The sequence below is a fragment of the Apteryx mantelli genome, chromosome 5, assembly GCF_036417845.1.
Source record: "Apteryx mantelli isolate bAptMan1 chromosome 5, bAptMan1.hap1, whole genome shotgun sequence".
Taxonomy (NCBI): domain Eukaryota; kingdom Metazoa; phylum Chordata; class Aves; order Apterygiformes; family Apterygidae; genus Apteryx; species Apteryx mantelli.
In genome coordinates, this window is record NC_089982.1 from 79,227,701 (window position 1) to 79,371,879 (window position 144,179).

Genomic DNA, 144,179 nt, shown 5'->3' on the forward strand with positions numbered 1-144,179 from the left:
TCCAGCTGCTCTGAAATTCACTGGAGCTGTGAGTACTGGCAGGTTTGAGAACTGGGTCTGAAGAAAGTATTGTTAAGCATTCTGCTGTGCAAGGGAAGAAAAAGGGAGGGGATGGGAAAAGTGAGATAAGGTTTGTCATTTAAACCTAAACATAGAATAGCCTCACCTTATATCTTTAAATCTGCATCAGTTATAAGGTCTTGTTCACTTGCAAATTTCACTTTAAGATAAAGAATCATGCCTGGTTTGTTTGCCATTCCTACAGCCAAAGACAAGCTTTGCTTACTCCCCTTTTATTTTCAATGACTAAGACTGAAAGAGCTAAATTACATTTCCCCCCCCCCCCCCCCATCATGGAAACCTGATGAACCAGTGTGAACCTGCACCTGAGAACCCCCGGGAACACTGAGGATTTGGCCACACAGATCGGACAGTTGGATGCTTAATTGCGTTCCGGGCACAAAGCCTGCTTGAATGTGCATTTTTTATTAAATGTGTGGGAGGCCAGCACAAAAATTAGACCCCATTAGGGTGCCAAAAGGAGGAGAGTAGTGCATAGGCTTTGCAGTGCCTGTCTCCACTGCGGTAGAGAGTGTCAAACTGCCTGTGCCAGAGGCCCTCTGAAAAATGGACCCTGAATGTCAATCTGGAACTCACAACCCAGACATAAAGATTCGCACCAGGTGCTGGTGGAGACCTGAATGAGTAGTTATTCATGGAACTGAAAAATAATGTTGGTGCCAGGAGAAAAACAAAACAGCATGAACCAGATCTAAGAGAAAGAGAACCTGAAAGGACGTGAGGGGGCCAACAGGAGCATGGACAGAGCAGCAGTAATAGCTGAGGTGCATTGGGAGCGTGTATACCTGGAAGGCAGATACTTTGCTAAAAAGGTTCAGCCAGAGATGGGTGGTGAAAGCAGGATTCCAGTTAAAACAGAGAAATGGTGAAGAACAAGGACAAAGGGGTGTAATGGGATGAACCCAGGAAGTGAGAATTCTTGTTTCATAGAAAGGCTGTAATTTTTCAGTTTGTTGAAAGATTAGCTTTGTGGTGTGACATTCATTCTGGATCTGTGTTTGAACTTTTCCAGGCTTAGCAAGGTAGAAAATGATTTGGAGCCTTTTGCTGGATGGGGATCTCTTTACTATTCCATGCATCTCTGCACAGAGCATGAATTGCCATGGATGATACAGTCAATGAGAGTACAGCCCTTCCTTTTAAAGGGAGTAAGATCTGGGCCTCTCTATGGAAGTAAAGAAGCCACTTATGTTTTACTCCCTCCTCCCTTGTTTTTTCAGTGAAGATGCGTTGTAGTGCTGATACACAAATGCTTGCAGCTTGAATCAGTCATGGAAAAAGCACAGCACATTATAAACCCAACATTTTATTACTTTGAGTACCAAGACTTTTTTTAATCACCCCCTCATTATATTTTGCAGTTGCAATCCACTGAAGCACAATAAGCTGGTATAGTTAATGTCTACTATAGCTTATGGTGATCACTTAGGATTTGTAACTTCGGTTTGTCCTTGGACTCTAAATCAGGATGTGAGTGAAATGCATTGAATGATCCCATTAATATAAATAGCACTGAAGTTAAAAGCAGGGCTCTGTGAAAGGACTTTTGATACACTAGCTACTGTCGCCCTCGAGTCAGCAGGTGGCATTATAGAACAATCAGAAATCACCAAACCTTTGCTGCTTCCCACTTAAAGTCTCAGACCTGAGCCTACAGCAGAATGAGCATGAAACCCGCCTGTTCAAAACACATGAAAACACACAATGAGCAGTTGCCAATTAGGGCCACGGCTATTGTCTGCTAAAGGTCAAGTGTTGGCCTTGCTGAAATCTTTCAATACTGGCTCCAGTGAGATTGGAATTTAATATATTTTATAAAGCTGAATGCTTGCTTGGCTCTGCCCAGGGCACAGCCAGCCTTTCCTCTCCCCTTCCCCCATATTCCTGAGGCCGTCAGTACACGCTGGGAAACCTCAAGGAGGGAGTAACCTGGCGTTCTGACTTTTTAATCTGTTACCACCTCCCTCCCTGTGGGTATTGTGGAAGGAGTGAGTTGTTGGCAGGGAGGTAGAAAAGGAGGTGGTTTGGCAACATGGGCAGGGGGAGGGTGTTTGGTACTCAGTTTGTTTTACCGTCTCCCAAGAGATTTTCTTTATAACTCTGGTGGTACATGTTTTTACAGCTTACTACTTTTAGTATCTGTCACTTGAAAAGAATAGATGGTGTAGATACAGGGGAAAAACACATACGCAAGCTGCAACACGTAACCAACAAAAAGCAAACTTTCCCATGAAATACCCTAGCAATAGAGATGTTTCAGGTTGCCTAACAAATTGTAGGTTAGGGAAAAACTGAAGGCCTTTTGGCTAGCTTCTGGATCCAGAGACAACAGATGAGAGCATTCTCCAAGCTTCCTAGGCTCTGCTGCAAGATGAGCCATCACTCTAATGACCATGCCAAGGCACTGCACCTTCCAGCAGCTGCAGCTGGTGAGGAGCTCTTCTCAGGCTCTGAACCAGAAACTGGATGTCCATGTTTGTCTGTAGCCCTGATGCTGCCGTTGCTGCTGCACAGGCAGAGCATTGCACACAAGGGCTCTCGGTGGCGCGAGGGGTTTGACCTGCGCAGAACAGTCAGAGGAGGTGAATCCCCTCCCTCCGTTCCCTGTATCACATGAGCTACTGATGTTGGTGCTTTTGCCCCTCCATTTGGGGCCAGAGTTTATCAGAGTGGACGGTGAGTCCTGCTTCCTGGGCCACAGTAATTAGGTGACTGTGGCTAACGAGCTGACAAGTTCCACTTTTAAACCCCTGTACAAGAACTGAGCTTTGTTTCCACCAGTGGCACAACTAGGATGAGATCAGGGTGGTCCTGGGGAGGACCTCGTCTTCCCTTTAATTGCTGGTGACAATAGCCGCAGGCTGGCTTTGGGCATTACCCGCATATCTGCGTAGTCACAAATGGTATATGTGACTTTGCTGGGATGTTTTGTTATGGACATTGGAATGAAACAGGGCCATGGCCAAGCTTACTGGTTAAGCCCATGGTTTTAACATGCTAATCCCCAAGTTCGAACTACCTGTACTCTGTGTGTGTGTATGTGTGTGTGGTCTTGCAAATTTACCAGTCAACTTGCAAAAAAAAAAATTATTTATAATATTTGCCCATTTGTTGCCATGGTGATGAAGGAGTGTGGGACAAAAGAGAGATATTCCAGTTGCCCCAGGCCTGTGAACAAACAGAATCAGAGAGATTTGGTTAGACTGTGCTGTTAATTGTAACCAGAGAACACAGTAGTCAGCCACGATTACTTGACTGCAAAGTGTTCTTAAAACCCCCTTTTATGTCTTGCCCCAGCAAAATGACATCCTCTAAAAGCCAGATGACAAAGAACACTGACAGCTGGACTTTCATTATGCCGGACTAGACTTGGCTCATAAATTAAGCAAACTGAAAATCTAGTCCTGCTCCCTCAAGGTATTCGTTTTCTCAACTTTATCGATAACCTGGCCTGAGCAGATCTTGAATGAAATGTTATCTCGGAGCTGCCAGGACTTGTAGGGAAGCTGGAGGGGGAAGGCAGCGCTGCTGACTCCCGCAGATAACAGGTGGAATGCAACAGTCGCCGCTTTTGTCTGCTGTAACCTTTAGTTAAAGCGCTTAACTGCGCCCTGACCCTTTGCAGTCCCAGACTGCAGGCTTTGCTAGAGCAGTGCAACTTCTCGCCAGCCCAGACAAATGCACACACAAGAAATCGAAGTTATTTCACAAGTTCTGAGTTCTGACATCATTGAAAAAAATGCATGCGAAACCTATAAAAACCCTTCCCCCCATCCATGCATGGTAATAAGGATGCACACTGCTGCTTCCTCGGTGCTGAATATGGGCTCAGAAATTATTTGTAATTGTTGGTTCTCATTCTGTACATGCACAACATTTGGCGTGAGAAGCGTCTGCATCTTCTGTAAATCCCTCTTCAATTATGTGGAAGTGATGGGTTTAATTTGAACCATAGCTACTCCTAGCTAGCTAGCTTAAAAATAAAATAAAATAAAAATAGAAGCACCCAAAACAGTCATAATAACTTGGTCCTGTTCATTTTTAAATTTGCTGTTATACAGACAAAAATTTGAAGCCCACTGTCAGAGCTACCTAGTCTGTAAGGTTTCAAGAGGCTGTTAGATCCATGTCTATGTGGCTCTTCTGAAGAATATTTTTCCTGTCTCAGCCTATATTTTTCTACTTGCAAGAACCCAAAAGATGATGTAACCTTCAGATGAGGTCCATAATCATGAGAAAGCCAGTACATTGGATTCATGACTATAAGGATGCCTAGGCACAATACTTTTACATTACAGCCCTTGCTATGTAAAATGGATTTTTAAAGAATCGAAAAGGCAGTGTGTTAAAAATGTGCGCAAATTAAATGTGGTCTTATTGATGTAGTTTTAAATACACAGCTTGTCAATATAAAGATCACAGGAGCTGGCTTACAGTAGTCAGAGATGGAAAAATATTTACCAGATAAGGCTCTGAAAGGGCAGAATATAGTCCTTCCTAACAGAGGATTGACTCATCTTTCATTTTTCTTTCTTACATTAACTTGATCTTTGATCTCAGTTCCTGTTAGAAATAACTGTAAATAGTGATGATCTTCTAGGCCATTAGCCAGATGTAAAACTAAGCAAGACCCCTGCCACTAGCAGTCCATCTGAAAAAAGACACACATGAGCGTAATGCTTAATGATATTTTTTCACAAATCAGGCTGCTGGAAACATGATTCACAACAGGCCTTTCAGAATCATGGCCCAAGTATCTACAGCCATGGTAACATTGCTTTTTAACATGTGTTCAGTTCACCTTTATTAATAATTTGGTACTCTTTCCACCAGCAAGCACTTGACTGAAAAGAGACTTGAATAACGGATATTCCAGAAATGGACCTTCTAGCAGGGTGTCATCATGAGTTTAGTCTTCCGATTAGCCTCAGTCAGTGCAGAGTTTGAGGTCCTGATCCTGCTGCTGGGACCACTGCTAGGGCTGGTGAAAGACTGTTCTCACAGATGCCCTGGAAATCCTTCCCAGAAAAGAGCAGGCTGAGCCCTGGCTCATGGTGTTGACATAAAAGTGCAAAGCGTGTCTTTTAATTCAGAAAGTCTTCCACTGAGCTGACCTATAAATAAAGCCCACCTAGATGGTGCAGTGTTCTTCATTGAGGAAGGAACATGAGAAAAGAGCCCACAATTTTATTTTAAGATTTTATAGTTTAGTAATTTTGTACAGCATGTAGGTATTGTGATCGGCAATATATAAAGCTGTAAGATGAGTGGAACAATCAGGTTAGAGACCTAAACTGTCTGTACTATGAATCCATTATTTGTTGGCTTTCGATAAAGCATTATTTAATCCCATTCACAGTCCTGAGTATTTAAAAGCTGAATGTAAAGCTATCACCGGAAAAATGATGCAGAGAAGATCTGCTTCAAATGTATTCCAAAGTAATGCTAGAGAACTTTTATGAAAAACAGACCGTAGGACTTCCTATTGTTTTATTTTTGTCCTGTTTTAGAGACTGAAAACTGATGTCATAATAGGGGAAAACTTGTCATTGACACACATTAAAATCTGAACACAAAGAGAAGACCTTTAATTACAGATATATGGATGCATATATCCGTAATTCAATAAGGGGAGAAAATGCTGAATTAAAAACATTTTTAGAGTTGCTTATATGCATGTCTCAGAAATTCTACCTCTGTTCAGAGAGGCACATACTGAACTGCAATCAAATTACTATGTCCAGCTCTGCAATTTCAATCATTCATCCCATTTATAGGGGTCTTTTTGTCTTGAATTAGGCAAAATGTGAGCCCAACAGGAAATTAAGCGACCAAGCAAAATCAGGAAATTCACTCAAGTGGCTTAGCCAGTGGAATGCCACTGCTATCTGCAAACTAAAACTCCAAAGAAAAGAGGTTGAACTGCCGTCAGATTTATTTTCAAAGTGGCTAATGTGTTTTTAATTTGTACAAGGTTGGTAACCAGGAAAAAAAAGACAGGCAGAGCCTTACATTGCTGTTGTGAAGTTTGCTCTTAATTTTTTTTCACATAAGGCCTCAGCATACAGACATACATATAGACATTTAAATACACACATATATAATGAGTTTAAAAATGTGCTACTTGTAAAAAAAATTAAAACAGCTATGTTAATGACAAGCTTTGAGATACTTTTTTTGTCATAAATCACATATTTGTTGGCTTTAGAACATTCAAAATAAACAGAAATGGGAAACATACATTCAAAAATTGCAGTTCCTCCTCCTCAAAGAACATACATGATGATAGCTCTCTTGGGTGAAGGGAAATTCTTTTAGCTGTTTACAGTGGCCTCTCTGCATTTGGGATCTGCAGTTCTGTTTGCATGATATTTCAACTGATTTTTTTTTTTTTTGCAAGTGAAAAATCTTTGGTTTACAGACCCCCCTCCCCTCAGAAAACAAAGCAATTTCTTGCATGTATATTACCATTATTATTTATACACCTACTTAAAGTAGCTAGGAACTCTAGTGATGGTCCAGGACCCTGTTATGCTATGCACTGTACAAACATAGAATAAGAATTGCCTGAAGAATTGCCAAAATAAGGATGAGATGAGAGGAGAGAAAGCAGGGAAAAGAGAGCATCTGCGTGTTGCTCAGCATGGTTAGCAGTGGCCTCAGCACACTCGTTGCAGGCTTTGTGAAGCTTCTGTAGATCTCAGAGCAAAATAACAGCTTGTAAGGGGAAATGAGAAGAGATAACTATATAGCCTTGCAGATATTTAGAGGGAGTTTCTCCAAAGTCTGAAGACTGGCACAGGAGAAAGCCAAGAGGTCTGCACTGGTAGTTTAATAAGCAGGAAACGGAAGTTCAGTGACTGATCTTTGCTACGGATTCTGGTGGCTCTCACTTTGTTAGGTATATTCCTGTGTGAAATCAGATGTACTTTTAGTTGTGATTGTAAATATGCACTGCTGCTTACTGAGCAATGCATTGCACTTGCCATTTATTTAAACTAAATCATGAGATGCTTCATTAGCTTCAAGAGGAAACTGGAGTCTCTGTGTGTGCTAGATTTGGGCTGGAGGGTCTCACTAGTTCTTCCTGAACCTGGTATCTGTACCAGAGTCTTCCTGCTCAGTCCTTTCTTTTTAGAGATAAGACTTTGTGCATGGCCTTCACCACACTTTCAACACTCCTGGTTCAGTATTAAGGTAACGGCTGTAATCAAATCTCATGTCTCTAGCCAACAGTCTCAGAGATGAGGGAGAGATTATCACTGCTCCACTTTCCTTTTCCCAACACAGTTACCAGCGCATCTCTTCTGAGTCTGTTCCTGCCTGTCTGTACTCATTGTAATATATTTTAAACCAATTGGACAACTTTAGCTGAATTTGGAAGGATTAGAGGCCTCAAACATGATTAAGGTTATATACAATTTATGGAAGTAGCCAACTGGATAGAAGGGACCCTGTAAGTGTTTCCACAGAAGGCAAAGCTACTTAATCGGCTCCCGGTATTAGACACCAGAGAATACAGAAAAAAACTTGAGGCCTTGCACCTATCCCAGCTGCAGAAAATGCTTCAGTCAGGACTTGCATCTTAGTCAGTCAGCCTTGAAACACATCCAAAAGACACCAGCTTTCATTAAAACAGATTTCTTTAATTTATTCACTCAAATATTATCTTCTCCCTCCTTCAGAGGCATTGTGGATTGCTCATAGCTTGAAATACAGAATAGTTTAAACAAGTGCTTTGAAGTGATGAGGAAAACCCTCTTTCTACAAGACTGATGGATGTATCTTGCTCCCTGCCACAGGGTTGATTGGGGGTCAGGAAGAAATTTTCTTCCCAGTCAGGGGATCTGGGACGTGAAAGTTCGTTTGTCTTTTTTATCCCCTTCCTCTACAGCCAAAGGCCTGGCTGACCTCCTGAATCATCTGGGCCATCGTAAAAGCCTCAGGCAATAGTGATCACTCTTGTTTTCTCTTTGTAGAACATAGGTTAGCCTCTTCGGAACTAAAATGCTTTAGTTTAATTGAAACCTGTGGGCTTAATATATAAGCATCATTGCTAAATGTAAATGCCTGAAGTGAGTAAAGGTCAGACTAGGTGATCTCATGGTGCAGTTCCACAGCATTTGGGGGGCTGTAGAGGCACAAGCTGCCTTTGCTTTAGTGAAAGGTAAACAGAGATGGAACAGGCCATGAGGAGCTTTGAATGGAAAGACAGGGAGCATGCATTTGATACAACAGGAAAGATGAAGCCAGTGGAGAGTTAGGAGAAGGTTGGTGTGGCTGAAGGACATGGCTAGAACAACCATTGCAGCAGCACATTGAATAGATATGAGTGAGATAAGATTATATTAGTCAAGGAGAAAAGGGAGAGAAAATTAAAAGTTCTATTTAAGTCACGCTGGGCTCGATCTGTCAGTTATGTATCTGGAATGGGATTTCAGAGAGACAGGCTACAATTTTAGTTTAAGCAGAGGAGGCAGGTCTGGGACTATGAGTAGAAACATGGCATTTGAATTTCCATCTGCAGGGGAAATTATCTAGAAATATAACATGTAAAAGAAAAACCTTCAATACAAGAATATACCTGATGATTAGCATGCACAAATTTATGTTAAGAATTCATGTCTAAAATCTTGGGTATATACCACTCTGCCTGGTTGAAATGTACATGCAAATTTGGCCCTAAATTTGGATGTGATCATTAAAATAGTTCCTCCTTTAACCACAGTAAATTTAGGAATGAGATCAAGTGAAACAAGCAGATTACTGATTTGTAACATTTGTTCAAAAAACCACTTTATTTTCCACTGGAGTTTAATGTTTCAAAGAACTTTGTTTCCTATAAACTGGTAAAAGGTATTAAGGCCTGACACAATGCCTCTGCCCACTGCACATCTTGTATACCACTTCTCAGCAGATTTTGAGGTAGAATAAAAGAAAATCATATCTATGCAGGTATAAACAATTCTTACACTAGGAAAGTGCTTTACTTACCCAGGATTGTTTCCACTAGACTATGACTATAAGCTAGTTTGTTTCTTGCCATAAGTGATGACAGAAAAGGTACCAAAACAGTGATAACTACTATCTATCTCCTTAAAAAATAAAAATAAAAAATAAAAAATAAATAAAAAATGAGCAGCAGCTGAAATGGCTCATATGGAAACACTATATTAAGGATAGTGAAACATATCAAGTGTGATATGTTGCACACAGTATGCTTTAAGTACCAGTGCTTGTTAATCAAATTTATTTGTTGTGATATGTGTTTCCCATGTCTCCTATTGGAAATCACTAGAGAGGTTTATAAGGTTTATGTAAGCCCTGTCCTGACAGAAAACATCAGAACTTAAGAACTCGAGTAGCCTTCAAGGCTGTAGGTAAGTGATGCAGGTAAGTGATGCCCTTTCGCTGTCCCAGGCTCTTTTCAGGGAGAGCAGAGTTGGGAAAAAGTTTGGGGCTGAGAAAAGGCTCAGTTCGGAGGTGAATAAGCCATTATGTAAAGCAGGGAAGGTCTAGGGAGGAAGTGTTGTGCATTGGTGTTCTGCAAAAAGAACAAGGCACTTGGAAACGTATGTAGGAGGGACTAGAAACTTGAGTAGGCAGAAGATGCTTTGGCTGAACTCTTAGCAATTTAGAGTTCTCATGAGTGGGACTGTTCCTAGGGGACTGCAGTGAAAAGCAGAACAATGCTGTATTGGCTCAGTACTTGGAGCTTGATTTGCCCTTTTTAAAATCTTGTGGCTAATTCGTACCCTGAAAAATGAAGTATATCCTGGCCAGATGGCTCATTTTAAGAAGCAGGCAACTGTGTAGCTGGAGTAGCAGGTAACAGAGGTGAAAGGCTGGGTGTAGGAAAAGTCAGATGTGTACAAGGGGCACAGGATGGAGTCACCCTTCCATGAAATCCAATAAAACATGATCTGGTTGTGATTAACTCAATTTTTTCAACATCCTTTTAAGAGTTCACAAAGAACATAATGTCCAGCCAACTTGTAGTGGTATATGAAAGACCCCTGACTCTAATATCCCAAGATGTTGGCCCTCTGTTCCGGATTTAGATGCTGTACACTGCTTTGCTTCTCAATTCCAGGCCATTTATTTAGCATTCTTACTGCGTTATCTTACTTGTTACAAACCCTTGAACATAAGTAAGGAAAAGCACCTCATAAAGAAAACAAATCTGCTTGAGTAGTCAGAGCAAGGTTAACATTAAAACCACCAACTGATAAACACAATCAGTGGCAGAACTTCCTCTTGCGCCCAGAACCTGCATGCTCAGCGGTGAAACTGCCACACAGAGAGAATGGAGAAGTGTCTTTGATGAGGCTTGTTATGCTCAAGCAGCCGCTGAAAACACGCAGGATATCATAGGACCCCTCAATACATAAACTGCGTCTCTTTTACCTGCTCTACATCAGACTCCAAAGTCAGTTCAGTTTCTTTTTCTTCACTCAGTAGCATGGAGACCCCGTGGGTCAGGAGATGGAAGCCAGATTGCCCACTCGCTTCCTAGGGGAACTGCTAATTGACTCTAAGGTAAACAGGATCAGCAAAGGCTTTATTTGTTCTGGAATCTTTCTGACAGGCCTTCAAAAATTTAACTTGTCTTCTGAAGCAGGGGCCCTGTTTCCATTATACATATTTTATGGTGAAACAGATGAATGACTAATAATGATTGCTACACAAAGAGAAACACCATGATTTGGGGTAAATTCACCTGAGACTTGCTATCAGTGTCTTTACACACTTACCTGTGTTGCTTGTCTAACTCATTAGAAATGACCATTGTATGTAGCAAACTTTTGGCTTAGTAATATTAGCTAAGTAAAAGAGTAAAAACTGATTAGTATACAAAGTAAAATATTTTTCTGAGCAATTTGAAATAGCGCATTGGAAATGCACATCTGAACCTTATGAGCAACTGTGCAGTTTAGAGTGTCTAAACAATCTTTGCACTTTAATTTTTTAAAGCAATAACTAGATCAAATAGCTGCTGGGTTCCTTATCTACAAACAATAATAATAATAAAAAAGAACTGAGGTGCATAGTCTCCTCTTTTCCCTTCTTGATCTTAGGTGGTAATTTACCTAGATTGGCAGCAGCTTAGTACCACACACGTAGTATTAAGGTTTATCTGTTGTTTTTTAAAGCCAACATGTCATTCATGCCCATCCACCATGTTCTGACTAAGGAGAGAAAAACATTCCCTTTGTTTCCTGAATAACTGGAGCTAGGTGCTAGGCGTCTTGAGATGGGATGTAAGAGGAACTGCTGTTTCTATACGTAAATTGGGGTGAAGTTGGACCAAACTGATCCTATCATACGTATATGTAGTAAAGACATGCATACACTTAGTCCAGTAGTTTAGGTACCTAAAATATCCCACAAATTGTATCTTAGAGCAATCATGCCATATATGAGTTCCTCTAGGTGAAAACCTTCTCCTGAAAGTCATTCTGATTGTCTCATTGCATTTATTTCTGCCTGTGCTTTATTGTGAAGACAGCTTTGTGTTACTATCTCTTTAGGTTTGTTTTTTTTTTTTTTTCATTTAGAAACCTGTCTACGTTCATGTCTCACTGTTCTGTTGGAAACAGATGGCTCTTCCTGGAGACACACAGTTGAGTGAACAGACACCGACCACTTTAACATGTGGTAGCATGTTTGTAATGAGATATTTAAAGTGCTAGACAATTACTATTGAACCATGTCATGGGGGAAATTTGGGTCTGTTTACCAAGATCTGAACTATAAACTGGATCCCTGCCAGAGTCTTACTCTTGGGTATAAAATAAAAGAATACTATGGTTGAGTACTGAATGCTATTCATTAAAGTTGCCACCTGCCCTGTCTCAGATATGATTGTTTACCCCTATCTCCCTAGTCTTTGTGAACCCCAGTAATTGCGTGTGGCTTGCCCATGTGATAAATAGTGAGACGTAATCAGTTGATCAGAGGAGGTACCACCTCTGCAACATCACTAGTTTAGGGCTCAGCTCCCCACCTATTTTAGGGCTACAGATGGTTGAAAGCAGCTCCACCTCATAAGAACAGAGTATCAGCCATTGTGGCAATGGAAAAAGGCTGATAAAGTTGGAGAAAAGAATGGAAGGTGATAAAAGGAGATGATGGGAGAAAGATCTGAGAGCTACAGAAGAGGAGAAAGAAGACTTAAGAGATATCTAATCCACAAGATAATTTAATTACTGAGAAGTTTTTACTCTAGTTGTGGTATCCAGACCATGGAACTTGAGAGCAGGAGCACAGGCTGCTGGGGGAGTGAGGCTGTAGTCCTTTTCACATGCCTCCTCCATTGCTGCAGCAATGGCTGTGAAGTAAACAGTTGCAATCGAGAAGCAGTTTCAGAACCATGAAGTTCCCTCTGGTTTTACCTTACTTGAAGCAGAAATAGTGCAGGAGGCTGGAGGAAAGTACTGTGGCTTCACTGAAACATTAATGTTTCAATATAATGAAATTGGTTTGGAAAAGTTAAAGTTGTAGGTAAGGGCAAATCCAATTTTGTATTAAAATGTCTCACCTTAGTCTGTTAAACTCCAGTGGGTAGAATACTTAGATACAATGGTTGTGAAAGATAAAATTACATTATGACTTCTTTTTTTGTTTGTTTTTACTAAATGGTTAATTCTAAGTTTGGATAAGGATTTAGCAATGAAATGCTTCAGGGATAAGTTGTTTTCAGTGGGGAATTCTGTGTACAAAACTGATTACAGGATGGAGCCAAATCCCTGCCAAAGATGTGGATAGGATCAGGAAAGCAGATGAACTACAATTTCCCATGTACTAGAATTCACAATAAGGCCAGAAGCAAAATGAGCACAACCAGAAAGTATTTCAAGGGCCGAGACTGAACTATGGGAGAGAGCTGTGTACTTTTGTCTGTGATCTTTTAATCACTTCCAAGATCTTTCTAATGAGAGGTAGGTGTTGATCTTCCAGAGAACTAGTCCACTAATTTAAATATTCATTGTACAATTTCAGAAAGGTATCTTGGAAAACTATTTGAAGAGATTTCAGCCTAAGGTTTATAAAAAGAAAATAAATATGCAGATGGTTTCAAGAAACTGGGTACTGTTGGCTTTGTATAAGATGTAAAGGATGGGATGAGAGTGGTGAAGAACAAGCAGCAAAATGTGGTAGTGTTTGAAATATAATTAGTTTTAAGTTTTATCAGTCTCCTCCTGAAACCGGTTAAAATTTGAAAGCCTGGAATATCAGCAAGCTGAAGTAAGGATGTTCCAGAACAGAGTTATGATTTGGACTCTGCACTGCAGTGTTAACGTAGACACTTGATGCAGCACAGTCTCGTAATTCATCAGAAACTTACAGGATAATGACATAAAGTCAACCCAAAACCTTCTGGGTGAAAGGGAAGGTGAGGGAGTGAAGTATAGCACTCTGTAACTCCATGTGCAAACACTAAAAAACAGGTTGCAGAAGGCTGAAATAACAGATGCTTGTTAAAGGGATGCAAAGAGCTTGTTAATAGTTACCATTAATAAAAAATACCCGTACCTCAGTAATGTCAAGCCTGTAGGCAACAGTAAATCAGGGTTTGGTTTCTCATGATGGGGATTATGCATCCACATAAAGCAGTCTCTGCCCTGACAAGTGCACAATGTAATTGCTGTCCAAACACATCCCACTTCCTCACTACAGTTGACTCATAACTGCTTTTGAAAAACTCCCATAGGAACATTTCTTGTGGAATAAGAAGCAGATGTGGGATTTTTTTTCCTGGCCTCCATTTTGAAAGGGAGAAGAAAATGGCACCAGTTCCCGGGCACGCGCGGCACTGCGGGCAGGGAAGGCGGGGTGACTCCCCGCCGAGGGGGCGAAGGGCGAGCAGAGAGCAGCGCGGCCTCACCGCTACGCGGCCGGCAGGTGCCTGCAGGAACCTGCTGGGAAGCGCGACAGAAGCGGTGGGAGCTGTTTACGGCACAGGGCGGCCCGCGCCCGGGTGCCGCCCCCGGCCTTCCCCGAGCTGCCCCGCCGGCCCGGCCCTGCCCGGCCGGGCCTCGGCGGAGCGGCTCCGGGGAAGGGGCCGCCCTGCTCGCAGCCCGGCTAGGCCCCAGCCCGGCCGGCAGCCATGCCGCCGTCAGGCGCGAAGGGGCGCAGCCGCTTCCCGCCCTCCTGAGGCGCCTCCGCCGGGGCGCATGCGCACGCCGCGGGCCGCCGCACCGCGCATGCGTGCGCAGCCAAGCCCGGGCCGCTCCGTGCAGTCCCGCGCCCTGCGCTACACGCATCTCTCCTTGCGGCTCCATCTGGGGACGCGATGACGTCATCGCCCCGGCAAGGCTCGTAGCTTCCGCGCACCGCCTGGGCCCGTCTGCGCATGCTCCCTAGATAGCCAATGAGAGAAGGGAGTCGCCCTGCCGCAGCGCCTTGTGGGGGCTGTAGTCCGGAGTGCTCTCCCCGCCCCCCCAACATCACAGCTGCGCGTCCCCGTTTGGAGCGGGACCGCCCCCCGCCCCTTGTGGGCCGGGCCAGCGTTCAAGCCCAATGACAGCGCGGGTCAAAGGGCAGCGGGCGCGCGGCCCGGCCAATGGGAGCGGGCGGGTGCCGGGAGGGGGCGGAGCCTGTTGTGTTTTGTTCAATTGCCATTGAGAAGCGTTGTTCATATGCGGAGGGGAGGCGGCCCGGCAGGGCGCAGGTACCGGCTGCGGGCTCCCTGCGGGTGGGGGGCGCGAGCGCAGCCGCAGGTAACGGCCGTTGGGGGAGGGGGCGCTGCCAACGGCCGCCAACGGCCGCGGGGGTGAGCGCGGCAGGGCGCCCTCGAGGCGGGGGGCCGAGCCCCTTCGTGAGCCCCGCGCCAAGGAGCCACCCCCGGGGGGGGGTACGAGGCCCCTCGCGGAGTGGGGACGACCCCACGCGCGGGCTGGGCCGGGGGCGCTGCTGCCGGGCCGGGCCCGCCGGGGGGCTGCGAGGACGTGCCGGGGGGGGGCGGTCACCCCTCAGCAGCACCCCTGTGCTGGCCCGAAACTGCTGGCTCCGATATTCATCCACCTCCCTATATGTGTACGTGAATATATATATAGGTAAAGATATAGATATATATATTTATTTCTGCTGTTAAGGCTAGGGAGATGTGATCCTTCAGCAGGAGCTTAAGGTAAAGGTTAGCTCCATTTTGCCCTTCCATTAGTTTAAGAGTCCGGATAAAAGCAAAACGGTAGCTGTCTAATGCTCTGGTAGAAGGGAAACTTATTAGCGTTAATAACTGCTCCTCGGGATGGACATTAGGTTTGCTGTATTTCAGTGCTGTGCCTTGGAAAACGAGGTGCCGCTCCAGGCGAGGGTTCTGGCCTGTACTGCACGTTCTGGGGAGGGAAAGGGCTCTGGCGTTCATGGAGACACGGGCTCCGTGCAGGCAGCCTTTTGTGAGATTTAAAAATATATATTTGCATGTGTGTATATATATACACATATCAAAGTGTTTGGAGACAATTCTTCCTTCTGTTGCTCAAGGATAGAGTTACGTCAGAGTAGGTACATGCTTTCAACAATAGCTCCTTGGCAAACTGCTGCAAATGTTTTTATGATTCCTGGTAATAAACTACATTTGTTTGGGGATTTTTTTTTTTCAGCAATATGAAAGTCAATTTCTTCTTTATGGCTTAGAAGTATAAAGACCTGTTGGGTTAAAAAGAGCAAGTTTGAGATTTAAGAGTAAATATGCTCTTAGGTTGTGTTATTCTAGCTTTTGTAAGGGCAGTAACATGGCTTTGTTCTGACTTTTTGACTTATTAAAGGTCTCCTTTCCTGTGCAGCCTGCATGACGGCTAAATAAAATTGTGTACTTGAAATTTTGGATGCTGTTTAAAGAGGTCACTTTCGGTCTCATGAGACAGAGAGGCTGGCTGTTGTAGATGATCCTCTGATTTAGCGTTGCATCAGTTATCTTGACTCTTCTGGTGGAGATCTAAAAGTTAAGCCGTTTTCTCTTTAGTTAAATCATGTAGCCATCATAACTATTCAGAAAATAGCTGTTACAAAAATATTGCTTTGTAGCAGTGTTAGAACTTTTGGGTTGCTCGGCTGAGAGTGGCTTGGTGAGTCAGACCAGATAAGAGCCTGGCTTTTAATGTGCATGCTGAGTTCTAGGCCTCAGGATGAGTTGAGCCAGCTGGTCAAATCTATTTTCTGGTTCACTGTGCTTACATTAAAATTAGCTTCTGAGAACAGTTATTACAGCCCTTACTGTTACATTGCCTCCAATTCATATGCCTTACTGCAGTAAAATGTTTTTGTTAAAGCCATTTTTGGCAAGAACCAGTAAGTTTGTGTGTGGTGTGGCAAGCTAAAATGTTTTTGGATATGTTTTAGTTGTGAATTATCTGTTTGTTTCAAATCAGGCTTATGAAATCTGGAGTAAAATGTTTGCTGAATAGTAAAAACTTTCCTAATGAAATGTGGTTTTGAGATCTGGCTTTATTAGTGTTATAGCGTCCATGATCAAGCCAGAAGAGCTTGTATCTTTACAGTTATCGCACTTCTGAAACTGCCTGGAAGGTTTGCGCTCAGTGGCAAGAGACTTTGTTTTAGCTCCCTACACATGGCATTCCAAGTAGTTTAAAATAAGCTGGACTCTATATTGTTAATGTGGTACTCCTGATTTAAAAAAAAAAAAATTGGTTTACTACATATTTATTTTGAATTTTGGGGAAATACTATCTGCATTAATGTGATATTTTCAATGGTCTATGTCTTTTTGTCAGTAACAAGAGTCTACTCTTCCATCATATGGAAGTACATACTAGCAATTAGACGCAAATCTAAAATACTGATCTGCAAGATCATCCCCCTAATGATATCCTTCAGGATATTCTATGTTGTGGTACTCTGGATGTCCTCTAAAGGCCTTTACCAGCCAGATTGTAATCTGCAGTTATTGTGTCTTATCTTGAGAATGTAAAGTCAATTGAACAGTTATAAATGGGTATTTTAAAACTGGTATAGTAGAACTTCTCTATTTCCTCTCAAATGCTACTTTTTTGCAGGGTACTATGGTTTGGAAGAATTAGGAGACTGAAAGAAGATACATCTATTTGTATTCTCAGCCGTATGAGTTAAGCTTTGGAAGCTTAGTATATGTCATAAAGCTATATGTATGAAAAGCTAGCTGACAGATGAACAGAAAGCTTGACATTGAGATATTGCTTTCAATTTATTACATCTGACTAAAAAAAACCCCCTGCTATATAGGATTTATCCTTTCTTATAGGAATTCCTCTGGAGTCTGGTAGCCATCAATGGAGCTCCCTTTTTTCTGGCTCCTTCTCCTTTTCCCTTCTCTCTTCTTTCACCCCCTTCCTCTAGTGCTGTGCCCCCCATCTACATTCCTTTGTGTTAACAGTGATGATGGCAGTTCTAGTCACCTCCTGTGGTTTGATAGATTATTCCCTTTAGAAACACGTGTACTTAAAACTTTCCAAACATGATTCTTTTTTTTTTCTCCTACACTTATGATGCTGTTTTTGAGTTTTGTTCTAAGAACTTGTCCTTTCTGTTTGTGCTTTAAATTTTCTTAGATTAGTAAGAAGTCTTGTTAAACCTTTAATGGCAAGTGTTAGTATTTATATCTTGACTAACATTTCTTTGTGCATATTTTGGAGGTGATAATATACACAGCAAACTTGCCTTTTGGCAATAGTGAGTTTCCTTCTCCCCTGCAAATGTGCAGGCATTGTGGTTTGTGTTGTGTGTTTTTTTTTTTTTTTTTAAACCCTCTGTTTAATTTAAATTTTCATTTTTATTTCTATAAAATAAACCTGTTGGGCTATTTTTAGATGACTACTTTTTTGAGATCTGATGTTTATGTAACAATAACCTTATGGGTAAATGTTCATAAACCCTTAACTGGTCTTTAGCCTTATTGCATCAATGTCTAAAATTAAAAATAAATCTTGAAATATATTGTGGAAGAACATGTAAGAGGCTCCTGTCCACTGTTCCAAGTTATTTGAACTCTTCTGTTCTACAGAAACATCTGTTGTTTTTATGTAGATTCTATAAGAAACAAACTTAATGATGGTCGGGGGAACCAAATGTGTGAAGTGCTGTATGAGCGCTTCTGGAGGAGAAAAGGTTAATGAACAAAGGGTAGCCTGTTTCACTAATTCTGGGGAAGAAATTCAAGGCTAGGAGAACAGCTATCTAAGCTATCTAAACTCATTGTAGTTCAATGGCTGCTATTTTTTTGGTAGGCAACCTGTTTTAGTCTGCATATACCTGAAAAGTAGCCATTTATGCTGACAACTTATTTTTAGACATGTCATGAAGTTTTTGTGGTTAATAGTATCGTGGCTGTCAGTGAACAGCTGTAATCCAGTGATGAAAGAGTCGATACAAAAATCCAGACTTTGTTGTTTTGTCTTAATTGCAAACATCCTGCTAGAGGGATCAAGACAGTCAAATTTTCAGAAAATGGATTGCTTAAAGGATGTTCTTTTAAAATGTCTGTTTAAAAAAAAAAAAGCGTATTTTAACTCAGTTTGTTTTACACACAATCTGTGGTGATCAAACTGGATATTGTGGCAGTATATGATTATAGAAGAATGTGAAGTCAAGGTGATTGAAAATCAACTCTTAAATTGCCTTTCCCACCTTTTGTGCTGGTTTGGCTTTTATGTTGGTTCAGTTTGGGAAATAATGTTATCAGTAAGCTGGCAAGAAAATCCTAAACTATTAATGTTTTGTAGTGGGCCAAAGTAACTTCTGAAGGCCACATTTCTACTAATTTTTAGGTTGGGGGAGAGGGAAGTAGGCAGGATTGTTACTAAATGCATTATTTAGGTTATGACTGTTAGGTTGCTGATACCAGTATTCTTTTATGCAAATAGTTGAAAATTATGCTTTTAAAAATATAAAACACTTAAATTATTTTAAGTGTAAAAAAATCATTGGGTTATAAGAACAAAACTAATTGGCTTTCCTCTCTTTGAACTTGATTATATCTTATTGAAATAGAATATGATTTATTTTATGGTTCTTGTGTGTTAGTAATAAGATTATGATTATAAGGTTATGATTAGCCAGTATTAGCACTATTCCTCTGAATTTGATATCGCAACACTTCAAATTCCTGTGGAAAAATTAAACTCTAGTGTAGTTAAGTACTGGAAAAATACTTTCAGCAATTCGTCAAATTGTAGGGCTAGAGCTTTGGACCTACTCAAAGACCCTTGCCCAGTGCCAGTAACAGTAATTGCTCTTCAACGTGTGTAAGTCTGTTCGTACAGATAGAACTAAGTGTGAAATTAGCTCTAGGCAAAAGCATTGTTTAATGTGAGAAGTGTCATTTGCAAAACTGTCTTCGTATACTGAGATGCGTGTTACTGTGGAAGAAGCATTTGAGAAGGGAGAAAACAGTTTCTCCACTTGCTCAGTTTTACTTATTAGAACCCAACTGGTCTAGAAGAGATTTGAGAATTGCTACTGCATTGTCTGTACCTTTACTTTCGTGCTTTAGGCAGTTTGAGATCTGCAATGCTGGAAGACAGCGTCTGCACTCCTTTTCTGAAGAATACTTGTTTTTCCGTAACACCCAACCAGCCTGGGCAGTTGGTTTGGTGTTGATTTGTTAATGCATGTCTTGTGGGCTTGTGAAAGATCACATCTGCAATTTAGTGATTTCTGTTTTAAAGTTGAGGTAGGTCAACTTTAAAAACACTCACACACACACACACACACACACACACACACACACACACACACTTTACTGTCCTAATGAGACCTCAGACACTCCTGTGGTAACATTCTTCTCTTCTAACCTCTCTTCCCCTTGTGCCATGAATGGGAATAATAGAAACTTCTGCTAATGCTATTAACTTCAGGTCTCTAATTTCCATCTCAGATAACTTTGCGAGCAGCGTTAATGCCTTCAAGGAGTTTGGAGGAAGAGAAAAAAACTTAAAATTTGTAGAGTGAATGTGTTTTTTACCCTAATTGGGCAGTTCAAATTATTATTGCAATATCTTTAATTTTTGCTGTGTATTTGTGTTGATGCAAATAGTACTAAATCATGCCTTTAGTACTGTACACATAAATTATGTACATCACCTTCATTGTGGCTGCACATTTTGTAGTAGTAAAGTATTCCTGACTTGCTTGCATTTTATACACAGTGGTTGCCAGTAGGTGCTGCATGATGTTTGACTTCTTTATTCTGCCATTCAGAGTTTGCTTATAGGGCAAACTCTTGTTTTAAAGGTACTGCTGTCTTTAATTCGCCCCTGCCTTCCCATGGAAAAATGCACTTGTCTTCCTTTCTTCGTGTTTTCAGTTGATTTGACTTCTTCCAGTTTTAGAGGTGTGGAAGTACAGCATACCAGTTAAGGAAGGGTGCAGGTGGCAAAAAGCCCCATGTCCTTTGGATCAGTCTAACCCTGTTGCTTTGTCAACTTCCCGAGTCCAAAAGATGTCCCTAGCGTGCAGAATATGAAAAGTTTGTTTAAATTTAGAGGCTTAGGCATGATGTAGAATGTGAATCAATGCAGAGCTGTAGGAATGTGCTCAAGGCCCAGTGGATCCAGATTTGCTGGTTTCTGTCTCTTTTGCAGCTCAGCATTTCTTATACAACACATGGCCGCAGAGATTGCAGGTGCCTTTTATATCACTGTGTGAGCCAGCTTTGCTTTCATAACGTAGAGACTTCTGTTCTACACTTTGGGGGGTGTGGTATGGGTTTTCTTGTTTTGTTTTTAAGTGGTGATCTGCATTTAGGCACCTAGAATCTGTTTATACGGACAGGTAGTCTTCTGATGAAGTGACAGTTAAATAATACAATCCTGAACCAGAAACCTTTTGGCTTAATTATGCCAGTCTAATAGTAGTGGCAAATAATTATTCATTATGTCCTATTTGGAATTGAGTGAATTGAAGGTAGTAGTGTGTAAACTTGCCTTAAGACTACTGCTGTGCTCCGGAGTTTAACTTGATATAATATTTAGTGAGAAAGGAGTAACAAAAACGCCCTCAAGTAGCTATTTACGTAAATTGGCTAAAGTATGTGATTTATTTCTTGTTGTGGGGGAGGGAAAGGAGTGGGAACCTAGAACCTTATCTTTTCATTATTGTTTAATTTTTGTCATTTTTAAACAAAGTTGAGGCTTGATGAGTTTGTGAAGCCTACCTATCTTGGGGACTTAAGTGCTGTACCTTGCTGTAAGGAGCTGTTGAAAGATAAGATATAATAGCAAAGTTACTGTTTGGAAGAAGATACTGCTGACACTGGAACGTATGGATGAAGTTTAGCTTGATTGCCTCTTGGTACATGTGGTAGTTCACTTAAGTTGGCTATGTGTGTACTTACTTATCTCATAGTCTTCCATTAGCAGACCTGTCTGGTTCAATACTTGAATAAGAAATTGCTGAACTGTTGGAGGGTAGCATGGACTGTTTATGCTTTTTTTTTTTTAAACTTATTTTCTTGTTTCACAAATCTGTTCAAAAGGATGATATCTATAACAAATCAGAGGGGTCCCTGGAAAACTTTCTAGTACTGGAAATGCTAAGTTTTTTCTTTCTCTATAACAGCTTGTATCTAACTGTTGTATGATTGTTTTATGCTTAAACTGTTACTTAGAGTTCATTCTGCATTTTAGAGACTCTAGATTTTTACAGCTTAAATGTGAGCATGTAACTTCTGTTTTCTCAGCCACAGACTTCCCTGTAACTGGCTGTAGCAAGCGCTCTCTGCTTCAGCTCCCCATCTGTAAAATCTAGGATATGTTAGTTTTCATTTTAGAGAATTTAGTTTATATGCACAGGGAATCTTAACCAACCTGAAGGCTGTAGTCATAGTAAAGGGTGAATATATTTTTGTGAGGACGTGTGACACTGCATCAGTGAAAACTATTGCATCACTTGCCGAAATGCTTGTTATAGGGTCTTAGATGTGCTCGGGAAGATGTGTGTATGCAGCCTGCTGATTCTTGTGTCTGTTGGTCAGAGGGGAAATGTACCACAGTGTTGCTAGAAAATTACTTGCTATCAAGAGAGATGACTTGGGTTGCTTTTTTTCTGTATGAAGAAAATATGTGGCAGCTGTGACTTTTTTGTTGTAGAGTAAAATAACCTGAACATGCAAATGTCAGGCTAGGAATCCTAAAGTTGCAATTTGAACGATCAGAAGGCTAACTTCTAGCTCATTCAGCATGCGCGTATCTTGTAAGAGGATAAGTGAAAACATTACGGTAGCTTGAAACTGAGATAGTCCTAAGAAAAGTAGGACTGAAAAATGTGTAGGTTAGTTGAGGCCCCTGCTCTGTGACAGGATCACATGTATTTAATGTGATTCTTAAAAGATGCTTGACTAGTTCTCAAGCTCTCCTTCCTCCGCAGTCCAGCACTCAGCTCAGCATTAGAACTTTTTTGAATGTGAAACTAGACATTTTTCTTGCTGTAGTTGAAGCTTATTCCCTAATCCCCATGTGTGTGAAGGACAGCTATTCTTTTTCCCTGGGGTGTTCTTTTAAAAATATTTGAACTGGTATTTGTCATGTTCCTGTTTCCTGCATGTTCTGTTTTCCCCCTCCAAACATACAGCCTTGTGGTACTTTTGGCCTGAATAAATGTAGTGTATTCAGCTCTTCCTGGGAGGTCATGGGTTTTTCAGCTCTAATCGTTCTTGTTCTTTTCCAAACTCTCCAGTTAGTTCACATTGGTCTTTAAGTGTGGTTCTTAAAGCCCAGCTTTGTCTTCCAGCTGAGGCTTTCCTGTGAGTGGAGTAGAGAAACTGTTTCACGTGCCCCGGAGCTGACATCGCTGTTTATGCATCCCCATATGTTTGACTTCCTTACAACAGCTTAACACTTGTTTCAAGATCAGCTTGTTGATCCAATGTAACCCACAGCTTTCTTCTGAAGGACTCATCTTGCTATTTGCTCAGTTAATTATTCCCACCTGAGTACTTTTTTTTTTTTAACCTGTCCCTATTGAATTGTATACTACTTTTTCAGACCAGATTTGCAATTTGTCAGAATTAGGCAGAAAGTTAATTCTGCCTTACAGTTCTTCCTACCTTTGTCCACTGTATGACAAGCCTACTGTGTTTCCCACCATCTGTTGCTGGTAATGAAATCAGTGAACTGAACTGGGCTCCTGTTCGGTGCATTCTTGCATGCTGGCTGAGCCCTTGATAACTGCTGTCTTGGTGTGGTTATCCAACAAGTTTTGCATTCACTATAGACTGCTCTGCTTACATCAGAAGTCTTTTGAAAGTCCAGATGTATGAATTCAGTCGGTTCTGTCCTATCCCTGAAGCCTGTTACTCTAATATCAAAGCAAAGTTCTCATTTGACATGTGATTCCTAAAGAACCTGGTGGGTGCTACTCAACTCTTTGTTAGCTTTTAGTACTTACAACAGTATGTGTGTATTTTTTTCTCCCAGAATTCTGCTGAAATCTGGGGAACTGGAAACAAGTAAAATGAATTTTGACTTTTTACTTGTTCTGAAGGCACGCCTGGAGTGAAGGCAGGCTTAGCTTCTGAAACTGATGTCCAAAAACATTTAAAAAAAAAAAATTCCTGACTGTGTTCAAATTTATGATATAGCAGCCTAAATCTGGTATCTTGCAAATAATTCCAGGTGTTGTGGACTCACTCTGAAGTCATCAGTAGTTACTCTGAAGTTTGGGTTATTTTAAGCTCTTGCTTCTTGTGATACTTTTTTTTTTTTTTACATTGCAAGCTAGGTATGGAAATACAACTTTTTTTTTAGGGTACTTGAATTAAGTATTTGTTGTGTCTTCTATAGTAGCAACACTCTCCTTACGGAAGCGTGCTTCTCATGACTTCTCCCCTACCTCACTGCATCACAACTTGATTCACATAGAAAACTTGCCCTTCACAGAGAAGGGTTTCCTTAAGCCCTTTCTCTGTCAGGTTCTGTAAATACTTTTCACTTGTTGCTCCTCCAATCTGTGTCCGTGTAAAGTTTACCAGAAGGTGAAGATGTAAATACTTTGAATTTCCTCAGTCTCACTCTGATCATGGCACTGATTACAGTGCCTACATATGCAGCAGTTTATCTTTCTCACCCAGATATATTCAAGTGCAGTAAAGCACTGCAATGCCTCTAGAACAAGTTCCTTTCCAATTTTGACACAACTGGCTACAAGTTGTAATAACTTGTCTTATAACCATTCTTAGGCTTTTCATTATGTGCTCTAAAGAGACATCTGTTTTTTTCAAAATCATGGTGCAGTCTTAAATTCAGTAGGAGTTTGAAGTCTGATAATCCTGCTCCAAAAGTGCCTAGTGCTTGTTACTAGGATTGTAGTTAAGATTACTTCAGTCATTTTAACCCACAGTGTGTTTTCAAAGAAGTAAGGCAACATTTCTTGGAATTGAGGAGTTGGAGGTGATGTGAATGGTAGAATGTGTATTGAGCATGGCTTAGAACATTAACACTTGTTTGCATTTTGGTATGAGAGGAAGTATAGTTTACTTTTTTTGTAAAGTTAAAAATAAGCAAGGGCTTCTTGTTTGCTTGTTTTTGTGTAATGCCATATCTTTTAAAAAAGAATTGCACAGTAACTCTTCAAACTGTTAAGATAAAAGTAGCTTCATACCGTTATCCCAGATCTTCATTTTTATTTGTGGAATGGTAGGACTGAGAAATAGCCCCCCAGTCTCACTGAGCAGGTGGTGGTGGCTGGTGTGGAATGAGGGTGCAATTCCTGTCCTCGTGTTAGATACTCAGGATGGGATTTCTTTGCTTAGCTTCTGACACCTACAGCTAAATTAATTGTTCCAAGCTCCTTTAATAATCAAAAGAAATGATGGGGATTTTGCTTTTAGGATGCAGTGTTGATGTTTGTTTAGCTAGATGCATCCAGCTGTCAGCAACTTCTTGATTAAATACAGAGTCTTAACATACAGATATATATATATAAATCAATTAAGTTTCACCAGTTTCTAACATAAAGCATAAATAAAGCTTTAGTTGCTTTTGGGTGGGACCTGAGACTAAACTTAGTGTACCTACTGCTAATCAAAGTCTTTATTAAATTAAAAATGTATTAAATGAACTAGATTAATTGAAAAAGTATTCCAAACAGCATTTGCATTTCAAATGAACTTAATTGAAAGCAAAATGATATTTGACCCTAATGATCCCAGCTGTCTGTGATCACTGTTTCCAGGAGGGCTTTGGAAGTACTAAGCAGGTGGGGGAAACCTTCCCTTCCCCTCCCTCACTTCTCAGTTGAACATGAGGTTTGAGAAGATCAAATAAAACCAAATCTGTTTCTAAATTCTGAACCAGTTACTGAACTAACTGTTAAACTGAGGCAAACTGAAATGAAGAAAATGCTTTTTTGCACCTGCAGGAAAGACTGCAGCTGTCAAAAGCTGGTGGTTATTGCAACACTTTCTGAGTCCAGGTGCTCAGTCAGTGACTTCCTTAACTCAGTGGTTTGGCTTTTCAGAGGTTCAGAAAACATTTTACTGCTTTATACAGACTAGCATACCTAAATCTTGGCGTGACTGAAGATGTCAGAATCCCAGATGTAATTTCAGAGGCTTATTTTAAAGTGTGTCAGATCATTTGAAAGATTGAAAGTTTTCAGGTAAGAGCTGAAAGGAGAAGCTTGCATGTCTTACTGTTGACTTTATCAGATAAATCTTTACTGTTTTGTCCTTCAACTTGGACAGTTATGTTTACAGATCACTGCATTCTGACAAGATCAGCTTCTGTTAACCAAGTGGGACAACACAGATTTCCCTTCTAAACACTCATAGTCCTGTCTTCTCTTGCACTGTGTTGCCTGCAGATGTATGTGTTTGGCTTACTAGCCAAGTGACTTATCTTCTGCTGTTTAAAACTGCCAAACTTCTGTGTAGATCAGTGAAGATTAAAACAATAGCTCCCACCCCCATTTCCACAGAGGTGACTACCTTGCATTTTTGGCTCAACGAAAAATCAGTTATTCTGCCCTCTACAAACTGAAGTACAGTTCCTCATCAACACCTTGTGTTCACTTGCTTCCCATACGGGAGGTTTGCTGGGTTTTTTTGGTTTTTGGTTTTTCTTATTTTTTTTTGCATTAAGGCTTTATATGCTGTATTTTGAGTAGACTCCATGATCTACCGTCCTCGTGACTTCTTTGAATCTACTTTGGCATATGAATCTATCCATAGAACTTGCTTGTAGAACTAGTGACTCATTCATTAAATATCTGATAGTGTTGAGGTAGTGCACAATGAAAGCACTGATCTTTCATCAAGCAAGAAGGTCTGAAAATGACTTCTTTCAGTACTGAAAAAAAACCTGATGTGTTTGAAATGGAGTTAATTTTAAACTATCTTTTCCTGACCTAGCATAATTGTCTTTTTATGTGATGTAACTTCATTTGTCTCATGAGATTTCTTTTAGTTCACGTAATTGTTACAAATGTTTTTCCTAAATACCTACTGCAGTTCTGCACCCCTTAGTTTCTGCCTTGACCTCTAACATAGCATTTCCTGAATCCAGCTGTTCAGTGTGCCATTAAAGGCTGAATGCATAGACAAAGAAAGCAGTTATCTTGCTTTTGGAATGATCTAATGAACTAGCAAGTCGTAAGCTACGTAGCTCAACAAAATTTATTTTTATTGAAGTAGCTTAAGCCTGGTAAGAGGATGTCTGTGATGACACTTCAGGCAACATCTGAAATGAATGCTGAAAGTGCACGCTATCAACATACCTAATTTCTTCTTTGTATTTTGTTCCCTTACAGTTGTGGATTTGGACTTCTGGTCTGCTCATACTTTGAGCATATTTGATTTGTTTCTGAGGGTTCATGAAAGATGTTAAAAAGAAAAACAGATATGTGTGGTAGAGCAGTACATATGTAATGTGCACCTCTTCAAAGATTTCACCATTAGAAAGCTTCTAGAGATGTTCAAAACAAAAGTTGGAAACCAACATATACTAAGTTGAGGTAAAGTATAGTTTAGTGCAGCAAGGATAAGTCACTAAGGGGCATCAGCAACAACTCTTTCAAATTGCCATTCACTTGCTTTTTGGTATTCATAGTGTGATGTCTGAGACCTCTTATTTTATTTAAAAAAAATGCTTGAAAATTGAAAGCTGTGTGGACTTTTTTAATTTGAGTTCTAATGGGTCATGTAACTAGAATGATGCTTTAAAATTTGATCTCTCAGTGTATCTCTCTTTAGAGGTCTTGAAGTGTTGTTGCCTGCCAAATGAATTAAAAATTTTTTTTTTCTTGAAGGTTTCTTGAGTAACAGATTACAGATGTTCAGCTATGATTGAGAATAAGTTTGGGCCAGGAAAGGGAACTTGACTTGTCTGTTAAGTATGATATCTCATATCAGTTCAGTGCACTTCCATGCTTTTTTCAAGATAGATGATATAGCAGAAAGCTTTAACTACTGTATGCAAGCCTGTAAAGTATTTTACTTTTGCATAGATCTTCCTGTAATTTGCTTTCTTTTGTTAGACTCCTTCTGGGGTTTATATAAAAATATGTAAATAATGCATCTGTCCTAAGCTGCTAAAACAAGAATACACACTAAATAAATATACATGCTCATTCAGTACAATTACGCAATGATCTTCTGGAGACTTACAATTTTGAGGCATCAAGGATTGAAACTTTTCTTAGTACATTAAATTGGGTGTAGTATTTTGTCATGAGAAGGAAATGCTGATTTTAATCTGAAGCATTAGGCTAGTGGGGGGGGAATATACCTGTCTTTTCACAGAATACTGCTAGTAACATACATTTCAGTGCTTATAGATGCCTAAGTTCTTCTAAATTTGGCAGTGTCTTTAAATCACCAGCTATACTATTTACTGAAAAATACTTGGGCTGCCATAGGCCCTTTGTTCTTAAATTTCATAGTAGTCACAAGCTAATGTTAGGGAGACTTCCCTGTGTGCAGATTATACAGCTCATTAGATCCCTGCAATGCCATGAAGTAGCATCTTAACAAATGTTTTTCACCTGGCCTGAGGCCTCCAGCAAGAATGTTCCATGCTCTGGGATCATAAAAACAAACTTACTAGTTGGGCTTTTTATTTTAAACAAGTCAACCAGATGTCTGAAACTCTTCAGAGTAAACCTGAAGGGAAATGGGAGGAGGTTTATTACCTATGTGTGTGTTTTGGGAGCAGGAGGTATGGGGGAGACTTGTATAATTCCTCAACTCCAAACCCATAGGGTGTAGTAATACAACAGTACTTTAGTACTGATATTATTTGAATTTATCTTGGGGGGGGGGGGGAGTTATACATCACTGTTGCTATCCTACAGTTTAGGCTCTGTGCTACATGCTGTCAGGCCAGAGTTTCCTTTTTAAGGATGTGTATGTGCCCTTGTGTCTGTTCTCATTTTAAAGGCAAAGACCAACAAAAAAGTAGGTGGTATTTAGTTCTTATTTTAATTTTTTTTCCTAGCTTTTCTTCTCTAACTGATGGAGTGAAGCAAATATCACAGTGATAAAGCCAATTAATCTTCCTTTGTATTCTCTTTCAGGGCCCCAGCACAAGCCCCAGAGTAAAATAAAATCTTGTGGGCCTTATATAACCTGCATGATATACTTTAGTGGGAGCATGGTAGATTTAGGTTGGTGGTATGTATGTTTCTTCAAATGCTGATATGTGTATGAATTATTATTTGTAGTGAATCTGAGGGCCTTTTTATCTTAGTTTTGTATACTAAATAAATGCTTCCTTTGGGTTTAAACAGAGTATTTATAAGAACAAGTTTATTTGGAGCTTAAACTGTTCTCTTACACAGACTATTTCCAGCTCCATATACTGTTTTTATAATGTCTTGGACTGAAAGTTACAGAAATACTTTCAACTGGTGACTGCCTGGTTAAGTAACTTGGAACAAAACCTAGTAGACAGTATTTAGTTTGAGCCAGTTTACTTCTGAAATAATGACTGTTAACACATTTAGTTCATAATTATGGTAAAAACAAGGGGCTTGGGATTCATGTACAAAAGCCTCAGTAGACCAGACTTCCTCTACCTCAACATGGTACAAAAGTAGTTTTGTGCTTTCTGCGGGAATGCTGAGAAGAGGGAGAAAAAAAGAATTTGACTTGCACATTGTGGGAAGCTCAGTGGCTGCAGGCTAATGCTGATAGCCGGTTCAAATGGAGCTGCAGTACAGTAGATGTAAATATCCTCAACAAAATTGATAAAATCCTTGCCTGTTGTTTAAATAGGGCTGGATTCTTTTAAGGCAGAGAACGTAAGGAGCAAAACATCTTGGATCAGGCATGAGGCACAGGTCATCTATTGGCCTGTCTGACAAAGACACGTACTTGGGAGGATGCAGGATGATTTGTCTGTGATGTGATGGTAGGTCTTTCTCAGTTGTGAAAGAGGGATTTAAACCTGGGAGATTGCTGAGGCTTAATATTGCTAGCTTGTATCAGTATGAAAAGCTGTAACCTCTGGAGTTGGGTTAAACTCTTATCCATAGCTCTCTGTGGTGGTACATTCCCTGTCTTAAGGGATAAGAGTTGTGTATGACTGGAAAAAGTCTCTCAAGCTTATTTCACCACCACTTCCATTACTTTGAGAAATATACTCTATAAACTGGGGTAAAGGCCTAACATCCCTTATTTCATGCTTTCTTCTGCTTTCTGGAAGGAGACTTTCTTCCTGGTTTAAAAACAGAACCAAACCACACCACCTGATAGTAACTTGAGAAATAAAGGGTAGTATTTCTTGCAAGCAACAGTTCATTGTGTAACAGAGTTAAAGGTTCAGTTTCTATTAAAATTTTATAAAACCATTTTTAAGTCTTTTTGTATTTATTTCCTAAGACAAGCTGGATGGATTCTGTATCTGAAGAACTAAAATCTCTATATTAAACATTACCTTTAACCTCTTCCCAGTCCATCATCTGCCTGCGAATTTGCAAACAGGAAGCCACCATCTTAAGCCAGGCACTTACCTGGCTTACCTCTGGTGCTTCTGCTTGCAGGTGTTCTCCATCTCCCACGGGAGGAAAGACTTTGAAAAACAAAGTCCATTTTCCAATCAGAAAACTGAGTACTGTTTGTTCCCTTCTGAATTCAAACAATTTTCCATAATGCATTGCCTTTTTGTCAAGTAAAACTGGGTCCAAATGCTGTATTTGGTGGTTTAGGCTTTGCTCTCTTCTCACAGGTACTCTCACAGCTGAAGTGTGGGAGATAGGGGAGTGCTAAAGCATGCGTAGGATGCAGTCTTATTCTTGGTACCAGTTTGTTTTGTCATAGCCGTCTCAGTGACCAGTTGCTGTCCTTAAAATGATGGTGCTTTAGGGTCAGGCAGTGAAGTTCTGAGTTCCATAGTGATGTTCTGCATTTAGCTAAGGCAAGCAGCCCTAGTATTTATCCTGTTCTATCACTGAAGGTAATAAGCCAAATCCTTGCTTGTCAGCCTTAGAATAGTGAAATATAATCCTGTCTTGCACAATAAGTGAGGTTTGTTCTTCCGTGGAAACTTTTGAGCTCTTGATATTGCTTGTGCTTCCTGAGCCTGTGGAATATCTGAGAAACTTAACTCCAGTGTCTATCCCTTAATATAAAGGATGCCTTCCAGTGTGTTTTTTTTCTTGCCCCTTTTGCAGTTCTCTGATGTTGTGGCAACCTTAATCCGAGCTTGAACACCTCATAATATTGAGGTTTCCTTCTAATAAAAACTGGCTTATGAAAGCTCTGCATGGAGAAGCTAAAAGATTCTGTAGTTCAAGAAATATCTTTTTAGTCTTTAAAAGAATCTCTGAACTGCAGATATTAGTTCTAACTTCTATGGCTTCATTTTCAATTCTAGCATGTGTAGGGAGTGTTGTCAAACCTTACCTTATTTTGTGTGGTTTGCAGTCTTCATGGAGAGGATCTACTATTTAAACAGGATTTGCTAGACAATTGTGAAACTACTTCTGTGGAATGCAAGCTACTTAAACCTTACTTTTTTTCCCCCATCTTTAGATCAGAAATTAATTCTGTTAGTCTAATATATTAACTTCTAAATTTTCTGTAGAGAACTTAAGAAAACATCAGCACAACAGGGTGCTAGTTCACTGTGTTAAGTGAGGATCCCTGAAGTAGAAGATACTGTAACAAGCTGGAAACAGAAGTGTTTTGCCATCAGTAGTATTTTTCTAGCACCTATCCTCCAGAATATTGGTGGACCATTCTATAGTTGCAGGAAACTCTAAAGCTCTAATTGTTAGACTTCAGCTGGCATCCTGGAAGGCTGCAGAATAACCACTCTGTAATCAGTGCTAAAAAGCATCGAGTCCAAATGTCTGCTATTAAGAACCTTCCTGGGCTCAAAATTGATTATAAGACTTATGTTATGAGGAATGCTTAGACCCTCTGAACTTCTTAGTGTTATGGTAAATAGATGGGTAGTTCTATAAGAAAAATGTTCTACTTCCATTTGGGAGATGGAATTTTGCAATGTACTGTATAGCTTTCTCAGATAAAAGTATTAGTTTTGCAGTTTGTAAAAAGCTGGTCTTCTAGTTATGCTTGAAGCAAGACTAAGTCGGGATGAGACAGGCAAAAAATGGTGTGTAACTTAAACAGTTCTGTGTGATGTTTCAGTTTTGAAATGCTTCCTGGATGCTGCAGAAAGTGCCAGGAAGCAAAAATCAAGGTGTCTTCCATTTAGAGGCTAGTAGCAAAATTTATCTAGATCTGGAATTAGTACTGCTGGAGTGATCAGCGCTTTGGCTTGCTGGAGCAGAGATGATATTTTTAAAGGACCTGCTTATCTGAATTGGAATTCTGACTCCAGCTGATCCTTTTCTTCTGTTGGAATCTGGCTAAGTAAGTCTTTACGGGATTGTTGGTAATATGGTTTCTGTACGTCTCTAAGTGAAGAGTAGGAAATAATGTGAAGAAATGGGGAAGAGGGACCTTGTTATTACTGGGTAATATTAGTCCCTTAGACAGAACTATGGAGTTGTTTTTAATCAAGAAACCTCTTCACATTCATTTTATGGGGAAATCATTTGAAATCTTGTGATCTTTTCCTCTTTATCCAAGATGGAACTTCCAAAAACAGAAGAAATTGTTAGAAGTATTTAAAACAAATGTAAATTTTTTTCCCCAGTGAGATGAACTGTTGATGGAACATCTTGTCCTGCAGTATGCAGGGGAGGAAGAGTGGGCTGGAAATGATTCTGGCTGCCTTGTTCTTTTAGAGCCAAGAAGAGGTTTTTGAATCGGCTTTATATTATTCATCAGAACTCTTCATCACTTTGAAAGAAGGTTGTTAAGTTGGGTGAGTCCCTGCCATCCTTTAACTGGTGGGGGTTTTCCATAGTTTCAGTAGTCTTCCCCCAAAGACCCCAGTTACATCACTGAGATGATACAGAATTTGTGACATGAGTGTTTCTTTTCCTCTCTCTCTGCCCTTTGGCAGAAATTTTAAAGGCATTACTGCTTGTAACTGTACTTTAAGAAATAAAACCTCATTTCTTTAGTAGTACTATAGAGATGGAATAATAAATCTAAACTTTCTTCAGATTTCAGAATATTTGTGTCATAGAATAAAGCTTTATATTGGAGATAATGGTGATGCTGATTCCATCAGAGCTCATTCTCAAACTGTGAGAAGTGTTAGCTTTGGCTTGCTATTGCATTTGGAGGCTTTCTTTATATATTCCATTTATTTTATTCTTTTAGATTAACTTTTAACCTGTCTTCCAGCAGCTAAAAATAGCTTCCCCAACACACCCATAGTTTATGGGATTCCCCATAAGATTAAGTCTCTGCCAGAACACAGGGAGAGACTATGGTCGTCTGTTATGCATGTTTATCTTGGATAGCTCAGCTTTCTCACTTTTTTTAACCCAATCAGGCTCCATAAGGGATGATGTGCTAAGGAAAGATGGCCATAATCTTCCAGGACCTTGTCCAGCTCTTTTAAAGAGGTGTTGTTATTGCCTTAAGACATGGAGGATCTTAGTGTTTGAGCTTGTGTGCCTTGCTCAGCTGCTAACAACTTAGAGACTTGGTGACAGTGAAGATGTGTATCCCTGGGGTACGCTTACATTACGGGTTGTAGAGGAAGCAGGGATGGAGTTGGACTAGTAGGCACAACTCGACTGCACTAAGATCCATGCTGAAGCATGGCATGAAGCTGAGGCAGCTTAAGAAATGCAAGTTCAGCGGGATCCACATGCCCTAGCAAGGATGGTCAAATGGTGCCTATTACGGAAAATCCAATTAGTTTGAAGTGCCAAGCAGTTTGAGAGGGATTCAGCCTGATAAGCATAAAGGGCATGATAAGGAGAAATTGAAAAAGAATTCTGATTGCCTTTAACCAATTCCAAGAAAAGAACTTGGTGGAAAAAGTACATAAAATGAAGAGCTTACCATCTCTATGGCTACATTAGATACAAACTGCAGCAGTGGATCTGGAAACAACAAAAAAATGAAGCTACTGTGAGGAATTTTTTTCTGTCATGTATGGAACTTGCAGTTAGGAGGTGCTGAGGGCCAAGAGCTTGTAAGGTTTGACAATATGTTAATATATTAGTGAAGTTTTAAAATAACAGCATTGCGAAGTTGAGTGACTCTCTTAAGAATCTCTTGTGTCCTAACAGCCAATATTAATCAACAAAGATGAGAAGCAATTCCTTGGAGAGTATAAATGAGTGAACTGGAATGAATGAAACTTTTGTCTCTTGGAGGTAAGGTGCTGAGGCTGCAGGGGAGATTGCAGGTCCCTGTGAGCTTGTAGCAGTTTGACTAGTCAAAGGAGCATGAACTGAAAATATACTTTGGAATGGGAGATCTAATTCCTAATTATAGGAGAATCTGCTTGGCTCGGTGTGAGGAATGCTTGTGTCAAATAGCTTTCTTGTGTGACTTTTTTCTTTTTGAAGCTATGGTTAGATGGGGACTTCAGTCAGCAGCTCCAGCCTCCCACAGGGTGCCTGCATAAGCATTTGTGTTCATTTCTTCATAGCGAACCAGTCTGGGGAACTGATCCAGCTGGAAAGCAACCTTTACTAAAAACAAAAGGAAGTGTGTTGTATGTTTTTTCCCAACCAGAAAAATTCCTTGATCTAATTCCTTGTGTAGTAGCACAAACGTTTGTGCTGGCATACCACAATGGGTAACAATAGCCAGAGAAGAAAACAGGAACGTGTTGGCAGTTGAGCATGGCAGAGTCATGGCAGCTGAGATGTATCGAACTGCAACCTAGAATAACTTTCATTTATAAGAATCTGGTTATGATAACATTTGAATCTGTTTTTTTCTTTTTAAACATCATTTATGTCATTATTAGCAAGAGGCATGGCCCAGTAGGAACAGGTTTGTAGAGTGAAACAGTACTGATGCCTGCAGCATATGCACATCATGGGGGCTTGCTTCAGACTGGCATTAGTTAGGTGTCCAGCACACTGCCCTCAACAGTGGCTGGAGTGCACCTTCTGGTTTCATTTCAGAGTGGATCCCTTTTGGATGGGGCTGGTCCATGATGTGAACTAAAGCACATTAAGGAAGGATGAGGAGGGCGTTCGCTTCTAAAGCACGCTTCTGAACTGAGCGAGAACTCCTACTTTAGACTTTGCCTGGTATGGAAAAATGGAATTTCCTCATCGGATGAACAGTAGCGAGCTCATAGGAAGGCCTGTGTAGCTAATACAACTTTTTCATCCTTGTGGTACGTGCTCCATCCCATGTATCCCTTAAATACGTACATTTAAAGAAATCCTTTCTTGATGAGATTGGAAATCCTTTCCAGAAGAGCCTGGAACACACGCTGTCAGAAAAGACCACAGTGGTTGCTACTTGAAGCAGTATTTTCAATATCTAATAGGGTATAAGTATGTGGATGATCATTGTACATATCAGTTTGATTTTGAAAGTGCAATGCTGCTGTGATCGTGAAGTCTTTCCTTCCCTTTACCCTCTCATGTGACTGAATGTCTTGCTTCATTAAAGACTAGTATCCTTGTCTTTTCTCTCCTTATTCTTGTTTGTATAATTCAGACTTCAAATTTGTTCAGTGAAACTAGGCAAAATATAACTACATTGTAGTAGTCCGTTCACCGACCAAAAGTCTGTTCCTCCTCCTCGTTGAGTTTTATTGGATTTGCTTATTTTCTTTCTTGGTAGAGAAACATTCAAATTCTTATGTGTCCCTTCTATGCAGAAGAGGAAGTAAAGAAATGGCTGAAAAGATCAGCAGTGTTGATAGTACCCTCTTAGTCACAGAAATCTTAAACCTTAAAATGAATCTGAAAGTCTCTCTACTGAGTTAGTAAGTTACTCGGTTTCAGTTTATTTTCAGTTTGATGCCATCAGTGTATGTACAATTGCTGACCTCCAGTCAGCCTTTCTTTTGATTTCTAGATCTAGTTCAAACTTCATTATGTTTAAAAGACAAGTCCCCGTACATTACATTTTTATTGTGCTACTTTAAATAGTGTTTTTTTCTTTGCACACTTGCCCTTAAACTGGCATAGCATTTCATGAATTGTGTTTTGCCATGGCAGATGTTTACGTTGAAAAGGGTATATGTAATTTTTAGCAGTGAGTGTATGGAACTTGAGTGATTTTGACATCTGGCTAGGTGACATGATCTAAGTTCAGGACAGGATTTGGTAAATATTTCAAATCTTTGGGTGCTTTTCTGGAAGACGTGATACATTCAGTAGAAACGGGCCAATGAAGCCTCCAGATGTCTAGGTAGTCTTGCTTATAAGGTTGTTGACCACTTGTGAGCATCCTGTCTTGTAGCAATGAACCTAGATACCAGAATGAGGACAAAAGTGGCCAGAAGTTATGATTCTGAGAGTTCTTGGGCTACTGAAGGTGTTATAGAAAAGATTTCTGTGAAGGTGAAATAGTATAGGGTTAGCATATGAAATCATATTTGAGGATGTACTCAGAGGCAACAGGTTTAGAAGATAATCTGACATTGCCATTAATACTCTTAATATCTTACTTTTAGATGGGTTTAACTTGGGTCATGGACTGAAGTGACTTTCTTTGTTACTACTGGTTATTTAAACAGCTGATTAGTAGCAGTGTGTAAAAGAAACAATACTTTACACAATGTTCATTTTGATTTCTGCTGTTCCTTTTTATTGCAGACTTTAAATCCTATCAAATTAAAGCAAACTTTTATTGCTAGCATCAGAAATGTTTTTCCCCAGGATCTTTGTTTTGTTTGACCTCAGATGTATCTGGATGTGTCTGTTGTTTATTTTTTATTCTATAAAGGTAGGTGCAGTCCCTGAATAAACTTGACCAATTTAAGTTATAAACAAAAATGGTTAATGCATACCACAGGTCAGCATGAGCTAGGGACAGCAAAGTATGGGAACAGGAGTATTTTTAAAGGTGGTGTGAAGAAATTAGCATTAATACTAATGTAGATTTGGCTTTGAAAACTGGCAGTTGATTTTTATTTATTTTCTTCAGAACTGAGAAGGAATGAGTTGGAGTTTAGTAAGGAAGAACACTTGCTGTACTAAAAGTAACCAGCTGATAGTATGTGGGGTTTTGGGAGGGGGGGAAGGCATTTTTGTTTTTAGCAGGCAGTGAAGACTAATACTGTAATAGTCAAGGATTACTGTTGCTGAGGGTACAGAGGGAGAGAAAGAAATCTGTATAGAAAGTGTTTAGGACAGGCAGAGGCAGCTAGTGAACCTAATGCTTTCAATTTAAACGGCTGCTCCCAGAATAAAGATATTTAAGCCTTTGTCAATGATGTTTTTGCATGTCTGCTAATTTGTCCTGCTTACAAGTTCAAGATCAGGTGTTTGCTGACAGGTAGCAATTATATTTCCTGTGGCTTTTTAAATAAGTAGTTAAAGATTTGGAGAGTGGATATAGCGCTTGAGCTACCTACTGCTCCTCTTCTCTTTTGGGAAAGATCTAGTGACAAAACAAAAGGGTAGAATCTCTCTCAGAATGGCAAATAGTGCTAACCATACAGAACAGTATGGTAAGTATTTGCATGCTCCATAGGCTGTTCTAGTTCACCTAGCTAAGACTTTACTAGTAGCTTAAATGAGGGGAAAACTTGCATCTTTGCCTTAGATAAAGTTCCTAGGTAGAATCAGTCTAATTGTAGGAAAGCAGAAAATGTCTTCTCTACTGCATAAATATGATTCTTACCCCCTTTTAAAAAGTTGTGACCAATGAAATTTCACTAGGAATATTGCTTCAGGAAAGGAGACCTGTAATCTGAAATGCTAAGCAACACTGGTCATGTTTCGAGTGGTCTCTCACGCATACCCATGTGTGCAAAATGGTTCAGTTATTACAACACTGCAATTGTGATGTACACAAGAATGTTTCTGACTTTCTTTTTCTGCCCCAGTTTTACAGAAAAGCAGACATGATACATTGACAGCATTTGGAAATAGACTTTGGCAATAAGATGGAAGCATAAATCTTGAGACTTTAAACCAAAACAGAAATGGCTCATGAGTATTGAAACAAGACACCGAAGAGCCTCCAACACTTCAGTGTGAGCGGTGGAAAAGGAACGACTACCATGGTAACACTAATAACAGAAAAGCTGCAGAACCAGAGCTTGGATGATCTGACATGTAAAACGTACAATATTAATCTGGTAAGGATGTGCCAAAATAACTTGTAAATGTGAAATGCAAAGTAGTTTAAGATAACTCAGAAATACACACCAAATTCAAGAATGTACATGAGCCAGAACTAAGCCACTGAAACTAGGATGGTTTTGCAAGGTGGGTGAGGGTTGCTAAGGGAAAAAGTGAAACTTCAGTGAGTGGTCCTGCTGTTTGAGGAGATGCTTTTGTATTCTAATGATCATCTTAAATGTACAAAGCTTCATTTTCAAGTAGTGGAAAGCCTGTTTTCTTCATGGGAGGTAAAATATTTTAAGGATCAAAAAGAACTGTCAAGACTTCTCAGGATTCCTGATTCCTAACAAAAACAAGATACTAGTATTTGGGGAGACTTCTTCAGTAGGCAAGTGCTTGATGTCTGATAACACTATTTACTTATAAAAACCGGTGACCACCATGTAGGCAATTTTCAGCACTGTGGAAAAGGAGCACAGATCTTCTGGTAAATATGTTCAGTGGAACTGAAAGTCAGGTTCCTGACTACCAGCATGTTGACACAAGTAGATCCTTGCTTATCAGTGTGAGATGGCTGGTGCTCTGAATAGTTTTGTAATATTTACTGTTTCCTGCTGGTTTAATCTGTGGGTCTGTGACCCAATTCAGGCATGCTATTCAGACCCTAACTGTGGAATCTATTTTTCTTTTCCTATTGTGCAGCTCTTCACACCTCACTTGTGAAGTGAGCGGTATTATCTCTGCTTCAGAGTGAGCAGACGAAGACACAAGATACTCTCCTTAATTTTGACTGCCCATCTGAGAAGCCTCAGACCATATTTCTTTGTGTAATGTGAAGTACTGTAGCACTGTGCTAGCCTAACAACTTAGTTCATTGACATTAACTGCAAATGAAAATGCTTAACTCTTCTGCAAATCAAACTCTAGGGTATCAATGAGACATTAAAAATGAGGAATGTATGTTTAATGATGACATGTCAAAGTATTGCTCAACTCTAATTCTGCTATTTTTCTTTTTGTAATACTAAGTAGCACTAGCATTTAACCTGGGGCCTGTTCAGCTACTTACAGTAAACAGCCTCCTATAAGCTGTACTTCAGTAACAGTTTCCTTATTTTACTTCACAAGCCTGGACCAGGTCAATCATATACTGAAGGAGGCAGAGGTTGCGCACAAGCAACTCTTAATTCTTGTGTGAAGTATTTGACTCTTTGTCCGTATTCAAGAAAAACACCAATTTTTTTTGTGCACACATGTAAAACCTGGCACAAAAGTAAGAATATTTTATATGAGATATCAGAAGGGTTTTTTAAACTGAAACAGTTCTATTAAGAGCATTTCTAATAACTTGCATGTTTCTACTGTCTTTACCTTAAGTATGTGCCCTTCTTGAAAGGCATGTATAAGGTCTTGGAAAGATGATAGCTCCCTTAATATAGAAGTGCATGCTCTCAGCTTGTCTTTATTGAACTAAGTTGGTGAAACAGTTGAAGTGCAGGTTGAAGGGGAATCTGCTGTATTCTTGAGCTGGTGGCACTTCTAGTTAAATTCTAGACCTAGTTGTGAGCAGATGATGACCTGTAGCTAATAGTGGTTATTTCTCTAAAAGTGTAGCAGCAGCTTGCAACTTGTAAAGTTTGAGACAGATATAATAAACATGCATAAACTTGGACACTGAGGTATCCCTTCACTGATATTTACTGTAGGTTTTGGGTCAGAGACTTCTAAGAGCAGAGAAGGATGTATTTACTGCTCTTACACTGTATGGAGTCTATATGGATTTGTGACCCTAAATATGAATGCTCTTTGTTTAGCCTAATGGCATTCTGTAATGTGTTGTGGGTTTTTTATTTTTTTTATTTTTTTCCTATCCTTATCAGTACTTAAATAAGGCAGGGAGAAGAATGAGCAGATGGAAGTGGAAGATGGCAAATGATGTGTAGTCAGTTGTTTCATCCTCTCCTCCTGACCCTTAATGCATCAAGTACTTGGTTTGTAAATGCTTTAGTCATTGAAGAAAATGAGGCCTGAGGCTGGGAACAGGTTCTATCTATACACAAGTAGCAGCTTGAAAAAGTGTGGAAATCATGAAGCAAGGTGTGGAAATGCAGGACTGAGTGTGAATGAAGGTGTGCAACTAGGTCCTTTCCTACTAAAAAGGATTCTCAGGAGCAAATGATGGCTTATTTACTAGTGGAAAAAAGTGTATTATCTTAGGTTTAAGTTTTATTCCAGATCACTACTAAATTTTAATAAGGACAAAAGACTAAGTTATATAAAGGTCTCGAATCACCTCCAGCAAGTTTAGACTTTTTGGTAAGAAGCTGCAGCTAATGCTATAGCTTCTTTTAATAGCACCAATAATTTAGAGCAATTTTGAAATGGTCTCGCCTGCACCTTTCACTGCTTGTGCTGGCACAAAGTTCTGTAGGACCATGCAGTGAATCATCTTATGAACTGATCCAGGATTAAGACTAACCTCTCTTCCCTGAGTTAATGTTAACCCTTATCAGTTTCATGATCCCTTTCACAGTGCAGTTGCACAAGCACTTGTCTTGGCACAAGCACATAAAATAGTTGGGGAAAAGGGAGGAAACTGATAATACTGATTTATATGACCCTGAGACCAGGTCTAGACTGGTGTACCTTAGAGTTTAGGAGCCCACTTGGATTCTTTCAGACAATTAGCTTGTGGTGCTCTCAAACACTTTTCAGTACCCCCCCAGAAGACTTTTTAGATTTTTTTTAAGTCATAAACATAAACTCAGAAGTTGTTTTGGAAGCTTGTCCTGCCAGAAGCTATTTGGGGAAAAGACTTTTTCTGACTTCTGAGTTTGATTACACTCCCATGAAAATGCAAGTTCAAGTCAGTCAGCTTAGTCAACATGAAAATGTCCTTTATGAAGTATTTACTTGCTTGTTGAGCCCCTGTAGCTGTGTGGAACAAGCATTCTAAAAAGCCCCTTCACTCCTCTTACTTGAACTCCTCAATTATTCTTTTTGCCACAGATCTTCTCTCAAGAGTAATTTCTGCTGTTTATTTTTCTCTCTTGATGGAGTTGATGGAAAAATTACTTAGTTGGGGGAAACTTATCTTTTAAACAATTGTTAGTTTATGTAGGTAGCTGATCTGAAGTCTGTCATGGCTTGGACTGATACTACTCAGTGAATTTAAATGGGGGGGGCGATACAGAAAAAACTGACTATTCCTGGCATTTAGCGTCTCTTTTTTCTTTTTTTAACATATGAAAGCTGGGTGTGTGTGTGTTGTGTGGTTGTTTTTTTTTTTTTAACCTTGGTTGGATGTATGGAGCATGTGTTGAAGGAAAAGAGCAGGTTCGTTTGATTTATGTTCTGATTAGCTGCGATCAGGTAGATTTCTCAGACTCTGAGGTTTTTTTTCTCTTCCTATATGTTTTTGTGCTGAGATAAAGATACTGGTATAGATTAGTTTGTACTATGAGTCAAATCTTTAAGAAATCAAAGAGTTCTCTTCTGATTGTACACAATATTTTTATTAGTTCGTGCTGAGAATGTAAGAACTTACTTGCCTTTCCTGTATATCTGCCTGTCTGAAGAACAAATCTGTTTGCATTCAGCCAGCAAGGCAAAGGGAGTGTAACAAAGCTCATAAATGAGGGTTATAAAAGAACAAATAGTAGCTCTTTCAAGGCCACTTACCTACCACAAAGCCCATATTTTTTTTATATACATAAAATTATATATAAGTGCTATATCCTCTATACGTGTGGTCTTTCATTTGTGTAACCTGTATGATGACCAAGTATCTTTCTTTACCTGTTGCCTGAGTATATCATAAAATCCTGGATGCAGTTTCTCCTACTGCTATGTTAAGCAACATGTTAATTTTTGCAACTGGTGTAACACCTCTCCAGCATGTGCTCAGTGATGTTGCATGCTCTTGTGCTGCACCTAGCTTAGGGAAAAGCAGCCAAACAATTGGGGTTCTTCCTGTAAAAGCAGGGAGGCTTTACAGTACAGTGTCCCAAGCTTTTTTGTTTTGTACAGTGTCCCAAGTTTTTTATCTTGCAACAGTACGACACATTCTGCAAGCATATTGTGGTTTTCATGATTTGACAGCACGGCTAGGTTAAACAGTTGGTCTCCGTTTCCTTGAACATAGATCTACTGAATCTTATTTAAGTCTTTCCTTTATACTCTGGTTAAGATTGTCATGTTCTTGTAGAAGCTAGTAGTGGTTTGAAGTAAAGGGCAAGATGCAAGACCTAAAGCTGTGGTATTAGAAAGGAAACGTGTCTCTTGACAAGCATCTGTGGAAGGAAGAAGCTCTTAAATCCTCTGTTTTATTTTTTATTAAGCTGATTTGTGTTGAAAGGTTTAGAATTGGGATTACTTACTTGCATGCAAAGTCATTGGTAGAAAGACATGAGAGCTGAATTTAAGATGTGACTTGACCTATCACTTCTCCAGGTACTGGAAAAGGTTGTATACCTGACTGCTTCTTCTCACTACTTCCTCTCTTCTTATATCTGGAGGATGTTTGATAGAGAACTGAAGATCTGGAATTCAGGCCTATTCAAACAATGAAAGTCACATCTGTGTAGCAGGGATGGAATCAGTACTTGAATAGTAACTCTGGCTTTGGTGCCCACAGGTTGGGAAGAATGCCGATAAATTGAGGAGGAATTCAGAATGTATTTGAGAATTGCAGAAAATGTCTTGAAATGAAAGATATAAGAAACTAAATCTAAGATTTTGAAGATCAAGAAGTCATTTGACTTCATGTAACTTATTCTGCAGATAATGAGGAGGAGAGTAATGTCTGTTAAGTTTTTAATGTAGTAGGGGGAGTGTGTGTACAAAAACTGCCTGAATTATTTTTGTTACAGTTAACCTTTGTTAGCTGAGAACACTTCTTTAAAGTAGTGATGTAAGTTGTAATTACACACTGCATATTATAATAACACAATATGTTGTTGGTCCCAGTTCTGGGCCTCCTCCACTTGCTTAGTTCAAGACTGGGTGCCCTTTTGAGTGAATACTTTGACCAGGTGAAACTTGCAGCTCTGCCTCAAAGGTCAATCCACAAAATCTGATCCCTTTTGAGCATAATCTTTCCAGACACAGAAAAGATCTTACTTGTGAAAGAGCACTAAAAATAGACCCACCTTCTTGCCTAAAAGAAACCTAATTCCAACCTTACGTGAAACTTGTGGTTTCATAGTGTAGTATCTGCAACTATTTTAGGACCTGCTTTTTTCTGGAAAGTTTTCAAGATGCATCAGGTGTTGATCTAAATCCATTCAAAAAGCAGTAGCTGGTAGACAGACATTCATGATCTATTGAGTCTATTCTTCTGGAAAATTACCTTGTTTAATAACTTGGCCTTGTATGAAAGAAGCTTTTCCTCACACAGATGGTAACAGACTTCCCTATCAAGGTTCTTAGCAATTGCTTTGTGAACTCTTATTATACTTGAGAAAAGATAAGCATAATAATTAAAAAAAAAAAGTTCTCCATTCAGGAAACTTCAGGTAGCCCTTAACGCAAGAGGGAGTGAATGGGGCAGGTGGTGTCTAGCCAATCCAGGACAAATCCAGGATCCGGTAAACTGAGTACAGTGCCCATTTACAGTAATATCTAATGGCCCATATGAGACCTCTGCTCTGTATAGATATAAAGATAATGCCTCTCACAAACAATTTACAACTTAATAGATCCTACTCAAGTTTGGACTTTAAGATATCGTTAGAATACACATAATGTTTCCAAGTAGTCTTAGTTTCAGTTTTAGAAAGCCAAGTAGATTCAATGCAGATATTCTTCCCTTATTTTCTTCAAGCTCCTACTGGAAATCATGCACCTTCCTCTCCATCTTCTGAATGTGGTGTCATATATGACATTCCTTTTAATTATCAAGGTTTTTGGCCTCAGTCTCCAAAGAATTATCATTTGTTGTAATTTAACAGGATTCTGTACATTTGATCACTTTTGAGAACAAATTGTAATTGTTCTACTTTTTGTTCTACAAGCTGTTCTGACTACTTTTCTTTAGAACTGAGCACTGACTTCATTAGAAGCTGATCTAATGTGGCTCTAAGGACAGGATGGCTGTCTGTGTTGAAGAACATGGAAGTCATTCTGCGTATTACAGATAAGGTCTGAATGCATGTTTCCCCCCCCCCCATCCCCTTTAAAAATGCTTTCATTAGTTTGTAACTGCCAAAGATCTGATAGTTTAGTCTCCAGTTGATGGGTGAGGCTTTTTTAACATGTGGTTAGAATACAGGTAATCAAATGACTCTTTTTTTTTTATAGAGACTTTAAACTAAATGGATCTTTTATCAGGTCCTCTTTACAAATGTCTAAGCATTCATCTAATGATGGCCATTTGGGATTGCTCTCAAGATTTTGTTACTTCTAAACCTGCGAGATCTTAACCTGTATGAATAGTCTCTAACCAAGCCTAAGAATTCTTTTAAGTCATTCTTATTGTCCTTTTTTTGTGGTTCAAGATGCATCACTTTAAAACTTTCTGACATGGTATTCTGTTCAAAAAATGCGTTTTTCTTAACTATTATCTGATAGTTGAATAGACTGGTGCTGCCATTAATTTGGGAATAAACTGCAGGGGGAAGATCCCTTAAATAACCTGCTGAGTCTCTTAAATCTGTCAGTCTGCTTGTCCTTCAGGGAAAGCTGAAATTAACTATTGCTGTTTTATCTCAATGTGCTCTAATGTTCCGTATGGTACCTTACTAGCTTGTTTGAGTAAACTATCAACACTAGCTTTATTAATACAGGTATACTATATAACTAGCGACTGCAGTTATAAAAGGCAAACTAGTAAAAGCGACTGCTGTTCCTACTCCTGTTGTCAGGTTTCATACTTCAAATCGTTTAACGTCCATGGGATTTGCAGCCTGTTAGTCCTTCTTAAAACTCTGGGTTTCTGCTGTTTACTTAAGAAAACAGCTTTCTTAAAGCTGTAAATACATCCACAATTGCAAGCATAAAGCAGAAATCATAGCAATGGCTTGTCTCATATATGCAGACTTTGATAAGAAGCAAGATAAAAATCTGATTGCTGTCCTTTCCTTTCGTCAGTCCCCTCTTTCCCTATCCCAAAACAAACACTCCAAGGTAATATTACCATAGATTAGCACTTGTATCTTAGGTGTGGAGTTCAAGGATTTAAAGCTGTTACTTGCACTGGTTATGTTCCTATGTAGCACAAAAGAAAAGCTTTGTAGGCCAAGGATGTTTGTTTAAAAAGTGAACTTGTATCTGGAAAGGAAGTCTATATACAGTGCTACCTCTCTTTGTCTATACACAGAAAACGAGGGTTTTCTTGGTGGGTATGTGGGGTTTTTTTGTTGTTGTGCTTTTTTTTAAGCAATCTTCTTCCCCATCCTGAGGTAGTGATGGGGAATAAAGAGCCATCCTTGGGCTCTGATAGGGCCTTACGTCTATAAAGTAATTATAGGAGACTGGATAGCAAGCTCTGTTCTTTGCCGGAAAAATCTAGACAGTTTGAGAATGCCTTTTGAACACTTTTTTTCCTAGATAAAATTAGTTAGGAAAATGGAGAACCTTCTGCTTGCAACCTGTCTTAGTATGCAGGAGCTACTGACCAGGTTTAATCTTAAATCCTGAAGGCCTTCATGTACATACCTTGTTCTAAGCATGACCTCTACATTGTTTCTCGTTAACAAGGCATTACTAATAAACCAGTGTGATTTCTAAGACTGTTTCATCTTTTGCAGGTATGACTTTCTTGAGTAGGAAGGTTGTTTTTTATGGCTTTTGTACTTTAAGAAATAAAATGTTTTGATATTATACTGAATTAAAAAATATAAAATGCTAATAAAGTTTGCTTTGGACACTGTTCTGTATGGGGGTCTTAATTTGTATATAGAATAGCTTTAACTAAATTCAGTCTTTTACTTTACCTTAAAGTATTCTGCTCTTTTTTTTTTCTAACACTGAAAATGTAAAACCCAGTTGTCAGATTTTAATTTCCTCTCCACTGAAATGAGAATTGGATCCAAGCTATTTCATTAAGAGTGTATTATTTCTCTTAATTCTTTATGTGGGCAGCTGTTGCAACTCTTGAACCACTTCAATATGTAGTGATATATCAGAAACCATTTTAAATAAAACCTTTGAAGTCTAACTATTTTTAAAGACCAGCTGTTTAGAAGCATCTTTGAGATACCCAACAAAACCCAATATTTTAAAGAGGTGGTTAGATGCACGCACAGGGAAACTGAAAACTGCATGCGTATTCCTTGAGGTACATGCCGACAGCCTTTCACACAGCTAAAACTCTTTTTCTCTGATTTCAGTACTCATCTGAGAAGTTGAACAAAAGTGGCAGCTTGTTCCCTTTCGAAATCAACGGTAAGTTCTTCAGAAACCTTAGGCACGTTTTACTGAGGTAATTGGTATAGCAAGCAGCCTTTCTTTTGTAAATAAGGTGAGGGGGATGGAGCATGCTGTTGTAGAGCCTGCTGGTTTAAGCTGGTCTTTGAACAATACTGGGAATAGCTGGTTGTTAGTTTTGTACTTGTGATCTGCTTTGCATAGTAAAAGGCCTTGTAATGTTTTTTTGTTCAATATCGGCTATGGTGTACAGATGCACAGCAATTGCTGTTTTTTATGCTAAACATCTCTTTGAAAACCTCTACTAGCAGACAACTCTAACCTCTTTACACACCTTCTTATATGCTTTGCCAAATAGAATATCTTGCATGATGCAAATCCTAAGTTGAAGTCCAGTGTTTTGACACAAGTGTATAAGCTGCTTTTTCTCTCGGTCCTGTTGGAATAAGAGTAAATTTTATTTAACAAAAATAAGAATGCCACTTATTGACGTGTAAAGACTTTGTACTGTTTTATTAAGGGATGGATTTAAAGCTTTGTATATTTTATTGTGTCTTTAAGCATAGTAGATTCTTTGCTCAACAGGATTCCTCTTAAAATGTGAATCTTGGTTTGTGTGAGGTTCCTGAGGAAAATGATATCTTGTCTTAATACCATTTTTATATGTATGCAATTATAACACTTGCATAAAACTCCTGGGTATTTTTTAATGTAAACTTTAAACTCATTCCACCAACCTCGGAGGAAGCCTCCTATGGATTTTTAAAAATCAAGTCATTCTAAGCTAACTGTTCTGACAGCAGACAGTAGAAGTTTCAGCCAGTATCTGGATCCTATTGTGTTGGTTATTTTACTTGCATTGAATTATGGATGGTCCCTGCCTTGAAGAGCTTACATGCTTAAGGCAAAGCACAGTATGTGGTTGTACCCATCTGAAAGAATGGAGGGGAAGGACAGAGGAATTCTAATAAAACATGTTGTTTGAATAGGCCAGCTGTCTGCACAGTTAAATGATTTTGAGACAATAGGGTGTCCTCTAAATAGGATCCAAATAAACAGGATAATCCATGACATACTTTGCTGGCCATGGAGCATGTACAACTATTTGGGTTTGTGACTTTCAAAGCTACTCAGCAAATCTTTAGTTTGTTGATTATTCTCAAACTCTTAGCTTGTACAGCCAACTATAAGAAAATACAAATATAACACCATATTCTACATTCTTAAAATATACTTAGGAAAAATTTGTTTCAAATCTCCTTCCCTTAAGCCTAGGATAACTGAAACTTACTTGGCTAATTGGTTTAAATTAACAAATTTTCTAACCAAGCATGAAGCACTGTTAAATAGCCAACAGTTATGCTGCTTTTCAACTTGCAAATCCAAAATCTGTTGTAGTTCCTCTTAACATTTTATTGTATAATGTGGAGGAACAGCTGTAAAATGTGCAAAATGTTCTCAAAGAAAAGCTTTACAAAGGATTGAGAGGCTTGGCTGGCAGACTTTTTTTAACCTAGTGTTACCACTTCAGATGAGTTGTGCACTGTGGGCTATGTCTGAATTCAGTTACCCCTTAAGACCCTCCAGCAAGGCTTATTCACTTTATTTTGCACATTAAATTAGGATTTTTCAGATACTTGTGGGTATGAGCAAAAAGGGAAGCAATCTTCAGTCTGAAATAACTCTTATATTGGTTCTAATTTAAAGCTTTTCACACCACAGAACGTGAACGCCTATCTCTTTAAAACTTCAATTTCTATAATAAGGTATTCTAAATAAAAAGCATGATAGTCAAAAGGACAGCAGTCTATAAACAGATTATTCTGCTCATGTATTTAAAAAAATCCCTAGTCGGTTCTCACAATGCTTGTCAATCCACTTTAGTTGTACCTCAGGCTGTTCAGCATTACAGGTTTTAATTGTGATATATGGTGGTCTCTAGAGAAGCAGGTAAGGAAGCAGTTCCTACTGCTCGCTAACAAAATAGTGCTATAATCTTTCAATATATAGGAAAAAGCATTAACAAAGCACTGAAATGTATACTAGAATGCCTGGACTGGCTCCTGAAATACTTCAGTCTTCACATTTTTAGAATTCTCTACTTTCTTTAAAATGAATTTGTGGTTATGTTGTGGAACTTTAAGAGCTGAATATTCATGGCTAACACTTCTAAACTCTTTTGATTTGTGGTTTTACACTAAACTAGGTTTAAAACAAATTGTCCTTCTCCTTCTCATCTTTCACCTCTATCTTTCTTTTGTTTCTAGAAGACAGTCCTTGGAAAGCTTTAAATGGGGGTAGCCCAATCCAGGCTGACACGACAAGGAGTTCAGCTTACCCTTTCCCAGTGTGCCCATTCAGTACAGGCCCTGCCAATAATGGCAGTCTGCAATGGCAGCAGGAATCTTCCAGTACGTCCATGGTGTCAGGATGGATAAGTGAATTAAACCTTAACGAAAATTCGGGTCAGCCCTTGGCACCACCAACGAAACGCCATTGTAGGTCCCTCTCTGAGCCAGATGAGCTGGCTCGCTGTCGCTCCCCGTGGAAACCTGGCAGTTCGAAAGTCTGGACTCCTGTGTCAAAGAGACGGTGTAATAGCGGTGGCAGCGCTACTTTGCAACGCTGCAACAGTCATGGAAGTGCGACCTTACAGAGAAGCACAAGTATCAGTCTGCCACAAAACATACTGTCGTTAAATAATGTCTTCACTATCACCAGCTTCAATACATCACCAGTACCCAGACCTTCCTCGGCAAGCAGCGGGTTTGTGGACAGTAGCGAGGGAAGCACAAGTTCAAGCACCCGCTGGAATTCTGGAGGGCCTTGTGACTTTAACCCAAGGCGGCGCCTCTCCCTCTCCCAGGAGCACATCACGGAGACGGGAAATCTCTTGCCTTCAGCTAACAGCACTCCCACCTCCACACCCGAGCTCAGCCGGCGTCAAGGCTTGTTGAGATGCCGCTCGCAGCCTTGCGTTCTGAACGAGAAGAAAAGTCGGCTAAAGCGCAGACGGGAGGAGGATGTACGATGGAACAGGCCATCGTTAGACTTTTTTAAAATGACACGGGTGAGATTTTACTTTCCTCAGTGTGTGAAAAGAACTATTGCAGAAAGGTGGCTTCTAGATAAACCAAATTAATTTGTAGTTGTTACAGCTTTGCTTGTGTTCTAATACTGGCATCTATATCTTCAACAGGACAGCAGGGCTTCTCATACTTGTCAAAGCCATGCCCTACAGCAACTTATTTACAGCCCAGTTTGTGAAGTACGGTCTACTTGATAAAATACAAAGAGCTGTGAAAAGATGCTTTAAGTAGAGGCCAAAAAAAGGCTCGTTTTTAAAATGCAGTAAAGCATAGGGAAGGGGGCAGACTGGATAGCAAAAAAAAGTTAATGCCAGTGAGTTAACTAAAAACAGCGTGCAGCAATTTTTTTTTTTAAGTTATTGTGGTGCAAATCTGTTTGGTTAAGGCTCCACTTAAAAGTTTGAGTAATTCCATAAAGCTGAAGAAGAGCAAGCAAACCCTACATAAATGTATGCAACTAAAGAAACTGCTGATAAGCTGTCACTAATGGAAATAGCTTTCTAATACAGCGACTCCAGATGCAGCTCAAGAGGGGTGTTTTACTCTAGCTAATCAGAATTCCACCTCTCTCCTCAGTTGAGAGTAAAGATCCTGATTAAAAACTAGTTTTTAATTCATGTCTGTACTTTGCATGTAACAGTACTTAGCTCACTTTTCAAAGCTTCAGTATCAATGGAGGTAACTCTGCTACAGTTTAAAACTGAAGCTGCTTGTTTAGTTTCTTTAGAAGTAAAACTGAGTCAGAGAGCACTGTGAATCTGTGAGAACATAACCCCCAGTCTTCTACTGCCCTCCACATCTTCAGTAGGTACCAGACTTGAGGTTGTGTGAATAGTTCCCTTAAGATAGCTGTACTGTAGTGGGAAGGAGACAGTTTGCAGAAGTATCAGTAAAAAAAGTAGTAAGTGAAAGATACAGTTGCACAACAGTGTCCCCACACTTGATGCGTTGTGCAGAAGAAAAACTGAATGGTGTGGGACTCTGGTAAAAACTTCTAATCCTGGGTTCCCGGTTATTGTTAGCTTATATATAGGGATGCATGGGAGGAAAATCTAGTGAAATATTGGAACTGGACTGTCTACTTTAGGGATAATCATTGAGCTCGCTCTATTACTTCTACTTTGCTTAGCTAGAAGTCTGTATGATGACATCTCTCTTCCTCTTGTAGCTTTCTAAGACAATTTACTTAAATCTTATAGCTTAAAGGATTCCCTTCATTAAAGAGACTCCTTTTTTCGAAGAACTGTAGGATCGGTAATTAGGTGACAAGCCATACATAGTGATTTGCTTGCTTACTGACAAGCTTGGTAACAGATTTTGTTCTGGATGTGACTGGACACTGTCCTTGGTTTTGGTTTAAAATGCATGTTTGTTGGTTTGTTAATCAGATCTTACCTGTTCCTCCATGTTAATCACTGCTAAGATCAGCTTGCTAAATCTGCTCCAGAAATATTAGTGGATTTGTCTTTCAACTGCTAGTGTTCTAATGCAGGCTTCTTGTTTAAACTGAATGTAAAATTTGGAAGTTTCTGCTTTCTTGTCTAGATTTGCTGCTTGTATTCTCCAAGCTTTAAAGATACAGTATTTTAGACTGAATTTTTTTTCAGTTGTTCGGCTTAGACCTAAGTAAACCATTAAGTAGCGTGCCTGGAGAAGGCTTGATATAGCCTCATGTCTATAGAAAAATTTCTTAGCTTTTTAGATTTGCTGCTGCATTAAACAGCACATCAGACTGTAATATTTGGGCATTGTTAATCACTTTTTGCTGTGAGACCTATTTTGAAAACCATTTTCATGGTAAGCTGAGTAGTTTATGCAACAAAGCTCGTTCCACAGTGTCGAGGCCTGAATGAGGCTGTTTTCAGCTCTTCTATTAGAATCTCCCTATGAAGATGCTAATGTGTGTTTGATCAAAGGCACAAAGTATGGTTTGGAAATGCATTATCTTTTAAACAAGTTGAACTTTAATGAAAATATAGCTGTTAAAAAGGCAGTATTTTTAAATATTTAAGTAAAAGCTGAATCACGTTTTTAAGAAATGCTGGGAGGTGAGGGGTTTTATTTTGTTTAGAGAATGGCACTTTACTAACCTGTCATGTTTTGCTAGAAGTTTTTCTTTAGCCTATCTTCTCCTTACACCTCGAATCTTGACAAATGTGTATGCTTTGAAAATTTTAATATTGGAGTCTGAAATATATTTCTCTGGGAGTATCCTCCATGAAAATTACTGCTGCACAAAATACTATAAGCTAATACTACAGAAGACTTGTTTTGAAGTGTCATGCAGTGAGATGTAGATGTGTCCTATATCTGCATAGCTCACTGAAGATCAGGATTACAATAGGGGGAAGTTCAGTAAGACCTCTTTCATGTATTTTTGAAGGCTTCTTATTGTTTCTAAAAATAAACTGACTTAGTGAATTTTAAATGACAGGATATTTATGAAAGGCCTATCTGAAAACAAGTGTTTCTAAGTCTAAGGAAATTTGTTGCAAGCTTACTGCAAATGTTTTGATGTCCTCAGGTGTTCCTAAAAGTCTTGGAACTTGTATGTGTCTTAAAACAGGTCAGTAATTAGATAATTAACATTGGTTGTGGATAACTTAAGTCATAGCTGACCCATGTTGCGGTAGATTTGAAGGTATGGGAAGGGGAGAGTTCTTGCTTTACCTGACAGTGTTGTGTCTGAGCCACAACAACAGCAGGAGAGAGTCTTGGGTCCAGTCACCTTACAGCAATTTCTCCCAACAGGCTGGAATTTTAAGAGGTCTGCACTGAAACGCCTGCAAAAGTTGGTTAAGGTGTCTCAGCTAGTAATTATCTCAAATCGGTATTTATCAAAACTGACTGACTGTAGTCTGAAGCAAGTGCTGTTGGGTGTGAATGAAGTTCTTGAATAGCTGTGTGTTCAAGGGAAACTTAAAGGAAAAAGGGCTGAAACTTTTTTGAATTAATCATCTGTGTTATTAGGTTTTTGCCAGTTGAGTTCTTTCCCCCCGGGTGGATGCTGCTTGTTCTTGTTCCCTACTAATTTGCTAAATATGAATGCTAGAAAATCAGGAAGTCTAAGTCTGAAAGCCAGGCTCCCATTGTTAATACTTTTAAGTTTAAATAAAATTCATAGAAGAGTAACTTCAGGTTATTAATCTGAATTTCCTGTATTGCTTCTTTAATATTAGATTTTGTACCAGTCTTTAAAACAGAAAAGAACCATGTGACCCTTTGTGGTTGGAACAGTTTCTGTTTATATACCTTTATTCTCCCCTCCCACGTACCTCTTCACTGTTATGGGTTATCTGCCCTCTCAGGAAAGAATATGTCCATGTCTTAAATGGAAACATCTGCATTAATTTTAAGTAAAAGAAGTAATTCATATATTTAGAAATAGACTGAAGTGATCAGGCAGACTGCTCTATACTGTTGTTTGACTCTAACATAGTGTTAAATTCTGGAAGGATCTTTTTCTGGAGTTCAAGCTGAAAATACACACTTATGCAACATCCGCGTTTCCAGAACATGAAGACAGCTGTAGAAACAAGTGGAAAAGATTATAGTAAGTGATAACAAAATGTGATAGCTCTCTTCAGGCCCTAAGGACTTGAAATGACTTTCTCTGCTCAGTTGTGTGTTAGAATAGCTGTGTGGGTTGTAGAATAATTGCAAACAATATCTGGGCCTATTTAGTGTTTGCTCACAGGCTTCTGAGCAGGAAGCTGCCTCTGGTGAGGAGTGTTGGTGCTCCTTAAATGAGGCAGACATCTGATCAACCTGGCACTTCAAGATATATGTGCATGGCAAAGGAGAGACTCCTCAGACTTTCACAGTCCTGCAGCTAATAAGCTCTGTTACAGAAGGTAGTCGAGAATAAGTGTAGGTAGCATTTAGAACAGTAACTGAAGGAGGAGGATATAACCTTTCTTTCCTGAGAAGTTCTTCCACCCCAGAAAACTGAGTTCTTGGGTGTGGATGGGTTTTTTGGGGGGTGTGGGGTGGGGGCAGTTTGTGTGTGTTCTGCTTTATGTAGGATTATGTCAGTAGATCCTTTTGGCAATAATGAAAATAGGTGCAACAAGTAAAGAACAGCTGACAGGCTATGCGCATTCTTCAGTGCGTAAGCAAGTTAAACTTGCACCTTGGCAATTAATTCAATGTTCCAGATCAAACTGTTCTTCAAAGCTGGACTAACAATACATTGTAGTCTGAAGTCTTGCTGCTGTTTAACACCTCCCCCTGCAAAACCCTCTGGCACAGAGCTGCCAAAAAAAATCTCAGTATCATACTTTAAAAGAAACTTCTGTTTTTAACATGTCTGAAGTGGTCTTCAGTCTGTTTAAACAGTTAATGCAAAATAGCTGGTTTTATCGAAGTAAGGAATAGTTTCAAATATCCAGTGATATGGTATCTGATGCATTAACACTAAATGCTTTTAACAAAGAAAAGGTTGAAGTTGCAGTATGTTTATGTGCAGTCAAGCTAGTAAATGTTGCTCTCTTCAGCATCTTCTGTTAATCACTTAAAAGTTAGTTTTCTTTTAACATTTTCAGGTTCAAATTATAGTAACCTTTAAATGATAGGGCTGTTGAAATGTCTTTCATGTTTATCACTAGCTGTTATGACTTTAAATTGTTGAATCAAAGTATAGACTCAACTTGTTTAGAAGAAAGTTTCATTCTTAGTAAGATTTCAGACACTTATGCCCCTCCTTATACACATAAAGTAGATGAAGCCCTTTGAGATAAGAGTACAAAGACATCTATATCTCTCTAACATTTAACTAATAAGGTGTGTGATATATTGGTTTTCTTTTTAGTAGCAGTGCCAAAAATGTGTGCTGTGCTTTGTTAGAGACCATATTGTCAGCAAAACTGCTGCCGAACTTCTTCAGTGTACTTTTCTACAAAGAGCAGTGCCAATTTGAATCTATAAAGCTTTTTTTTAAAAAAAAAAAAAAAAAAAACCTAGAGTAGAAAAGATTAAGACAACTTGAAAAATTTTAAGGGTCTCTAATCAGTGAAGGAACTAAGGGACTGAACCTGCTTTGGATTTCCTATCGTTAGGTGCATTTGCTGCCTTAGGAAAGCATTGAAGGGACCTGAATCTTATACTAGTGAATTTTCTTAGTGCTGAGACACATCCAAGTGCCACCCAGGGTCAGACCAAATTCTGTGTAGCCTGGCATCCTGCCCGACAGATAACAGATGCTTTGAGGAGCGTGCGGGAACAATGCATACAGAACATGATACTTCCTCTGGCACGCTGTCCTTGCTTCTGCCAGTGTGTCTTAGGGCTTCTGAAGTGTGCAGCAGTAGTTCAGACCCTTGCAACTACTGATGGATCTACTGTCTGATGAATCTGTTTTTAACCCTTTGTATTTTGGACCTCCATAATACCCTGTGACACTTCCATAGTGTTTGTAATCTGTTCATATTCCACTTCTCCAAACACCTGAATGTGTTTTTAGTTTAAGGTCTTGAATTAGCAAAACACTTTAACTTCTGGTCCTTAACAGGATGTTGAACTTGATAGTCTTTGCTTTATCCTTACTGACTTTATGCTTCAGGCCATACAGTGACATAGTGGCTTTGTGGATCTGCTTGTCAAGGAGGGCTCCTCTGAAGATAGCTTCAGAGATGTAAAGACTTGAACGCTTCTGCCAAAGCAACAAGACTAGTATCACTTATGGAGTAGCAGTATGAGGATTAGAGAGGGGACTAGTCCATAGTGATTTCTACACCAGTTTAAAACTGCACACTGAGTAGGGATGAATGGTGGGGAGGTAGGGGGGAATAAGTTTCCTTGAAGGGTGTAATGGGAGTGTGAATACTTTTTATAAAGAACAAAACATATCAGGAATGCTGTGACTGAGCTTAGATTACAGAAGATGACGTCTGATCTCTCTTGCTGAATCTTTGTATCAACTTTATTTTTACTTTGTGTGGGCCAGGTTACAGAAGCTGATGTGAATAGGTATTAGGGTGAGATGTCATACTAATTTTATTTAACCATCTAAACTAGAGTAACAGTATACTGTTGTCAGCCATTTGAAAGCTATTAGGCATTCATTTTGATTTCTGTTGCTCTCTGAAGTCACTGCAGTGGTCACTGTGTGCGCAGGTGGATGTATTAGCTATACTGAGGCCTCACACACTTTGCTTCAAAGATTATTTTGATTAAACTTTCTCCCTGATTCTTTGAATTCTTATTGTCTAGGAAATTTCCAGGTGTGCCCTGTTCAGCATAGACAAAGTGGATAAAAGTGAACTGTTAAAACATATAATCTATGTTCACAAGTTGCACAAGCAGTGTCACTGCTATAGATAGCTCAAACATGTAAATTTTCTACATTCATGTGAATAGTGTAGTGAAGTAATTGCTCTTTTTTCCTAGTTGGCCTCAGTTACATTAGACTTTCTGCAAGACTGCTGTTCTAGCATGTGTCAGATAAAAATATCAACGAATCCATTACAATGCTCGTAGGGTATCCTATGAGTCAAGCCTGGATTGGCTAAAGTAGGTTAAGTATTGGCTTATGAAGTTCATTCGGATTGTGTTCTCTATCTAAATAGTAAATGTTGCTTTAAATAGTTTGAGTTGCTTATGTAAAGCTTGTCTCTTCTAGTCTCCTGTCAAAATGGGAACAAACAGGTTATTTGAGGTAGAAGTATTTGCTGCTTATAGTTACAGCAGAGTCAGCATAGCCTGTTCTCTGCCTGGTACACTGCTGCCATATACCACAGTTTGGAGAAGACACTATTGAATACACTTGCAATTCTCATTCATTTAAACTCTTGCAGTACTTCTGTAAGAAGGTGTAGCACAGCATCTCTTGGTCAGAAGTTAGATCTGATATGTTCCACCTACAGACAAGACATTGCAATCCAGTGGTGCATTGATACAAAACCACTGCTTCTAGGATAAAATGATTGACAGATGTCCTTGCACTGTATGCAGTACATCTTTTACACTCTTGATGCCCTTGCTTTCTGGATTATGGTTTGTGGAAGCTCTGAGTAGCAAGGGATTGGACTGGAGTTGATTGAGATCAATAAAATGCAGTAAATGTTAGTATCTAATTTGTCAGTAACTACTCATAAAGTAAGATTAAGGACAGAAAAGAACAGCTGTAAATGAAGTAATTGAGCCAGGGATAAAATCTTGGTTCTTGTCTGAAGACTTAATTTCTATTCCTAGAGGAGCCTTCAACTTCACATTTGAAAAACACAAGTTAATGCTGGCCTGCCTTTGCTTTAAAAAAGAGCTTTGGGGCCTTATTTTTTTCCATGTTAATAATCTGTGTAAGTGATCATAAACCAAGAAAGGGAGAGATGATTATTTATGTCTTAAGAGGCATGAAATAATTTGAGCTCAATGGTCGTCTTCAGTGGAAGGAGACTAGGTTTCAAAACTGTTCAGATAAGTAAAATCAATGTTTTAAAATCCACTTTTCATGATTGTGGATATAAACTTAATCAATTTATAGCTGAAAGAAAAATTCAGCACTGGGCCTTAAGGGAAAATGCTCTTCTACTGTTTGCGTGAAAAACATTCCTCTAAGTTCGTGGTACCAAAGACTTCATCAGTCTAATTTTTTTCTTTAAAGGCAACTTTGAGTTGAAAGACAAATGTCTGAATGGAAGTGGGTCCAATAAACTGCTTGTAGGTTTAATAAGGTTCAACAGTGTGAAAACAGGCCTGCAGGATTTTGAATAATAAAATGCAACTCAACTTCGTTCTCCTAGGGCGTGGCCAAGCTATTACATTATTGCAGAGAATGAGTTCAGAAGCTAGAGGGTAAGTTTAAAAAAAAGACCCCTATTTCTCTCCAAAAAGAAATAGAAGGTTGAAGAGTTTCTTTCAGATGCCTACTCTCCTGTGGCAGTTGCAAAAGGGAGAGACCTCTTGAACAAACTTCGGTGATGGCCAGTGACCCAGCACCATTCCTGTTGGTGAAACAGTGCAGATACTCTAGAACTCTTAGTATAAGTCTCTGGATAGCAGACATCTGGTAAGCCTCAAGTATTTTGAGTTGGATTGTAGGTTAAATTGGCTCCTTTGGAGTTGAGCAATGTGCGTCTACTATATAGTATGATTATGTCTCCCATTTCCTCAAATTAAACCAAAAATAATGTACAATAGTTTGAATGCTTCTGTGAAGTTTGTGTGGGTGACTATTTACATTTGGCTTACTATAAATCTGTAAAAACCAATTGTGGAAATTACGGGTGAGAGAAGATATTTTAAATCATTCTGTCTAATTCCCTGTTGATGCATGATTACTTATATTTTTTTCTAGTATTTTGTCCACTGTACCTTTTTTAAATGCCTCCAGAGATGTGGTTTCCTTAGCAGATAGTCTTTTGTGGGAAGCAAAGGCAGTTTTGCTTAAGCCATAAAACTTGCTCAGACGCACTTTAGATAGTGGCATTTCTTTTTGGATCTTCTTACTGACATGACAACAAATAATATTTTGTGGCAATGAAACTTAAATTACTGGTCCTCTGGTTAACAGAAGCATACGAGAGGTCTTATCTCCTGTCTTTGAAAGTAACTTCTGCAGGGGTGGGAGGAATGATAGCAGATATTAAGTATGACAGATAGAGATTAGGAGCCTGTGTTAAGTTATTCTTTTCTTTTTGTGAACAAATGTTGTGTACAAATGCACTTTCTCTTGACTGAAATCCTTTTCTTGTGAGAGTTAAAGAGGAGTTACACTTAAGCGGTACCTTTGACTGTAAGAAATGGTCAAGGACTGGAACCGTAATGGGACTTCTTGCAGAGATCTCTGAGGACCTGCATAGACTAAAGTGTTCAGATAGATCTCCCCTTCCAATCAAATACTTGGATTAATTTCTCTATTAGTTATCTCATTTAATAATTTAAATGTGTTCAAAGTCCTGCAGTGAAATAGGTTAATCAAAATTAATCTCTTATGGAAAGCGATGAACCTTTTCAGTTGTTAAAAAGCTTTGTTTCCTCTCTTTTGTAAAGTGTTATACAGATAGTTCTTTTTATGTTGAAGTTCTAAGTTTAAAATAACTGCCATCTTCGAAACTTGCCAAAAAATTATTCTATAACCTGTATTGCATTGGAACAAAAAACTCTTCCTGTGATCTGTAGCAAAGATGTGCGAAACTAAGAAATGGACTTAAGCTCTAAAATTATAAAAACAAACACCCTCCCTCTCCCTTTAATTTTAAGCTTTTAAAACAGAGGTGTTATATTCAAATGATGATTTCTTTCTATTCAAGGGGAACCAGCAGTAACTTAATACAGAAAAGCTAATGTTGGTTCCTAACTTGAGGAAAGAAAGCCTTTCTGAGCTTGCTTCCACTTTGGGTGTGCTGCTTTTGAAACTACTGAACTTTGAGTTTGTTCCTGTATTACAGTTCATGTAGCTTAAACATGCCTTTAGCTGTTGCCCTTCTTCTAAACCACTTTAGTAATGATTTTTGGCATCTAGTGTCTGTCTCTTGCTGTGTTCATTGCATGAGCAATGTTTTAAATGGCAATAGGGGAGCAGTAGTTTTAGGGAAGATTTAGTCTTGGGGGGGGGTTAGACTATTCTTGTAAAGTTTGCATTTGTGACTTTAAACTAAATAATTCACTTACATTTTTAGACATTTTATTAACCTTGGAAATCTATTTCCCACTGGTCTTTGTCCTATTATCTGGTAAAAGTTTGTTCGGTTATGAGTGTGGATTTTGTCACTGTAGGCTTAGTTGCATGCTTTTCTTCCATCCTTCCAAATCTAAACAAGGGAGCTGCATGTCTGTTGTGTGGAAGTAATAAATGTAGGAAAGGGCTCTGAATTTCTATTTCAAGGTGACTGTGTGAGCAAAGTATCAATTAAAAGATTTATCCATAACTGTATGTAGCTCTTGTTCATTATAGCACTGTGGTGTTTGAAAACTGATATGTTAAAGTTTTTATAAGCAAGGTTCCCGCATGCCTTCCCAGGTAGTTTATAATAGGAGATGTCTGAAAATCTTGGGGCAGGAATTATCTGGTTATTACACACAATAACTCATTTAGTAATATAATTAAATTTTAACCTCTTTTAATAGCAAATATATTTAAGCACTGTACCAGGTGGAATCATAATTACTGCTGTATAAATAGCTGAGTCTTTCACCAAAATGTGTAGCAGCATTGTCTAAGACCTTTGTGCCATGACTAATTTTAACTGGGCAGGGGGGAGGAAATGTTGTGAGCTTTTAAGTCTTCATGAATCTTTACACTTGCAATAAATGTAGTGTGATTGTGTAAGCTATAAGGTTTTCCTGTCAGAGCAATGCTATCTTTAGAGTGCAGCTATTACAAGAGCAAGATGCAAGAGACCTTGTTAAGCAGTAAACTGGGATGACAAGGTTGGATGCTCTTTGCTTGGTGATACATGCTGAGTCCAACTAAAACTAAACTGGGAAGGATGTCTGTTCTTAGACTTTCATCATTTCTCCTTTCCCTGAGAGAAAGTAAGAGTAAATTGTTCACAAAGTTTTTAGGGGGGAAAAAAAATTGATACATATATGTATCAATCAATTGGAGCATTTCTTTATTTTAAGTTCTTGAATTCTGCAGTTTAGATAGTTAACACAGTTCCACAGTTGAAGTGGAACATTCCTACCTCAAACTACCCAAATGAGACGTTAAAACTTCGGTGCTTGTGAGCCTCCTTCAAGTGCTGCTTTTTTTTTGAATATGGGATATAATTGAAATTGAGGGTTTTCCCCCCCACAGTTCAACAAAATTCTTGTTGAAAAAGTGATTTAAAGCTCCCAGTCAGTTCTATAGAGAAGAGCTCTAACTGTTTCTCCTTTGCTTCTGAATTATGAACCCTCCTTCATTACTCACTTTAGTTTTTCTTGTCCTTTATCTGTCTTGTTACTAAAATGAAGATGTACTAAAGATGATGTGTTAACTGCAAAACACTTTGCTCTTTTCACATGCACTCTTGTGAAATTCTTAATTCAGGTTCTCAAAGCACTTGAATTCTTATATTGGTATTTTCATGGTATTTTTAGACAAATGCCAAAATGCAACCTTTTGCTGCGGATTAGACTCAATTCCACTAACTGACCGACAGCCTTGGGGGTTTTTGGATGCCACATAAAATGTTTGCTAATACCTTCTCTGTAATTCTGAAAATGTTTAAATTTTTGGATGCCTTTTGTACATGTCGGTCACTATATAGCACACAATTTTTCATAGCAGTACCCTTTGAAATAGTAATTCCTTTTTAAAGGAGGAATAGTTGTTTTTTTCCAAGTAGGCATTGATGACTATGTTCTACCTTCTCTGAAGCTGTGCTTTCTTGTGATTGTCTTGTAGCATGTTGATGTTCTGCAGTCATCCAGTCTGCTTTAAAATTAAGGATTTTTATTGCTGTAGAAACCACTTTAGGAAGCATTTGTTTTCCCCGTTCCTACCTCCTTCCCCTGCCACCCTTGTGGTTTGAGTTTTGTATGATGGGGACTCAAAGGAAGGGAAGCTGAATTCCTTTTCCTTGTTTTTCTTTTTCAAATACAATGGTGACTACAACCCCTGTATGAAACAGGCATTATATTTTACTAATAACTCTTTGTCTCAAAGCAAGTGAGTCATCTTCTGACTGCCAAGCTTCAGAATATGACAGTTCTGAAGAACTTTCCATAAGAGGAAACAATAACAGATTTGCGGACTGCTAATGAATAGTGGATAACTAATGTCCTGCTTGCACTAAGCTTTAGTAACTGACAGATATTTTACCTTATTGTAGAATGGATTAGAAAAACACTTTTTGTACCCAATTTATAATTTGGTCTGATACATGAAGTCTTAAATGACTGCTTTTGTATCACAATACAAGAGTTATGTGAATTGCTTTCACAGGGTCACCTGTTGGGGGTTTTTGTTAACAAAGTTCTTGTGAGCTTATTCTCAGGCAGCAGAGATTAAACTTTAATCGTCTTAAAAAAAATATATATATATATATGTAGTAGTTTAGGAAACAAATGATATGTTTTGGCTAACTGCTGTATTAGTGTGCATGACACCAGCTTCATATTTTATTATAGATGAGCAACGGAAGTATCCATGCTATATTAAGAATTACTTGAAACTTGAAGTAGAGTTAGGGTCACTTAATGAACTTTATGCAACTTTAGCTTGGTTTAAAAGCGTTACAAGTATGTATTTCATCAAGCTGGAAGTCTCCATCTGGCAATAATAAGTTTCGGTTGAAAAGTCTGGGGGTGCTTAAATCATCAGAGCTCACTCTTTCTATTTAAATGGAAGTGAGTCTTGCCGATAGCACTTCATGGCTGTAATGAATGTACCTGTTCTGAGTCTGCCCAAATACCTGAGAATGAACCTACATTTTCCAAAGTGCTCAGAGATGTTCCAAGTTTTAAATTCAGTAATGCTTTCACCTCTTCGTGTCATGAACAGCATGAGTGTCCTAGGTTTCTTAAATAAATAAATAATAATAATAAAATAATAATAATAAAATAAATGGGGGGGGAAGAGGGAGGAATCTGTCCATTCAGGATTCATTCAGATGCACTGGAGCTTGGATAATCCAGGTCTTATTGTGAAAAAAGCTCCTTTACTTATGGCTCTAGTTACTAATTAATGAAGTCCTTAATTTGGTTATATATATATATATATTTTTTTAGGTTGAGCAGTATTAGAGGGGAGGCTTTTTCCTTCCATCTTGTACCTTAATGATCTAGCTGTCAGGAGCAGATTTAATTCTAAGGCTTTTCATACTGCAACCTAACTTTGAACTGCATTCCAAACCAATGGAGTTGAGCAGGTCATAAAGTTTATTAAGAAGTGGCCTTGTGGTTTCTAACCACAGCAGAGCATTTTCTTGACCTAGTTATTTTCCAAAGATAGATTATTGTTTTTCTTGCCTTGAACGTTGTTGCCTGAAGGGGATGGTCTGATTTGTGACACAGGAGTTGGAAAGCCTCTAAGAGTTGGTGCCTCTATGTTACTATTGAATCTGGATGCTATTCTGCCCACCTGTGTTCTTTTGGAGGGGGAGAACTTAGGTACTTGGACTTGAAAAGCTTATTAAGGTAACAGGCCTTGAGCAAACAAACCTTTTTATGGGCACATAAGGCTTTTTCTTCTAGAATGAGTCTTAAATGGTACTGGTCTAAAGTATGCAGCTGTTCTACTGGTAATCAACATTTTTGTCAAATGGCAGTCAAGCATCCTTGCAAAACACATGTCTGTGTTTGTTAGAAACTGGGAGGCTAATATGATGTCTCATGACTAATTCTTCATGGTCTAAAAAGTTTTTCCACTTGAGTGTTGCCAGTTTATTTTCCCATTACTGAATCTGTATGTGCCTGCATGTGTTGTTTTGTAAGCAAGTTATGTCCTATTATTGGCTTTTGTAAATCCTCCTACCTTGGAGGAGGAACAACAGAACTGGATTTTGAAAGCAGGGGTAATTTGCTTTATATTACTGTGTGGGATGAGGGCATGTGTTGAATTAAGCTGTTTACACAGCTTGCCACCCTTCAGGTTCTGCTTCTTTGCATTACTGTTCTGAAATTCCCTTTTGGCTTTGTTTTGTGAGAATTGTACACAAAGCTCTGCCTTGCTTTGTTGCTTTCTTTCCCATTTGGGATTCTAAAGCTCTTTGGTCTGGTGTCAGACTCTCTAGATTCTCTTGTAGCAAATGATTGCCCAGAAAACTGGCTGTGCCCCCTTAAAACTGGAAACGTTTGAGCATGGCTAGATCCTACTCCCTTTCATCATGGCAGTAAAGTATCCTTCACCACCTACTAGAAGGATCCAGCAGACTTGTTCTCTTCAATCTTCCTTTGTGTGGTGGCATGACCAACATATGCTAGTATCCACAGTTCATATGCACACAGAGGAGCTTACTGAGCTTATTTTCTGCTACTGCAGAAGCTGCCTGATGCAATTTACTGAAATATTCCCTGACTAGGTAGGCTTGGGACCTAGTGTCCTTGATATGTGCAGTGTGGAAAGTGGCCCTAGCACCCCTGAGGACCAGGCCTGAGAGTATTAATCATCCTTGGGGGAACCTCCCATGTTCTTGATTTAACTTCTGTATTCCTCCCTTCCTTCTGCTATGTGAATTCTCTAAAACATGATTGTCTTTATCATTGACTGAAACAGTATCAGTTATGGGAGGGGTTTTTTTTACTAAAACTGTATTTCCAGAATAACTGTTTCTCCATCTTTAATATTACTATATTAAACTGTAATAAGCTTTGCATGATTCTGGCTTTTTTTGTCTTAGCCCAAGGCCTGAAAAATAGAGAAGCCCCCTGGGGAGCCATGATATTAGTCTCACAGGTAGGATGTATGACACAGCCATCAATGAGATGATGGTGGCAGAAGGGTACAAGGATTTCCCAGAACAATTTTTCCAAAAGTTCTGTTTTCAAACAGAACCTGGGGATAACTTTTTTTCTCCTGGAAGTTAGTGTCCTCAAGCTATAGGTAAAAAAGAGCATGTGTGGGTTTTTTTGTTTTTTGTGCCCCCCCCCCCCCCCGAAGAGGTGCTGGGGTATGTGGGTGGAAAGGACTATCCTCTGCAGCATTTTATTTTATGCTCCTTGTCTAGGAGCGTAGCTCCCAGTGCCTGCCTCTGCTGCTTATTTCCCCAAGCAGTGCAATTTGTGAAATGCTTTTTGAGACAACCTTTAGCTTCAAATGGCTTTTTATGCATGAATAGTATTTCTTCAGGTACGAGTTTGCTGATGCATGCTTGTTTTCTCTGCCTTGAGTCTAAGGGAGCTCACCGCACACCTGTGAAAAGTTCAGTATAGGCTTTTGTTCTTCTAAGTAGTAATGAAAGCAGCTGTCAGTCATGCAAAGCAAAAATCAATAAATTGACACATTCACTTCAACTAATAGTGGCAATTTGAGGTGTTTCTCTCTCCATGTGACAGAACACCATGGTAACTTGTTGGAGTAGCAGGAATTGTGACCTAAATAGGAAAGAGATTCAAACTAGTGCTACAACATATTGTCTGCAGAGCGTAACAAGTGACAGGTTTGGGATGCTTTGAATTTTTCCTGTGTCTATTTAAAAAAAAAAACTACTTTCTTGCTTTGATATATCTTACGGGAAATATTGCAGACACTACTGCTTGGCTTTTCTAGTTGCTGTCATACTTGGTATTTTTTCCCTCAGTTGTGGTAATCTTTCCCTTATTATGAAACAGACTTCTCATTATGCATTTCATGGGGATCACTTGATGCTTATCCAGTCAGAGTGGGATTCAAGTCCGACTTTGTAATGAAAACTGAATCTGTAACGCATATTGGTGGTGTTACCTCTAAATGATGGCAGAAATAACTCTATCTGAAGTTCAGGCTTGGAAACTGTAAAACCAAGGGTTGCAGGAAAGGAAACGAAAAGGAGTAGCAGGATGTTGAAATGCTTTCTTAGTGCTTTCTTTCTGCAGTTCACATCTGTAATAAGGTCTAATCCATAAGGAACAACCTAAATGGAACTGTTAACAAACTACAAATGCTGTACTTAATTCTGTTTTTAATATCAAGGGAATTGATGTGTAGAAGGGGAAAGATCAGTCATATTTAAATTCTTCAATGTGGTCATATGTTTTGATTGCCTCTTGAACAGGCTTCATGTATATAGAATTAAGGCAGAAGATGATGTTCCTTTCCCGAAAAAGTGAGGTAAAGGGCTTGAGTACCACAAATTCCCTTAAGAGTTTTTTTACTAGATTTGAGTGTCTGTGTGTGGGTGCTTGTGGGTGTGGGTTTTTTTAAGATTTCTCCAATTTAAGTTTTAAGCATTACAAGCCTGAGAACCAGTAAGCAAGACAATCTGGACTGTTCTCAGAGTTGAGTATGCATGAATGAATATTAGCTGTCTTTTCTCCACTTTCATCATCTGGTTTTAATGTGCATTTTTGTTTCCTTTAGGAAACAGGTTCAGTGCAATTTCCAGTAAGTCATGAACTAAACATAAATGAAATGACTAGGAATTAGTAAATTTAGTTTTTATCCAGTTGTTGCTTTTTTTTTGAGAGAAATGATAAAAGACTCTCGAAGCTTCACTTTTGAGAACATGGAACAGGTTTCTTTCATAAATGTTTCCATGCATTTTTCTCTAAAGAAAACTTGCCTGGGGATGCTACTCTGTCACAAAGACTGTTTAAAAGCTGGTTCCTTTTTTTGTTTGTTTTTTAACTTTTTAAAATACAGCTGTCAGAATACTTTATTTTGTACTAGGCTGCTTTCACCCTTCACTGACCAACTTGTGTTCAAAATATTTTTATGATCTCTTTAAATATATTGAGATTTATGATACGCTTGTTCTTGTTCCCCCCCCCCCCCCCCCCCGCCAAGTTTCCCTTCCACAACAGACTTGGTTAGATCTAAATACTTTAGTGGCATCAAGATCTCCAAAAAGTAAAAGCTGTCAGGTGTATGGCCAGACTTGTTAAATCTTTTTGTTGTTGTTCAAAAGGACTCCATGCGTTTCCTAGGCTCCAACACATTGCAAAAGGCAAGTGTACAAAGCAGAAGTTGATATGACTTTCCTCTAAGACTAGCACGTGAGCACCAGCTAATACGCATTCCAACTGAAACTGGGTTTTAGCATTCATTCCCAACATGGTTGGCTTCTAATTGATGAGAAGAACAAGGTTGTAAGAGCAATCTATTAAACTTATTCATGACTGCTTATATCATTTGTCCTTACGTTGGTGTGTTCTCTAGAGCTAGTTCTCTATCTTTTTCTTTCCAGTTTATTACTTTCCTGTAGAGATGTTCATAGAGCAGCTATGTTGCTGATTGCCCTTCTTTTTGCTGGGCTTTTCTGAAGTAGTCTTCCTGTGAACCTGTCCTACCTCAAATTCCTTTCTTGAAACGCTGTAGCTTTCTTCTGTCTTGGGTCTGCTTTTACTTTGACCCATCTCCTTTTACAGCTGTATCAAATGGGTGGCTGTAGCAACTTGCATTTTTGTCCTGCTGTGAGCATTCCAACTGATGAATTCCTCAGCCTGCATTATGATAGCAAGACCTTGCACTCATCTATAAATGTCACCCATGATATCACTTCAGCTTCAACCAAGTTCTTATTTGCAGATATATTTATAATTCTTAATTATACGGCTGATGCCACTCAACTTCAGTGAACTGTGTTAGTGTGACTTACTCTTTTGGCATTTTTCCCCCCCCGTTTTAATCTGTTTTCAGATGGATAGTCTGAATACTCACCTCATCTCTGTGCAGTTATTTTGTGTGCCCTTTAGGCCTCAATCCTATATGAGGTCCTAGGTATTGCCAAAGCATATGCTTGGCAAAACCAACGTATGAGCTTTTAGCTGGTTATTGAGGTAGATAGCATAAGAGAACTGAGAGCAGGTTGGTATGCTGCACTTGAGGTAAACATGCCAGTGCTATTAAGTGCATAAGAACTTAGCTGTTCTAGTTTTATAAAACTACCTGATCATGATGGCCAACTGGATATTAAGGAGAAGATTTAAAAAAAAACAAAAAACTGTTCTGCTCTGGGCTAGTTTTTGCCCATTCTTACATTTTATACAGTAAGCTATTAGGTTCAGATTCTTAGTTTATTTGCAGGAGGAGCTCAAATTAGTTGCTATTAGGGATTTTCAGCACAGACTGTATATTAACTTTCTTATATAAAGCGATACGTCATAGTGCAGTTTTGAAGAACTAACGCTCTTTGTTTAGGCGTAAGGTGTAACTTCCGAGACTAGTTGAGTCATGCAGTTATGGGCCTGCCTTTGACTGAAGTCCAGTTATTTAGCTCTGTTGCATATCTTGCTATGGAAAATCTTTGATTATGTCAATGAGAGTAAATAGTGTGTTAAATGTTGCAATGAACTGCTGTGCGGTGGTGGTGGTGGTGGGGTGTTTGTGATCTCTTCAGCTCAAATGGGCTGAAGGTGTGCCAGGGCTGAGGTTTTTCTCTGGAATGGTGTTTGGGTTTAGTTCTGTTTTTTTGGACAACAGAAATAGGCATGTGTAAGAAAACTGAAGTAGTACTAGTAATTCAGATACAACATTCAGAGGCTTCTTAAGACTGTTTCAAGTCTCCACCCAAGAAGCTTCCTGTGAGATCAATACATGCATAAAGAAGATAAGGAGGTCCTAGATTTTAGAGTAGTCCAGAAAACTCACCTTTGGTGGGGTTTTTAATCAAAAAGCAGACTTCTTGAACTCAAAACATGGTATCTAAACACGTATCAGAGAAAGTAACTTCAGATTTTTATCTGTAAGCCTACTTCAGTATGAGTGACTTCTGGGGATCTTTTTGGTGAAAGAATAAAATTAGTATATAAAAACACAGCTGCAATCTTGATAATGAAATAAGTCTTTTTGTAATATTGCTAAAATTACAGGGAAGAATTGGGTGTGGAAGGAAGTTTCCATTTAAAAAAAAATTTTACATTTGCAGAAAGCAAAGGGAAATTCTTCAGTATTTTAGAAGAATAACCTGGTGTAGACTGTCAGGAAAGCCTCTAAAACTTGTTCTTTCTTTCGGTGTGTTGGGAGAGGAGGGGAAGGATGTGTGACACTAGTCTGTAGTCCTTTGGTTAGGATTTGATTCCAGAAAAAGTCCAATGTGGGGGACTTGCCTGTAATCAAATGTCAGTCAAATGAATGAGGTTCTTGCTTTGCATTTTGAAGCAAGGGATTAGTGAATTTTTGTTAATTAAAAAAAAAAGTCTTTATGGCAGAAGTCAATCCTGTCATTTTCAGAGAAGTCTAAGTGAGATTAAAGTTCTTGAATATTGCCTTTTTTTAAAAAAAAAAAAAAAGCTAGATAGTGGGGATTGCCCCCCTTTTTGTGAGAGTGGAGGCTGAAAACTAGCTTCAAAGTGCTTTTCTGAAGGTCCTGTAGTCTCTGGTTTTCTTAGTTCTTGAGTAATTCTCTAATCTGTTCCCTTTTCACGTATAGAAGGAGTTAAGAAACAACCTACTCTGAGAACGTGAAACGTGAAGGCCTCATATTGTTTTAGGTTATTTTAAGAGAAACATTAGTAAAAATTGTTTCCTGAAAGTTTTTACTAGATGAGTAATTCTCTTGTACGCTCTCTGAATTGGGGAGAAACAAATCCAAAGCTTACAATGGTACCTAGCAAATACCTTGTAGAATCTGTCATATACTAGTGGATTTGCTGGCCAGGAGGTTGCTGTGATCCTTTGCTGTGGTGTCTTTGTGGTAGAAGAAGGTGATGGATTTCTTTCTTTTTAATCTGAGTTTAGCAAAAAGGTGTAGAGAAGATCAGTCTATAAGTGTATTAATGTCTTAATTTTAGACTTGTCCTTTCCTCTGATTTGTCTTGCTCATGGAGAAGACTTGCTTTTACTTAAGTTAAGCTATTTAATACATGATTTTAAAAAATGTTGTTTTAAATTTGTAACTATAAAACTATTTTCTTGGATTAAAAAGGACCCTATATAGCATTTGTGGCAGTGGTCCTGTCCAAAAAAAAAATCTTTTAGTAGTTTGACTTCTGTGAGTGCTGGATAATGTTCTCGAAGATCAGTACGTGAGGTGAAGGAGAATGAACCACTCGTAGTACACCGAGAACCAAGCTGTGTATGTGTACTGAACTAACTTATGGAAAAAGGGAAGCCTTTACTACAGAAATAGTTCATTTCTCTGGAAAGTTTAAGAACAGACTTTCAAGTTTTAATGTTTCCCATATGCTTGCTTATGTAATTATCAGACTTCAAAATGAAAACACTACAGAAATGCATGGACTATTCTCCATTGCAGTGGTCTGCTAGCCATGGAAATTGGGGGGAATTATTTTCAGCGCTGCAATAACAATCTGAGAATCTTCCTTGCTTTTGAGATGTTTTGTTACTATGTCAGCAGCTGGTTAACAACTGAGCAACTTTGTTCAGAGTGTGAAAGAAATGTTAGTTCTAGATCCTGCATAGAACTTGAATGCTTCCCTTGGTAGTACAACACAGTTGAGTGGGTGGTTTCACTTACTAAAGCAATTGTAGCGAATAAGAATATTGACATTTTGTAGAAGACACTTGCTCATTTTCTATGTGAGAGCAAGGGATAATGAGCCAATTCCAAACCTGCTCTTCAGAGACTGAGATTCAAGGTATTAGTTTGGGGTGGGGGGGGGAACAGTTTGTAGCTGGACAACACAGGATTAAATGCAGATTTGAACATGGCATTTTGGTACCGGTAGGTGTTGTAGCTGCTTTCTAGGTGACCAGCTGTTGTCATGGTTACAGCTCCTCTGTGCTGCTTCTGATAGTGGAGATCCCACCACAGATCGCGTGGGGTTCCTTTGCCATGTGAACGTATCTGCTGTGTTGTGTAGCTGACTTTCAGGAAAATACTTTGATCAGGTTTCACCTGTCTAGTTTCCATACGCAATTAAATAGTTCAAGTAAACATTTGCATTAACTATCAAATAAGATGGTACCTTGGAGATTAGGTCTGTTATCATAACAAGGAGGTGGAGAACAAAGTGCAGCTCTTAAAGCGGTTCTTAACTCTGAAGTGCAGTGGAAGGTAGTCTGAGCTGAAATACAATTTCTAGATAGGAAAAGTCAGTAGGGTAACACAGAGAGACATATCTACTATTTAAGCTTAGACTTCCTAGGTCAAAACATATATCTGCCTGACAGTGTATTTGTGATGACAATTCTGTAATGACTAAACTAGTGCCTTGACTTTTAACAGTGAAACTGCAAAATTGTGAAGAGCTTATTTCTTAGCTCAGACTTTATTGTAGTCTCAGCTGCAAAACCTATTATGAAACATAAGCTGAGGTAGCTTTCCATTAGGTTTTTTTAAAATTGCAATATTGGTATGACACACTTCTACTTAATCTACCTATAGCCTTTCTTAAGAATCTTGAGCTTTTTGTTGTAATTAAAAGAAAAAGAAAAAAAAACCTAACTTCTTTCGGTGCCCTTTGAAATGACTTTTCCCTCAGTCTGTATGCTCTTAATTGTATGTCCAGTTTTTTAAATGCCTCCAAGCAACTTTGAGAGGACAACACAGACATTTTCAGCACTGTAAGATGGAAATGTTTCTGCTTGTTGCAACCAGACACTAATCATTTCAATGTTCGGGTTCTGTGCTGATAACTCATTATTAATGTAGCAAGCTTGTAAGCTTCAATCAAGTGTCTTGAGTACTGTGTTCAAAAACCATATATAAAAACTGAAACAAGTCTAAACTATAAGCTGGTTTCAGCAAGAGCTTCATGTTAAATGTAACTATGAAATATTTTAGTGCTAACCTTGTTGCCAGTTCCTAAATTTTTTTGTCTGAAACTTTCTCTTCTGGGCACTTCAAAGAGGGAAGGTAGGAGGAACAAAAATGCAGAATATCTTCAAGTAGGAAAGGAACAGGGATCAATTTACTTCACTCTTTGCAACTAGCTGGCGGCCTGTAGCTAGTGGTTTTCCCCCAGGAGTCAGTACTGGGTCCAGTCTTGTTCAACTTCTTCATCAATGACCTGGATGAAGGGACAGAGTGCACCCTCAGCAAGTTTGCTGACGATACCGAACTGGGAGGAGTGGCTGATACCCCAGAGGGCTGTGCTGCCATTCAGAGAGACCTGGACAGGCTGGAGAGGTGGGCAGAGAGGAACCTCATGAAGTTCAACAAAGGCAAGTGCAGGGTCCAGCACCTAGGGAGGAATAACCCCAGTCACCAGGACACGTTGGGGGCTGACCTGCTGGAAAGCAGCTCTGCGGAGAAGGACCTTGGAGTCCTGGTGGACACCAAGTTCATGAGGCAGCAATGTGCCCTTGTGGCCAATGGTATGCTGGGGTGCATCAGGAAGAGTGTTGCCAGCAGGTCGAGGGAGGTGATCCTCCCCCTCTCCTCAGCCCTGGTGAGGCCACATCTGGAGTACTGCGTCCAGTTCTGGGCTCCCCAGTACAAGAGGGATGTGGCACTACTGGAGCAAGTCCAGCAAAGGGCTACAAAGATGATTAGGGGATTGGAACATCTCTCTTATGAGGAAAGGCTGAGAGAGCTGGGCCTGTTTAGCCTGGAGAAGAGAAGGCTGAGAGGAGATCTTATCAACGTGTACAAGTATCTGAAGGGAGGGTGTCGAGAGGATGGGACCAGACTCTTTTCAGTGGTGCCGAGCAACAGGACGTGAGGCAACGGGCACAAACAAACACAGACGCTTCCATCTGAACATGAGAAAAAACTTGTTTGCTGTGAGGGTGACAGAGCACTGGCACAGGTTGCCCAGAGAGGTTGTGGAGTCTCCTTCTCTGGAGATATTCAAAACACGCCTGGATGCAACCCTGTGCAATGTGCTCTAGGTGACCCTGCTTGAGCAGGGGGTGTTGGAGTAGATGATCTCCAGAGGTCCCTTCCAACCTCAGCGATTCTGTGATTCTCTTGGACAACTTTGTCTTCCTCTGACCTAGGACCTTTGCTTCCACCTGAATGAGTGCTAGTGAACTCATCTGAACTGAACTAGTTTAATTGGATTCTGCTTAATTAATGCAAGCTATATAGGACAATTTGACAAAGCACATCTTTAGACCTGTCAAGTCTCTTTCTCTTGTAATGGGGAAACACCCTCTAGTTTTATTTTAAAAACAGCATTAATGTTTTCACATAAATGATTTTGCAGTATCACTAGATGAAACAAGTTCTTTAAAAATGTCTTTTTTAATCATATTGTCAGTTTGACAACTCCGTATTTTAAATGGACAAGTCTTAGCAAGGCCCCCATGTATATAAGAATGAGTCAAGTCTTGCCTGTGCAGCAGTGTTATCAAGTGAGGGAGGGTGTGAGTTTTGAAGCACAATGACTATTGTAGAATAACTCTGCACTCAGATGCTCTTCTTGGTGCCTTTTTCCAGTTCAACAATTCTGATCTTTTTTTTTCTCTGTAGGCAAGCCCTTAGTAAATCCATTTTCCTCAAAAATAAATAAATATTGAGGGGGTTGCAAAAGGTGCCTTTTGGTCACTTCAGTTGAATATTTGTTTGAAGGTGAAGCATCTCTAAGTGCAAGGGTTACGTTCATTATTTTTATGATGCAATGAGGAGTAGGGAACGGGCTAAAACATAAAATGCTGAGTAAAAATTTTGGAGGCCTTTTCAAAATTGGTAGCTACTTTCAGCATTTAGAGTACCTAGCACTCCAGGTGTCATTACATAGTTTGCCCTGATTAAAAATATCAGGGAGTAGAAAGTTCACATGCTTTTGTCGATTTTAACGTGCATATTTTGGGGGCAGCTTTCTCAAAATTACTATATTCCTATGATAATCTTATAAAAGATGTAGCTGGAAATGCTTGATGAGGTGTTCATTGCATCTGTACAGTATTGGTCTTGACTAACTTATCGACCCTTTTGAGAGGTGAAAGTATATCCTAAGCTCTACAACTGTTAACCTCCAAAAACTATTAATATTGCTTACCCTTTATAGGGACAAATTGTGTCTGTTCTTAATGGAGCAGAGTCATAACTGAGCACGCATTTTTGTTGACTTTTAAGCACAAAGTCACAATTGCCTCGTAATGTGTGGAAACAATGTTAGAAAACCTATGAAGATGAACTAAGGAGGCTTATTTGTGTTCTGTATTTATCAGTGTGGATGTGGATTGATGCCCTGAGACTGCTACATGTAACCTGGAAGGCAGACCAAGCCTGTTAGAGAAACTGCCAGAGTCTCTCAAATCTGCCTGCCACTAGAAGTGGGGGAGAAGTTTAACATCTTCAGTTTGTCATCACTTGCCTTTATCAGCAGAAGGGATTAGTTTTCGCTTTATTTCCACAAGGATGTGATGCTTCTTGTGGAGGATTCAGTGTTGTAGATAAAGAACACGCCTCACATGTCAGCGTACAGGGAAGAAGTGATACATCTTGCACTTTAGTAGAGAGTCAGATCCCTGTAAGTACTGGACTTGGTTCAGTGTCTCCTCACTTGAGTGCTGTAGCACTTGAGTGAAATTGCTGGTATAACTGTGGAAGGTGCTTAGCTTATGCTGTCCATTTTCTCATGTAAAAGGTAGACAAGTTTTTCGCAACTCAAAATATAGAAATGATTGGACCCCCAAATGCACTTACACATTTTACTTACATAGGATTTAATAAAGTGTATGGGTTTTTAAGACAATGGGACAAGCAGGTTAAGCCCTGTAAAGGCACTCAGAACTTTCCTTCTGGGAAAGGGTTTTGCAGATTCCAAGTATTCTTAAGGCTGAGTTGTTGATACCATACTTGTCTTATGCACCTTGCCTCTTCTAGACTAATGCACACTTAGAGTAAAAAGTAGGAGATCTCTGCAGTATTAGAACAAGAATACTGTGGCATAATTTATCAAAAGAAAAATTTTCTAAACTTCACATAATGCTGGGCATCTCAACATAGTGTTTTAAAACTTGTCTTTCTTTTAGAAGGGTATGACTTTAAAGATATTTAGATTGAAATAGTAGGCTAAAAAATCTGGAATGATTTGAAGTAGGGTTCTGATTTACAAATAGTACAAAAGATCTTAAATAAGATCTTATAAACCTTGCGACAGGTGCTTTGTGGCTTAACTGCCATGTCCTATTTTGCAGAGTTTCAAGGTTACTCTTAACTGCTGTGGTATGTGCTCAGAGTGGCTGAAATCAGGTGTTCTTGAAGCATAGTCAACAGAGAGCCTCACTGGAAAATCTCCATTACTGCACAACAACAAAATTGATCCAGAGGCTGGTAGACTCTTGATGTGCTCTACAACTTTAAAACCTTAAGTGCATGTGTTTTCCCTTCTCTTTCAGCTTCTAAGTGCAGAGATTTCTTCTGTGTAGGTTGCCAAAGCGGTTAGGTTATGAGAATGTCATTCGCCATGCTTGTTTTATAGATGCTTGTCTTAATCACAAGGCGGATTTTGAAATCTTAAAGTGGTTGTATACTGTTTTGTGTTTAATGCATAGTGTTCATTCTGTTGTATGCTTTTTATATATATATATATATATAAAAATATATGTAAAAGGTGGGGTAGCCCTTCTAACAAATGCATGCATTACTATAAAACCAGATCTTTTAAAGTGTGAATTTCCAAGGCTTGTTAAAATTGCATGCAATTTAAAAAATGTTATTTTTAACTAAAGCAAAAATGTTGTTTTTTTAATCTTGCAAAGCTCTTGTGGTTGGCATAGGAAGATGTGTTTTGGGGGAATGCAAGTGTGCAGTTAGTTAAATGGCTCTTAAGCTTGTTAAATGAAAGTACTTTGTGTGTAGTGTATTAGGTCAGGTGAATAGGAATGGATTATTTGGATTTAGTATATAAAAATACCAACTACCTGCACTTTGCACTGGAATGTCTTTAACTTTTCCAGTTCTAGATTTGAGGCAAGTTTATCACATGTATACTTTGTAAAAAATACTATACTCTGCCTTTCCCATTTTAAAATAACTGAATTTCTTCCCCTGCCCACACCTGTAGGCAGGGGGCTCCTGCTGTAATATTCAAGCACCACAGCGAAGTAGTAAGAATTGTCAGCCCTCTTTTGCTGAGCCCAAGCTATTTTAACTGCAGAAAGCATAGACCCAGGGTAGTAAAGTAGCAATTAATGGTCTTAAGTGGCTTGAGTAAACTGAAAAGCATTGAATTGATCCCAGTCCTTCAAAGAGCTATTAAATTCTTCACTGAGAGCCAAACTATTTGGTTGCTGCCTTATCACTGTGAAGAAAGATTCTTCCTATTTCAGGTTAGCTAGGGATTTGTGCAGAACTGACCTCCTCAAGCCATCAGGACCTGGAGGTAAATGCTAACACTTTGGTGTGTGTGGTTTTTTGGGGGGTTCTTGTTTTTTTTTTTCTTGCATCCTGTAGGGATACAGCCTGATTCAAAACTGATTTTAATAGACTTTAAGGTAGATTTCAATCTGGTAAGAATGTCACTCTTGACTGTTTAAGTGTGCGAAAAAGAATGCTTATGTAAAAGAATACTTGCAATACCTGGCTCATACATCTTCATTTTAAATCTTATCAGCTAGAGGCTTTGAATCCCACCTTTAGCTGAAGTACAGTATAATACCAATCTCCAAATGTTTGCAATGGACTTAAACCAGGATGTTTTTGAAAATACAGCAACATAGAAAGTGAGAAACTATTGGAAACTGTCAAGGAAGTTTGCAAGCATATCACTTTTCTGGCAGAAGCATTTTCTCAGGGCCAATACCCCTCTAAATTAGGAGGAGTTAACACTGAATAAGTTAACATAGGTGACCTTGTCAGCTAGAACTGATATGTTCAGTTTAGCTTCTGGAGACAGTTGTGTGTGTGGCTGTTGAAAGAGCATATAAATTTTATGGCCTTTCTGTACTTTTACCCCATGCCCTACTATTGGCGACTGATATGGAAGCATGTGGTTGAATTGAGAGGACTGAAGTAAAACTGTTCTAAGTGCTTGGGGTTAGTGATCTTACTGAGGCAAAACCTGTTTCTATCACACAGCCCTCTGCTTTTTTTTTTTCTGTTAAGTCACATACTTAAGCTCCAAGAGCATCAAGGTAGTTTTTATTTTTAAAATCAAAGAATGGAGGTGAATTCAGAGCTCATTTGCAGAATATTAGCTATTTAACTAGGATAAGTTGCAAATCTCCTAATAGCTTCTGATTTTGCCAAGATATGGTCTGATATAACTATAACCAGACTTAGACCACTTTAACATAAGCTTATTACACAGGGATATTGGCTGAGAAAGGGTTTCAGTATTGGAGCTGTGGATTGCAGTTGCTTAGACCTCTCATTCCCAAAGACTGGAGAGGAGATATCCCAGTATGTATTAGGAAATAAAAGGAGTTTGCATAAACTTTTGTGACTTGCTACCCTTCCCTTTGCTGGCATTCAGCTATCTCCCAAATAAGTATGGGAAAGAAATGAATATGTAACTAACTCAACTGCCTTACGGAGCTTTAAACAATAGTTAAGGACAGAGAACTCTTCTTTCTACTGGCCTTCTGGCTTGTAAGGCAGATGTGGATGGACAGACCCTAACAAGCCTTATTCTGGCTCTTTTTGCTATCATAGTCTTCTCCAGTTCTGAAACTGCATAACTTTTCATTTCAGTAGTCCTGCCTTACTCTAATCATATTTAAGCATGCCTGTGCTAGCTAATAAGGTATACATTTTGTAAAGGGAATAGGGTGGGCTACACCTTCTAAATTTGTGTAAAAGTACATGGTTATATCTAAAATGAGTACTGAGTGCAAAGGGGAAAACAAGTGAGCATCCTCATCTACATGGAAGTTGAGTGCTCTGGTACAGTGCTTGCAGCAAACTGCATTTTGAAGACTTCCAGGTCCTCCCATTACACTCCTAGTTCATCACCAGCATTAACTTGTTCTCATGTTCTACCATGTTTGCAGGTTATGCAATGGCCTTAGGGAACTGAAGTACAAGTTGCAAGCTCTTAGTTTTTATTCTTAAGCATACTTGGCAATCACTCTTAAATTTACTGCAATAGTTACACAGACAAAAGCCAACATATATTGTAATTTATATGGACACCAAAAATACTGCAGATCGGGATTCTGTCCTTTGTGAACAGTTTTTACTGAACTTCCCTCAGTTGAGGTGGACTATCACTTGGAATGTAGCATGTCAAAATAGCTCTGATTTTGGAGCCTTTTCCTCTTGAGAGGGACAGACCACTCTAGGCACATTTGGTGGCAGCAGCCTCTGAGTTTTGCCTGGCAGATGGGGTGCAATGGTTGCTGCTAGGGAATATGAAAGTGCTTCTCACCAGGAGCAGACTTCAGCCTCCTGGCTCTCATCCTGGCAATGGCCTGATTCTGTATCACATAGCCAAGTAGCCCTTCCACCTGTCTGGCAGTTTGTGGCATTTGCTGATAGTGCTGTGCCCTGTTTTCTCCACTGAAAAAAGTGGTAGATCAGAAGGAAGCATCCCAGGGGCTACTGGTTGGAAAGCATTTATGTTATTTTTTTCTTCACACTCTAAAATTACATGTCACATAATGTCAGAGCCATTATACAGACTGCTTGAAAGTGTTTTGAAATCCTCAGAACTTTATTTTTTAGAACACATTAAAAGTAGCTGTATGCTTGTATATTATGCATTTGTAGAATTTAATTTTGACCTGTGCTATGTGCTGGGATTTTTTTTCTTCATTTTGTGGCATCTCCTATTTTCTAGGAATGTTTCCCTCAGTTGTGCTGCAAACCCTAATAAATAAGCTTATAACCTTTAATGTTATTGCACTTCACAAGGGGTAATTAGTACATATTTTAGATGAATTTTCTGCCTTGCTCCAAAATAGAATTTCTTAATCTGATATAACTAACAGCAAAGCTTTCAAATATCTGTGCTAGTGTTTTGATTAGAAAGGAAACTTGCATGAGTCATGAGGGTGCAATGAATGTATTGCTGCTATCGAATGCATTTCTGAGAACTCGGTCAGTATGCAAGTATCCAAAGCGCTGCTTCAACCAGAACTCGGGGAATTGGCAACCCCTTCGCTGTCATCCCTCTTGTCATGCTGCGGAGGCCACCAGTGGTGTGTCCCGCACTGAGACCGGAATATAAATGTGAGCTTGAAGAGTTAACTTGAGTTTTTGGGGAGCTCTTGCCTGGGTGGCGGCTGGAGCTTGAAACACCTCATCTCTGCTGAGGCAAGGTGCTGGCAGCAGCTGCTTATACTTTCCATTTCCCCCTCTAACAGCAGTGTGGCATGACAGAACATACTTGTTACAAAATATCCATGGCTTTAATGAGGGTAAAACTTGGCAACTATTGCCCAGAAAAAACACTGCCAGGAGTCTGAACGCTTTTCAGATGGCTTAATGCAGTTAATGATCAGTTATTACTTTCCAGATAGTAACATTCTTTATATGAAATACATTGCCCCTTGCATTAAAAAAAAACAAAAAACAAAAAACCACTGCTTAGTTTTGTAACTGAAGGCAATATATATATTGCATCAGCTTGAGACTGTCTTCAGTCAGGGGCTTTTACTTCCAAATGATGTTTTGGAGGATTGCTACAGAGTAAACATGCAGTGGGATTCTTACTGGTGCTGTGGATTCTTAAATGGGTAGGGAAGAGGGAACTGGGTAGAAGTACACCCTTGCCTGAACAAGGGAACAAACTAGAAAACAGATGGTGCTAAAAATAGTTTATTACCAAGCTCTAAATATGGCTTTGCGATTTTTTTATTTTTATTTTTTGCTTTATAAATGCAGCTATAAATCCTGCTAGATATCAATAAGTATTGAATTAACTCCAAACCACTGAGCCTTACAGACCCCTTTGGCAGCTTTCCAAGCTTGGTGTTGCCCTTCATTCATAGGATCAACGTTTAATTTCTTTTAACGGGATGGGGGGGGGGGACCTGAAGAATTCATCCTCTTTCTATGGAAACATAGACACGGCGAGCTTGAATGAGTAGCTACAGGCGAAGGCATCCCATTGGAATGGAAAGGGAGCCGGGCTTGATGAGTTCCTGCTAGGTCGCAGCCAGGATGAATCTCCTCCTTTCTTTTCGGCAACGCATGAGCAATCAAAGGCTCCCTTTTTATCTATTGTTGCCACGGAGGGCATCCATTTAAAGTTCAAATTCCAGCCGGCTTGGGAAGAAGGAAAGGAGATAGCTGTAGGCTGGGAGAGGAGATGATAGTCGAGCATCAAAAGTGAGCTGAAGACAAGCCAGCACTTTGTCCTCTGACAGGAGAGCCCGGGCCGGGGGTGCTTGGTTTTGAATGGGCGCTCGGAGGTTTTTAGGAGTCGTGAATGAAAATGCTACTGAGGTAGCAGGCGCAGAGAGCAGCTGGCACTTTGCTTTGCCTCCACAGAGTGGATCACAATGTGAAATGAGGCCCAAAATGGCATTTAATGGAGTGAGCCCCTGCGCTGGGGGTTCCCTGTGCTCTGACGGTAAAGGAAAGCCCATGAGCGTAAGCCTTGGGGATAGTGGAGGAAAGGAAATCTCATTAAGGATAAAGTTTTGAGCTTCTTCCCCACTACCACTTTTTTTAATGGCGTTCTGTAACAAACATTTTACGAGTAAAAGAGCTGATCTCAGTGTTCAGCGTTGTCTTGCTCTGCACACGACCTGAGACTAGTTTAGTGTTTTTACAGTACTTTTTCCTGTAAGCAATGTGCTAATGAGAGGAGGGGGCAGCTTAGTATCTGCTGTAGATTTGCTTTTCCTTTTTGGCAAGTTCCTGTATATACAAGTAAGAATTCATTATTGAAAGAGCTAATGAGTACCAGACCAGCTGCATTTGACATTATGTGAAAAGGGGCCATCTATTAACTCACAAGCAAGGTTTCAGCCAGCTGTGGGTATTTTTTTAATTATTACTCAGTCTGTGATAAAATTGGATTATGTGGGAATTATTGGTGATATTGTTTGGAGTACAATGTAATATCGAGTTAAAAGCTCTGGTTCAATGTTATATATAGGGTACTTATAGTTAATATGTCTAAGCTGCACCAGAGGGTTTGTAGAGAGAGGGGGGAGCACTTTTCTCAGGCTTTGCCATCTGAGTTTAGGCAGGTGGTAGGGAGGGAATTGGATTTTTTTTTTTTCCCCTCCCTTGCTCTAAATTGCAGGAGAGGGTGGCTAGCAGAAGAGGATACTTTTTCCCCGGATCTCTTAACACAAATGATGTCCCACTATTTTTTAATTTATGAGAAAATGAGTTATATCATTTCAAGTTTAACTCTGTGGTTTTGGGAGAAGGTATCACAAGAGTACTGGATGTTAAGAGGATAACATGGTAATCGGAGTGATAAAGTAGTAAATCTTTATAGTACCAGAATGGAAGAACTCCTTTCATTCTGAAACTAGGCTCTGGTGTCCTGTACACTGAATATTATCTGTTGTGAAACTTCATGGTAAGGTAGATGTATTTCCCTTGCTTTTGACAGTCATGTTCTGACTTGGTGCACCATCTTCTGAGAGACTTAAAACAAACTGATTTACCTGAGGTTTTTCTTTGCAGTGAGGTTTTTTTAATCATTTTGGGAAGTCTTAAGTTTAACTGTCACTTCATCTCTTTGCTAGTCTTGTGTTATACAGATCGGTTGCTGCTGCATGTATATGCTCTCAGATAGGTGCAATAAAAGCAAAATACATCTCAAAAGTGTGAGGATAATGAACTGATTTGAATTTATCTGCTTTGTTAGGGATGTTAATTTGTTCTTCTATTAGGTCAATATTCCCCATCCTAAAAATCCAAGAGATGTTTTTTACACTGTTAGAAGCAACCTTTAATAGAGTACAGTTATATAAACAGGTGTTTTCTGGATAGGTGATCTGGGAGGTGACTGTTCAATGTTAAGGTTGAGTGATCAGCTTTTTGATTAACTGCAATTCGTGTATGTGAAAGTACTCATTTGTGTGTACAATGACAGTGAGAAATCCTTTTGCAGAAAGAACGTAAGTATTGCCAGAAGTTGTATTTTAAATAAATGGGGCTCTGAATAGTTTCCTGCTTTCAGTTTTCATTATAGTGATAACTGACTTAAACCTAAAAGGCTTTTCATGCTATGCTAGAAAGCTTGCAAGTTGATAGTATAAACTAATTTGACTTTTTTTTAAAACAAGATGTGTGTAATACTTGAATGCCTAGCTTTTTTTACGCAGGCTCTGATTATGTTAGAAAACAGGAAAAACTGAAGTTGGACATACAGTAAGAGGTTTAGTTCAGTTTTAGCATTATAAATGCTATAGTATTTTTGAGTGCTTGTCTTCTGACTTGGTGTGATGTATTTTAAAACAAAAACTGATATTTTTTCAGTGTGACTGAAGAATAAAGGACCCCATATGCATGTTTCCTTTTTAGGAACTGTATTAAGGATCTAGTGCTGAAGCGTTGTGCTTTTCAGCTTTGATATTTGAACCAATAAACTAACTTCTCCAAATTGGTTGTATTTTGATTAAAAGTTTAACACAGGTTGACTCAGTATTAAACATCTATAGCAGACTTGTCACTTCATGTCAAGAGCACTTTGAGCCACACAGTTTCAAAAGTATTCAAAATAATCCGTGAGATCAGATATGAAGCTACAAAAATACAGTACCTGTGTTAGAGATCGAAGATGAACAGTGCTGATTCTGTTCTTCTTAAATGTGTTGTGCTCAACTTAACTTGTCTCTGGAAATAATTAGTGGCCAGAGTCCACCTACAGTTTGAATTAATACTCCTACAAGAATTTATTGTGGTGTTTTTGTTGAGCTGAGCAGAAGATTCCTAATAACGCTTGAACTTTGCACATGTATGCGCATGTGTATCTGTGTTTCTGTAGTGGAAAACTGGTTGGAGGAAGGGGGAACTGTTCCCAAGCCAAGGTCATGTTTCCCTTTCTCTCCCATCCCCCTCCCTGGAAGAAGTGAACTTTATGGCCCAATTATGGGATCCCTTAAAGCACTAGTTATGATAAAGTGCCAGCGTAACCCAGTAACATAGGTGAGGCTGACATGTGTCAGTAACTAACGAGGGCAGCGTTAAGATCAGGACTTGAAGTTTACTTTTCTAATTTCTTAGAAATGTGACCCATTGTATTGAGTTAACATGTAACCTGGAAAAAAATTAATGCTCTAGCATTTTAAGAGGAGGTGGTACATGGGTGAACTAGGCAAAAAATCAGTGAGTGTGTCATTTGGTTGTGAAAATAATTGTCCACAATTCTTAGCAAAGTTGTGGAGGAATAAGACCCTGGCTAAACTGCTCAGGAATCAGTTCTCTATAAAAATAGATGAAACACAAACGGCAGGAAACGAAGCCAGTATGGTCATGTTCTGAAGTCACAAGGGTCACATCCTCTCCTGTGTTACACTGGTGCATAATCATGAACTTAACCATGTTACTTGAGAGCAGAATTTGGCACAGTAAAGTGAACTTCAAAATGTGGTCGATCATTGGAGTTTTGTGGAAGTAAAATTGCAACTTTCTCTTCTTCCTTGAAAGCAGCTAGCTACAAATCTAGGTATCTAGTAAAACTCCTGGGGTTTTTTTGTGTGTGTAAACTTTTGTTTACATTGTTCCAGAGCTGACTATAGTTACTCAAGTCTGTTATAATTTGTCAGAGGAATAATATGGTTTGCATAGGTATGCGTATAAGGTGTGGGTAGCTACGCAGGTAACTTTGGCATCCTGGTCAGAAGCATAAAATTCTCCTTCATTTCAAACCTAGCGTGGACTTGGGGTTTGGGTCCCTCAATGTTGATGGACAGTTCTGCAAGCCACCATCCTCTTGTTTAAACAGTGTTCGTGTCCTGTTCAGAGATCCACATTTTGAGCAACTGTGGAATGTGTTAATCTCTCTGGATGAAGGGACGTGTGTTTAGCTGCTTCATGCTGAATGATGTGAGTGTGCTCTTGTATTTCCTAGTTTAAAATGCAGCAAATTGGATATATTTTTGTAAAATATATATGGATTAGACCTCATTGAAACTAAGTCTCTACAATGTCATTCTTTCTACCAGTGTGTTGCTAGTGAAGCTAATAACATGCGCTCTAAGTTGTTTCTTGTTTCCAGAGCCTGTGTTGTTTTTCCTGAAAAGAAAGGTTAAAAACTTCTGAATTGGAAAAGATGGACCAACTCTGGCAGAGTGGTTGCGTTATTTCCCTTTATGTCATTCTGCTGCAAAAAGCAGGCTTATTCATCATCCTTGTATGAAGACAAATGATGCAGCTGTTTGTTTATCACACCATTACTTATTAGTTCACCTTGCTCATGTAAACTTGCCAGGCTGAAGCCTCTCAGGTTTATGCAGTTCAAGCACAGTAGTGGCCCAGTTCCAGACTGTCTAGCTCTTTGATTTCTCCAGGAGGTATTTGAGGGCTAACATTGGGGGTGTATGGTCAGGGTCAGAGAGGAGAGGTGAAGATATGCAAAGACACACTTGTTTGCCTTAAGGCAGGGCAATTGCTGTGATCCTAGGAGAGACCCCAGATTGCAGCTGCTGCCTGAGCAAGAACAGAGCTAGAGCCTGTTCTGCACCACTCTCCCTGCTATTTCAACACCCTTTTAAGTCTCTTGCTTATGGTGGTACTTCTCCCTCTGGGGAAAGCTCTGGTCTAATGGATCTGTGTATTTCAGATAAAAGCTGCTGGTGTGTCTACTAGTCTTGTTTGGCCTTGTCGTCTTTCTCCCTGGCCAAAATATTCCACTGTATTAAGTTGCAGAAAGCAAATGTTGTCATTATGTTGCACTTTTTGATGCTATATTGATCACCTGCCAGTTTAGAACAGTTAAATCTACCATGTGAGCCTCTTCTACTTCACCTAATGGAGTAATTCATAGCATCTGTAGGTATTTATTCTTTCTGGACTGATACTATTTTCACTTAATTACAAGCAGATGAAATAGGTAGGCCTGATGTTTTTGTAATGTAATTCCACGTATTCCCACAATAAAAAGTTGCATGATTTATACTTATTGAAACAGTAAATGTAAGAGGTTGCAGTTCACAAATCCAAAGAATTGAAAATGTAAGGTGCCAACATCTTAATTAGAATTCCATACTGTAAACTTTTAAAATGCAGTTTAATGTTGGCCTGTGTTATGTATAAAGGAAAAATTGCCATATGTGTTCACCCCCTTTGTGAATTGCTATTGAACTGCTATTGAATCATATTCTTGACTATTACACTAAGTATTGCATTATCTTATTTCTTAGCTTCCAATTTTCATCTTAAAGAAAAAGAAAAATCCTAACCCCTATGATGAATAGTCCTGGACTTGCAGGAAACTTGGATGCCAGGGGTTTAGCAAATTCCACAAGTGTCTATTAGTCCTGTACTAAACTACCATAACTGACCAAAATTTACATTGAAAGGAATGAATGTAAAATGGAAGTAGTGGGTTTTTTGTCTGTTTAGATTCAGTATAGAGAAATACCTTTAGGTCGAGATAGTCAAACTATGCTTTAATCTGCTTAAATTGCTTAGTTTCTTATGTATGTACTTAAGCCCATGTGCTCAATAACCACATGGGGGGAGGGTAGTTAAGAAATCTGATCAGCCTATGAGTTTTCTCCTCAGTTGTTTGGGCGATCTTTGCAAGCAGCTACAAGAACAAGATGTGAGGAAGATATCTGGTTTGAATGTAAAATTTGGTTTCATATAAAGAGTGACCCATGACAGGCACTTCACATGTCTTTAGGAGGGAGTGGGGAGGAAATAGGGTGCTTAAGTTGAACAGAATCCATAGTAGTTTTAATCTTGCTGTATTTGAGACCTGCCATGCTTGCAAATTCACATGTGGCTATTTTGAATTCATTGGCTTTGGCAAAATGAAATGCAACAAAAGCTATAGCTGTGGTTTAATTGAGTCTTACAAAGTTTCCCAGCTAAACGAGTAGGCTGTTGTACTATTCTGAAGGCTGCTGCACATGAATCTGACCCTAAATCCTGCTAGCCAATGTAGGTAATCAATTTGTGTGGCCTGCAGTCTCTTATGATAGATGGTGTCTTTCCCTGACTCCTTGCATAGTACCTGACCTGTTCTTAGGTATTATGACAGTTTGTATGATATGTATAACTTTAAAATAGCAATGCTGAAGTTTATTAGAAATCCAGTATTTTTAAAGCTTTCTATTACAGGCACCATTCTTTCTAAATGTGGAGGACTTAACTAGGAGTGGTTGCCTGCTTGCTAGTGCACTAACTGAAGACTATTTAGTTCCCTGTTCCATCAGGCCTCCCATTTGACCACAGGCAAGGCGTTTGGTCTTTCTTTGCCTCAGCTCTGTATACAAAGAAATAAGGGAGGCAACTGCAATAGAATGGGGTTTTACTGAACTAAAGGATGCAAGGAACTCCAACACTGTGTTAAAAGATGGCATATACTTGTTTGCACGCAACCTCTTGCATGATGTCCATGTTTCTCTTGCCATGTGTCTTCAGTGAGCCAATGCCCAAAAGTCTATCCAGATATTCCTAATGTGTCTGCTCTTGGTGCTGTCTAGGACTGTAGAATTGGTTGCACCTGTGTAAACCTCTTGAAAGCGAAGTTGTTGCATCTCGGAGCTTGCTGAAGATATTTGTCTTAACTTCCCTCCTTGAATACTAATGAAGAGGTAGAGCATTTAGCATGACAACTGGGTATGTGTGGTAGTCATAAGGATCTAGTAAGCACAGAACCATGTAACACAAGGCTAGAGTTCAAATCACAAGTTCGTATTTAAAGTAATTTGAACACCTGATTGTCCAGAATTCCTGCACTCTTTCCTCTTACAGAAGATCACTTTTTCCTATGCCCTGTTGATAACTTTTTCCAAGCACTCTTGCTTTGCATTTCTTATGAAATAGAGACATATGACACGATCTGTATTGAGGACTTCTGGTTATTGCTAAAAGCAGCTCATACTTAAGTAGCACGCTCTCCTTTTATCTTCCTTGTCTTACATTTGACAGCAAAAGCCAGGCTTGTACTTAATTTCTCTGGGGAAGAGGTCAAGATTTTTATGCTTGTCTGCAGGTTTTTAGGTCTTTTAGAGGGTAAAGAACAAGACAGACAGCAGATTTCTCTGCTAGCTCTGGTGAACCACTCAAAAATAAGCCAATGACAAGAAAAAGTGAACACTATTCCCCCCACTTCTCATCTTTGTCCATTTTTGTTTCTCTTTTGTAGGCCTTTAAAAGAAACTATTCCAGTAGTTTCTATCATTTTTTCGATATGCTGAGTATCCTTATCTCCTACCCATGGTTCAAGAGATTACGAGTCACAGGGCCCTGGCTAGGGCTCCCGGATTGACAGCGATGCTGTTGGTTCTGGAAATGTTAACATGCTGTCAAACGAGCCCCCTGTGCTAGCTTTTGGACAAACCAGTTTTCTGTGCTGTGGATCTGGGGGGAGGGAATAGAAAAATACATAGTTAAATTGAAATTCTGCGGAGGCCATGAACAAACTGTTTTTAAAGAGACTTAGGTGGCAAGAGCAAACTATTTCTGGTACAATATATTATTCTTTAAAATGCTAACTAGCATCTTTGTTACCTTTTTCTCTGGCATCATTAGAAGTCTTTCAGAAGCTCTGGCAGGTGTGAGTATAATTAGCCAATTTAGCATTTCACTTAAATATTTCTGTCTTAGGACAGTATTTTTTCAAATAGCACTAAATAAAAAGCTAAATTAAATCATACTTTCTTACAGCTCAAAGCTTATAAGGATTCTGTGGCACAAGTTAGAATATAAGCATAAAAATCTAGGCCAATAAATAGATCAACTTTCTTGGTAGACTACACCAGAAAACTGCATATTTAAATCTAGAACAGTCTGGCTAGTGGGAGATGAAAGCCTGTTACTCTGCTGTTCAGCATCTGATGTGAAATGAGTTGATGTCAGTTTACTTCTCTTCCTGGGCATCTACATCTAAAAAATTAAAATTACCTTTGAAGATATAGCAGAGACAAAGTACTGAACAACTTTCATTTCAAGTCATAGCCATACTGCTGTGTGTCAGCCTGTATTGATTTTTAACTAGGTCCTTGGCTTTCCAAATATGATATCCCTTTTCTGACTGAAAACTGCAGCAGTAATCTTATCTCTGATGCAAAGAATGGTTATTGCAGTTAAATGTCTAATTGCACAGCAAAATGGTAGAGGTTGTATTTGCTCTTTCACATTCATATCTGGGATTTCGTAGTTTTCCTACTTCCTATCCGTAAAAGGTGGCATAAGAATTACATTTTTTGAATTTAAAAATACAGATCAAATTTTCAGCAAAATGGGAACTTTAAAGCTATGAAAAGTAAACACCATGTTCATCCCCCAAAGTGAATTCAAACGAAGACTAAATTTAATCCATGAAGGTGTCAGGAATTTTACAGGGATTTCAATTCTGTTTCTATGGAATATATAAATAAATAGAAATGTTTGTGTTAACTACTTTGCTTTGTGGCTTGATAGAAGGAAACAAATTCTGACTTCATTTCAAATATCTAGTTTCCAGATGCGTAATGGTTTGGGGTTTAAATAATTTTCTTAGATACTTTAATTTAAAAATTTACTGCATCTTGAAGTCTTTAGTTCCTCATTTGAGGAGGGAGAAATTCTCTTCCTGTCAACTTTGTTATAACTTTAAGCTCAAAATAATGCTTTAGAGTATATTAGCAAGTTTCAAGCACAGAACAGTATGAAGAATACTATATTGTTTTCCTCCTGTCATCTGTACTTCACACTGAGTCACTATTTCTTCTTGACTGCAAGCTGCTTAAAGCTGAAAGACTGAAGTGTTCACAAAATGCTCAGTGCTGTGCAAGACAGAAGTCAAATGGCAAGAGCCTTGTTCTACAATGAGGCTTATAGCAATGCAGTTCCATAGGCTTTAATAAGTGTACAAATGGAGAATCAAGCCAATGTACAGAGATTTTGTAAAACGCCCTTCAATCTGCTGTTGCTGTTACTTAAACAAAACTTTTTTTATTATTGTTTTATTTATGCATAGTAGAAGATGCAGGAATTGAGACTGTGGTGGAATCTTTTTTAATGTACACAACCAGCTGAGTTTTATAGTGATTTATGGCAGGGACTGTGCATGTCTCCAGTTTGAATTGTCACAGGTTATACAAGTAATTAGATGCATAAACAGAAAATTCAGATTATTGGGAGTGACACCCCTCTGCTTACATCTTTCTGTGGCAGGATGTGACATCAGTCATGTGATCGTGCGTTTAGGACATGCTTCAGTGTGCTGTTTAGGGCCAGCTTTCTGTGGAAGTGCATTCTTTAATTACAGTCCTTCCTTGGGTCTCCCTCTTAGCTTCATAAAATGAAGGATCTGCTTGGCGTGAGGAGCACCACATCACCCACTCCTTCACATCCCTAGAGGACCTTAATGGCCAAGGATCCCTATGTACCAGGGTTTCTTAAAGCAGTATCTCTTGTGTTGTGCAGTCACAGGTGAAAGTCTCAGGATGGGACGGAGCAAGCCAAATAACCAGTCAGGCTTTCTCTAGTCTCGGTTGTCTGCTCAGTTCCCTCTCCTCCCAAGCCTGTGGCTCCAGGGAGCTGCCTGTCCCAACTTGGCGACTAGTGCTGGGCTTCTGGTGGCTCCCGTCGTCCCCTGCCTGGCATGCCAGCTGCCGCAGCTGCGCCTCCCCGGCACAGCTCTGTCTTCCACCCCCTTCCAAAGCTGAGGGGGAAGATAGGTGTATGATGGGGGCATGGGGAAGAAGCATGAGAACTGCTGCTCCCATTATACACTAGGTTTTAACACACATAAATGACTCGTTTTTTTCCTTGACTACTGTAGCAAATGCTCTAGTTTTGTTAGGAAAACAAAAACAACCTTTTTATTGCTTTTTATATCTGCAAAGTGATGTATTGCGGGTTTTTGAACTAGAGGTTTGGTAGAGTACAGACATTAGCTTCCTTTCAAGCTACTTTAGGCCTTTCTTGTTTGCTTTGTATAGCAAGGGTCTAGAGAGATTTCTTTTATTCCTTTCCCCACCATTGTCTTCTGTACAAAGTTTTTTTCCTTAATATTCAGACATTTTATCGCCCCACTTCGTTTAAAACTGAGGTTTTTTTTCTTTTTTCCATTGCACAAAAGAATACTTTTAGCTGATTGAGTTCTATCCATTGCCAACTGCAGATTCTTTTGTCTTGTTAGTCCAGCATCCTTTATAAACCGAGGACTATTGAGCGAGTACTCCCGGGCTCCCCACTGAGCCCAATTGTGCTTGAAAGGTGTGGTACTGTACCAGTGTAACATGGAAAGCTGCCGTTTAGAGGGCTTGAATGCATTGCAATTTCTACCTTTGGCTTGTGAAAGAAGCGGGATTGTGCTGCGAGATAATAAATCCACCTATTTTTAGTTTGGTGCGGTTGTGACAAGTGGGTGAACAAAGAACCAGTTGAATGCGCTTGCTGTTGCGTCGAAACCAGCTAAAAGTTCCCATTCAAGAGGTTTCAGCACAGTACAGCTAACGGGCAATTTTCCATTTATGTACACAAACCTTCCAGAAAGACAGCTGTGTGGTTGGATTAATTTCTAGCAGTAAATTGAATAAAAGATATTTTGGAGGGGGACTTGGGAATTCCTTTCTAAAACATTGAAAGCAGAACTTTCAAAGCTTTCCTTTATTTGATCTCTCTCCTTCCCAGTGTCTGCTATGAGATTTAAAGGACTGAAAATATTGTCCTCTATACGGAGATACACAACAGGAAATGCGTTCTTTTCAAAGCAGTCTGATACAATTAGGATTCAAATATTTAACACTTTCTACTTCAAAATATGTTTTTTAGCTTTTAAGTGAATATAAGATAAATTCACACCTTAATCATACAAAGGGGCTCAGCTGTTTGTGTTTGCATTATTTGTAAGTGAGCTATGTAGAAATGTGCTGTGGAAAGAGATGTTTTTTATATCAGAACTAGTTTTTTTCATAGGGGAGAGAAATTTGATAATGTTTTTTGATTACTCAAGGTTATCAAGTTTGAAGCTATTCACATTCAAAATAGGATGTGGATTTTAACCAAGGCTAGCTAACAAAGAATTTAGTGAATTTTTCCTAGTACAACTATGGTCACAAACTTTTTTTCTGAAAGTTGGTCTTCAGATGCAAGTCTTGGAGTCCCATAAAATCAACTCCTGAGGGAAGTCTTGTTCATGTCTGTTCAAGCAAACTAGGCTATCCTTCAGATCCTACTGGCCTTTAACCTGTGAATTGCTAACTAATGACCTAGTGCATATTATAAGAGAACACTGTCCATTAATTTCAGCATAAGGGCAGTTGATATCAGAATTCTTCAGAGAGAAGAACTGTGCATGCACATCATGGGCATAACAAATGGCACTTCTGATAATAATGAAGAATCTGCACTGAAATGTTTTCATTTTGTGCCGACTTGGAGAATACTGTTGCAATGTCTTAAGTATGGTGAGATACTGGTGTTGATGAACCAGCCTCACTTACCAGTACTGCTGCTGACTCCTCAGCATAGCTGTGCCATGACTGAATTCCAAATCTCACAAGTTTGTTATACTTTTGACCTTTTTTGTATTGTTTTTTCACCTCTAGCTGAGGTTTTTCTCAAATGAATAATCTTTCTGTGTAGATTCGATGTAGGCATGTCCGAGGAACTGTATGAACTTCAAGAGCGCCTGTGAGATTATTTGCAAGATGTTCCATGTACCACTGACATATGGGTCAGGCAAATCACTTCACCTCTGCTTCCTTACTCCCCTCTCCTCTATCCAGTTGTACGCAAGCAAGGCTGGCTAACTTCCAGTTTCTCTGAATTTGGGAAATGTTGTTTAAAAGCCACTTAACAGATATTGGTAGGCTGTTAGTGTGGCTGCTAGTGTGAAGTGGTAGAAGGATTATCCAGTCTTCTGGAAGAACATCTGGAATAATGTGCTGCAAATGTTGCAATGTTCCTATTTCATACAAATATATCTACAAATGTAAAACACTTCAGTGAAGAAATGACAAATTATGAGGAAAAAGCTGAAAATGGGTGTGAAAGTGTGAGGGTTGGTTTTGTTCCCTGTGGATTTGCTTGTAATAAATAATTGCCATGTGTTTGTGACACTGGAGTCACTTAACCAGTAAGATACTGAAAGCCACAGTTTTGTTCTCTTGGCTCTTACCATCTCTGAGAGAAGCCCTGACCACTTCACCCTTTCCTTTTGCTGTATGTTAAGTGTTTCTTTTGGATTCTAATTAGTCAAAGCTCCTTTACAGTTATGTGGGGAGCAGAGGCATTTCTTTCCTATATCTGAGAGGCGGAGGTAGCACATGGATTAAGGCTGTTTTTTTGCTTTGCCTAAATAAAGCTGAGATCCCCTCTATTTTTAATGTACTTTTTGTTTAGACTGCGTTCTCAAATTCCTGAACGCTTGTCCACATGGTGCCCAAATGTAAGACAAACTAAGCTGTCTGGCATTGGAGCAAGCTACTTCCAGTGGAAGCTTGGCTTTTTCCTCTTTGAGGTTATCCGAAGGTGCCAGTTGCTGTACTACAGACTAACCATCTACAAGTTGAGTCCTGAGGGCTCATCAGCTACACTCTTAGGAACTTCAGGTTAATTCTTGACAACAGAAATGAATTCTTCACAACAAGTGCAGTGCAATTGTTTGACCTAAATGATGATGTTACCAAATGTTATGCTCTGGTTTTGCCAGAAAGATCAGATATCAAATTGGACACTTGGAGTTTCTTATTTTAGCTCTAATCAACTAAATTTTAGACCTTTCTGCATAAACAGGGGACTGCTAGTTAGTCCCACTAACTAGAATCAGCATATGCAGAATATCTGTGCAAAAACAGATGGTGAAGTAAGTAAATACCTCTCCTTCTTACTTCCTTGTTTGTTCATGCCCCACACCGTTTCCAGGATTACTTTAAACGTACCTGCTTCTTTATGCTGAGTATATACTGTCAACCTGTTTAAGAATCTAGGGAATTTACTCTGCTCCTCCTGTACAGTCATGTTTAATATAAACTTGTATTTTTTTTAATTGCAGACTTTAAAAAATTCCAAAAGTCTTTGCTCCCTTGATTATGAAGATGATGATGATGACACACAAATGAAGACAATTGTGTCATCCCCATGTGACTCAAATGATCTTATGAACGTCATCACCCCTGGTTCCAGTCCGATGAAAGAACAGCTGGATGAAGTGAGGCATCATGGGTCATGCCAAGGTAGCTGCAAAGCAAGGGATTATAAGAAAGCAGCAGTATGTGAAAGTGATGAGGACACAAGTGATTGTGAGAGCACTGAAGAGGGCATCTTTCCTCTAGACTGTGGGGACTTGGACCTGGAGCAGATTGAAAACAACTGAGTCTCAAAGTTGTGTGCTAGAATCAGAGTTGTTCTAAATTAAAATGATAGAGGATTACCTTTGCCATGCATAATCCATGTCCCTGAATCTCTGTATTGCCTGTCTTGGGCTTGTGTTAGAAGAAATGTTTCAGGTGGGGGAAAAACGTGAACCATTGTTACCTGTTTAGTCTATTGATCAGTATGTGGATGACAACAAAAAAAAGTAGGAGGTTAAATGTTATTTTGAACATTAAGGAATAATTTTGATTAAAAATTTCCTAACAGATATTTTGCATTTTTATGGCTTTTACAGTTCTGGAGAAAAAGCATCTCTATTTTGAAATGAATTTTCAGAAGGGCATTCTATAAAACTAAATCTGTCTACAGTGATTCTGGTGCGGGTATATGTTTCTTTTGTTAAGAGCTTAATGTGAAAAATGAATTGCATAATGAAATTGGTAATAAACCTTCAGATAGCACTCTTAAATATCTGGTTGACAACTGGTCCAAAATACTTAACTGCCATCTTTGACAGTGTCTGGTTGAAAAACTTCATAACATGTACAAATGTTCTTTTCATACATTCAGGACTCTTTGATCGAAATATGGTAGTGACCTTAAAGGTTAACATTTTCCATGATTTTACTACTTGAATTGTTTTCTAGCCTGAAGCGATGCTAATTTAGGTGGGATAAAACTGCAAGGAGCTGCCCACCTACTTGGTCATTACGTTTTCTGTGGTTCAAAAGAATGTACAAGAGCACTTGAACTTTTAGACAGGGACTTTGTAATGATCAATTCCCCAGGAGGTGATCCCTTCAGCAATACTAGAAGGAAACTAGTCCTTGAATTAAATAAAATGACATTTTGCTTTGCATTTGTGTCTGCTTTTGAGTTTTACCAATGAAAATGAACAGTCTGCAACAGATTCTGTAGCACAGTGTATGTGTAGTGCTGGGTAGAGGGAGAGGTCAGACTTTTGGTCATCTGAAAAGAAAAAGTGAAGTCAAGTTAATCTGGGGAGCTGGAGAATAACTCACCCTGGATCCCAAAGGTGTGATTACGTACACTGCAATCATCTCAAATGTAATACTGTATTCATTGCAGACTATTGCAACACATACTTACTTTGTTAGTTCAGCTACAAGGGAGAAATTAATCTGAAAATGGGTAGAAATGAGGAAGCTTAAATTATGGCATCACATTAGTCTGCTTAAATGAGCCAGCTCATATGGTAACTTGTGCCATAAAACCAAAATATTTTAGCTGATTTAAAATAAAATATATTAAAAGAATGTGACTAAAATGAGAAATGAATATCTTAAGGCATATGACAAAGACTGGGGGAAAGAATGACATAATTCTTGTTTTGTGATTTGGGTCAGCCTTTGATCATAATGAGAATTGGCCTTGAATTACTGAACCAGCTTACATGTCTTAGTATCTATACAGAAGTTAAAAAGCCTGGGTAGTTCTCTTTTTTGCTCTTTTTTGCTTTTTTCGATTCATGCTGCGTGTCAGACCATTGTTGCTCTTGGTCATATATAGATACTGGTTTACATGTGTAGTAAGGTACAAGAGCACCAAAGAGACTTGTTGGGTTCTTGATGTGTTAATGCATATTGTGTGGGAGAAAGTGAAGCTGCTCGCTGTGGGGAAAAAAATCATTCTCCTTTCTTCTAAATGAGTAAATAAAGGAGCTGCTATTGGAGCAAGGACTTCGGCTCTTTCAGAAGCTCCTGTTAATAGTGGGTCTCACTACACAGATATTTTCTCTTATGTAGCAGGGAACATACAGGTGGTGGGATGCAGATGCACAAAGTTATCTGAAATAATTGTATGCAACTGAGAATCACTTCCTGCACTGTAAAGATTTGATTAGGTTTCAAGAAGTAGCAAATGAGGTACAGCTCATGAACGAGGTCCCGTGTGCACAGATGGGCCATGTACTCTAGTGCAGTGATCGGTCATGGTGGGTCATAGAACAACCAAGCTTCCTCCTGGACTGCAATTACTAGTTGCAGAACAGCACTTCTCTTTGTGTATTCTTAATTGAGCAACAGAGGTAAGTATAACTGAATCAACTTTAATGCAGGGATGTAGCAAAGGCCAATAGTACAACTGGGATCACTTAAAAGCTAATCTACCTATTTGAAAGTGTTCCTGTTAAAACTGTAATTGCATCAAATGAGAAAGCTGATGTGGCACTCCATTTGGCTCTTCCTTCCCTCAAAAAAGAGGAGCTCCTGGAAGAAATAAAAGAAGAAATTGCTTCATAGGATGTGAATAAAAGAGGTAAGATGTGCTCTGTCAAGAAAAAAATACTTATCTTTATTAACAAGTTCAGATTTTTATTAAAGATGACAGTGATAGAACAAAGGCAAGACTGGAAGACCACACAATTTTTATTCCACCTCTGAAATATGGTCTGACTGTGATCCTGAGGAATTGAATTAACTAGTCTCAAAGGCAAGGTTCTCTAGCTCCCTTTTATAGTGTTATTTTTAATCAGTACAAAGCCAGAAGATGCATAGGCTAGGAAGGGGTTTCCAAGTTAAGGTGTAGATGTATCTGCTTATAGTAACACAGAACTCTTAATCTCCTGCTGGTAGCTGGCTGTTAAAACTCTAAGTAGCCTTTTCATGGTGAGGGGGAGGTGGAAGAAGGAGCGGTTTTAGATAATGAAGAACAAGTTTCAGGAAAGTATGAAGTAACAATTGTCTAGTCTAGCCTCTTAGTGGGTGAGCAGCAAAATAAGTAGTTGAACAGCTGTGCAGTAACACTAGCAAAGGAAGAAATCTGCTGAAGGCGATCTGCACTTTATCTGCAGATCCTGATATAATCCCATATGAGAACAAAGAGTAAAAGGAATTACTGGTTAAAACCTGTTTCACATGGGGCAGGCTTTGGCTTTGCATCATGCACAAGACGTGAAGACCTGCCCCAAAAGAGACTTTTAGATGACGATCTTGGCATCTTTGTTACAGTCAACTATAGAATGAAATCCACAGTGGCTGTTTTAGGCAAATATACAAGGCAGTTTTCAAAAAGTGAAAACACGTACTTAGAGTTTGAATTGTATTTGGCAGTGGGCTGAGCTAGTCTGCAAGCAACTCTGATCTGGGAGTGATTTCCTTCCGTCTTGCATCCAGTGTCAAAACAAGACTGTACTACATGGGGTTGTGTGGGAGTTACTCTAGGTCATTTATCTTTCATTTTTTATTAGCAACCAACAAAGTAGTATGCATGTTAAATTTGCAGTCAACAGGAAGCTGGACAGATGTGAAAGATAAGATAGCATTCAAAATAATCTTGGCAACTTGTAGGAATGGTGTGACAGGGAGGAGATGGTGGGGAAAGACAGGATCCTTTTCAGTCAGGTGCTAAATGTAGATAGGATTAAACCACACAAATCCAGAGCAGGGGGCAGCTGGTTAGCATTCCTTCAGAAAAGGGATCTGGGAGAGAGTTCTGCTGTTGGAAGAAAGGCTAGCTTCAGGCTAGGCCTTATGAGTGGGATTATATGTGGCAAGATGCATGAGATAATCCTGTGTTTCACAGGAATACCTATAAGTACTTGAGATGCTGCACTTATGACTGCGGTGTCCAGGGGAGAGCAGCATGACTGACATCCTGAAAATGTGGGAAATCATGAGGGAGCAGTGGAAGAATTTGAGTTCAAAATTACATGGTAGACTGGGCTTAAATTGCAGCTAGAATGAGTGAAAGTTTCTCCTAAGGCCTAATATAAAAATAAGGATAGGGAATCACTGAACAGATGCATGAAGAGATAGTAGCTCTTCCACAAATGAACATCTGTTAAGAGCAACCATCTGTCAGGAATGATAGCAACATCTGATGTTGCTCTGAGGCAAGGGAAAAGGCTAGCTGATTTCCCACAGTCCTTTCCCAACCTATTTTCCTACGGTTCTGTGTGACTTGCATCTCCACGCAAGCCTAGATGTTAAAAGGTAAATAACTTCTAGAGGAAGAAGAGTTGAGTTATAGGGTGGTAAGGAAAGCACCAGGAAGGGCTATGTGAATGAAGATGGGGTGACACCAAAGGGGCAGTGTAGAGCTAGACTTCTAAAAGGTTCGGGAGAAAACATTCCTAGAGCTGAAATATAAAACTCTGACTGATGAGAGAAGCTATAAGCCCTCTAAAAAGCAAGGGAGACAAATACCTGGCTTTGAGAATGCTGCTGGTCTCCCTGTGTTGGGAGCAATGTTGACAGCATAGGGCACAGGCACCTTGACTGGCATCAGCTACAGTGTGTGGGAGCGTTGGGGGGGGGGGGTCTGTGCCAGGGCAAAAAAGCCTAAAAGAGCTAATGTACACAATGTCCTTTATTTTTTCTGAAAGGAGGTTGGTTTTTTTGCTTCCTGTGGAGGCCCCAGCAAACAGGCTGTCAGCTGGGTGGGAAACAGGCAAAAGATGTGCGCTGATGACATGCGGTGTAAACTCTTAACTGCCTGGTCCCAGGAGTAACTCAGCAAATAGTTAATTTTCTCTCTGCTGCAGCTGTGAAGTTAGTGCCTAGTATGCAGGAATATGATGGAAGCATCCTGGGGGCAGCACACTTTCTATACTGAGTACAGGTCCCAGCTAAAGAAATAAGTAAGAATCAGGGGGGTTTGTGAATCTGGCACTGAAAGGAATAGCTAGCAAATGCTTGCTATCCCTGTTGCACAGAATGAGATCTAGATGAGATACCTCTTTCTGTGACTGTCCAGTCTAAAGTTATTTGCTGGATTTCCTTATGAATCCTGTTAGTTCTTGACCTCATGAAATCCTTTAGCAATGAGCAATCATGTAAATGTTTCAGTTTCTGGTCTCATCGACTGCCTTGCCTGTCAGGCTTTCCCTTGCCTTTCCTTTCCTAAAATACATAGAACGGGATATTTTTCACTTGCTTGTGTAGTAAACGACAAACTGGGGGTGAATGAAATGCCAGGCATTGAATGAACTAGAATGGGAGAGCACTTCAGATGACTCCTTGCCTCTGGAAAACAAGGCATTCCTAAACTGCTGATGACAATCCTTTGTACGATGGTGCTAAATACCTGACTGAGTATTGCATTCTTTTAGTCCCCATCTTGTCTGCCTTGATGTTCCTATATTTAAGGACCATAATAACTTTTCTTGTTCTGGAGCAATGGTGGGAGCTTCTGGTGAGCTCTCTGTTAACTGTGGCCCTATTCAGAGTTGCCGCTTGCCAGAAGGCAGGTCCATGTTGCAGGTTTGGCCAACAATCGCCTTTCTGAAGTGCATAAATCCGTATTCAGGTACATCCAAGGCTATTGTGGCAGGGTGGGCCAGGTTCACCAAGCACACCAAATCTTGCATGAGGACCTACTCCTTGGTATTTACCTTTGTACTAATCACGGGCAAGTTTGTCCTTAGTGAGGTTGCATTTACTTTCGAATTGCAGATGAAGATGTTGATTAGCTGTTGGGTGTGAAGCTAGTCTCTGCAGAATCCTCTGACAACATACAAGTTTGACAGTCTTATCAGTGTTTTGCAGATTTCCCCAAAATAGCTTTTCTTACTCTGTTCAGTATGTGCATTTTACATACTATACAGTGTTAATTTTCAAAACACAGTTATGGGTACCCAAGTATAGATCTACACGCTTGCACAGGGGACTTTAAGAGCAGTACTCGTAGTCTCATTAGAGATTACCCAGGGCAGCTCAGCAGACTCCCTGGGGTGTTTTCTTCTAGTCTTCTGCCTTGTTCTTGAAGGAGATGAGCAGGCTGGGTTGGCAGCATGTGTTGCCACATGCTCACGCTGCGACGGGCCTGGTTCAGGAGCTGGGGGCTGCTGTTTCCACAACATCTCCATGTGCCTTCTCCTCAGCATTATAAACGGACTGGCATTAAATAGCCAGGATCTGGGCCCCTGCCACTGTGGCTGCTTATTCTTGGATCCCTTAGTAAAGCTTGCTAGTTGTTTAATGAAAAAACAAATAAGCCAAAAAAACCAACAGTTTTAGAGGAGCACTGCTACCATATGCTTAGCAGCCCATTCTGGTGTGTTTTCAAAGTGAGTTTTGACATCAGTTGTTTTGGAGTTTGTGTGTAATTAACATCATCCAAGCTATTGCTCCCACCACCATCTGGTCAGCGTGATAATCACAGATATGCTGAAAGCTGGTATTTACTAGGGAAAAATGAGGGTGCCTTCACTATCTGCAGCTTCTTGGAGCCATCCAGCAGCACTGCTTGTATGTGCTTTTTGTTATTGCAGAATTACTTGGAGGTCTGTCCCGTGAGTCATTTGAATTCCAGGAAGTACCGCATGAAGCATTGCATCTTATTTTTTATATCCTTAAAACAAAAACTAAACCGTAAGGTTAAATGCTTCACGATGTCTCAGTTTGGATAAAGAAATGCAGTGTCCTGGTTCAAGTAACACTTGCCCAATGTGAGTGAGGATATGATTTAGAGAGGGGACTGTTCTGTTTGACATACAAAATTTTTGCATCTCGCTTTCCAAACCAGGCTTAGCTAAACTCTTCCCAACAGCAGTATGGAGTAAGAGAATACTTCCAGGACACCCATCCAGGTTGGGGTGCCATCCAGCTGTCTTAGCTGCCCTCCTTTTGCTTTTTTTTCTTCTCTGCTTCATCCCTTGCTGGGGCTGCCATGTGTCAGGCTGGAATTTCTCAGGCGCTGTCTGAATGGGCTTCTGGGGAGCACCAGAGCTGTGGCTCATGGTTAGATGCCTGCAGCAACGAAAAGTCAGAGCTGTAGCCCATACGTGTGGTGTGTGTGCAGTAGCAATGGGATTGCTCATCGAAATTCAGTGCTGCCGATCACTCCAACCTCAGGCAGACAGACATTCCTCAAAACCCATTCTCACATGCTTCTCGGGCAGAAAAAGAAAGATCTGGGAAGAGAGAGGCAGGGGGTGGCCCTGGGCTGCTTGCGGCTTTTGCTTTTTTGCAGCTAATGAGGCTGCAGTGCAGCATATGACGACCTGATTTTGCTGCATGACCCTGCTTCATCCTTCGAATGGTTTGTTCCACGCACGGAACAAGACGTCTTCCTGCGGCAGATGGAGCATGTAGTCGTATGAATGGAAAATCTTGCATAATGCAGAAAAGTGCATCAGAGTGAATTAAAATTAGAAAGGCACCCTTACGTTTCTTATTTGATAATTCTGAAGGACTCTGCAATTTTCGAGTCTCTCTAACAAATTTTTAAAATGTGAAGTGATACCTTACAACTCCGATATTGAAAAAAGGATATAAACATGAGAATGTATTGATTTCTCCAGATTTGGTCATCAGCATTGTTGGGATCTTAGATGTACAGCAGAGTCATTTACTGTGAGCTAAGAGCCTGATAGTTTTGCTTTGCTTCTTGTCTGATAATATGGATCCACCAGAGGGGAAATATCCAGGCAGCAGCAAGGTGCTGGGGTCGCTGGCCCAGTGCATGTGAAATGTTTTCAGAGTTGAGCTGCTAAACTCAGATCTCAGGGAAGTGTGTACAAACTGATGTTTATTCCAGCCCTTAAAGCAAGGTCAAATTTGGATGAAATTTCATAGGAACCACATGCATATTTCTGACATTAGCTTTGTGATGGTCGTGCCAACTCTGCCAAAATTAAGTCCCTATAGATGCTAAGGCTTCTTAGCTAAATGATTGAGAAGTCTTTTTTTCTTTTTTAATTGGTCAAAAAAGTATTTTTTCCTTATCTTTGTATGAAGAATGCTGAGATATATTTCTATATATATCTGTATCTATTTATATACATACATACACACACACACATATATAAAACAAATGAAAGAAATCAGTCTGAAGCAAATATCTGAGATACTTCATAGAAAAACTTCAGCCTGAACACCTTTCAGTAGGCAAAGTTATAAGCCAGTGAAAACAGGTCTAAAAACATGTTATGGAAAATGTTGGGCAACCTGATCTTGGAGCTCTTTTCTGTCATCTCAGACAGGGTGAGACTGTCCAATTTGTCTGATTAGGCGTTCACATATACCTAATACCTAATGCAAATGTTTTTAATTTCAAATGTCATTATATTGGAGTGTGTCTAGGGTAAATGGGGAAAATAGGGACAGAAACAAAGAGAAAAACCACGGAAATCAACAGAAATAGAGGAATTTGAATAGGAAAAGTCCAGTACAGGAGATCATTATTAGGCTAGAAAGCATGCAGCACAATGTCAGGAGCATAGAAATGCAAGCTGTCATATGCAGTACTTTTTGTAGCCTGAAAAATATATTCTTTCTAAGGAAGGCGTTTGTATTGGTCTAGCTTAGTCAGGGCCAGCGGGAATGGCAGGGAATAGCCTTTATATCAGCCTCCTTTATATCTCACCCTCCTTGAGCTGTTGCCAAGAAAAGTTTCCTAAAAGCATTGCTCTTCAGGAAAAGAATGGGCTTTAACCCGTGAGCAGGAAAGGGCTTGGGATGTAAAAGTCTTGTTTGTGCTTACGCAAAATAGCTTGAAGCTATCTAGACCTTGAACTCCTTCAGGCTTATATCTTTCTTGCATATTAAGAGCTGTTAAGAATGGTAGCATTGACCCTAGCAGCTCTTAGACAGGAAAAGACTGTTGGGTTTTTTTGCCTTTTTTTTTTTTCTAGCTAATTTGTCTAAAGCTGCGTTTTCACACACGCCGGTATTCAGCGTTACACCTGCTCCTAAATTCACTTGCAAATGATAACATCAGCCCTCCTTTTCACATGTTCCTTTAAACTCCCCTCCATCAAGGGCTCCGTCCCCGCTGATCTGTTTTGCTCCGCTTCGCCCGGCAGCTCCTTCGCCAAGTGCCAGGAGCAAAGCGGATTGCCGGAGCCGGGCCGAGCCTTGGGCGGCCGCAGCGGCGGGATGCGCGGAGGCAGCCGAGGAGGCAGCGGCACAATGGGGCCAGTTAATCCGTTCTGCGAGCGGCCAGCTGTTGGGCTGCCTGCTCGCCCCGCTCGCCCCGCTCGCCCCGCCGATAGTCATGCAAATGGGGCACCCAGGCGGGGAGCCAGCTGGGCTCCAGCGCTCTCCTTAGCGGGGCCGCTCGCCTCGCCGCCAAGCGCGCCCGCTCCGGGAAGAGGCTCGCCGTTCGCCAGCCTCAGCCTCGCCTTCCGCGTGCATGAAAGCTAGAAGTTGTTTAAGGGGGGGAAAAAAGTGCTGAATGCCCAAGGTCCGTGCAAGCGGCCTTTGCAAGGGCATCTGCACAGCTCCCCTTCCCCAGCCCCCTGCCCCTCCTCCAGCCGACCCTCATCTTATTGCAAGGTTTTGTTTGAAATTGGGCGCAGAAATGTGAAAAATTGAGATGGTGCAAGAAGCGGTCGGGCTTCAGCTTCGGTGCCCGGTAAAGTGGCTGATCCTGCGGCTTTGCTGCCTCCCCTGCTGTCTTGGTGAGCCGGAGTTTGGTGGGTTTGTGCACCAGTGGCCTTGTTCCCCTGACTCTGGATTAGTTCAGCAACAGGGTGAAAAGGCTTTTCCACAGGCTTTTCCCTTTTCCCTAGGCTTTCGTGTCGTTGCCATTTCAGGGGGATAACCGGGCAGGTTACGATGCACCCGCAGCCGGTGCCAGCTTGCTTCCGCTGAGGCCTGAAGGCCGATACGGAGATTTCCAGCCCGAGGCGACATGCGGTAGGGCTGAGCTCTGAAATAGGGCTGCTAATGCGCAGAGACGCCCGCCAGGGCACCACGAGGGAGCAGGGCGGCCAGGGACTGCTCCCGGGCTGCAGCCAATGGCAAAACCTCCCTGGAGCCGTGCGCGGGAGGCGGACACGCTGCACCTTGCGAGCACGCCAGCATCGCTGCGAAACTCACGGCTGGGGGAGAAGGGAAAAAAAATTCCTGGAAAGCACACCCGCTGCCATGAAACCCTGCTGCCCCGTGGGGACCTTAGTCCAGGAAGGCCGGGATGCTCTGCCCCAGGAGCAGCCGAGGTGCTGGTCCTGTGGGTTCTCGGCACCGGGATGCCTCCTTCCTTCGGGCAGAGCTGGGAGCAGGTCTGGCAAAAATACAAATGGCAATTCACCCGGTCGCAGCCCGTTGCAGCGGCAGGGACTTCAGACTGTTGCAATCCACCTGTGCAAACTTTGAACCGCAATTAGTCCCATCAATGTCGGTCTCTTAAATGTTTAACCGTGTGGTTCGGACGAGGCAGGGGAGTGCCGGCGGGAGAGCAGCGAAGGCGGCGAGCGCGGCGGGGGCTGAGTGCGAAGCCGTGCTTGCCGCGGACAAATGTTTGGAGGGGGCAAGGCTCTCCCGGATGGGTGGGTTTGTAGACTGGTCTCCAAAGCCAAAGGAAAACAGTGGATCACGGATAAAATAAATGGAAGAGCACAGCTTTTTAAGACATCAAAACAGGTTTGAGAGGCGTAAGCTGCGCGAGAGTTTACTGCGCTTGGCAGCAGCAGAGGCTGCGTCAAGGCGCTTGTAGGTGTGTGGGGAGCGATGTTCTCCAGTATCCTTCCCCTCCGAAATGCTTGAGTGGTCTGGTGCGTCTCTCAGATCCTCTCCACCTGCTCCTCGGGGTCGCTGCTGGGAGCAGCCCGCCATGTGGGTGCCCCGAGGCCCTGCTGCCTGCGGGGAGGAGGTCTCTCTCCCCAGAAAGGGAAGGTGCTTTTTGACCCATCAGGTGCTTGAACACCGATTCGTTCTCCATTTGTCGCTCTTTCACTGGAAAATCCACATTTCTCTTGATGTTAACTCCCATGAATGGTTTTTACCATCTAATTTTAATGCTTTTTGCAAGCAGCCTGTCTCAATATTTGACTGACTCCTATAGACATATTCCAGACTACTAGCAAAATAATGTGCTTTCCAAGGATGACTTTACTGTCTGGTGAAAGTTGTTCAGCGTCTTTGGTAAAAATGTATTTATAATCACAATTATTTTTCTCTTTTTTTTTTTGCAAGTGAAATGGGAAGTCTGATTAGAAAAGAAATCCAGGGTTTCCCTAATGAAGTTAAGTGACTAAATGAGGAAAACGAATGATGACCATAATACATTCCAGCCTAGATGCTGCATGCAGCCGTCTGTGCTTTCCAGACTGGGAGTAATTCAGCCTCCTGGCCATCACTTTTTTTGCAGTAGAAGAAATATTCTTATTTGACCAGCAACAGAACCACCGTTGTGATTCCCGGCTGTGCACGGCAACAGATGACTTCCTCCAAAAGACCCTGCTTTCATGATTAATTCTCCAATGCTACGATGCCACTGCACACACCTGCCACCACTTTCTCATACCTAGCTCTGGGGTGCAATCTCCACACCAGGGTCACTGCATGAGCCCCATGGGAGCTGGTCCTCGGGGATCTACCTTAAAACTGCCGAGGGAGCCGGCGGCAGAGCCGTGGACGGACGCTAGGACTCCCCAGTCTTGCATCTGCGCTTCCAGCTCAGCATTGCCCTCCTGCTCCGCCGTGGTGGGGAGCTGCTCCTTGGGGCATCAGGCACCTTCTCGCACCTGGTTTTCTGGAGGCCCAGCAGGACCCTGATCCCATGTGTCAGAGCACCCTCAGCATCTTGGCTGCTGTTTTTATAACTATAGCACCATTTACCTGAAACAGGTTTTCTGCAGTTTCATAGCTCGGTTCATGTTTTTAACGTCACTCATGCTGCTACCTGTTTAACACACGTTAAAGCAGCGTGACAACACGTGCTGGCCCCAACAGGGTGTCTCTCCGCCAGGCTGGACCGTACTGCGCTGCCTGCCGGGGGAGCGCAAAGCGCTGCTGTCGGGAGACGACGTCAGCAGGCGGCACGGATCGAGGCTCCTCTCCCCTTCCCCGATGCGGCGGGGGGCTGGCAAGGTCCGTCTCCTTCCCGCCTGCTTAGCCGAAGCGCGGCCCGGAGTTCGGTGGAGGCAGCTCAGCGAACGTCAGCGCTGGCCTCGCTGTGCTGCATTGTTTTCGTGGGTGTCTGCACCTTTCAGGCGAGCGCCAATTAGGAGGGGGGCAGGCGAGAGGAGAGAAAGGAAGCAAATAGAGGCAAAGCGATTCAGCTCGCAGCAAATCTGCAGCCTGTTTGCCAGACAGATGGAACCACGTAGTCGATGGCTTTGCTGCAGCCGGGCCCCCGAGCAGGTGGGTATTTTGGAAACGATGAGCAGTTTGCCCTCCTAATTCACGGCTGCCCAGCTTACACCGGACATATGTTGATTACAACTTCACTTGGCTCCTGCTGTTGCAAGAATTAGGATGTGTTCGCCCCTCCCCACCTGCCTTAAAAAGAAACTGCTGGGATAAAAACAAAAAAAAAAAAGTTACAAACACTTGTTGCGTTTGAGTGGAAAGGGCAAATGAGGGTTCAGAACCACATGGGCATGATTTCACTTAAGTACTAATTGCTGCCTGCCTTTCATTAAGGGACCATCATGGCTGTCCCGGCAGCATTTTGAACGTATATGCAGATGGGCAGATGGCCCTTTGCTGTAATACAAGCAGACGCATCTAATGTTACAGATGGATTATTATGTTGATTCATCGCTAAAAGAAAAACTTATCTCACAATAGGGCATTCGTTTGAGCAGAGTTCCTTCTCGAGCTTATGTTCCTCTTCGGTATTGCCGGCTTTTCACTCTGCAAAACACGCTTCTCTATCGGCAAGGCTAATATTTCCCCTTCTGGGCTGCAAAAAGAGAAAGAAAAAAAAGTTAAAGAGCCAGTCTAGGCATAAAATGGTCCTTCTGGGAACTTAGAAGATGCTGCATAACTCCAGCTGCTGCTGGCCAGGGAGGCGCCTATGTTAAGCTGTGTGTATCCTCCACCTTTCTAACCCTTACTGAACTGTGGGCTGTTCCTAGGTCTTCCAGCACCAGCAGGTCAGACAGAAGGAAGATCTGGACAGACACGATAAATTTTCCTTGTGGAAGAGCATCTATTTGAAAGCTCAAGGTAATTTGCACAGATGATATTTTAGCCTCAGGCACCAGCATAGCTATCAGTGGACTGGTAGATACGGGTCAAAACGCATGCTTCACCATTGCGGTAGGATGAACATGGTACTTGCACGACGAATGCTCAGAAGATGTATTTGTAAGGACTACATGGTGTCTCATCCAGTTGTTTAATAGCACATCTCATGCTTGTGTCGTGTGGGGGCAGAAGCCAGGTGAGGGCTGTCCTGTCCCTGGTCCAACAGCAATAAGACAAGGAAGTAGGTGGATGGTTGGGTGGCAGCAGATTGTGGCTCTGCTCAGGCTGTTGCCTACAAAACTACCTTTTCTGGCTTTTCCCATGGGAATCCTCCGGGTCTTGTGTCCTCTGGGGCTGCAAGTTCTGTCAGTCTTGTCAAAGTTAGTTCCTTTCCCTGGGACGTCCTCCATGGCACCCTGGAGGAATGGGGTGAGGACATTCAAGTAACAGCCTCTGGCATCGCTTGTCACCGATTATGTTGTAGTTGTGATAGAAATAGCGTTCTTGTTTCACTCTTTTTCCAAAAAATATGGGGCGGGGGGAGGGAAATCTTCTTCCTTGACCTGATATTGTGATATTGATATTGTCTCCGCTAGAGAACCCATCTCCTGCTCCTTATCTACCCAGCCTTTGTAACTTGGCATTGTCAATCCAGGCAGAGCTCTGCCGCAAGTTTGACCAACAAGAGAAAACAAACAGAAGGAGGTGAACTCAGAGATGAAAGCTGGGGCTGCAGCTGGTGCAAACAAGGCTGTTATTTTAAAGCTGGCCTGCACTGCACCTTTTAGTAATGAAGCAGCACCAGAATGTCCCCAAAAATAAGAGCAGAAATTGCACCACAGCTGAGATATGTGCCATGGCTGGTTGTGCCACTCCAACAACAGTCTGTCCTGAAATCACACCTTTTCTCTCACTTTTTGAGATGCGGTATAACCCACTGCCCCAGGAGGTCTGGCGAGTTAGAAATCCTCTAATCAGTGGGGTTCCTCCAAAGGAGAAAGTTATGTGTCAAGCACTGAGAATGAACATCAAGTGATCGCTTAGGTGTGCTGTTATCTGGGTAGACTTGCCTGTCATCAGTGTTTTCTGGGTTGGTTTTCTTGCTCAGTCCATGTTTTCTGCGTTTCAGGTCAGTGTGTCTGGACAAGCATTAAAATCTGAGTGTCCAGTTCACAGCTTGCCCCAGTGACACCTGTTGTGTTCTTGAAGTTTGAGTCCAAACAGTCCCCTCAGGTGTCTGTGTCTGGAGTTTGATGGTGCTTTGTAGAGACTGAGGGCTACTGGGGATCCCCCCCACAATGATAAAAGCCTCCAGATAACAGACAGCTCCAATAAATAAGCAAAACACCTAGCTATGTATGTAGAACAAGCAATCACCAAAGCCAGCAGAATTTAGGACAGACACATGTAAAACATCAGGATAAAAACTGTTGCATTACATTAAGTAATGTTACATAACACAGGGAGTTGGATATAGCGCTTAAAACAGAAAATGACTGTGTGACTTTCAGTTCTAGTTTCTCAGTGACATAAACTGGCATTATGCAACAGTTGACCTGTCTGTAAAATAGGGGAGTTGGTATTTACTTATGTCCCGGGCATGTGAGTCATCAATTAATATTTGCAAGACAGTTGGAGGACTTTGGATGAGGGGCTGGGCAGGCACAACGGCTACGCTTCCGAGTCTCCACCGTCAGATGTAGCCCAGCAGCGAGTGCAGGCACGTGCCTGTGTGCAACCATGCTGGTCCATAAACAGCTTTCCTAAAGGATCAGCATGGCTTCAAATAAGAAAAAAACACAATTAGTTGTTTGTTAATTAACCTTACTTTGAATTGCCTTGTGTCTAGGTACCAGGAGACTTTATGCTCACGCTACTGATGCTTTTGTCATATCCAGCCTGGGCAATGGCTTATGTACTGACCATAAGAGGCCAGGCTAGATGGCTGCTATGGATCTGCTTGGCCTCAGTTTTGATGAACATGTGCATCCTTTCGTAGCAAGAAAATGTTTTTGCTTAAATATGCCATCTATATCTAACAACATTAACTTCAGTGGTCTCCACTTCCTCCAGCTGTCTGATGTTACCAGTGTGACATTATTTCCCAAGCTCTTTTGAAAGCTTTAAAAGAGAACAATTCTGGGAACCCGTTTTGGGGCAAGGTTTGTTAGAAGGTGTCTGCCTCCAGCAGCTCCCATTGTGATATTTATGACCTGATTTTTCAAAGAGCTCAGCACTCAACTTCTCAGTTCTGGGTAAAAAACGGGCCATTTATTTTCTGCTGCTAAATGGGATTTAAACTAATCTTTGAAAATCTGGCCCAAATATTTCTTCTATAATTAAAAAGGGGAAAATTCTAACTCTTAGAGTTATAACTGTCAAGGAAATTCTAGTGTCGTTGCTATCTAAGGCATAGCCCTTGAGAGTTCTCACATTTATATTTTGCTGAAAGGCAGTGGGAACATCTTTCCACATGGCTCAGGAAAACAAGGTAGTCAAATAGAAGAGTGGGAGAATTTAGGATTGCAGTGATGACATCTTCCACAGTGACCTCATTGCTTAGCACTATGATTTAGTCAACTATTTTTGAGAAACGTAGGAGAACAATTTAAATTAGGAATACAGAGGGGAGCAACGATCCCATCCATTTGAAGAAAGAGGCAAGGAAACCAGGTCTTCCTGAGGGCTCCTTGATGCTCCCATATTCTCTCTGTAGGAAGGAAGCCAGCTCTCTGCAAAGGATGGGCTTGATCCAGCAACGAGCACATCCCTGTGAAGGTGAGAGAACATGAGTGTTGGGGATCCTCTGCCTCTGAGACCACCTTTGCGTGAACAAGAACTGGAGCTTTCCTGCAAACAAAGGTAGGTCAATGTTTCACAGAGAAGCAGCAAACCACCGTGCTCACATCAGCTGGACTAGATGATAAGTAGGTGTCTAACTTGCCTTGTTCATACCCAGGTCAGGATGGGAAAAGGGGAGATGTTTTCTCTTCTGTTCCCTGTAAGATCTAGTTGCAGCACCTGCAAAGTCAATGTTATGTGCACGTTTGCTAGGGTCCTGTCCAGGCTGGCTGAGGTCTCTTTTTCTCTGGATGATTCACGTTGTCGATAGCCTCTGTCGTGCTTCTTTCCTTGCAGAATCACAGTGTCCAAGCTGTTGGTCCCACTGCATAAAGGAAGACGCTAGCTCAGTGTGTTAAGACCATGCAGAACATTTATAGTATGGAATAAAAAAGTAAAGGTGAAATGTGCAGCCTAGGGCTCCTGGTTCTCTCTTGTGTGCTCCTGGGAATGGAATTTTTGCCCATTGGACTTGAGCTGCTCTAAAAAGCACAGAACAAAAGCTAATCTTAAAAGTGATCCGCAAAGGAATAAATGGCAGGCTCATTCATTGTTATTCATGTACGGTGCTCAAAGCGCACTTGAAATGGTTGGGATTTTCTGTGAACATTTTCTTTTTAATTCTGCTTGGGTTTTTGGCAGGGAGGGGGGGTGGTATTTGTTTTAGCAGTGGCCCAGGCATATGTCCCTCCTGAAAAACATTGTGGCTGGCTGGGAAACCCGCACATTTGTGACGTCAGGGAACGCAACGCGTGCAAGCGAACAGGCACAAATGGGTTGGTGGGGGGTGCGACATTCTCCAAGAGGCAGACTGGCCTTTGTCTCGTACTTAATTTTATTCCTGCCTGCCCTGTGTTCTGTGCCACACGACTTACGCACTGAATCATGCTCGGCAGCCGTATTCACAAGCTGGCATAAATTTATTTTTCATCTGCTGGCCAATTACACCAACTGCCTCAACTGTTGTTTATTTTCTTCTGTTGCATCCTCTTGAGTTACTGTTAACAGTGTCCCTTTTGAGTAGAGATGGGCTTTTTGGCACTGAGGCCTGTCGGCCTGCCAAACTAATGGACCATATCTGTTATCTAACTATTTGTAAAGGCTCCAGTTTCAGGACGTCTTGCAGTTGCTGCGGCCACCTGTAGTGAACTGGCACGGCCACTGCCCGGGTAGGACGTGTCACCCCGGCTCAAGAGTGTCCTTTGGCACCGACCTGCCCTTGGGGGCACAGACAGTTATGGGCTTTGTGTATGGAAATGGCATTTCTGTGGCTGAAAGACTCATCTCCCTGGGCAGGGAGGGACAGCTGCTCCTGTGGGCTGTGCAGAGCCTTGCTCCATGCATGGGGAGACCAGGAGGTCTCCTGCACACTGCTGGTCAGAGGCTGGTCATCCGTCCAGAGAGGGACAAGACCATGAAGAGAGTTTCGAGAAGCCTGGTGTGGGAAGAAAGATGACAGTCCCTGGCCCTGTCTATAGATAAATGTGGAGTTTAAAAATGGAGTTAAATAGCCTGAAAAGCAGCAAAGGGAAAGGACATCTCTCCCATGATGCAGCTGTAACTCGGTCCTCTTTTGAGTAGCACCTCCCTGTCCCAGTGGCACCCAGTTAGCACTGGGTCCCACCCATGCAGCAAGCTCTGGGAGCAGAGAGCACTTGAACCCCGCAGGATCTCCTCCAGGTCCTTCTCCTGGCTTGTAAGACATGTTGGGTTTTGGCAGGCAGGCCAGAGGAGCTATTTGTGCCTTGCCTCGACACAAACCTGGGGCCAGCTCCACACAAACCAGCCCTGGCTTGCAAAATACTCCAGCCCTCTGAAAATGGCTCTGTCACTTTGCCGTCGCTCTGGTTACATGCGCTCTGTTTACAAGGCTCAGTGGGTTGTTTACTGCCGACCTTGGAGACTCATCTGGGAATTGGAAAGCTGAGCTGTTGTCTTTCTGCTTCATGACTCAACTTGGATATCCCCATGCCAGTGTATTTATCGGGATGCTGGAGGACTACAGCCTCCCTGAGCCATAGCTACAGCTGAAGTGGCACCACACCGAGAAAGGGGCCGACCTGAGAGGGGGGTTTCAGACCACAGGCTGTGTTCACAGTGCTGGCAGTCGGGAGGAGAACGTTGTCTGGCTGGTCGGCTGAGAGCCTTTGAACCGTGCTTGCTCAGAGATGTGCTCCCCGCGGTACCACAGGGCTGGTTTCTACATTCACCTCTTACAACAGGGGCCTCAGAAGGCTACGACAATGAGCAGGTTTAGCTGGTCATTTTGAACAGAAGGGTCTCTGGCAGGATGAGGGTCACCCAGCTTCACTTGGGAAAGACTTTGCATCTCTCCTGGGCAGCGGTTGTCACCGGAGCTATGGGAGCGAGGAAAGAGATGGTCCTCAGGGTCTCTATGGCAGCAGCTTTGCTGGTAAGCAGGGATATGGTGGCAATGCCACAGTCCATTTCAGCTCCCCTTGGGCAAACTCTTTTTTGCTCTTATTTTTTTCCCCCTGAAGCTATTTGACCTCTTCTTTTTCCCCACCAGCTCTGCCCAGCACATGGGGTTACAGGGATAAGAGGTGGCAGAGGTACACTGAGAGGGACCCACCTTCAAACAAACCTTGTTTGCAAACATTCCTCGCTGGAACGTGGTGCTGTGGCCCCCTTCCTCCATTGGCAGACACATTCCAGCCCAAGGGAGGACGTGTTACTTGAGCCCTGCATCTTGCACAGGCCAGCGCTGCCGGTGGGGCGAGGAGGTGGATATCAGCAGCCGGGTGGGCTGGCAGCCTCTGTGCTGAACCAGCAGCTGAGGAGACCGTATTCCTCAAAAGACTTCTTCATGCCAAGCCTGGGGCCTTCCAGTTGGAGAGGAGGACAGGGAGACACCATGGTTGAATGTTTCAGTTAACAAGTGCCCTTCTCTCTCTCCTGCCGGGCTTTGGTCATATACTAGAACTCCAAAAGGAAAGAGTTCCTGTACAGCCAATTCAGAGCTGCAGTTGTGTTAGTGTTTAAAGCCAACACCTTCAAGCCTTCTTAGGTCCATGTGAACAGATGGGTAGAGGGGCCTGGAAAGCCCTTAGTAACAGGATGCTCATGCTCCTGGCTGTGCCATGGACATCCCTATCACAGGGCGTTTCTGCTTTTCATGTAGACACTCAAGTTGGCAGAAGCAATTATGAACTTGTAGAGCCATTGGAAAGGGTTTGTCTCAGGTTCCTCATCCCACAGGATCTCCTCACACAACCGCAAGATCCCTTGCACTCTCCAGAGTATGCACTTGTGCTTGTAAGTCAAGCCATTACAAGCAGATTTGCCTGCTCTGAAGGCAAACTGGCCTCTTGTGCTTGCAAACCAAGGCTTGGCTCCTATTTCAAAAAGATCTGAAACCAGGACCCTACATAAATACCTTTATTGCAGGAACAGGAGTCTGCATAGCAATGCTACTTCCTTGCAAATGCAATCTGGAAAGGGTAAAGTCTTCCCATAAATATTTGGCAGTACGCCCAAGGTTCGTAGGCCAAAAGTGTTCACATGTGAGCCCTGTAAAGAATTCAGCAGCTTTAAGGTGCAACCTTTTTGCTCCCTTCGAGTCACTCATGCAAGAAACCCCATGAACTTCAGTGCAACTTCTCATGTGGTTACTGCTTCTCAGGCCAGCTCCTTACCACGCACTGAGCATTGCAAAATAGCCTCATTTCTAGATGTGCTGTTGACACCACAACATCCTTGATTCAACCAGACTGGTGGGTTCCTTGCATCTTTTTAGATGCCATGGTTTCAGCTTGAGGGCTGTGACAAAAAGCAATGTTCTGTACGCCCCCTTTGAGAGGTTTTGTTTTCTATTCTCGAGCTAGTGGAAGGACGTAGAGGTAAGGACAGGCCCCATGTTGCCAAGTTTGGAGTCATTTCCTCCTCCCAAGTGCTCAAGGCTGTTTGGAGCAGAGGTTGTACTTGAAGCTCATCTTTAGCCCTCAGCAAACTTTTCATAAACAGGAAAGAGCCCCAGGGAGGATGACAAGACAGAAATCAGTTCTGCTCTGAACTTTTGTTCTTCCCTCCTTTTTTTCTTAAACCTAACAATGCATCGCTTGATTTGTTGCCTCAAGAGCTGCCAGATGAAAGTAAAACTCCTTCCTTCAGGAGCGTGTGGCACTCTTCGGTGAGGCCTGCAGCATGCGGCTTGCCTCTCGCTGTACGGATGTAACCAGACCCTGTTTGCAGCAGAACAAATGCCACCTACCGGACCCGCTCCCTGACTGCAGCTGAAACACACGCAAAAATACAGTGTGTGAGAGAGGAAAGTAGGTGCAAACACAGCTGCTGTGACAAGGACCCTGACTCTGCATTCAGGGCATGCTGTCTTTCCCAGGTGGTTTCCCAGCCTGGAAGAGCAAAGGGAACACTACCAGGTGGGTTAGCCAGAGTGCAGAGTGTTATCTCAGCCTTACTTCAGTTTTTGCTTTGTTTCCTTCCATAATGTCACTGCTGTGAGGGGAAGGGAAATCCCTTGTTTATCAAATGTGTTCTCCAGTTTTTCACTGCAGCCTCTCGTGCTCTCTGGGAGCTTGCTGAAGTGCCAGAAGGCAGTGGGGAAATCCTCCCTTGTGCTAATGTTCCCTGCCCCGAGGCTTACCCTGCTCTGAGGGGGCAAGGGGCTCCCTGGCTGCAAACAGCTTAAGTAGACCTCCTAATCAAAGAAAAGGGTTGGTCTGCTTCTGCGTGATCTGTTCTTGGACCTTTAAGATTTAACAGGCCACTGAAAAATATGGATGGATTAGGAAATGAGTGGTGAGATGCAGAGTTTGTCCTGAAAACAGGAGGTGTGGTCTAGTGATACGGATGCCTGACTGGAGCAAGAGTAGGAGCCGGGTCTCTGCTGAATATCTGAATTACCAGGTCTCATTTCTCTCCACTAGGCATCTTTCTAGCCCTATGAATCTTGGCTACCTGTTGGGCCAACTTCAACAGAATGAGCCTTGATGTGCCAGTGCCCCTATGTTGAAAACATCTTCTTGAGGCATGGGGATTTGAATCTTTTCCAGATGGAGAAGGAACTCTGGTTTTTCATGTCCTGGGTGAGCTCTTGCCAGTGGACAGTACTGCAAAATGTAGTTTCCAGCAGCTGTTTTCAGGTATTGTAATATTTCAGCTGACTCTTTGTAACTCACCTTTGTCACTTGGGACCACATCCACAGAGGACCCTAACTCCTCTGTAAAAACTAAACTACGCTGCAGGAGTTTTCCTTCTGTAGCTCCTTCCTTCTGCTCCTTTACAGGACCCCAAAGGAGTGTGTGAGGGTTTAGATCTGTTGCATTTCTCTAAGGCATTGGGCTAAAGATAGCCACATCATTAGATTATCATAGACCATGTGCGACTCAGTGGGGGCGAGGTGATTAATGACTAAGTTGTAAAACTGCTCAGTGCATGGGTGAACTGAGTAGGTGTTTTCAGAAACAGCTGTGCCAGTTTCCCCTGTCAGGATGGACTTGGGTGCTGGCCAACTTTCCTGTCACTCTCTGTTTGCAAAGCTTTGTGTGGTTGAGTTTTGGTTTCTGAAACCTGTCAGGCACAACTGAAACTCAAAAGCTACATGTTTTTTAGCATTATTTCAGAGCTTGCTTGGTTTTGCAGGACCCATAATTGTGAATTACCGGTGCTTTGTTACTCTGTAAGATGCCAAAGGTAAAGCACTACTGCTGAGAAGCACCACTGTGTGACTTCAACAGTAATTATACCAGGAGGAGAAGCCCAAACCCATTTGGCTGATGTTCATCAAACTAAAAAGTCTATGGTCAAGGGGCTTTTCTTCTCTTAGTGTCTGGAAAGCTGGGCTTGAATGTGGGTGGAAACTACTTACTCAACCAGCTTGGCATCCTAGCTCTTAATGCCCTGCGTCACACATTTTTCAGTGTATGTATCACTTTGTATGAACGTCTCTCTAGAAAGGACTGTCTGCTGTCCACCTACCATTGGAATACCAAAATGACTTTGTCGAAGTATTCCAGAAGCCTCTGGTCATTCAGGTCCTGGCCTCTTGCAGCAATGCGTGGTGGAGATCAGGAGCAAGACTTTTTTGATCCAAGGGGCAGACTGCTTTTACTTCTGCTGAACTCCTTACCTGGGAACTGCTGCAGGTGAGCCACATTTTGTGCACCAGACCCAATGTGGCACATGAAATATATTTTATCTGTCCGCTGCTCTCGGTGCCCAGACTTCATCCTCCAAGCTGTTGAACCAGTCATGTCCCCTGGCACTGAAATTTCTGGAGAGAGTGGAGACCTCTAGAATGTTTTGTTCCCATACAAAACTGGAACTAGGTGTTTACACCCACTGATACTATTTATAAGTAAATAGTAATGGCATTAAACTGGAATCCCTGCGGTTTCTGATGCCACTCAAAGAACACATGGTTGTTACAGTCCCATTATGGGGCCTGCTGGTGTGAAAGATGCAGCTTGTTTTGAACTGTTTCTCGTTTATTCTTATCGCACCCGAGCACCTGTGAGTCAGAGTTCTGTCTTTTGCCTTCTTTCCTTGTCTCAGTCTACCTCTCCAGACTGAAATGGTGTGTTTCTGGTAGAACTTGTCACATACATATAACTTGGCCATCTCTGAACGAAATACCTAAGTGGCTTCGGGCTGCTAGCTGCCCTGGTCTCTGCAGACATCATGGATGACGTCTGGATGTGCTGGTATGAATTCTGAATAGTCACGCCTTTTGCAAAGAACCTAAGCCAGGGCTGGGAGGAATTAAACCTGCAGATGGAGCAAACTTAGCAGCAGCCTGCTGTTTCTGGCATCATTGCATCCTGAGACCCATCCCTCCATCAGCTCTTTCCAAGTCAAAAAGTTAATGCAGTCACTTGGCCTAGGGATGCCATTCTGGAGCTCTGATCAGTGTTGCCCTTCACATTAACTTTTTCTAGTTTTACTATCTCCTTATTGAGCTAGATTGACCAGGGCTGTCCAAAATTTCCCAAATTTGGGTGTGTGCAATGGATTTTTTCTTTTATTTTCTGTACTTTCCTGATAATGCCTGTCACTGTCTCTATCTTTTGCAAAGCTACTGAGCTGGAATTTTTACACAATTATTCACAATGACTCTATTCCCTTTCCTACATATAACTAGGATGATTTCTCCCATGTACATTGTTTTGTGCTCATTGACACTGCATTTTGTCTGCCGTTTCTCTCTTTGATCACTTGGTGTTATGAGATTCTCCAGCAATTATTCACGTTCAGGTTTAGATTTGAAAATCCTGTGTAATTTTTAGCACTTGTTCACTTGGTCATTTCATTGCTCACCCCTTCCCAGGCCATTATGACTCTACTAAACAGCTGAGATTCCAGAACAAGTTCTTGGAGAACTTTCCAGGAAATCTTCTATTATATATGTCAGTATATGTAAGTTTGTATGTTTATGTACATATACATATGCACACACACGTGTATGTGTGCATACATATAATTATTTATGCCTACCTTTAATTACCTATGTCTTAATCTCATACGAGTTTATGATAATCCATGATGGTATCATTTCTCTAAGAGCCTTTACCAGAAGAGAGAAGTCAACTGCTGAAGCTTTTGGAAACCCAGGTGTAGTGAATCAACTGATCTGCTACGGCTCTCACATCTGATAATCCTTCAAACATATCTAATAGATTTGTGAGGTATGACTTACCTGTACAAAAGCTATGTTGATTGATCAATCCATTGATCTATTGATTTCATACAATCATAGAAACACTGGCTGGAAGGGACCTCTGGAGGTCTCTAGTCCAACCATTCAAAGCAGGGCTGTCACCCACATGAGGTCAGTACAACTCTGGCTTTATCTGGCTGAGTCTTGAAAATCTCCATGGGTGAAGTTTCCACCTCCCCTCCAGGTATGGATCCCAGAACTGCACTGTCTACCTAGTGAAAAGGTCTGTACTAATGACCAGTCTGAATCTATCATGTTGCAACTTGGGTACCTCTTCTCCTACCCTTTATTATTGCCCCTTGTTCTACCCTTTAGCACTGCCAAGAAGAGTCTGCCTCCATCCTTGTTGTTCTCTTTCAAGTAGTTTTAGTCTGGGGACTCTCCATCCTTGAAGATACTGAAAACTGGAGCAGACAGCTCTGAAGTTGACCCTGTTTCAAGCAGGGGTTAGAGTAGGGGTCTCCAGAGGTCCCTTCAACCTAAATAATTGCATGGTTCTGCAATTAGGCTGGACTCTAATAATAGGTTTCTCCGCAAGGGACATCAGTCCAAGGTGACATATTAAGAGATGTCATCTACTAAAGCACCAGTTCTTGTATCCTGGATACTGTTTGGAAATCTCCCAGACAGGCACCTGAGTATCCTTGACATGTCAGAGCAACATGAGCAAAACAGCACAGGAAGTGCTTTGCAGTCATTTCCTCCATGTATTCTGTTGGTCTGTCTCAAGAACGAGGCTGTAAATTGATATTCTGCTATGGTCTTATCTTGGGTTGTCAGTCCATTTACGAATCCAATGCTTGTTATAATAAAATGGTGACTGGAAAACAAAGTTCATGTCAGCCCTTACCAGCAGGGCATTCTCTTGAAGATAAAGAGCTGAAAGGCAGCATGTTAGGAACAGCAAATACTATCAGAGTCAGCAGCAAAACACTTGAATGCTGAAATAATTCAGCATCTGCTCAGAGCAAGAACTATCCCTATAAAAGACACTAATCTGTCATAATTTTAAGGCTAGAAGGAATTATGATGCTCTTTCAGTCTGACCTCCTACATAATTTAGACCATAAGATACAATTTTGCGTCAAACTCACAGTTTCCAAATGAGTTTGAACAAGGCATCTGCTCTCAGCTGAAGGACTCACAATGATGGAGATTCCACCCCATCTTTGGGAGATCATGGTAAGATGAGTTATCCTCATAACTGGGAAAAATACAGTCTATTTCAGAGTTTTATTTCAGCTTCCACCTACTAGGTCTTGTGATGTTTTTGCTAGATTAAGCATTCTTCTACACCAGGGAAAGTTTAGCTCCTCAAAAAATTGTGACCAACTTTCCTACCCCTTTCAGTGTGTGGTTAAAGCACTTCAGCAGGACCCAGAAGAACTATTTCTGTCTGGGCTGTAGACATTTTAGACAACCTTGACCTTAAGCTGTCTCTGCTAACAGTGATCCTCCATAAAACAGAGACACTAATACTTCCCTCCCTCTCTCTCACAGGTGTTGGCTGGGAAAAAAAAAAAAAGAGACCATTAACATTTCTCAAATGCTATAGTGGGAGGTAAATATTAAGTCAGAGGGATCAGAGGCTGAACACTGCATTCCAAAATATGGGTTAGTGCAGCAATCTTATCTGCTGAGAACTGGTCCTGTGACTTTGCTACAAGATATGGGCTGCATTTTCATATATGGATATTGGTGTTCTGAATCAAATGACAACATCTGAATACATTTGTATGCAGCAATAGTTGGATACATATGAAAGAGAGAAGGTGTTTGTGGACAGTAGGGGTTAAATGCTTCCCTTGTAAGGAACCTTGGGATACGGCAATGTAGACCCTGTTAAGAACATTTCTCATAATAAGACATTTATAAAGGTGGAAAAATAGAAACTAATCCATCTGAGTCAGTTCATCTGTTTACTCTAAATGGGGCTTTTACTTGTAATGGAGCCAGTAGTCTCAGCTATCAGCCACACCATTTACAGTCAAAGGCTAGCTCAAAATAGCTCCCTGGTCCTTTTGATTTTCTATTTTTGTCAGTGATCTACTTAAATGCTGACTTCATCCTGTTTAAGACACTCAGATCAATCTAACTGGCTAATCATCAGTTATCTGCACTGTGACGGAGGAGTGGTCACCTCCCTATATTTAAAAAATATATATGTGGGATGTCCTTGGAGCCACAGGCATGTCTGGCCCTACCAACTGCAGACTCATGGCTGAGAAGCGAGAAGATTATTCCACCTTGAGGCAAGGCCAGTGTTGCCTCGAGGGTTGCTCTGTGGTGCTCCAGGCATAAAGTGCTGTGTAGGGAAGAGTCAAGACAGCAGATGCTCTCCCACCGTTCCCTCCTCCGCTGGGATCAGCCTGTCTGCCAAGAGCTCTCCCAAGCACAGACCAGAGCTGGACACAGCCCTGATGTGATGGAGAAACTACTCAATGGCGTGGCAGTGCTCTTGGTCACATGTCAGGGAGCAGGTCTGTGCTTTTAGCTCAGAATTGACCCTCTCGTGAAGGTCCAAGGAGGTCCTCCCTGCTGTCCACCATTTTCCTTTATGCATAAGTGATGTAGGCGGCTTTATTTATCTAGCACCCTAAGCGCATGTGGTGCTGAGCTGGTATTTAGGTTCGAGCAACACCCCAGAAATCCATCCGCACTTTTGTGCATGGGACTGAAAGGCTAATACAATTGTCTTTCTCTGCTTTCCTGTTGACAAGTTATCATAAGCAGAGCTAGCTCCAGCTCTGGATGACAGAAATCGTTTATCCTCTATGGCAAAAACAGATATTGAATCAGAAATCTGAGCCTTCTTCCAGATTATTCTTGGGTGAAGGTTTCAGTCACTTATCTTGAGCAGCTGCTCTAAATCATTTGCAGGTTCGCCATGAGTGGTTCAGCATTAACCTGCTAAGCCTTTATGGAGAAAAGGCTGGGTCCAGGTGTCAGAACGGTTACTGTACAGACTTGCCTGTGTAGTGCCAAAGAGTCTCACCTTCCCTTTTGCAAACACTGAATATCACGCAGGAGGAGGTTTTTAAAAATTCCCCTTTTATTTGTTAGGCTTTCTAAAGAAAAAAGAAGAAGGAAATTTCCTCTCTTCTCTATCCATTTTTAAATGTAAGCAGTTAAACAGAGGATTCCTGGGATGGAGTTATCAGTGTGAACAGGACGGGGTCGGACCCATGTTTGGGAGCTGTCGGACACGTCAGAGGGACTGGGCTCAGTGGGCCACGGTGCTCCCAGGCTGGCTTCATTTGGAGAACATGTGAGTCCATACAGTTACCTTAACCCTCCCCCCCCCCCAAAAAAAATAGGACCAGGCACCAGAAAGTCCCGGTAGTTTCACTTCTACCTGACCAGCCAGCTCAGGCCACAAATGACCATGGCAAAAGTGGCAAATTCTTTAATGTCATTATGTATTACTTTCATTAAACAAGCACAGGTTACCCAAGTTCTAACCCTGGTCTCTTTTGGGGTAGACATAGTACAAACTGCTTTGTCAGAGTCATATGTAGCTAGAACTGGTTGTTTATTTTTTAATTTTTAACAGTTTTTTTTTTCAGTGAGAAAGGCTTTGTAAGTTAAATTATTGTTTTTTTCCTCAAAAATTTCTGAAAGGAAATAAAAAAGCCTGGCATTTTCCCACCCACTCAGCTCAGATTTCATTCAGAAATCTTATGATCATGATAGTATTTTGGCTTTGACAAATGGGAAATTTTGGATGCCAGTGTGGAATATAGGTGTGTTTTGTTTCTTCCTTCTGCTAAGGACTTGCCATGTGATTTTTAGCTGATGGTGGTGTAATAATATTAGCAATATGCAGCAGCATGTTTTGACTAACAGTGTTTGTTAAAGGCATTATGCAAACATATTGTTTCTCAAGCTCCTAAAAGCTCTGCTTCTAATACACAGTAAAAGAAATATATTGAAATGGATAATAGCCTACAATCTATGCAATGTAGGAGCCCACACTGGTATGCAAACTAAACCCCAGATGCTTATTTTACGGCACCAGCTTTCCTGATGCTTCCCTATGTGTCATTCCAATGGTATTAGTGCAGTTGAAAAGGAATGGAAATTTGGGTTTTATTCAATTATGTGATACGGGGAAATCTCATATGGTGTTAATGGTTTGGTTTTAGTAGTTTGGGCTCAGCTGATGGGATGTTTCGTTGCTCTTTGCCAACCTGTCGTACAGCTGAGGCCGCAGGAGCTCTAGGCAGGCAAGTTTTCTTCTTCTCTCCTGTCTCAGGCAAAGGCAAAGCATTGCCAAGGTGATTGTTGCTTCGCTTTGCTTGGGTTCCCTGTCCCCTACTACAATTTAAAAAAAAAAAGGATGGTGTATCATCATCCTTTGGTGGTGATGATGGTTGGAAATATCATTTTCCGACACCCCCAGCTTTGGTCTTCGATCAGAACTGAAGGAAGAAGCTGTAGGAGGTCATCTGTGTGCCACTGTGTTTAACGTGACCCCAGCCAGGCTCCCCGGGTGGGAGGCCGGTCGGCGAATAACTGCATGAAGACGAAGGGATGGCTGTGCAGTCCAGTGGTGAGGGCCCCCTCCCAGGATCCCCGTCTCTCTGCCATAGGTCTGTGCCTCTGGTGCAACGGTTGGCCCCTTGGCCCTGTCGTTCGGTATTTGGGGAATTCGTGACGGACGTAGATTCGGACCTGCCGCAGCAGAGGAACAGGTTTCCCGCATCCCCAGCGAAGGGCCGAACCACCGAACAAAATTAAACTCTAATTTTCCTCCTGACTTGGTGAGTTTAGTCCATTACAGGCATTTTATCACCTCTCCCACAAACCGCATTAGTGAAGTTAGCCTCTCTCCAGGAATAGTTTTGGTTCAGACACAGCCCTTTATTTTTAGTGAAAAAGCTATGTTGCCCTGCGTTATGTAAAAGCTGTGCTGCATGCACATTTTTACACTTCCTGCAGGCATTTGGTGCACCACATCAGCCGCTCTCCTGCGTCCGTCAGGCCTTCGCTATGCACAGTCACGGCTGGCTCGCTTCGGGTGCCCCGGCCATGCCCGGCGGCAGGTCTGTCCTCTGAGGTCATGGGCATATTCTGGAGTCATGTGTAGTCACCAGGTGAAGAGGCTGCAGGGGAAAAAAAAAAAAAAGAAGCCTGGAGCACCTATCGGGTTCAGCTCGCCTTGCGCGAGAGGGAAGAGCGTGATGTGCAAAACAGACGGGAACAGATTTTGTTTAAATTTAGCAGCAGCGTTACGGCTGGGAAAGGCTAGTGAGAACTTGGCACCTACCTCCTCACCTCACGCTATCCCCCTTGCTGGCAGGGCTGCCGGCACCTCACCTCCCAAGGGAGCACTGCGCCCTGGGGGCCAGTGCGTATCCCGGGCAAACACACTTTAAATAACCTTTTCCCTTCGTGAGGGCCACGAGCTGGGTCCTGCATCCCCATCTGGGCCATCACTGCATGGGGTTTTGGCTCCGTGCCGTGACACACAGGTAGCGGATGCCGCTAGTCGGGCTAATCTGCTGCCCCACGGCTGTGCCTTGCACGGGGTGTCCGGGAGCAAGCAGAAAAACCTTATGGCCTCTCCAGCCCTCCCATCCCAAAGGAAAAAGCTCGGTGCTTTTTTTAATGCTGGCACATTAGCAGTGGGAAGCAGGGTCATGCTTTCTAGCTACATCTTGAACTCGCGACCTCCCACCGCGAAGAAGCAAGTGCTGCCCGCGCCGCCGCGACCGCGCCGCCGCAAACGCGGCTGGCATCGCTGTTGCTGGGATGGGGGCGTCCGCGTTGTGTCACCGTACGGAAAATGCGTGCCGGCTCGGGTGGAAGCAAGCAATGCATTTTCACTGGGGAGGAGTGTTGCTGACTCTGTCAGCTCGTCACGGCTCTTTTCAGTGCCGCTGTTTGCTTTATTTTGGGCAGCGGAGTTAATGACCCCTTAAATGAGTATTTATAGCTGCCAATTTTTTCAGCTAAATTGGGGGAAAAACCAATGTCTTTTTAAAAAGCTGACCGCCTCTGCTTCATGAAGCAACAACTTGTCCCCCACTCCCTCCCCTTCCAGATTGCACCCACCGTGCTCAATCCTTTTTTTCCATGTTGGGAATTCAATTGCAATGTATATGCTAAGCACCCCAAGGCAAGGACCCCAGTTCAGTGTCCATGCTACTTAGCTCAGGTCAGTAGCATTTGTAATAGAGAGGGACTTTAAATGCCCTTAGTGCCAGGGATGTCTTTGGACCCTCTCCTTCTCCTCTCATCCCCAGGGAGGGGAGGAGAAAGCTTGGGTTAGGACAAGCGCTCTTTTCTCAAATGAAATCAGAACAATGCACTGAAAAATCCCAATGAGCTTCTAGATAGAAGTTCTCAGAAGTCTAATGCCGTAAATATAAAGATTTTGGCCAGTGGTTTCCTGCATACTTCACGGTGGCCAGGAACGGTGTTCCCACTGAGGTCGTAGAACTGGACACCGGAAAACTGTGTGCTGTGGGGGATGGGGGCAGAGGTCTGGGGGCAACCACATTTTGAGGCTCCTTTTCCTGTCCTGCACAAGAGACTGGCCTAGGTTGCCTGGGGACAGGACCTTTGTCAAAGTGCTTCCATTGGGGGGAAAAAAAATTAAAAAAGCTGTTTGCACCAAAATTAGGAAGAACTTTCTGGTCGTGGGAGCCTTTAGGCTTGTCCACTTCAGCCAGCCTTGTGGCGCAGTCTTCACCCTCTTGCCCTCACGGTGGGGAGTCCTGTTGGCCATGGGGCTTAACGCCTGTAAAGGTGACACGTAGGACAGAGGAGGTGCCCTCCCCTTGCATGACGGCCTCTGATGAACGTCAGGTGGGCAAAAGCTGCTGGAGCAGCCGGGTATCGTTCCTCCACCGAGGATCAGTGTCACTGGCCGGAGGAGCTGGCAGGGAGCATCAGCGAGAGCCATGGGAAGGAGAGGAGAAAATGTGTCCGTCTCATCGAAACGGAGCAGGTTGCAGCTGTCTGCACAGCCGTCTTGCGAAGTGATGGGGTATGTGCATGCAGGGAAAAAAAGGTATTGAAAGTAATAACAGAATCGGCTGGCTGGCAGCTCAAGCTTCAGCCGAGGCTGCGATTATGCCTGTCGCTATCTGTTGACTTCCACAACAGGTGCCGGGTGTCTGAAGTGCCAAACCAGTGCTCGGGCTGCAATCCCTGTGCGTGCGGACCATGGTAACATGACCATGGGGGAAAGGGGGCCAGGGCGCTGGCCAAATGGGAGCGCGCCCAAAATAAGGACAGCCCTGGGCAAGGTGTCGCGTGTGACACAAATGGACTTGGCTGGCTTTGAAAGGTGCAGCAGCTCCTGGCAGCGGTGGGACGGAGCGGGACACATCCTCGGCTGATGGCAAATCGCGCTCCAGCGAAGACCCCAGGGAACGGGGTCCTCCTGCCTAGGCTGCTTTAGGCTCTTCAAAGGTCTGGGGCCAGGTTTATAAGGGGTTTCAGGTTACTGAGATTCAACCGCAGGCCCCTTGGCTCTTGCCAAAATCCCAGAGAATTCCAACATGGATATAGGAACTAGGTCTATAAGGTTTTGTTGCACTCTGTGTCCAGCTCAATATCTTTCTTTAATATATTTAGGCGTGATAACATTTTTTATGAAAGTCATTAAAAAATGCTACACTTCCAGTTTTAATAATTTTTCTTGGAGAAGAAAAGGTCAATAAGGATCCAGTATTTCAGTGCAAAAAAAGAAGTGCTTTTGTTTTTCTTCCAGGGAATATTTACATTATCAAACATTGTGACAACAAGTATCTTGGGCTCTTGCAATGCTGTATTGTTAAGTCAACTAGCAATGTAACACTTGGTGTGTGCAGAAGGTGAGCAAATGACATTCAAACGGGAAAATTAGGTAGGGCTCTGAAGAACATCTGAAGAATTTGAAATAGGTGCTTTGAACAAAAATGTCAGAGGTGATGAAGATTGTAAGGTGCTAATATTTGGCTATTGGCATGGCTAGCAAAGCAAACAGACTGTCAACACACTTAAAAATGTACTCATCTCCTCTAACTAAATCTTATTAGCATTAAAATCCAAACACAAACTGGGATGCAAATGTGCTTAGGCCATATGTATGAACAAGATAATCTTATGTTTGAGATCCACCATGAGATTCCTTCTAATTCAATCCATAAGTCAAGTTATCTGATTGCTTTTTAAAATTAATATACATCTGTATCGTGCACTTGTCCCAGATGGGAACAGTTGACAAGCACTTCTCATCCGGAAGTGTCTGACAGTCATCAAAAAGAAATAGCTGACTGAAGACATGCTAACATGTTTTTTCTAATTGTTGATGAAATGTCAGAGTCAGTGTTTTTTTCTCCCTCTAGTGTTTATTAAGCAAACATTGGTTTGGGTGTGAAATCAGTAGGTGTGGAAAGTATGTTTCTATAATCAGAGATGGTGCTGCAAGGTATCGTCTCAGTTTTGGGGGGTCTTTTCTCTTCTTACATTATGTTCTGGAATAATTGCAATAACTAATATCTATAAACAGTTATTTAACAGCATATCTTGATTGTCAGAGATCCAATGCAAATGTGCCTTCATACCTGAGGCACTCTCGTCCTGTGCACTTCCCATCTCGCTCATGCAGCAGTGGAGTTTGCACTGAAGATTAAGGTTTAGGCTGACCTGAACAAAATTACTGTTCATTTCTTAGCTCTGTACTGCAAAACAGACTGCTCTATTTTGGCTGTTTTGGGGGCACAAGGGATTTGCACCCCCTGCAAGCCTAGCTCCGATGTGGTCTTATTTCCTGGCTGAAGCTGGAAGGGCACACACAATATTTGGGAGAATGCTATAATTTTCCTTACTTCGAAAGAGTCAGCTGGCACATCTGAGAGAGCAGGGAAGCATAAATAGCTATTCAAAGATAACAAAAAGCAGAGAGAAATCAATGCAAACGTTTTGTGCTTTCTGTTCTTGAAAACAGGCATGGTAGTTGCAAAAATCTGGGGGTAGCTACATCCCTCAGACTTTGTCATGCATTAAATGGACAGAGCTGTGAAGCAGATAAAAGTTTCCCTAAAGCTGAGGACAGATAGTATCTTTGAAGGACCATTTGATGTTAGACAGGTAAGAAATGCTTTCTGTACGGTTCTGTGGAGAAATTTTATTACAGAGAGAAAAATATATTGAAAATTTTGCTTGGAAAAGAAGGTTCAGTTTTCCTGCTGCAAAACATTCGATCCTTTTCTCTGAAAACTTAGACGTTAAACACGTTTTAGTGGGATTTAACCTTCAATGTGCTGAGCAAAGTGGGTGTCGTCTTTAGACAAATAGCTCTCCAGCTCCCACTGACTGCATTGACTATGTCTTCACCGACTGCAGTGGGAATTTGGATATCTAAGTATACTTGTGTCCTAATCTGTGGGTTCAATCCCACCCCTTAAATCACAGCAAATTTTAAAGCAGGTGTGATGGTTTGAAGACTGAAAGTGAGTTTAATCTCCATATGGTGAAAGGTCTGTTGGAAAGTGCAGAAATAACTGCACAAAGCAACTGGCAAAATGAACCCCAGTCATTTCCTGAACTCAGTAACCTGCCGTTACATGCTCCATCTGGGCCGGCAGTATCTGTGTGCTGAGCATGTGTTCAGATTATTTCAGAAAGTTCAGGAGAAAAAGGGAGTTTGGCTCTTCACCTCAAGGAATTCAGTAGGCCTTATTCCAGCAAAGAAATTACAGACCAAAAAATGTTTCAGATATTCACAGAGACTGTGCTTCATGGCTGCTTTTGATTTCAGGAGAGATCAGATGAGACTGGGTATTTCTTTTCTACTTTTTCACAACTACTTTATTTATTTTGGAGGTTAATTCTCTAAGCATGCATAAAAATAGAGTGGAAAAGAGTATCTCAGATCAACTTTGTGTTACTGCAGCTGTTTTGGATCACACTACTTCAAAGCTTTATGCAATTGCTAAAATCTAATAATGGCAAAAATATTACTGCATCACCACCACTAACCAAAAGTTTACAGATTACAACTGGTAATTTTCAATGAAAAACAATATCAAATTGTACCAGCTCTAATTATGACCGCATCCATCTTTCTAAGTCTGAAAGCAAATGTTTTTTCAAGGAACATAGGACAGAATTTTGTGTTAATTTTAATAACCCCAAAATCTTTCTGATTTGGGGGCCAAAGCTCAATATTTTCATCCTTTCTGGAGATAAACATAAGTCAAAGTAATGGGTCTTAACTGTATCTGTCTTTTGTAGAGATTAAGGTATCAGAGTATGGATACTGCTGAGAGGTTATTACGTCAAATACCTCTAAAATTCTGCATTTATCGACTCAGGACCTTTATCAACCAAACCTGAAAGGCCATTAAAAAGATAGCAAGTTAGTCTTAGAAGCTTTATTTTCCATAAATTATGCAAAATGTTATTATTTACAGTACCTACTTGAATTCTTTATCAGTTAAATCTTGTATAAAATTTTCTGTTATGTTTACTCTCAGTAAGCGTCAAGCTGACCAGTTTGTACTTATTTGATCATCTCCTTTACCTTGTCCAAACATTGCCATAACATTTGCTTTCTTTCAAGTTTCCGCAGCTTCTGGTAAAATCAACATCGAGAGTTTCCTAAGTAGCTCTTTTAGTAATCCTGGTGCAAGCTCTCTGGATGTCCTAATATTAAAATATGGTACTTTACCAATGACTATGTTACATCAGTTTGGTTATGGCTAAAGCAAAAAGTATTTGTCCTTTCCTTATGGTATGGACACATTATCTCATTTTCTCCTGGACAAGGAATGGGCATATCTGTTGAACACTTCTGACTTTCTGCACTATTGCAGATAATTCTGATGTTCTTACTATTCATGGGCTTATAGTATAGGTAGGGTTACTCTTGTTCCTAATATACTCAGACATCTGCTTTTTACTGATCCTAAGTCTTTGGCCAGGTATGTATTTCCTTGTATCCTTTTCTTCCTTATTATTGTTATTATATCCTTATTATTTTACAGCTCCAAGATGCTAATGCATTTTCAGTGTTTACAACATATTTTTTCTAGACGTTTATCCATCCACACATTCTTCCATTCATCTTTGTTATTGCTCATTTTGCATCCTTTTGTAGCCTAGATGATTGTTTTTAAACCATGTCAGTACGCTTTCTTACTTTTTTCTTATGTCTGGTTAAATAATTTTAAATTATTCAGAATAGGTATCACATTTTAGTCTTCAATTCTTTCTTACAGCTAATTTGTACTTGTTTCAGCTTTGTGCAACTGGCTGTCTTGAAATACCAGGTGTTTTTAACTGGGTTGGACAGGAACCAAACATAATGACTTCAGCCTTAGTTTCCACTAACTTTTACTTCTTGGTTAGAAAACTGTCTTCAATGATTTGTAGAAATTCCAGAAATGTTAGTACTGCTAGAAGGAGATTTTTCAGTGAAGATCTTTGATCTTCAGAGTGAAGTTTCCCATGACATTCCTGTGCCCATTGTAGACAAATGGCTTCCGAGCTGCCCCACCTGTTCTTGAGGTTGATTTAACAGTTTGGGACAGAAATTCATTATAACCTCACTTTTTACTTTACCTATTTGGACATGATCCATAGGCATTCAAAATCATTTGCTCTTGAACCATCACTTGTACAGAAGCAATTAATGCTATGTTTGATAGAAAATGCCAGTCTCAGTCTCTGTTGCACACCTGATCTTTCTCTGGAAGGTTATGATCACTGTAATGCAGATGTTTTCTCCAGGTTTCTCCAGCACCAATAGATCAGAAATAGCAATTGGACTGGGATTAATTTTGAGAAATATATTTCACAAGCGTTGGTAAGCATTTTAAGTTGTTTTTCAAAGCTTATAGTTTTGAACCCAAACCCTGAGTTTCTCCTTCCCCAGAACACCATTTTTTTCTCTCACCAGTGTCCCTTTCAGTCCAGTCTTGCCCCTTGTCTGGGAGCTTGTTTGCTGGGTGTTGGGACATAAAAAGGTAAACCTTTGGGAAAAGTGGAGAGACACACCAAGGACTCCAGTGATTCGAGTCTTAAATGTTCCTGAAAGGCAAATATCAACTTCTGATGGAGCCTGTGGGGGTTTCCGAGAGTTTACCAAATAACTAGAAACTGAGATACATCCTACGTTATTTATTTTATTAGCTAAGAAGCTGTTTAAGACTGGAGCCCAGTGTGAGCCGAGTACCTGCACTCTTCAAAGAGTTATGCATGTTTTCAGATGTGGAGCCTGCTAGTTAGTTTAATTAGTCCTTTTTTTTTCTTTCAATAGCTAAATGGATCCAGTGACAATGAATCTTATTTCATTTTTTAATAGATGAAAGAGAAGCAGGCTTCAAACAGATAATGAATTTCTTCTAACTTGTCTGGAAACTGAAGAGCTATAATTCTGATTGATCAGATATGGTCTGCCTCAGAGAGACACCAGATGTGATCCAGATTTTAAATAGATGCTGCTACTGTCAAAATGTATTTGCTCCCTCCTGGTATAACAAAGTGAAGTCCATCTGTCTGGAGTTGTGTACTTTTTTTAGTGGTAATAACAGCTAACATCGACAATAAGCTTTGTCTCATTAGTATCACATAACCCCTACTACCAAGTCCCCAGTTTCTGGTCCCCATATTATCTGCCTCGCAAAAAATAAAGACCACAGCAGGAGCTAAGAAGGTCAGTGCATTCTCAGGGTAATCAGCTGTAGTAAATTCAATTCTGACAAGACAAGGCTTGCAAATGTCTGGGGAATTAAGGGATCATCTATAATTTTATATGTTGAGTGGGAAAGTGTCCTTCCCAACATTTATTAATTACAGATGAGGATGCATATGGTGGTCATCCTTGGAGAGATTCCTTCTGAATTAAAGCTAGAAAAATAGATTTAACTGTTTGACTTTTCCTCTCGGGAAAAACTACTTCTTTTAGTCTTGCAACAGTTTCAGTCAGTAATTTTTCTTCCCCAGTTTTTATCCCTCTGTCTTAGCAACTGATGCCTGTCACCCTCTGTGAAACTTTTTGCATAAAATTTTCCTCTGTCATCAATAGGAAAGCCTTCCGTCGCTTTAGTCTGGGCTCAGTGCCACCTCCCCAGTGTTTGCAGCCCTTAAGAAGTAGCAAGTGAAGAACAATAAAGAGAAGAACTTTGCATTTAGAATTGAACCTTTCACCTGAAGATCTCAGAGCACTTTAGAAACCTTAATTACTCCTCTTTGAGGTCTGTATTGTCCTCTTTCTTTTACAGATGAAGAAATTAAAGCACAGTGAGGTTAGAAGCTGATGTTTTCCAACTTGGGCAGCTGAAGGTAAGCTCTTACATGCACTCCTTTCTTCCTCTAGAGGAAGTGCTGAACACTTTCAAACTCACTTTTGCACCCAGGTTCAAAAAATGTGGGCTATGAATTAACCCAAGAGCTCACCAAAAGTCACTCGAATTGCTGACAAAATCATTCAGTTGTCTTCAAAAAAAGAGACTCAAAGTGCATGGCTTATTCCCCTTAGTGAAATCAAGGCTGTGGAGGGGATATGAATGCTCATTTTAAATGCATCAGAGGCCTAAACATCTAGGAAAGAAAAGAGCTATTTAAGTAAAAGAATAAGTCTGGCCTGAGAACCAACTGATATCAATTAACCAGGAATAAACATAGGCTGGGAATGAGGAGGAGGTTTGTAACCATCAGAGTGAGATTCTGGAACAAATTGGGGCACTGGGGAAAAATAACATGGCTCGGGTTAAGGTGGTGTTGGCTCAGTCTCTAGGAAAGATGAGGGGATGAAGTACCTGCGCCTCCAACAGAATGGATTTGATGATCCGGCACGTCCTTCCCAGGGTTGTGCTTACAGGTTTGCAAAATGGTGTCCTAACCTCGGGATACACACAAACTGCCAGGACAAAATAGTTTCTTCTTCTCTATGGGGACCCCTGGATTTTTCTTGTTTAGGTCATTTTGGTTGGAAAAGGCTACTGCTGCCACTGGAGGAAAATGAATACCTGATGATATCAAATACTGCTCTCCTTTTTAGACCTGCAGTGCCTCATATGCCAGATTGCAGCTATTGTATGAAGAATTTTCAGTTCCTTTTTGTGCCTGGCAGCTGATTGAAAGTTCATATTATTTATGGCAGAAAACAGCAGTATACTTTTGAGCCTGAGGAAGCTGGGAAAGTGCAGTGGGTGTCAATCAATTAAGCTATTCAACTTATTTATGAAACAAGACAAAACAATGTCTAGGATATGAATTCCCATCTCAATAGGATCCTCCCTGATATAAAATGTCAGAGCTGAAAGAGGGTCATCTCGTGACCCTTGAATATTCTTTTAAACTATTTGCAAATCAATACCTCTTCTTTGGGTTTGTTCAGAGACCATCGTTCCCTTTTATTATGAGTCACGGGGCATAGACTGCTTATCAGCTAGTACAGAGACAGATCACTGCACTAAAGGAACAGCTGGCTTTAGAGAGACTGGGCCTGACTCTCATTTATAGGGGCGGTTCAGTTAACACTGCTCTGGCAGCATGGGTTTTAAAGTTAGTATAATAATGTTTTTTTAATGACTTGGCCTTCTTTGAACGTCCTGGCTGAGTGAAGAAGCCCTTCTCTGTGTATGCAGTTAGGATTATCTACATCTCACTACTGCGCTACGTTGCCAATATCAACACTGAATGTCACCTACCATTTTCTCTTCCATGTACTTAGTATCCTTCTGCATCCCTTTGTGGCTGGGCTTTGGTTCTGCAATGCTGAATCGTCTCCCTGCTCCCCGGCAGTTCTGCCAGCAGCAACCTGCCGGACACAGGTAAGGCTTGAACAGCCAGATGGCCTGATCCTCAGCTGAGCCTCTGGCCTGTTAAGCTGTCTAAAAAGGCACCATCTTTACAAATCTCATTCTTAATCTCATTGCCCCTTGTGTGACCCGGGGGGTTTCAGATCGGTACCAAAAAGAGGGGGAGGACAGTGACCGGGAGCTCCACCAAGCCGGTGGGGAGTGAAGTCGGTGATGGCAGGGCAGTTTGGCTGGGCTGAGCGCTGGAAACGTGCTGGTTTCTTAGAGGCGAAGTACAGCGCTCCTGCCTGGACCGGAGGGTCTACCTTGAGTCGTCCTGCATGGAGGACATCAACAAAACAAAGCCTTGAAATGGCTGGTCTAGGCTTTTGGATAGGTTTGCCTAAGGGGCCTCAGATTGCCTCTCCTTGTGGCACCTTCTTTCTCCATATAAAACCATGGTGTCATCCTATCGCCTTTCAGTAGTGCTTGGACAGTCTCAAGTCCTGGCAGGTGAACTGAGGATAAAACAACGGAGCTTCTTTTAGGAAGAAATGTCCAACTGTCTGCTGAGTTATATCAGTGAGAACAGAGCTTTTAGCAAAAGGAAGAAGAGGAAGACAACGGCTTGCAAAGCAGTTAATTGCTCATGTCCGTGATCCCGTCTACTGACAACGTGGCATTCCTCAGAGGAAATCAATATACACGTTTTTTGGCAAGAAGGCCAGCAATGTGTTATATCCATAAAACATCTGTGGGAAAGGGACTATTCCTCTCACTTTTCCTGTTATATAATGAACTTTGAGACAGATATTTTGATAGTGGTAATAACCTAAGAAAAAGAGAAGACTTTTCAGAAAGTTTAAACTTACACAGTGCTGAGTGACCTGGCAATGGTATTGAATTTAGCTCTTGGGTCTCTTCATTCCCTCCGGCTATGGACAGGTTTTGATGCAGATCTGAATTCCACAGATTTATAATGGACTAACCCCAAAAATCAAGCCCAAATATTTTGATATTTTGAATTTTTGAGCAGGCTTGACTCAGATACTTTTAGAATCAGAGTATTAAATTTAATTATTAGAGCTCATTGAAATTTTCCCTTGCAAAATTCAGAGGCTTTAAAAAAATAATCACATTAAGTTCTTTGTAAGAATAATAAGTATAATTTAATAAGTTTAGAGAAGGTCCTCTTCTGTTTTTCAAATCTCAAATATAAAAAAACCACATATTTTTAAAAAGTCAAGATAATGATCTTTTTTCTTCAACCCACTTCAATACCTGGAAAAGTGAGTAGTTATGATATGAAGAGTTTGTGCTGCAGGAAAAAGAATCAGTGAAAGTCTCCCCCGCGTTTCTAAAAGAATAGCTGGACACGGTGCTTCTTGTGCACATTTGTTTGTGCTCATTAGTTCTGGTGTAGGCCTGGACTGATGTCTTCTCAGGTAGGAAATAAGAAACAGAAGCCCCTTAAAGTTTTTCTCATTGTTTTTGGTAAAGTGTTTTTCCATAATTTGGGCATCCTGGAGAAACTGCTGTTCTTGTGGATCTAAAAAGTGCAATGAATTCCTAGATCAACACAAAAGGATCAAAAGGAAAATCAACACTTGGGCATGAGTTGGTCTGTAACACGCCTTCTTTATTGTAGAGAAAAGCTCTTCCAATTTGCAGCCAACCAGCCAAATTCTGGGTTAGAGACTCCATCTAGCAAACCCACTTGAGGACATTCCTACCTTTAAGTGCATATACAGTACTGTATAATACCATTCAAAAGGACAATTCACAGGAGTAGCTTAACTTTGAAATGCTTAGGGAGGTGACATAAAACAAACAGGTGCCCCAAAGTAACCAATCCAAAATGTTTAGGATGAAAATCAAAACAAAACAGCTCATTTGCTGCCAATTTACAATTAAGATAAAATTAAAGAAACACAGTCCAAAAATAGGGAAGAATTATCTAATAAGTTCTGATTATAGAAGCAAAAGTTATACATTTAGCATAGCATTCACTGGAAAGTTTTCTAGACAGCTCCATCGTAGAAAAGTGAAACAAAATCAGATGAAAGCATCTCAGACAATGGAATATGTGTGTTGAAAAAATAAATTTCCAGTCAGTCCAGGGTTTGTTATTAATAGACCTTGCCACACATATTTCTTAGAAATAGTTTTGGAGCTGGAGGTTACCGTGATGTAGCTTATAAAAAAAAGAAAAGAAAAAGAAAAAGCTGATGAATCGCAGTTGCTTCCCTCTAAATAAAGAGTAACTAGCCAAGGAGCCATCTGTCGGTGTATGATTACCAACTTTCTTTTTGTCTTTCAAAGCAGCCTGACGAAGCAGGGGCGCTGGGAGGAAAGCAGGGAGCGCGCACGCTGCAGACCCGCCAGCAGCCAGCCCGCGAGGCTCCCAGCCTCCCCGCTTTCTCGTGCTGCAATAATTTCATACTGATGGTTTTCATCTGCTGTGCCTGTATATTTCAAATGCACTCTAAGCAGCAAAGGGATTACTTTGCAGGACTTTTGGTTGGTGTTGGTACAGTTGAGGCAGGCAAAGTAAAACTTTTCTGAGAGAGGAAAATCCTTCAGTCCTCCCTCCGCTTGTGAAACCAACGCTTGAACAGAACAATATTAATTCATTTTTTTTTCTCCTGCTATTGAATAGTAAAAAGCCTGCGATACCCTGGGAAAACATATTCTTAATGGTTTTCTTAAGGCTGAATGACCTACTAGCAGTAGCAAAGACAAAGCAGTAAGATCTAAGGCCTCTTAGTCTCTAGAAAATGGCATAGGTTTTTATGCTGGAAAAATGAGGGATTTATTTCTTTTTTTGGTCAGATGAGTTCAGGGTCAATGTACAATTTCTCTTTTTGTTTCTATTCTAATGACCATCTATTTTGGGGTGTTTTATTCCCCCAAACTCCATCTGACTGATAAAATTCAGCGCATCTGGCTCTTTGTTATAGAAAGAGCTTTGCAGTGTGCATAGCTCTGTACACACAGCTTATACAAAACCCAGAACCTCGCAAAACCTTTTGTTAAAGAAGAGCAAAGGACAGCAGTAGGTTTTGCCAGAGCGAACCTGCTCTCATCTTAACCAAAATTATATTTTCTACTTTATATTGTTACAAATCCCCTCCCCCAGTCCCTATTCCCTTGTGCTCCCCCATCTTCTCACCCCTGCGTCCTTCTGGGTCCCTTCCCAGGTCACCCTCAAAAAAAAAAAAAAAAAAAAAAATCCAACCATACAACCCTAAAATGCACATAAAAAGCCACAAAGAGGCATCTTTCCTTCACATGGCCACCAAAACCAGACACACGGGGGACTTACAGGCCAAATCGTGCTCATGTTAGGAGGGAGCACCAGGAGATGTATAAAGGGCTCAAATGACGCGACAGAAATGTCGCAGCTTTAAAATCTCTCTCCCCTGAACATCTCTGAACTCCCCAGGATAAATCAGTCCTGGGGTGATTTAAAGTAGGTGGACTTGCAAAAGGATTCAGGGTTTTTTAGAGAAATTAGAAACTGTTGCAAATATTTATGCTTAATTTATGCACCAGAAGAGCCCCTCTGTAGAGCCACTAATTTGCTCTAGATGCATGAAATTAAACAGAGCCTAAGTTGACAGGATCAGGGCCTTGATGTATTTCAAAAGGAGGCTTAAGATGGGAATGTGGATAGCAATTGCTGGCCTGTAACTGTGCAAGTAAAGCAATTGTTTACATGTACATCTTGTCAATATGATATGTTGGTGCCTGACTCTTGTCATCTGTAAATGGGAAAACTCCCACTGAAATTTCTATTTTTCTACCTGTCTAATATACTGATTTACATCTTCCTGCAAGGCCTGGTGCAGCACTACCTCGTGCCGGTGAATATCCTATGGGCACAGAAGTAAGCGAATAAAACACATTTGCAAGCAGCTCTCATAAGCACCATCCTACTGCAAGCCTGCAAATTCTTTAAGACTCATTAAGCAGTCAGCAAATAGGATGCATTTGTCTCCCATTAAAAAGGAAATTGAAAGTACTGAAAGGAAACCTATGCATGGCTGTGATCTGTCAGAGAGTGTATTAGCAGGAACAGCCACAGTAGGTTTAGCATTTGAGTATGAGTTAAAGCAGGAAATGGCATGAGAGGAACTATTTTAAACAAATCAGCTCTATTAATAATCTGAAGGTACATTTAAAAGCACCAGCAGTTACAGACATCTTTGACTCTTCCAGGAGGAAGTTTCTGTTTATTGCGAAGCTGAAGTTGCTTTAATTTGACACTCAATATGTGTTTCCCCTGCAGTATTAGATATCTTGGGCTCTCTCCAGGATGCATATGGAAATGAACTGATCCCTATAGTTCCTATGTAACATTGAGATTTACTACTTAGATCACCGTGTATCTTCAGTGAGTCAAATAAACATAAGGGGCATCACTTAGGGCTGCTTACTGAATTTAGATTGCATTCACCTGACATGGTCACCAGTGGGGCCAGGTTAGTTCACCCAAGGTCGCGTAGGGTGAGATAGCCTTGATCAGCTGTGGGCTGAAAAATAAATTGGAGTTTACATGAATTTACAGATTTAAGGCTTTAAAAAGTGAGTGAGTGTTATCAACGTTAAAAGTGCATCTACAAAATATGTAAAAATCAGGTTTTAATCTAGGAAGTTTGGAAGAGGGGGCTGCAAGGCTTGTTGGCTTCTGTCCTCAGCCTTGCATTAACTGTGATCATAACGAAGGAGGTTACACACTCTGGAGCTGTTTGCTTCTGAGTGCAGTGAAATCAAACAACCTGGGCTGCTCACCCAGAAACCGCAGCAGCTTTCCATTTCTTCAGCTTCTGACGGCCAAGTCCTTGCAATCCCAGTGAGGAATCGTTTTGAGAAAGCACATGCTGCAATTAAGGCACTGCCCAAAAGCACACTCGGCCAGCAAAGCCAGTATTTATCAATACAATTTTAAGTGTCTTGCAGACCATTTGGCCTCTCCTGCTGATGAGGAAAGCCACTGGACACAGTAAATCTTTGGTGTCTTACCTGCACTGTCTGAACCGTAACAGCTTACGGGAGCCCTGCTTTCACGTTTGCTCTGAGGTCCCAGGTTGAAAGAGACGGTGTTATCCATTCTCCCGATCTCCTCCTGGGAGGGACTGAGGCGAGGGCTAGGACCCCCTTGGCGTGCCAGGAGGAGCTCTGGCCTCCCCATGATTTCTGCTCCAGCTCAAGGCTGCCTGCGGGACATGCCCAGGTGACGGAGAGGAGCAGCCCGCCCCGGCACAGGCTGGGCTTTTCCCTCCCCACCATTGTTAAATTGGGATGACAACTTTTTCTCTGATTTTTTTTTAATTCCTCCCTCATCAGTGGTTGCCAGAGCTGCTGTTGGTGGTGTTACAAGATGGGGGTTGAAGGAGATCGCCGTCACGCAGGAGGCAATTCTCCCTGCTGTAGAGACGCCTGCCCGGGAGCTGCGGTGCTCTACATCACGGTGGGAACAGGCAAGGCTGTGATCTCATGGTGTCTTTGGGAGGTAAAGCATGGGTGAACTTCTTTCTGTCAGACATCCACTCCTGTATGGTCTCTGCTGGACATGTTCTCCTTTCCTTTCCGTGTTGAACTGTCACTGAATGTGGTCTGGTGCTGTTTAAAGCTTGTGATTTTATCAACAGCAGCTGCATCTCAGTGCAGGATGAACTGGGCCCTGTCTGTACATACATATATCCTGTGATCAGCTTACAAAGACTGAAGACTGTTGGGGGAACAAACAAAAAAAAAATCCTGTAAAAATGCCAACTATTATCATCAAGCTTGTGTGTGTCATAATCCTAACATAGCCCAAGCACCAGGGAGTATCATAGGTCCATAAATTTGTTACCATGGGAAGGGTGGACAGTTTTTGGGTCCCGTTTCTGCAGAGTTTGGTGCTGCTGAGCAGCACTTACATGAGTTTTCCCATTGTTAGAGCGTACTGCTTCCCTATGTCGATGGCACTTGGGCATTGTAGGGCTTGTTGGTTCAGGGCTGTGAGGAATTAGCAGGACAGGTTAAACGTATAAAACTCACAGTATTGGGATCTGAGTTATCCTTACTGTGGGGCAGCAATCACTTTTGCTTTTTACATGTCAGACATTTTTGCCAAAGGAGATAAATGTTTTGAAGATATAAATATATTTAAGAGCTTTATTTTTGCCAGTGTCACCTTAATTCATGGCAGACTTTGCGGAGGTGGGTTTGGGGAGCATCAGTCCCCGTGTGCAGCAGGAAGTGGGGAGCAGAGCAGCAAGAGACTGCAACCTTTCAACTTTGCCACAGTGCATACACTCATGCAAATGCGTTCACTTCTGCCGCAGAATAAAACCAGATAAATCTCCAGCTGACACTAAGATCTCCAGCAGATGTTAAAATGGGTGGTAGCTTCTCATGGCTTTCCCTCGCTCACAGAGGGCAGAGGAGTTCCTGTTCTCTTCTTGGATGCTCACCCATCCTTTGCTCTGAGGACACGGAAGGAAGAAGCCCGCCATTTGCCACCCACCGCCTGTCACAGCATGTCAAGGACTCACTGCCGAAGGACGAGGGTAGGAGGGTTTCAGCTGGCAGTTCCCAAAAGATTGCATATCTGTGGGTGCCAGAAGGGTAGGGATTAACGTAGGTGATGCACGGTTGAAAAGACTTGCGCTACCACCAGTTGACTGAGCTCCCACGTCTTGCCAGGTGAGCGCAGTCAGTGGCCGTGGAGGTGACGTGTCTCCCACGGTTTGCTCGGTGTGGCATGAGGCGAGCAGCCCAAGCCGCTGCAGCTCCGCTCCCCAGTGGTAAACACTTGAGCCAGGCTGCATCACTCATGGTAGAAGATCCACCTCCACCCAGTGCGGGTAACCAGAGGGGTTGTAAGGATATGAGAGTCCCAGAAGAATTATTTAAAAAAAGGAGAATGAGGTCACATTACTGAGGATGAGATCAAGGAATAAAATAAGCATGTAGGGCAGAAAGGTTGCGGTGCTAAATGAATTACAACCACCAAGGAGTGCAAAGAAACAGGGAGAAAGGTTCTATAAATACAGTAAAGTAAGAGAAAGACAGTAGCAGGCAGAAGCCCATTACCTAATGAGGAACAAAAGAGATATGGATGACCTAGAGAAGGCTGACATATTTAATATCATTTTGCTTCAATTTTCTTCAACCAAAGAAAAAATTTCATTGTGATATAAAGGTGACAAGACACAAGACAGAGTGGGAACAGAATAAGCAAGGGAAAATACAGTTAAACTGAATATATCGCCAGAGGGTATGAAGGAAAACAGGGAGTTTGGGGGGCAGATATGGTTTCTATCCTCAAAGAAAAGAGAAGGGGAAGAGGGTGCCTGAGCTTATTCAGTGGCTCTGTCACAGCTTCCCATGTGGCTTTGGGTAAATGCAACAATCTTGTTGTTCCTTGCTGAAAAGGGGGGGTTAACTGGCATCCCATTTTACATCAGGGAACAATGAGGTTTTGTCTCCTTTGCAGACTCTTTGGGCCCTCGATTATCCCGTATGATGTGGCTGCCAACAGGACCATCGCCTCTTTCTTAGGTGCCCCTGAATGCAGGTAACAGGAACACGTGTCCCAGCGTGCAAGGTGCTGGACACAAAGGGCCCTGTCGTGAGGTGCTGCAGTCTGCTAATGTGAGCAGTGTGAGACAGTAGAGGAGGGCAGTTCAACTAGATTTATCTTGCTTTTAGGCACATGAGGTGTTTCAAAATACTGACCGAGCAAAAGAAGGCTGAAGGTCACTGATGACTTGGTGGGAGGGATTTTATTGGTAAGATGGGGCAAGGGGTCAAAAGAAACAAGAGGAGGGAGAGCTGTGAGGGCCTCTGAAGACAAAGGAAAAGGAGATGTTTTTTAGGATCCCACCTGCAACCCCAGGATCATGGTTTTGAACTGCTTTAGATTTGTGGACCCTAGATAGTAGCCCCTAGACACCCAGAGGTCTGCAGACCACAGGGAGAAAAGTCACTCCTCTGAGCTCTATGTCAAGGGATAGCCACATCCTGACCTTTTTACTTTGGGGTGACTTGAGCTGAAGCTGAGTAATGCCTTCCAAGCCAGACCCTGAAAATCCAAGACAAAACTTGTTTACTTTGTGGTAAACAATTGCAGCGTGGGGAAGCTGGATCTCTCCACTTCATTCTCTGACTCAAAGCAACTCTAGTCCTTCTTCCATCAATACCTACTAAGCTTTCCACCAGCCATCTATTTTCAGAAAAAAATAGAAAAATTCTCAGATCTTTATTCCAAAAAAAGAGTGATGTTCAAGTATTATGCAACTGGAGATTCGAGCCTCAGAAAGACAAGAATCTGTACATTCACATGGCTTCCTGCGTAGAATTAAAGAACTGCATATGACAGCATATATGAGTTTCATGTGTTGTAAAAGCTTTGGTGTATTGATCAGAACCCAACGTATTCAGCTTGTGGGGTGGTGTTACTCTTCTATTTATGCGGTCTAAGAAAAGAAAAAGAGAGAAGCAAGCCTTCAGGGGCAGTGACCCTTTCTTTATTCAAACCTGAACAGAAGGAGGGTCTTTACTTCCAAGAACTCATTTTTCTTTCTTCTTGACACACAATGAGGGCTCTAAAAGAATAGGTCCTCGGAGCTAACAAGGTTGATCATCAAGGAAACCTCTGTGCCTTCTGAATCCTAGGGCTAGGGAAAAGATTTAGTGCTTCACTGAACCAACCTTTGGAAATGAAGTTCTGAAAGCCCAGTTTAAAGGCTGATTTTAGAACTAGCTCTGCACAGACATTTTCTGCTGTTTCTGAAACAACACAGCATGGACCGCTGTGTGCATTCATCTCCCGAAGAGCCAAATAATGCCCAATATTTCCCATATTGCAGCAGATGCCTTCAGCAGTCGATGGTGGGCCCAAGGTTAATGTTTAACATTGAGGGGGGGAGAAATACAATGGCACTAAATTATGGTCATTATAATGGTAGGTTAAAACCAATGTTGTTGCAGAGAGGTCCTGCTGGGAATTCGCCTCTCAGGGGGGTGTTAAATAGAACAGCCTGCCGGAAAGGACAGCATGAAGAAATATAAATAACTACACACAGGAGGACAAAATATGCTCCGGAGGAAAGAGCACTGCAAGGTTAGGGCTGCACTTGGAATAATGTTAATGTGATGGTTTTATACCCACTTATTTTTCACACATATAACATGGTGGTGAGTGCAAGGAAAAAGACTTTTGAACTGTTGGGATATTTGTCTGTCTCTGCTTTGAAATTTCTGGATGAATGTAGCTATGCTGTAGCACTTAGTTTGCCCTGTCTTGAAAAATAAAGGTACCTACGTGACACTGTATTTTAGCCATCAACCTCAGCTCCTCTTATGGGCCTTTCTCAACATAATTGCTGCCTTCATGATGCACTTGAACGTGTTTACCAAATGCCTAGCTCCAGAGAGGCGGAGTTGTTTGCTTAGACACTGGTAAAAATGCTACTAGGAGCCAAATGTAATTTGAAAGTTGGGAACAAATAAACTAGACCAGGAAGAATGTGGTGGAGAATGGCTTTAAATAAGTTTTCCTGCTCCTGTTCCCGACCTCATTTCTTGCTCTCCAGGTGTACCACTACTGTTTGAGAAGCATGTCTGGGCACTTGGTGCATCTGAAAATAGAAATCTGATCATCCACTGCTTTGTGCTCTGGTATAAGAGTGTGAACCATAAATGAAGCAGGCCCACAGCCTTTGCTTTGAGCAAGGGTGCCGGGAAATGCGGAGGACCTGCAAGTGAAAAATGTAGTCGTTGATGCTGTTGTACACAGAGGATGTCCCTGACATCTCTGGAGAGTTGAAAGCATAAAACCAGTGTGAGAATAGAATAAATGATGTAGTATTAAGTAGAGAGGTGCCCCGGACATTGCGCTTGTGCAGTGGTGTGAGCCAGGCTTGGTGGTGACCTGTCGTGCTCTGTCTTCCGTGCCATGCTCCAGAGCTGGGTGAGGGTACCTGCACGGGCTCTTCTCTGTCGGTGGGGCAGGGCTGCGTTTGCAGGCGAGCTGCACTGTCCTGGTGCTGGCAACCCTCCTCTGTCCCCACCAAAATACTGGTGAAAGTGTGTGAGAGAGTCTGTGGGTCTTGGGGATGGATGAGGGAGGGGGAGGCTTGCAGGACCTGGGTTCGGGTCCTTGAGGAGGTCACAGCCTCCTTTTAACAGCATGGCTCCTCCTGCTCACACAGAGACGAAGTAAGGAGAGGGGATCTGCAGAGGTCGTGGGTGCTGGGTGTAGATGGAAACTAACAATATCAGATGGGCGCTGGGCAGCAGATTCGGTGGAGGCCGCGATAGCCCACAACTCCTTAGAGAGGTCAGTGATACATGGGACTTGACCCCACATTCCTCATACCTCCCCGACCCCCATTGTAGTCAGTCAGACCTGTTATGTGGCATCATTAACTTAGAAGATTTATGTGCTTTGGGCAGTGGGAGGGGAACCTAATTTCACTTCCAGTGTAGTTTTTTGCTTTCCTACCCACACTCATGTTAATGATAACAGACACAAAATTTTATTCGGCTCAAGTAGCCAGGGAAACAACTCTGGCCTAACTCTGTTCCCAAGCAGATGCTAACTGCTGGCTTATTATTTAACTAAGTTGTTGACAACTAATGGTCTAATTGGGGTAGCAATTGATTTCAGATGACATTTTAAAACTGCAAACTCAGCTCAACAATTTATAATGCCAATGGTGGTTTGTTGCTTTGGCAGAGTTAAGTGGATTGATTGGTCATAAACTTCCATTGGTTTCTTGTTACCATGAACTATGTTTAATGCTTTTTATTGATCTATCATTTACTGAAAATTTAAGCTTCCTTTGAAAAAAGGAAGCCCCTGCAGTCCTGTATTTTATAAAGAACACTGCTGTGTAGCACACACATGCATTTTAGTTACAGCAAATGCTGATTCTCATTTCACTGGGCCCGTTTCTGAGAAATGCTAAGGTCTTATGATGTAGTTTATTGAGAAGAGCATGCTCCATTCCTCCTGCAGCAGGAACAGGAGAAGTTTAACACTGGATGAGAATGTGCCTGCTTTTTTAATCCGGGAATTATTTGGAAAGAGATGAATCTGCCTGAAAGACATGAAATGAGGGTGTGAGCATGAGAACTGACTGTCATGTGAGAGTCGTCTCAGCGCAGACCTGCCGTGTAAATCCCCATTTCCTGAACCCTGACTTAGCCAAAGGCTGGCCTGTCTTTCTGTTGACTTCAGTGCATTTTCAGTTAGGCCTCCTACTTTAGAAAGCATGGGATCTTTGGCACTTGTGAGAAGAGCTAAAGGAGAAATCCTCTCTGGGGCAAAAGACAAGTCACCCAATTTTGCTGCCTGAGCTCTTCCCTTCTGCAAAATATGGACAATAAAACCTGGCTGCTTCAACACGTTGTGAGGATTAATGGATTAAACAGGTCTGATCCTGCATGCATTGAAGGTTCCCAGTTGCCAAGTGTGTTGAACATGGCAACACTATGTGTTAGTAAATATCCATTAATTAATTCTTAATTATTATTCTGAATAGCAAGGTTCTTCCAAGTGTCTCCCAGGATTCAGCCCACACTCCCTGGGCCCAGGCATATAAAAGGAAACAGGACAAATGTAGTCCATCCTTTTGCTGGGTGAAAACAGTTGACACTTCAAATCTTTGGTTGTGTAAATCATCCTTACCGCTTTACATCAGCTGTAAGGTCTCTGGCAAGGGACACTGTTGTCTTTGCTGTCAAAATTAGGGAGCACCTAATGGGCAGGCAGCCAGGTGTTGCATGTGGAGGTCCTTCCATGGGGCCTCCCAACACAACTGCAAAATAGTGACTGGCCCAGAATGATCCACGCAACTCCCCAGGGGACACTGGCAGGGAGCAAGGATAGGCAGGACCAGCGAGACAGCAGTGTTGGGGGCTGCACACACTGAGCAAGATTTTACATGCAGGAACCCAACGAAGTGACATGAGAAGCAACGAGGTGCATTAGTGATGAGCTAACTCAGTGCCAGAGCCAGCATAGTCTCCTGTTGTGGTCAGTAAAGTGGAAGAAATGCTTTTAAATCTGTGCCTCTGCATGGTATCTTTCCTGGCTAATCCCGGTCCAGCAGGGACTCCTGGAAAGCTGATTTCCCAGGAGTTTTAGCCCGTGTTGTAATCAGCTGCCTGGTGCCTGCTACAGAGCTCAAGACCAGATACCAAACATCTACTGGGGGGAGAGATTATCCAGAGGCAAACAAAATATTCTCTGCAACACTAAATTGTGTCAGACAGCAAATGGCAGGCCAACAATTTTTGGGGTGATTTGTATAATTTTTCCAAGCTGGAATGTTTTTTCATATTAAAGTGCTTGGTACCATTGAGGCAGGATGTTTTGGCTTAACAATTATACAAGACAAGTGCAAAAGCAAGAGGGCCTGCTAAAGTAAGTGAGGGTTTTCCTTTGAAGTTTATTGGAAAAAGAGCCAAGTCTATAGGAACTAAGAACACAGTCCTGCAAAACTGGTTTAGTGTTGAGAGCACATGAGAAGAAACAATAAAATCAATGAGGCTTTGCAAAGATCTCCACCAGTCCTGTATTTTCTTGTTTTAAAATGCACTTTTTAGGGAAAGGAGAGAGAACACATACTCAATGTTGGTTTCTTCTCATATTTTGGATACTAAGCGTAATTCTAGTCACCTAGTCTTATATGAAGACAGATATAATAGAACTGACACAAAGGCAAAAAGGACGGAGAAGAACTGAATAACTTGGACACGTAGATTGTGACCATTCAGCTTAGAAGTAAGGTGGCTGAAGGCAGTGCAGTGAAGACTTATAAAATCCTGAGCAGTGCGGAGAAAGTGAACACAACCCAAAAACTCAAGGGCATCCAGTATCAGGTTTAAAAATAAATGATATCAAAGCACTACTTTTTTGCCCAGTGGAATTGTGGAAATCATTCCTAGGGATATTGTGGAGGCCAAAATTATAAATGAGTTCAAAGAGGCAATTTCAAGGAGGAAGAGTCTATGAACAGTTATTAAATACAATGTTATTCCAGCTCGGGACATCTCTGAATGCCTGGAGCCTGGGAGGGTATATAATGGAAATATTTGCCCTATATATGGCATGTTTCTAAGCTATTGATACTGGTGAGGATGGAACTAGATGGAGCATTGTCCTGACTCCCTGAGGTCTCTTTTGGTCTTATTTCACATTTTTCCCAGAAATTTCTGTACAGAATCAGAAATGAATGATTTTATGTATTTTAATCTAATAATAGTCAATGTCCTGGTACTTAATTTTAACTACTGTAGACCACCTTCTGCTTAACCTAAACATCCAGGATTGATTCACATCTTTAGCAGAAGCTGGGGTCATAGATCTCATTAGCAGTGCCCTTCTCTGCCTCCTAGAAAGAGGCAGAGACTCAAGATCTCTGCAAAACTAAGATCCCCTTTCCAGCATACCCTCCCGATATATGAACAATTTAGTCTTTGAAAGAACTGAATGTGATTTTCATTGCATCTCTGAGATGTGACCCACAGTTATCTGGGGATTTTTAGATGTGCTGCTCCATTCTGCCACTCTCTCATTGAGTTTTTAGGTCAGGAGCCCAGCTCTGAACACATGCCTACTTCCTTTCCTGCAGATCTGAGGTCTTTAATGAGTAGGCCAGATCTTCAGCTTGTGCAACTGGCAGAGCTCCACTGCCTGCAGGAAAGCTACAGCAATTTATAAAGTATTTCCAAGTACCTGCACTCATGATTCTTTGCATCCACCTCAACCATTTCCTGGAGTTCCTGTGTGCAAATGCACCCAACATCTGTTGGAAAAGTGATATTAAACAGCTTCAGTTTAACATCTTTACCAATGAAAACGTGCTTTTGCATGCTGGAAGCAGGTATTCTTCAAGATTATTTTCTTCTTTTTCTCCCAGTTATCTTAAATTTCTGGGATGAGAGATGGCTTTTCTTCAGCTGTTTCAGACATTCACTCTCTGACCCTTTAAAGTTATACTTCTCCTTTATCTTTACCAGTGTTATGGTTCTGGTTCTGATATCTGAGGATTTGCAAAGTTTTTTCTTTCTCCTTACTTTACTTATGAAGTCTAAATAGACTGTTGAAACCAAACCTCTTTTTGAAACTAAAAATTCAGCAAGATTCAAATTAGAA

General features: G+C 41.1%; 1 protein-coding gene across 6 annotated transcripts; it reads left to right on the forward strand.

Annotated features, from left to right (window-relative positions):
• The first annotated feature begins 14,716 nt into the window (after positions 1 to 14,716).
• On the forward strand, positions 14,717 to 92,717 carry FAM53A (family with sequence similarity 53 member A). 6 transcript variants are annotated; one of them, XM_067298337.1, is made up of 6 exons: positions 33,596 to 33,765; positions 34,528 to 34,745; positions 37,416 to 37,670; positions 45,987 to 46,041; positions 48,291 to 49,093; positions 91,539 to 92,717. In XM_067298337.1, exons 3-6 carry the CDS (start codon positions 37,593 to 37,595, stop codon positions 91,857 to 91,859), a joined length of 1,257 nt encoding a protein of 418 aa, XP_067154438.1. In that variant the 5' UTR covers positions 33,596 to 33,765; positions 34,528 to 34,745; positions 37,416 to 37,592; the 3' UTR covers positions 91,860 to 92,717. The 6 variants fall into 6 exon arrangements, with proteins under 6 accessions (XP_067154437.1, XP_067154440.1, XP_067154442.1 ...); XM_067298336.1 differs by lacking the exons at positions 33,596 to 33,765; positions 34,528 to 34,745 and adding an exon at positions 14,717 to 14,755; XM_067298339.1 differs by lacking the exons at positions 33,596 to 33,765; positions 34,528 to 34,745 and adding an exon at positions 14,759 to 14,804.
• Positions 92,718 to 144,179: the final 51,462 nt, after the last annotated feature.

Excerpts from the sequence above, each read along its gene's own strand:
- FAM53A (XM_067298336.1), top strand. The coding sequence starts at position 37,593 with ATGGTAACACTAATAACAGAAAAGCTGCAGAACCAGAGCTTGGATGAT. Across the intron at positions 37,671-45,986 it reads AAACGTACAATATTAATCTG|TACTCATCTGAGAAGTTGAA; the intron begins GTAAGGATGTGC and ends CTCTGATTTCAG. Across the intron at positions 49,094-91,538 it reads ACTTTTTTAAAATGACACGG|ACTTTAAAAAATTCCAAAAG; the intron begins GTGAGATTTTAC and ends TTTTAATTGCAG.